Source organism: Anabrus simplex, chromosome 11 (genome assembly GCF_040414725.1).
Source record: "Anabrus simplex isolate iqAnaSimp1 chromosome 11, ASM4041472v1, whole genome shotgun sequence".
Taxonomy (NCBI): domain Eukaryota; kingdom Metazoa; phylum Arthropoda; class Insecta; order Orthoptera; family Tettigoniidae; genus Anabrus; species Anabrus simplex.
This window is the reverse complement of record NC_090275.1, coordinates 122,557,667-122,701,845: the sequence shown is the minus strand read 5'-3', so window position 1 is coordinate 122,701,845 and position 144,179 is coordinate 122,557,667. Positions and strand designations below refer to the sequence as shown.

General features: G+C 39.7%; 1 protein-coding gene across 1 annotated transcript; it reads left to right on the top strand.

Annotated features, from left to right (window-relative positions):
- Positions 1 to 38,150: 38,150 nt before the first annotated feature.
- Dad1 (dolichyl-diphosphooligosaccharide--protein glycosyltransferase subunit) lies at positions 38,151 to 111,285 on the top strand. Its single transcript, XM_067155836.2, has 3 exons — positions 38,151 to 38,440; positions 70,769 to 70,915; positions 111,191 to 111,285. The coding sequence occupies exons 1-2, from the start codon at positions 38,233 to 38,235 to the stop codon at positions 70,897 to 70,899; spliced, it is 339 nt and encodes a 112-aa protein (XP_067011937.1). The 5' UTR covers positions 38,151 to 38,232; the 3' UTR covers positions 70,900 to 70,915; positions 111,191 to 111,285.
- Positions 111,286 to 144,179: the final 32,894 nt, after the last annotated feature.

The following is a 144,179-nucleotide window of genomic DNA, read 5'->3' as shown; positions in this document are numbered from 1 at the left end:
AGTGGAGCCGCCATGAGAAAAGGTGCTTGTGGTTGTGCAGCGGTACGGCTTAGGTCGGCTGCTCGACCCGGGATAAAACCAGGCCTCTGCGGGCATTGGAGCCCTTTAACCTGGTAGTTGGCCTCGATTTATTCAATATGTGTACTACGAGCATCTAATCTGCATTTCTTCTCTTTTGGCTGGTTGTGGAAGGTAACATTATGTAGCCTGAGTGTTGCTTCGTTGCTCATGGGTCAAAATCTGTAGGTCTCATATTTTCATTACTCATGGGAATTCTACTGATGAAAAACTCCAAGGAATTATTTTGGTTACGTGCATTAAAAGTGGTCTCATCCGCAAGAGAAAGAATAGTAATGGGAACGAAGCGGCCGTGGCCTTAGGTACAGCCTCAGCATTTGCCTGGTGTGAAAATCGGAAAGCACGGAAAACCATCTTCAGGTCTGCCGGCAGTGGGGTTCGAAACCCACTACCTCCCGGATGCGAGCTCACAGCTGCGCGCTCCTAACCGCACGGCCAACTCGCCCGGTATTTTTACCCTTCGGTTTATTGGCTTGGCTTGTATAACCTAAAACTTAAGCTAAGTTGGATACTATTTTAAACACCAACATCACTATTTTCACCTGTGTGCAATTATGTTATTTATTTCATTAATATTATGATAATTATTATAATTGAGCATTGTTAACTTATAAGACCCCAACAGACAAGCATTGGTTTTGTGTAGAGTTATACATTTGTTAAATTCACGTTGTTTCCTTTCATGATGTACACGCCTATTTTTTTGTTATATTATGGAGTATTTAGATATAGCCTAAATTTCTTTACAAATTAAGCTCTTCAATAAAGACATAAATAACTGTCGCATGCCAAGGTAAATTGGTAGAATTAGAGCTGTCAAAGTGGTTCATAACCCCTTCGATTTATTATCTTGTCATGGATCACCCATAACATACTTTAATAATCAGCATTAATTAATGCACTGTTTATTACTTTCATATTCCAAGATGTAATTGAAGCATTTAAATAAAGCATCATACATTAAATTTTAAAGTTTTGCCACTAGAACAGCTGACATGGAAAAGTGATTGAAAATTCAAACAAATTCATCTTACCGGTACGTTAAAATCTTAAAAAAAATAAACTGTAGACTTTTCCAATATATCACCAGCATTTCTCCGGCTCCCCAAAATCCACTTCTCCCTAGTTTTATTGTCTTTGGAACATTTATAAACAATTTGTTTGGGATGGTATGCGATGTGCTATTGCACATCGGAACTCTACACCATTTATAAGTTTTCTGCCTCACTGTCTGCGCAGGATTCATTTTAAGTCTAAAATATACCACTCAGATTATTATCCAATGTATAGACCTCGAATTTAACTATACCAGACACTAACATAAAGTAGAAATACGCGAAGTGTATCCTGCTTCTCACAGCACACTATGTGTTATTTCGTCTGCTAATTCAGTCAACCTGTACGATTACGTCAGACCAATGAGATCGCGTACTTGCATCACGTGACAGTTTCGTACATTGATTTAGATTTTTATCATATTTGGAGTTATTATTTGTACATTCTGATCACATTTTTAAAAATCTTCATGAAATTTTGAATCAGATTAGCATATTTTAATTAAAACCCCGGATCATGCATGTTCCCTATTTGTAGAAAGATTCAAGAAATAAGTTAATTCTAGTCCTAGTTGGTGAATTGAACACCGAGGATGGTCCCCACAGTTAATTTAATAGTCACAGTTAAAACATTTCCTAGTTCATAAAGGGGTATGTGTATGATTTTCTTGTTATTTGTTCAACCTTCTGTGAACCTCATGTTCACAAATTTATGGTCGATCCCGTGGTGAAGGGATATAATGCCTGCCTCTTACCCGGAGGCCCTGGGTTCGATTCCCGGTCAATTCAGGGATTTTTACCTAGATATGAGGGCCGGTTCGAGGTCCACTCAGCTTACGTGATTACATTTCCGAGCTATCTGACGGTGAAATAGAGGGGCCCAGTCTAGAAAGCCAAGAATAACGGCCGAGGAGATTCGTCCTGCCGAACACAAGATACCTCGTAATCTGCAGGCCTTCAGGCTAAGCAGCGCTAAGGCCAAGCCATTCAGGGCTGTTGCGCCGTGCGATTTTTACAAATTTGTGTGACATAGTAGCAATTTAATGTTGCCACATTTCAATACTTTTAAAAAAGTAGGCTCCAATCTAAATGGTAGTCCAATATTAGGACAGAAAATTACATATTTTCTGGAGTACATAGAACATAAAGTTCAAGGTTTCGATCAGAATTACAAATTGATAACATCGGTGGTAGTTGAAATTCTCATTAAACCATACATGAACTTCAAGGGAGGAAACATTGTAGGCTCATGTGCAAATACTCCCAGTGATGCTACATCACCTTAGATGTTAGGCCTATGCTAATATTATACGTGCTAGTTTTCTTATAAGATCATGTAATGCCTGTTTAAATTGAAATATGTTCGTAACATCCTGTTGTGCTGCTAGCATTTCAGCCTAAGTAAGTTAACATTTCAAAATGCTGTTGTGGTTTACAACTGTTTGCTGTTTATCTTTAATGGCAGAGTCACTAAAATACGGTAATAATATCGTTTAACATTTAAACGCTATTTGTTAGTAAATAAATTATTCCATTGGCAAAAAAGTTAAATTATTTCTCTGTTTAACCATGTTCCGCGTTTCTCTGCACTGCCATCGCCTGCTTAGCGTGACGTCACCACGCTGTTTTTAGGCCTTATTATCTAGGAGGTGTTGGCCAGGAGCCCTCAGGTCCTAAATGCACTCTTGTTGCGGTACCACACAGTTGTTCGCTAAGAACACTCCCATTATCCTTGCCATTATGTTATCCTTAGCTGACTTCTTTGTTAGATTAAATTCCCTAGTAAGTTCCTTCAATTTTCCTTTCACAGTCATTCCTAACTCTATTTCTTTCCAACCTGCACCTCCTTCTTAGTCTCTCTACTTCTCTGTTATAATATAGTGGGTCTTTATAATTCCTTGTCACCTTTAAAGGTACAAACCTGTTTTCATATTCCTAAACAATTGCTTTAAACCCATCCCAGGGTCTGTTTATATCATTATTTACCGTTTTCCACCGATCATAGTTACTTTTTGAAAACTCCCTCATGACTGCTATATCAGCCATATGGCACAATTTAATTGTCCCAATTTTAATACCTTCCTTTATATCACATTTTTAACTACGACAAAAACGGCTTCGTGATCACTAATGCCATCTATTACTTCTGTTTCTCTATAGAGCTCATCTGGTTTTATCAGCACCAAATCCAGAATATTCTTCCCTCTAGTTGGTTCCATCACTCTCTGAAATAGCTGCCCTTTCCATATTATCTTACTTGCCATTTATTGGGCATGTTTCCTGTCGTTCGCATTGCCTTCCCAATTGGCATTTGGTAAATTGAGATCACCCGCTACAATAACGTCCCTTTCCATATCGTTTCCTACATAGCTGATTATCTTATCAAATAATTTTGAATCAGCGTCAGCGCTACTCTTTCCCGGTCTGTACACTCCAAAGACATCAAGTTGCCTATTATTTTTAGAGATGAGCCTTAAACCTAGAATTTCATGTTTGTCATCTTTATCTTTTTCGTAGCTTACAAATTCTTCTTTCACTAGAATGAATACTGCCTTCCAACCATTCCTATCCTATCTCTACGATACACGCTCCCGTTCCATGAGAATATTTCTGCATCCATTATATTATTTCTCGGCCATGATTCAGCTCCTATTACAATATCTTGTAAGTATATATCTATTAAATTACCTAATTCTATTCCTTTCTTTACAATACTTCTACAGTTCAGCACTAGCCTTTTTGCCATCCCTACTTGACTTTCAAATGCGATATGAATACGTGTCATGCTGCGTGTAAGTTATTTACGTTATGTGTTTTGACTGGATGAGCCAGGCCTCTTTGCGGTGACCCCGGTATCTGATCTGTGCTGTCAGATCAAGCTCATGAGCCGTTGACTGATTCATGTCATGCTGTTACGATTCTTGTCGTAACATGTCCTGATATTGTATTTATTATTCGCTCTGCTTCGCATATTTGGTCTCTGAGTGTGTGTGGGTGTGAAATAGTTATCGGACCTGTGTTAATTTTCAGTATCTTATGGATTTTTGCCTTTTGTCATTATTCTTATTTTATCTCGTTATTGTTTCAGGCTTGCTCATCCAATTAATATGTTCACTTCGGAATTTTGCTCTCAACTTACTGGCTTTTTGACTCATGTTTATTTGTTTCCGTAACTATGGCAACTCCTTTTCTTACCTCCTTGTGTTTCATATTTGTTTACTTTTCTGCCAGCCTTGGTTCATTGGCGTCTTTGATTTCTGGGGATGCAGTCTCTATGGAGATTGTTGGGAGCCATGTTTCTCTTTTTGGCAAAAAGCCTTGACTTTGTCTGAGAAGCCGTGATAATTTTATTGCGTGAAAGCTGTTTCCTTCACCTCGTGATAGCAAATGGTCCTTAAGAGAGATATACTTTGGATTATGTTTTAATTAGCACTCTCTTGTTTATATATTGAACCATTCAGTTCATGTTCAAATAGTCTGGATTTTAGCCCTAGATATTGGAATTGCATGAGACCACCATGAAAGTCATTGTATAGCAGTTTATTATATAAGAAAGTACAGATGGAGCATTTCTCGTGGGAACATAGCAGCAGTATCATTATGAAAATTCCAGAGACTCATAAAAGGAATTTATTACCCAAGCGAAGCTTCTTTATTCATAGTGTTGGACGGGCACCACTTCATGAATCTCGCGGGCTAATTGTGCTTTGGAGGGAAGAAGAAATTAATTTAATATCTCCGGCACACAGAAGAGATGCACTGGATTTGATAAGAGAATTGCAACCTGCATAATTTCCGGTAAATTTTGATATGCGACACGGCTATAATTATAAGTGCATACGTTAAGTAAGGTACTTGTCACTCTTTGTGCGGGAGAAGCTTCCAGTCGCGGGCGCGGTTTATACAGACCTCCCACACACAAGCGTGGTAACGCCATCACCACCCTGATTATAAATACACGACCGCCGACCGCGTCAGATTCATTCATTGACTGTACGGCTGCTAGAACGAGGTCGTCACGCTGCGAGTCGGCATACAGAAGAGCGTCTTTATCTTCGAGCTGCATACACCTAGCACGATTGAATCTGGGGAAAAGTAAGTAATCAACATGGAAAATTAAGCTGAATTATTGATATTACATGCGCTGATCAGCTGTCATGAGGGGATGTGCTGCTAATAATTAGACTGTTTGACTAGTAGCTTCATATTACTTGAGGTTCACATTGTAACAAACGAAATACACGTACTAGTGTAGGCTCAGGTTATCTATTGTGTCAGCGGTCAGTGTGAAAGTCTAACATGAAACTGTTATCATGTCTTGTAAAGAGAACATTTATGTATCAAGTCTATACTCTGAAAGTGACTTGGTTAAACGACCGCATGAGGTATGGTGGTAATGGAAACAGGCATCGAATACGGACTGTGTGTAATAGACATTTCTTTACAGTTTTCCCTACATCAACCCAGTACGAGATACTGCCCATTTATATTGAGGAAGCGGTAACGGGAGCTGAAGAAGACAAGGAGTCCTCACGGTATCGGGAGTCGACCCAGGAACATCAGGCGCACCTGCTCACCACGACACCGAAGGGGACATCCTCCAACCACCTGAGAAGCTGCAGGAAATGTTCTCGCCAGCCAGAATGTCTCCAGTCATCAGCCCACATATGCCACCAGCGTCGAAGCCTGTCATGATGCAGTAACTCCATCTGTCCATTGAGGGGCCGTTTCGATATGTTCACAGATCATTTCAGGTCAGAGTTTTCCAATTTGTAAGAAGCATGCAATGTTAAACTCCACAGGATAGGAACAAGGTTGGCCGTCAGCCAACATGTAAATTATGTTAGGGTAGATCGTTGTGTACAGTATAGTTATGCCCAGGACTCGAACTCAGTTAATTTAATTGTAGGTTGCATGTCATTTATTCCTTGTTTGTGTGATAACTTTCGCATTCGGTATTATTATGATTGAATACTTGTTGTCTCCACTTCTCATGTCGGACCATCATGGTCATGACGGAGGTGTCAGGCAGACAGATATGGTTGATGGAGCAGCGTCAGGTATATATCTTTGAGGCCTTATGTAATTTATTGGAGATCGTGACTTATCCCATAACTTACTCAGGTTAACGTGTCAGGGGGTGCCTGTCATCATGTTTGAGATATATGAGCATTATGTAATTAGCTGACTGTGCAAATTGAAGTAGAGAAAGCCTTAGCGCAGATTAATAATGTGTTATATGAGTTTGGAATGCCTGATAATGGCCATGTAATGATAGCGCAGTGGATTGCGCCCTTGTACGGTAATGGATAAGCCCAGTGGAGGCAGCAATGAGATTATGTTGTACTGATAATGAAATAGATACGATTGCATGTAGCCCAAGCATGATTATGAGAGCGCTATGCGGGCCAGTTTAGGAGAGGGACAGTGAAAGTAAAATTCACACTGCAGTCGGTTTCCCAGTCGTCAGCTGGAAGCTATTTATAGAAATAATGTATGGCCGGCTCCTGTCACGTGCCGAGAGTGAGTGAGGGAAGGAAGGTGTGCGACGTCTCGACACAGGAATGCGGCAGTAAAAGCAGACTGCTGTCTGTCAAGTGTTTTAGGGAGACAACGACCTTATTGTTACGGTACTAGTAGAGATTGCATTTCCATTTGTATTTGTCATTTTATACGACTAGCCCCTTTATGTGTTAGTCATAGGACGACGTAGTTGAGATCCTGTTATTTTAATATTTATGTTAGGTGCCATGCTCTTAGCTGGCCCAGGGATCGATGCTCTGTCAGAGCACTGTATAATGTATGTTTATATTAGTCAGGTGGAGGGTTCTGAGTACTGTGTCATAGAATAGAGAGGAGTAGGATGATGCTGTTAGACTAGTATTTGTACAGATATCCGTTTAATACTCCTGAGGCGTCCCGTGCCAAAACTCGCCTTCTCCAAACTAACAAATTTTTCAGGAAACACAAAAAAAGAATTGCTAACATAATGCCTAGTGTTTTTTGATGAAAATAATTCTAAAATTAAGAAAGAAAGCATCCAAGGTCATTAAATATTGTGTAAATAAATCATGTGTTGTAGAGACTGAGTTATTTACGTATAAAAATGGAGAAGACGAGTTTGTGCATGACTGATGGGATAAGGCAAGTTTTGCTCCAACACAGATGGGATAAGACCAGTTTTGCTGCAATCGAAAATTAATTTGAATATCTGTTTACATCGAACAAGGTGGACCCAATTAATTAACACCTTTGAAAATTACGTTTAAACATTTATTTGTTAATACATAAAAGGTCAATTAATTTTAAAAAATACGTGAAGTAGTGTTTCATTAGTCTTTCAATGATTTTATTTTAAGCAATTACGTCTACACCTTCTTCTTCCAGACAACAGTAAGGTTCTTCATTCTCGTCCTCATTGGCACCAACAACAGCTTCATCATACATACAGAGAACATTTGATGAATTATCAAACCACTGATCACCAAAGTGACTGATAAGTAGTTTTTTTGACGTCATTGATCTTGGCTGGTTTAACCATAACACCTGGTGGAACCTCATTAACAACTACGTCTTTTAATGTTTTACCTTTCTTCATAACTGACCTTGGTACGTTCATGTCAGAATTGTACGATACTTCACCTCTAATCAGAACATCATTGATGTTGTTCGTGAGAGTATGAACCGTTTGCACAAGGAAAACCGGAAATGCCACTGTCCTGGTTTTTTCATAACTGCTGTGGCACAGTTTTTCCAGTCTGACACTTGGCAATCTTCACCTAGTTTTGTTTGTTGAAGACCTCAGTATATGTATCAGGTTCATAGATAAATGGCAGGGGCCGATGACCTTCGATGTTAGGCACCTTAAAACAACAAGCATATCATCAGATAAATGGCATTTTTGAGTGATTTTTCAATTAAACCAAAAATCCTGTCTGATGGCAGAAAGGAATGGTCTCTAACTGGGAAAACAAGTTCTATCCTCTTCACATTCTGTGGAGCACTGTTTAGTAAATAATGAGCACACATAAGTAGCATTATAGAATTGCGATTATGGCCACCGCAACCATCAGCACAGAGCCTGATTACAGGGGTATCAGACAGGTCAGTTTTCACTAAGCAATTATGGACTGCAGAAGCTATTTCATTGGATGACTTGCTATACTCATTTTCATTCCAAGTGTAAATGTGTACACTGTCTTTAGTCAACTTTTCTTTGGATGAACCTTTGACTATGGTAAAATTATAGGTGTAGAGTTGCCTACAATAGTAGGCACATTGGCCTGGTACTTCGGGAACTACTAAGTTTTTCTGACAGTCAAAACTAAATATTTGCATTCCTTCTGCACTGTCCTGAAGCTTAGAGAAGAACGCCTTTGGACGTAATTTATGACACGTAAACCAATCATTGCCACTGATTTAGAACCAGGATCCTTTGCAGCTTTTAACTGTAATGTTTAGTTAGGAACTTAGGCCTAGTACTGAAGTAAACAACAGTGTGTTACTTTTGGCGTTTTGCAATGGTTCTCTTCCAGTTTACGAGGTCTGCGGTCCTCTTCCTACCTCTCCCCTTTTCTGCCGGAGTTATACTAGTATTCATTCTAAAACTTATCAAATAAAGCAACAGTATACCTTTACTGAAACACAACATAAACAGTAAAGAACAACAACTAACTGGCTGCCGGCCGGCCGGGTACTCACGTGACCTCCCAGCTGAGCTGTGATTGGCCAGTTGGATTAGACCAGTTTAGGAATGACAGGTGCATTGGAAGAAGCAAGTTTTGCTATGACTCTCGATTTTCTGTGCTCATTTTAATGGAAAATGACCAGTTCTAGCACGATATGTGTATCACCATCAAATAGGGATTAACCCAAGGAATCCAGTACTATAGCTATCTCATCTTCAGAAAAAGTGGATAAGGCGAGTTTTGGCATGGGACGCATCACTTACCCTTTCGTTACATGCTTGTTACAGCAATGAAGTTTCGTGATGGTGTTTTCTAGACCGCTATGTTGAACTGGTTATCGACGGCTCCATATTTTATTAATCCCATGTATATTTGGAGAGCTCTTATATTTGTATTTCATCAATATTGATTTTACGGTAATAAACCCCTTATTGTAAAACTTTGAATGCAGCAAAGTTTTCAGTTATTTTTAGTAGGATCTCCTCTTACCTTGCACTTTTGGTATCCTCTTTATTTATCTAATTAGGTCCTTGTTTATACCCTGATCCCCTGAATCTTGTTCTCCTGAGCTACTGAGAGTGGATACGCATCGCAAGGTAAGCTATGTGCCAGAAAAACCACATTGGTGGACGTATTGATCACTATAGTGCACTTAGTTCGATCTCGGCGTTTGCCTGATGGGAACCAAGGCATTATAGGGCACAATATATATATATATATAAGAGTCATTGTATGTGTGTATGTATGTGTGTATGTATGTGTGTATGTATTACATCTCCTCCTAAACCACTGCAGTGATTTCAACCAAACTTGGTATACTTACGACTTAGTATCAGGAGATAAACCGCGTGGGGTTAAGACACCCCAAGTACCCTTAGGGGTGGGGGGCGACATTTAAAAATATTCGGAAATGGTGTCGAATCCATACTTTTCGGGGTCGCTGAGATAAATAGTGATACTGCAGAATTTTTAACACCCAAATTCATCCCTCTTTTGGGTGGGGGCAAGGGGGAGTGATAAATCAAAATAATAGAAAATAATGTCGAATCCATCCTTTTCGGGGTCGCTGAGATGAATAGTGACACTTCGGATTTTTTGACAAACCGCGTGGGGGTAAGACACCCTAAGTACCCTTAGGGGCGGGGGGCGAGGTGGGTGACATTTAAATATATTCGAAAATGGTGTCGAATCCATACTTTCCGGAGTCGCTGAGTTGAATAGTGATACTCCGGAATTTTTAACGTCCAAATTCAGCCCTCTTTTGGGTGGGGGCAAGGGGGAGTGATATATCAAAATAATAGAAAATAATGTCGAATCCATCCTTTTCGGGGTCGCTGAGATGAATAGTGACACTCCGGATTTTTTTGACGAACCATGTGGAGGTAAGACACCCAAGTTTCCTTGGGGTGGCGAGGGGATGACAATTAAAAATATTCTAAAATGGTGTCGAATCCATACTTTTCGGGGTCGCTGAGATGAATAGTGATGCTCCAGAATTTTTTAACGTCCAAATTCAGCCCCCTTTTGGGTGGAGGGGCAAAGGGGAGTGATATATTTAATAGAAAATAATGTCGAATCCATCCTTTTCGGGGTCGCTGAGATGAATAGTGACACTCCGGATTTCTTTTGACAAACCGCGTGGGGGTAAGACACCCCACGTACCCATTGTGGCGGTGGGTGGCGAGGGGGTGACATATAAAATATTCGAAAAAAGTGTCGAATCCATACTTTTCGGGGTCGCCATGATTAATAGTGACACTGCGGTTTTTTAAAAGTCCAACAAGTTCAGCCCCCTCTGGGTGGGGACGAGGGGGGACTGATATATCAAAATGACCGAAAATAGTGTCGAATCCTTCCTTTTCGGGGTCGCTGAGGTGAATGGATACACTCCGGATTTGTTTTGATAGACCGCGTGGGGGTAAGACACCCCATGTACCCATTGGGGGAGGCGAGGGGGTGATATAAAAATATTCGAAAATAGTGTCGAATCCATATTTTTCGTGGTCGCTGAGATGAATAGTGACAATCTGAATATTTCAAAGTCCAAGTCAACCCCCTTTGGGATGGGGCGGGGGTGTGTTATATAAAATTAATCGAAAATAGTGTCGAATACATAGTTTTCGGGGTCGCCAAGGTGAATATTGGCATTTCGGATTTTTAGTATCAGGAGAAACATCGCGTGGGTGTAAGGAACCCCAGGAGCCGTTAGGGGCGGGGGGCGAGTGGGGTGACTTACACATATCATAAAAAATAGTGTCGAATCCATACTTTCCGGGTTCGCTGAGATGAATAGTGACACTCCGAAATGTTTAAAGTCCAAGTTCTCCCCCCTTCGGGGTGGGGGCGATGGGGGAGTGATACATAAAAGTAATCGAAAATAGTGTTGAATCCATAGTTTTCGGGGTCGCGGAGATGAATAGTGAAACTCCGGAATTTTGAAAGTCCAAGTTCTGTCTTCTTTGGGGGTGGGGGTCGAGGGGGAAGTGATATATCAAAATAACGGAAAATGGTGTCGAATCCATACTTTTCGTGGTCGCTGAGATGAATAGTGACACTCTGGAATTTTTTTAAAGTCCAAGTTCAGCCCCCTTTGGAGTGCGGGCGAGGGGGGACTGATACAAGGAAATTATCGAAAACAGTGTCGAATCCATTCTTTTCGGGGTCGCTAAGATTAATAGTGACATTCCGGACTTTTTTAAAGTCCAAGTTCAGCCCCCTTTGGATGGGGGCGAGAGGGTGTGATATATCCAAATGACCGAAAATAGTGTCGAATCCATACTTTTCGGGGTCGCATTTCTTCTGACAAACCGCGTGGGGGTAAGACACCCCATGTACCCATTGGGTGGGGGGCGAGGGGGTGACTTATAAAATATTCGAAAATAGTGTCAAATCCATACTTTTCGTGGTCGCTGAGATGAATAGTGGCAATCTGAATATTTTTAAAGTCCAAGTTCAGCCCCCCTTTTGGGTGGGACGGGGGGAGTGATACATAAAATGAATCGAAAATATTGTCAAATACATCATTTTTGGGGTCGCCAAGGTGAATATCGGCACTCCGGATTGTTAGTATCAGGAGAAAAGATGCGTGGGTTTAAGGCACCCGAGGAACGGTTAGGGGTGGGGGCGAGTGGGGTGAGATAAAAATATCATCAAAAATAGTATCGAATCCACACTTTTAGGGGCCGCTGAGATGAATAGTGACACTCCAGAATTTTTTAATTTCCAAGTTTATCCCACTTCGGGGTCGGGAGCGATGGGGGAGTGATATAAATAATCGAAAATAGTGTCAAGTCCACAGTTTTGGGGTCGTTGAGATGAATAGTGAGACTCCGGATTTTTTTTATAAGTCCAAATTCAGCTCCTTTGTGGTAGGGGCGAGGGGGGAGTGATACATAAAAAATAGTCGAAAATAATCTTGAATCCACATTTTTCGGGGTCACTGAGATGAATAGCGGCACTCAGAATTTTTAGTATCATGAGACATACCACGTGGGGGTTAGACACCCCAGCTACCCTTAGGGGTAGGGGGCGAGGGGGTGATATATAAAAATCATCGAAAGTAGTACTGAATCCATACTTTTCGCGGTCGCGGTCCGGGTTGGGGAACGATGGGGGAATGATATATACAAATAATCGAATATTGTGTCGAATCCATACATTTTGGGGGTAGCTGAGATGAATAGTGAGACTCTGGATTTTTATAAATCCAAGTTCCGCCCCCTTTGGGGTAGGGGCGAGGGATGAATGGTATATAAAAATAGTCGAAAATTGTGTCGAATCCACAGTTTTCGGCACTCCCGATTTTTTGTGTAAGGAGACAAACCACGTGGGGTTGACATCCCAGATAGACTTTAGGGGCGGTGGAGCGAGGGGGAGGTGAGATATAAAAATCTTCGAAAGTAGTGTTGAATCCATTCTTTTCGGTGTCGCTGAGATGAATAGTGACACTCGGGATTTTTAGTATCATGAAACAAATCACGTGGGGGGTAAGACACCCCAGGCATTCTTACGGATGGTGGTGGAGAGGGGTAAGATATAAAAATCATCGAAAGTATTGTCGAATCCATACTTTTGGGGATCGCAGATATGAACAGTGACATTCCAGAATTTTATAAACCAAGTTCAGCCCATTCGTGGGCTATACAAAAATAACCGAAAATTGTGTCGAATCCACAGTTTTCGTGGTTGTTCAGATGATTAGTGGCACTCCAGATTTTTAAAGTCCAAATTCAGGCCCCTTTATGCGAGGTTTGAGGGGATTTGAGATATAAATAGTAATCGAAAATAGTATCGAATCCATAGTTTTCGGGGTCGCTGAGGTGAATTGTGGCACTCCGAATTTTTTATGAGTCCATGTTCATCCCACTATATGCTGGGGATTATGGGGGAGTGAGATATAAACATGATCGAAAATAGTGTCGAATCCATAGGTTTTGGTGTCACTGAGGTGAATAGTCACACTCCGAATTTTTTAAAAGCCAAGTTCATCCCCTTCGAGGTGGGGGAAGAGGGGAGAGTGATATACAAAGTAATCTAAAATAGTGTCTAATCGGTAGTTTTCGTGGGCACTGAGATAATTCGTCTCACTCCGAATATTTTAAAAGTCCAAGTTCAGTCCCCTTTGGGGTTTGGGGCGCGGGGAAGTGTTAAGTAAAAATAAACGAAAATAGTTTCGAATCCATAATTTCGGGGTCCCTGAGATTAATAATGACACTCCGGATTTTTTATAAATCATATTTCATCACCCTTTGGTCTAGGAGGAGAAGGGGTAAAAATAAATTTTCAAAAATGACCGAAATATTGGACTACCGTAGCCTATGTATGTTACAGCGTAGCTTTCAACCAAAATTGATACAAGTATGACTTACTATCTGGAGAAAGTACTGTTTACGATAAGACACCCCTGGAACCTCTACAGGAGGGGTGATTTATATACGTAACTAAAAGCGAACAATAATACTTTTCCGGACTACTGGAGCGATTCAAAAAACCTGGTACACTTATGAATAACGATCAGGAGATAAATTGGGTGGGGTTATGCCAAATTAGCACCCCTAGTGGTAGGTGTTGGAAAGGGTGAGATATAAAAATAATCGAAAATAGTGTCACTTCAAAATTGTTTTCGAGGTCGGTGAAATGAATAGTGACACTCCGGTTGTCGTTTAAGTCCAAGTTGATCCCCAATTGGCAGGCGGGTGAGAAGGAGTGAAGAAAAGGAAATATCCAAATGACCGAATTTAAGGATGTTTGTGTGTACGTTCCAATATACTTGTCAGCTGAACTTGTTACAAATATTACCTACTATCTAGAAAAAGATACTGTGGGGGAAAACCACCCCTAGAAGCCTTACACAAGGGGACGAAATATAACAATATTAGTGTTGAATCCATACTTTTCGGGACTACGGGAGCGATTTCAAACAAACTTAGTCACTTATGACTTATTATCAGGAGACAAAGTGCGTGGAGGTATAACAACGCTAAGCACACCCACGAGGGGGTGTGATGTAGAAATAATCGAAAATAGTGTCGAATCCATTCTTTTCGGGGTCGCTGAGATGAATAGTAACGCTCCGAATTTTTCTGCCTCCTTCGCATAGCGGTGAGAAGAACTGAATTCATGCATGTCGATAATTTCACACGATGATGTTAGATAATCACGCAACCATTCTTTCTTTTCACAACCCTTTAAAAGAACAAGATCTGCTCTTGACAAATGTGCATTCATCATTAAAGGTAGAAAACGATAAGGTACTCCTTTGTCTTCCCACTTCAAACCTAAATTGTTTTCGATCCACTGAATCTGCTTTTTATCTTCATCTGTTTGCAAACAGTAAGGGAACGGTGGGCTAAATACTAAACTAACTAGTTTTGGTGCCCACAACACACTGCAATCTAACACAGCCACCTCCTCCTTAAACACAAATTTGTTGCCGTTTACTTTAAAGCCTTGCACATCACCTATTAATGTTTTAGTCATGTTTGCACTCCACTCTCTATCACTGTTTTTCGAAGACTAAAGCTTTTAGTCAACGAACAGGTTTAAACATGCACAACTATAATAACGTCATCGCTGCAGCACATGCACAGTCTTGCTTTTATGATGCATACTTATTGCATTCCTTACACCTACTTACTCTTAAGAAATCAATCAAGTCTAAACATGCACAATGACGTCATTACTGCAGCACGTGCTTACTCTAGCTATCCTGATGCATGTTTAAACTTGTTCGATAAAGCTATGCCTTAACAGAGGAAGAGGCTATAACAGCCACCGCCATCTTGTATAGTAGCCTCTAAGTGCTAATTAGCGACGTAGTAGCCGTAAAGATAGCAGCACGGTACTCTGTTGAATAAAGATGGCTGCTGTCAAATATAATTTTTTAAATTGTCCGCCACCACATTTCAAAGGTAAGTAGTAGTATAATTGGACAGTTCTGCGGCCACCACCTCCTCCGGGCTCCCAGGGCTCCCTCCACCACCCGCGGGAAACTTGAATTTTGGCGGGAAATTTGAATTTTGGCGCGAGATTTGAATTTGTAAACAAAGCTACGTGCTTTTTGACAGCTGTCATCGACAACAACGCATCGCTAACCTTACTGCTGCCATCTTGACAGGCCTAAACCTCAGTAGTGCCAACTTAACCTAACTAGCGCGAGGTAAACAAAGCCACGTGTTTTTTGACAGCCACGTGCTTTCTGACAGACAACAACGCATCGCTAACCTCAGTACTGCTATCTTGACGACCCTAGACCTCAGTAGTACCAACTTAACCTAACTAGCGCGAGGTAAACAAAGCCACGTGTTTTTTGACAGCCACGTGCTTTTTGACAGACAACAACGCATCGCTAACCTCAGTACTGCCATCTTGACGGGCCTAAACCTCAGTAGTACCAACCTAACCTCACTAGCGCGAGGTAAATACAGCCACGGGCTTTTTGACAGCTGTCATCCACCATCTTTAAACTACAGAGCACTGTGCTGCCCTCTTTATCGTAGTAGATGTAAATTCGTCACCTGTCATCCGCAGTGCTGCTATCTTGTCGGGCCTAAACCTTAGTGCTACCAACTTAACCTCACTAGCGTGAGATAAACAAATCCACGTGCTTTTCTGACAGCTGTCATCCGCCATCTTTAATCCATAGAGCACAGTGCTGCCCTCTTTGTGGTGGCGGATAATTTGAAAAATGCTTTTTGACAGCAACCATCTTTGAGCACCGTGCTGCCCTCTTTAGCTACTTACCTTTGAAATGTGGTGGCGGTAAATTCCACGTGCTTTACAAACCTATATGCTTTTCTGACAGCTGTCATCCGCCATCTTTAATTCAGAGAGAACAGTGCTGCAATCTTTAGTTGAAATTTGGTGGCGGCAAATTCCACGTGCTCTTGTTTGGAAACAAATCAACATGCTTTTTTGACAGCTGTCATCCGCCATCTTTAATCACCGTGCCGCACTCTTGCGTCAGCTGTCATCCGCCCAGCAATTCTCTTTCTATATAATAATTTCGTGTGGCTATTTCTAGCTAAGTGCAGTCTAAAAAAATAATTCCTAGTCTTGTTACATCAGGAAGGGTAACTGGCTAAATCCTGGTCTTTCAGCGTCAGGAAGGGCAACCGGCCATACCGTGAAACAATAGTGTATGATGTAAGAGGCTAGATACTGCTTTGAGCATCTAGCTGTAAAACCCCGATTCTCGTGTTAGAAAGAGCATCTAGTTGTAAAACAGATCCTTAATCCGAGTTCTTTGACGTCAGGAAGGGCAACCGGTCGAAAACAATAGTGTATGATGTAAAAGGCTAGATACTGCCAGTTTTGCGTCAGGAAGGGTAACTAGCCTTAAAACAAATTCTTGCGATTTAAAATCTTAGTTTTGCGTTAGGAAGGGCATCGGGCTGTAAAACAATAGTTCGTGATACAACGATTTAAAATCTAAGAAGTGCATCTAGCTGTAAATCCCCGATTCTCGTGTTAGAAAGTGCAAGTAGTTGTAAAACAGATTCTTAATCCTAGTTCTTTGACGTCAGGAAGGGCAACCGGTCGAAAACAATAGTGTATGATGTAAGAGGCTAGATACTGCCAGTTTTGCGTCAGGAAGGGCAACTAGTCTTAAAACAAATTCTTGCGATTTAAAATCTTAGTTTTGCGTCAAGAAGGGCATCCGGCTGTAAAACAATAGTTCGTGATACAGCGATTTAAAATCTAAGAAGTGCATCTAGCTGTAAATCCCTGATTCACGTGTTAGAAAGTGCAAGTAGTTGTAAAACAGATTCTTAATCTGAGTTCTTTGACGTCAGGAAGGGCAACCGGTCGAAAACAATAGTGTATGATGTAAGAGGCTAGATACTGCCAGTTTTGCGTCAGGAAGGGCAACTTACACAAATTCTTGCGATTTAAAATCTTAGTTTTGCGTCAGGAAGGGCATCCGGCTGTAAAACAATAGTTCGTGATACAGCGATTTAAAATCTAAGAAGTGCATCTAGCTGTAAATCCCCGATTCTCGTGTTAGAAAGTGCAAGTAGTTGTAAAACAGATTCCTAACCCTAGTTCTTTGACGTCAGGAAGGGCAATCGGTCGAAAACAATAGTGTATGATGTAAGAGGCTAGATACTGCCAGTTTTGCGTCAGGAAGGGCAACTTAAACAAATTCTTGCGATTTAAAAATCTTCGTTTTGCGTACGGAAGGGCATCCGGCTGTAAAACAATAGTTCGTGATACAGCGATTTAAAATCTAAGAAGTGCATCTAGCTGTAAAACCCCGATTCTCGTGTTAAAAAGAGCATATAGTTGTAAAACAGATTCTTAATCCGAGTTCTTTGACGTCAGGAAGGGTAACCGGTCGAAAACAATAGTGTATGATGTAAGAGGCTAGATACTGCCAGTTTTGCGTCAGGAAGGGTAACTAGTCTTAAAACAAATTCTTGCGATTTAAAATCTGTAAAACATATTTTTAATCCCAAAGAGAATCGAACCCGAGACTGCCGGGCGAGAGGCATCACACTAAACCAAACTGTAGGCTATAGGTTACATTTTTTTTGTTCCACAGTCTTTGAAGCTGTATCGGCGCAGTCATTCAGAGCAAGCGCGGAATGCATGTGTTGGCTGAAATTGAACACATATCTTCCGGATGTAGTAACCTTGAACGAAGACACTGCGTGGTGATAAGCTACTTGTAACTCGCGGAACGTCTTCTTAGCTGAGTAGCATTCAGCCCGTGTAAGCTCCTAACATAAAATATCATGATTGTACGGAGAGGTTAAAACACAGTGCCAGCATATAGCCCACTCCTATCGAAAGAGCCTGCACGGCGCCGGCATGTAGGCTACTCCCGTTGAAGGAGCCTGTACAAGGATTAACACCCCTCTATCAACAGCCCTTACTTAATGCTGGCTTTTTTTTGCACGCCCTCGAAACTACCTAAGAATGTAATATACAACAGTAGGGAGAAGGTAAAACCCGGTACCGGCACATAGCCTACTCCTACCGAAGAAGCCTGCACACAGCTTAACGCCACCATCCGACAAATGAATCACCCTCAACACTCTTGTACTCACAATCATTTTCGAAGGAGTCTGCATAAGGTTTAACGTCCCCATCAACAGCCCTTACTTAATGCTAGCTTTTTTGCACACCCCGCCTCTTAGATCATACACCATAGTTTGACGACCGGTTACCCTTCCTGACTAGGATTTTAAATCGCAGTATACGCGATAAATTTGTTATAGCGGGTTTTATAACTAGATATCTCGGTACCGGCACATAGCCCACTCCTACCGAAGAAGCCTGCGCAAGGCTTATTGCCTCCATCCGACAGATGAATCACCATCAACGTCTTGTACTCAAAATCATTTTCGAAGGAGCCTGCACAAGGTTTAACGCCCCCCTATCAACAGCCCTTACTTAATGCTGGCTTTTTGCACACCCCGCCTCTTAGATCATACACTATAGTTTTACGACCGGTTACCCTTCCTGACTAGGATTTTTAATCGCAGTATACGCGACAAATCAGTTGTAGCGGGTTTTATAACTAGATATCCCGGTACCGGCACATAGCCTACTCCTACCGAAGAAGCCTGCGCACAGCTTAACGCCGCCATCCGACAAATGAATCACCCTCAACACTCTTGTACCCGCAATCATTCCCGCTACTTCGGGAGATAGCAGGTTCGAACTCCTACTGTTAGAACACGTAAAAAAATAGCAAATGCTAGGCGAGGGGGGCCTGCGCGATCGTCATAACGTGTAACTACATGATCTAGCTAAATGTAGTTTTAGCTCAATACCTTTAAGTGCCTACAGGTAAGGAATACCGCGGATGTAGCTTAGTACCCTCCCGTTTAAGTCCAGAAGTCGAGGATCGCGCGCTAACATTCCAAGGCTCGATCCGCGGCAGAACTCTTAAATTCTGGCACCTCGGCATCAACAGCAGGTTCGATCCCGGCTTAAATATGTCAGCCTGCGGGACTCAGTGTAAGACCTTCAGGAGAGCTCTTGTTGCATAAACATTTATTTCCGACTGTACTGCAGTTGTCAGCGATTTTCACATCCGCTTGGTAACAAGCAGCATATTGACTCGCTGCAGTCTGCGTGAAGCGCTCACAGTTCTCTGTATGCGTTTATTACGTACACATCTCCCGTCTAAGTACTGTCTGCTGTGAATATTATTCTTCAGCCTTTATCTTAAGGTAAGTTAGAACTGTTAGTTACTGTTTGCAAAGCAACTTCTACGCTAGGTAAGAGACATCTACATTCATATATGTTTGTTCTTTTCTTTTCTTAGGTACCGTTCGAGTTACAGGCTTGAAAGTACGCATTTTATTCATCCGCGTAACAGTCTGCAACACGTGCATTTTTAAGGTATGTTTTTGAACTTTGAGTTGTAAAGATAGCTAGGCTAGCTGATACACCCTACACTACATTCATATATGTTTGTTCTTTTCTTTTTAGATTCGACCAGAATATTATCATTCGAGTTTCAGGCTTGAATGTACGCATTTGTTTTATCCGAGTAACAGTCTGCAGCACATACATTTTTAAGGTATGTTTTCGAACTTTGAGTTGTAAAGATAGCTAGGCTAACTGATGTACCTTACACTACATTCATATATGTTTGTTCTTTTCTTTTAAGTACGACCAGAATATTATCATTCGAGTTTCAGGCTTGAACGCACGCATTTTTTCATCCGAGTAACAGTTTGCAACGCGAAGATTTTAAGGTATGTCTGACCTCTATTCGTTGAAACTTGGTTTCTTCCGAACATCGTAACTTTAAGCTAATCATAAATAGTTGTTCTCTTCAATCCTCATGCTATAGACGAGGTTAAATTTATAATTTCAAACACGCACATAGCTACGTCTGTCCTCAACAGGCTGAAACTTGGTTTCTTCTAAAACATCGTAACTTTAGTCTATTGATAAATAGTCGTTCTCTTCAATCCTTATGCTATAGACGAGGTTACTTTGAAACACACACATAGCTATGTCTGAGCTCAACAGGCTGAACTTGGTTTCTTCTAAAACATCGTAACTTTAGTCTATTGATAAATAGTTATTTTCTTTAATCTGCATGTCATAGAAGAGGATAATCTTATAATTTCAAACTCATAGCAATGTCCGAACTCTATACGTTGAAACTTGGTTTCTTCCGAACATCTTAACTTTAAGCTAATCATAAATAGTTGTTCTCTTCAATCCTCATGCTATAGACGAGGTTAATCTTATAATTTCAAACTCACAGCAATGTCCGACCTCTATACGTTGAAACTTGGTTTCTTCCAAACATCGTAACTTTAGTCTATTGATAAATAGTCGTTCTCTTCAATCCTCATGCTATAGACGAGGTTAATTTTATAATTTCAAACACACACATAGCTATGTCTGACCCAAAACAGGCTGAAACTTGGTTTCTTCTAAAACATCGTAACTTTAGTCTATTGATAAATAGTTATTTTCTTTAATCTGCATGTCATAGAAGAGGTTAATCTTATAATTTCAAACACACACATAGCTATGTCTGCCCTCAACAGGCTGAAACTTGGTTTCTTCTAAAACATCGTAACTTTAGTCTATTGATAAATAATCGTTCTCTTCAATCCTCATGCTATAGACGAGGTTAATTTCAAACACACACATAGCTATGTCTGACCTCAACAGGCTGAAACTTGGTTTCTTCTAAAACATCGCAACTTTAGTCTATAAATAGTTATTTTCTTTAATCTGCATGTCATAGAAGAGGTTAATCTTATAATTTCAAACTCACAGCAATGTCCGACCTCTATATGTTGAAACTTGGTTTCTTCCGAACATCTTAACTTTAAGCTAATCATAAATAGTTGTTCTCTTCAATCCTCATGCTATAGACGAGGTTAATCTTATAATTTCAAACTCACAGCAATGTCCGACCTCTATACATTGAAACTTGGTTTCTTCCGAACATCGTAACTTTACTTACTTACTTACTTACTGGTCGGCGCTACAGTCCTTGTAGGTCCTTGGCCTCCTTTATCACCTGCCTCCATTCATCTCGGTCCTCAGCTTTTCTTCTCCAACGTTTAACTCCTAACTTTCTAAGGTCATCCTCAACATCATCAATCCACCTTTTCCTGGGTCTTCCTCTTCTCCTCCTTCCATCAAGTTTCCCTATAAACACCTTTTTTACGGTGCAGGTTTCTGCCATTCTCTGAACATGACCGGCCCACCTAATTCTTCCCTGCTTAATTTTAGCAACAATATCTGGCTGGCCAAACAGTCCTTGCAGCTCTACATTTGTCCTCATTCTCCACCCATCCTGCTCTCTTACTGCACCGAATATCTTTCTCAATATCTTCCTTTCCCACCGTAACAGCCACTGTTCTTCTCTGGAGGTCATCACCCAGCATTCTGAGCCATACATAACTATTGGTCTTAGTACTGTTGTGTATATTTTAATTTTTGTATTCCTGCTGACATTCCTGGATTTAAACATATTTTGCAAGGCGTAAAAGCATCGGTTTCCACTTGTTATCCTCTCCTGTATTTCCACGGAGGTTTTATTGTCCTCTGTTATTATAGAGCCTAGATATTTGAAAGATGTGACTCTTTGATATTCCTTCCCATTTAATCTTACTGGGGTCCTTCCTCTTACTCCCTCTGTATCTCCCATCTTCATATATTTTGTTTTGTTTATATTCACTTCTAGTCCTAGGTCCCGTGCTTTCCCTTCTAATACTGAGTAGCTCTCTTCAAGAGCTCTTTCATTTCTTGCAATTATTGCTACATCATCAGCATATGCTATCACTTGTACTAATCTGTTCAAAATGGTTCCCCCTGGGTTGATGGGCAATTCACGGATTACTTTTTCCAATGCTAGGTTAAAAAGAAGTGTGGAAAGTACATCTCCCTGTCTTAGTCCTCTCTCCACTAAAAACTCCTCTGACAGATCTTGCTCCACTCTCACCTTGCATACCGTTGTTTTCAAAGTCATTTCTGTTAATCTAATCAATTTCCTTGGGATTCCAAATTCTTTCATAATCTTGTAAATTTTACCCCTATCTAGACTGTCATATGCCTGTTTAAAATCAACATACAGCTGATGTAGCTGTTTGTCATATTCATAAAATTTCTCTAGCACTTGTCGTAATATAAATATCTGATCCAGAGTAGAGCGATGTTTTCTAAAACCTGCTTGGTAATCCCCTAATATTCTTTCCATCCATAATTCCAATCTTAAGGCTAGTACCTTACCAAAAACCTTGTACATCGTAACTTTAGTCTATTGATAAATAGTCGTTCTCTTCAATCCTCATGCTATAGACGAGGTTAATTTTATAATTTCAAACACACACATAGCTGTGTCTGTCCTCAACAGGCTGAAACTTGGTTTCTACTAAATCATCGTAACTTTAGTCTATTGATAAATAGTCGTTCTTTTCAATCCTCATGCTATAGACCTGGTTAAGTTTATAATTTCAAACACACATAGCTATGTCTGACCTCAACAGGCTGAAACTTGGTTTCTTCTAAAACATCGTAACTTTAGTCCATTCATAAATGGTCGTTCTCTTCAATCCTCATGCTATAGAAGAGGTTAATCTTATAATTTCAAACTCACAGCCATGTCCGACCTCTATACGTTGAAACTTGGTCTCATCCGAACATCGTAACTTTCGCCTAATCTCTATTGGTCGTTCTCTTTTCAGATGTTCCCCTGCTGTGAGGAATGTAATGTAACGTTTACAAGGCGAGATAACTTCATGCGTCATATGAAATCAAAACACCCTAGCATAACATCTGCTTTATGTAAAGTTTGTAGTGTGTATTTCGCTAACGTAGAGCGATACGAGGCTTACTTAGTAGAGGTACATCAAATATCTACTTGCCCTCAGGTAGTAGTAGGGAAAAAGCGTGCAGCTACTGATGTAGCTGTAGAAAGTACTAGTAGTAAAAAACCTAGAAAAAACCATGAACTTCAAACTATTCACTGCGAGCACTGTAACACTGATGTACCATCTTCGCATTTTCAGGGACACTTACGGAGTAATGCACATAAAAATAATGCGTGTAGAAGTGGTAGTAACGCAAACATCGAGGAAATTAATACAGCATTTAAAAGTAGGATTGCTAGTTACAGAATTGACACCAGTCAAAAGTTTCAGAGCACTTCAAACTTTTTAAATTGCGTTCAACCGGATGTACAACAGCTTCTTGCTAAATCTTTGTCCAATCATAGTTTATTTAAAGTTAATTTTGAACTTTTCGCCTTGTACATTAAAAGCACGGATGAATCCGAAATAACAGACATTAAATCATTTAATACGAAGAATTTTGTCATAAGTGAGTCGACTAATTTTGGTGATGTACTTAGGGATGTCCCTAACATAATTTCAACTAAGAGCGAGGAATTCCAGGAAAAGGAATCTGGGTGGGCTTTAGTTGAAATAATGTATCTAGAAGTTAACATCAATAAGTACAATCCCATGCGAGGTTCATCGTACATCGAGCTGCCGACATGGATTCAGCAAAGAAAAGCTGTTGTAAACATCCAAAACAATGATGAAGCATGTTTTGCATGGGCGGAGATGTCGGCTTTAAATCCTGCGAAATCAGACGTAGCTAAGAGAACATCATCGTATCCACACTATTCAACGCAACTAAATTTCGATAGTATAGAATTTGCTGTGCAGATAAAGGATATTAAGCGCTTTGAGGAACTAAATAACATTAGCATTAATGTGTATGGTGTAGAGAAAAAGTCTGTAGTAGGTCCTCTGTATCATACATGTCATAAGAAGAGTACTCATGTTAACTTACTCTATATTGAAAACAGTGAGAATAGCCACTTTTGCTGGATTAAAAATCTGAGTAGACTTGTTGGTAGTCAGTTGTCAAAACATGATGGTAAAAAGTGGCTATGTGATGGATGCTTGCAGTATTTTAGAACTGAAGATCAGTTAACGAAGCATTCCAAGAATGACTGCAATCATGTACGTACAGAGATACCTACTACAGGCAATAATGTTTTAAAATTTACAAATTTTCACAAGCAGATGTGGGTACCGTTCGTGATTTATGCAGACTTTGAAGCCATCCTCACGCCATGCAACACATGCTTACCTAATCCTGACAACTCTTTCACTAATACTTCGCACATGCATGTCCCGTATAGCTTCGCGTATTACATCAAGTGTAGTTACGATAGTACGCTTAACAAGTTAGAGCTGTATCGAGGACATGATGCTGCTAAGTATATTTAGAAAGACTTGAAAGTGATGCAGTTCGTCTTGGTCGTATTCTAAATAGTAATATTCCTATGAAGCCACTCACCGAAATTCAGTTAAATGATCATGAACGTGCTACAAAGTGTAGCATTTGTGATGGGGAATTTTCCGAAAATCACCCTAAAGATTTTGATCATGATCATTTAACTGGTTTTTACAGATGTGCCGCTCATTATAGCTGTAATCTTAAGTATAGAGTTCCTAAATTTATCCCTGTAATTTTTCATAACTTATCTGGTTACGACTCTCATTTCATCATTTCACAATTTGGAGCTTCAGATGAAAAAGTAGATATAATCCCTCAGAATAAAGAGCGGTACATTGCGTTTGCAAAGTCTGTAAAAGTAGATGCTGAGCATTCTATAAAACTGAGATTCCTTGACTCGTTTCGCTTTATGGCGAGTAGCCTCGATAAACTTTCTAGTCATTTACAGCCTGAACAATTTACGGAAATTCGACGCGTCTTTCCCGAAGAAGCGCAGTTTAATTTACTTCGGCGTAAGGGTGTTTTTTGTTATGAATATCTCGACTGCTTAGAACGCCTCGAAGAACGTGCCTTACCATCGAAACAATCCTTTTACAGCTCGCTGAATTCAGCAAATATTAGTGATGATGACTATTTACATGCACAACATATCTGGGAGCAGTTCCACATTCAAACGCTGGGTGAATACTCCGATTTATATTTAAAGACAAATGTACTTTTGTTAGCTGATATTTTTGAAAATTTTCGCTGTGTTTGCAAGAAAACCTACAGCCTTGACCCATGTCAGTATTTTACTGCGCCTGGGTTAAGTTGGGACGCGATGTTAAAATACACGCAGGTGAATTTGGAACAGCTAACTGATATTGATATGGTGCACTTTATAAAATCATCTATTCGAGGCGGTCTAAGTCAGTGCAGCGGGCGGTATTCCAAGGCAAATAATAAGTATATGCCGAGTTTCGATTCTAGTCAGGAATCTCAGTATATCGTTTATCTCGATGCTAATAATCAGTATGGGTGGGCGATGAGTCAGCATCTACCGGTGAGTGGTTTCCGCTGGCTAACGCAGTGCGAAATTGATGCTTTACAGCTGCACGCCTAGCCGATGAAGCTGATAAAGGCTATTTCCTCGAAGTTGACTTACAGTATCCTAAAGAGTTACACACTTCTCATAATGACCTACCGTTCTGCCCTGAAAATATGAAGCCCCCGTACATCGCATCAACGACGAAAATGCTAATTGTTAATTTATGCGATAAATCTAAGTGTATCATTCATTACCGAAATTTAAAACAGTGTTTGCAGCATGGTTTGAAGTTATCCAAAATTCATCGCGTACTAGAATTTAATCAGTCACCGTGGCTAAAGCCATATATCGATCTGAACAATAATTTAAGAACGAATGCGGTTAACGAGTTTGAAAAAGATTTCTACAAGCTCATGAATAACAGTGTGTTTGGTAAGACTATGGAAAATGTTGACAAACGCGTTGATGTAAAATTGATTACAAACTGGGAAAATATTAAGAAAAGGTATGGTGCTAACTATTTAATAAGTAAACCAAATTTCCACAGCTGCACCATGATACATGAGAATTTAGTTATTATACAGATGAATCGTGTTAAGGTTAAGTATGACAAACCTACCTACGTTGGCTTCGCAGTACTTGAATTGGCTAAAACACTCATGTATGAATTCCATTACGATTACATGATGAAGAAGTACGCGCATAATGCGCAATTGCTCTACACAGATACCGATTCGTTTATTTATCAAATCAAAACTGATGACTATTACAATGATATAAAGCCAGACTTGGGTAGGTTTGATACAAGTAACTATCCGGCAAATAATCAATATCATCTACCGCTAGTGAACAAAAAGGTTCTTGGTAAAATGAAAGATGAATGTGCTGGGAATATTATCGATTCATTTGTAGGTACTAAATCCAAGTCATATTGCATAAAACTCTTAAATGAATTACAAATAAAGAGATTGAAGGGGTTAAAAAGAATGTCGTTCAGAATCAGCTAAGTTTTGAAAACTATAACAATTGCATTAAAAGTAATCCACCTGTTTTGCATAAGCAAATGTCTGTCATTAGGAGCAAGAAGCACCAGTTGTACACTCATTTAATTAGTAAGGTAGCCCTTAATAGTGATGATTGCAAACGGTTTGTCATTCCAAATTCTACCAACACTCTAGCCTGGGGGCATAGTAGTATTGATAGGTACTACTTTACATAAAGCAGATGTGTGTGTAAACATTATGCTAGAGGTGTGTACTTACGTTACGCTGTCTTACATCACAATTCACTGTACATATTGTAGGGAGAGGTACGCTGAGAGCGTAGTACGGCAAGTTTAAACTTGTACATACAAGAATTGCATCGAGAAGTACGCAAACATCACTAGGGTAAAATGATTCGAGATAAAACTTGTACATACAAGATGTAAATAAATAATGTAGAATTGGCATATTCTTTTATTTTAGGTTAGGTATTACCTTCCTCCCGCTCCTTATTTGCCACCACATTTCAACTAAAGATTAGAGCACTGTTCTCCCTGGATTAAAGATGACTGATGGCAGCTGTCCGAAAAGCATATAGGTTTGTAAAGCACGTGGAATTTACCGCCACCACATTTCAAAGGTAAGTAGCTAAAGAGGGCAGCACGGTGCTCAAAGATGGTTGCTGTCAAAAAGCATTTTTCAAATTATCCGCCACCACAAAGAGGGCAGCACTGTGCTCTATGGATTAAAGATGGCGGATGACAGCTCTCAGAAAAGCACGTGGATTTGTTTATCTCACGCTAGTGAGGTTAAGTTGGTAGCACTAAGGTTTAGGCCCGCCAAGATAGCAGCACTGCGGATGACAGGTGACGAATTTACATCTACTATGATAAAGAGGGCAGCACAGTGCTCTGTAGTTTAAAGATGGCGGATGACAGCTGTCAAAAAGCACGTGGCTTTGTTTACCTCGCGCTAGTGAGGTTAAGTTGGTACTACTGAGGTTTAGGCCCGTCAAGATGGCAGTACTGAGGTTAGCGATGCGTTGTTGTCTGTCAAAAAGCACGTGGCTGTCAAAAAACACGTGGCTTGTTTACCTCGCGCTAGTTTGGTTAAGTTGGTACTACTGAGGTTTAGGCCCGTCAAGATGGCAGTACTGAGGTTAGCGATGCGTTGTTGTCTGTCAAAAAGCACGTGGCTGTCAAAAAACACGTGGCTTTGTTTACCTCGCGCTAGTTAGGTTAAGTTGGCACTACTGAGGTTTAGGCCCGTCAAGATGGCAGCAGTGAGGTTAGCGATGCGTTGTTGTCGATGACAGCTGTCAAAAGCACGTGGCTTTGTTTACAAATTCAAATCTCGCGCCAAAATTCAAATTTCCCGCCAAAATTCAAATTTCCCGCGGGTGGTGGAGGGAGCCCTGGGAGCCCGGAGGAGGTGGTGGCCGCAGAACTGTCCAATTATGCTACTGTAAGTAGCTAAAGAGTGCAACACCGAGGTAAGCGATGTAAGATAGCGGTAGCTGTGTTGATTAAAGATGGCAGCTTGTCAAATAGAATTTTTCAAATTATCCGCTACTACATTTCAACTAAAGAGAGCAGCACTGAGGTTTGCGGTGCAAGATGGAGGATGACAGCTGTTAAAAATCACGTGGATTTTAAATTACCAGCAGTGTCGTAAACAGGGCAGCACTAAGGTTAGCGTTGCAAGATGGCGGATGACAGCTGTCATGTGGAATTGCCCGCCACCACATTTCAAAGGTATGTAGCTAAAGATCGCAGCACGATGCTCTATTGATTAAAGATGGCTGCTGCCAAATAGAATTTTTCAAATAGTTCGCCTCAAAGGTAAGTAGCTAAAGAGGGCAGTACTAAGGTTAGCGATGCAAGATGGCGGATGACAGCTGTTTCGTAGAAACTACCCACTACTACGATAAAGATAGCAGCACGGTGCTCTGTTGATTAAAGATGGTGGATGACAGCTGTCAAAAAAGCACGTGAGTTTGTAAAGCACTTCGAATTTGCCACCACCACATTTCAAAGGTAAGTAGCTAAAGAGTGCACCACGGTGCTCTCTTGATTACAGATGGCGGATGGTAGGTTTCAAAAAGCACGTGGCTTTGGTTCCAAACAAGAGCTCGTGGAAATTGCCGCCACCACATTTCAAATGTAAGTAGCTAAAGAGTGCAGCACGGTGCTCTCTTGATTAAAGATGGCGGATGACAGCTGTCAAAAAAGCACGTGAGTTTGTAAAGCACTTCGAATTTTCCGCCACCACATTTCAAAGGTATGTAGCTAAAGAGTGCAGCACTGTGCTCTCTTGATTAAAGATATCGGATGACACCTGTCAAAAAAGCACGTGAGTTTGTAAAGCACTTCGAATTTTCCGCCACCACATTTCAAAGGTATGTAGCTAAAGAGTGCAGCACTGTGCTCTCTTGATTAAAGATGGCGGATGACACCTGTCAAAAAAGCACGTGAGTTTGTAAAGCACTTCGAATTTTCCGCCACTACATTTCAAAGGTATCTAGCTAAAGAGTGCAGCACGGTGCTCTCTTGATTAAGGATGGCGGATGGTAGCTGTCAAAAAGCACGTGAGTTTGTAAATCACTTCGAATTTGCCGCCACCAGATTTCAAAGGTATCTACCTAAAGAGTGCAGCACGGTGCTCTCTTGATTAAAGATGGCGGATGGTAACTGTCAAAAAGCACGTGGGTTTGTTTCCAAACAAGAGCGAGTAGAATTTTTGAAATTGCCGCCACCACATTTAAACTAAAGAGGGCAGCATGGTGCTCTCTTGATTAACGATGGCTGCTGTCACGTGGAATTGCCTGCCACCACATTTCAACTAAAGAGTGCAGCACGGTGCTCTGTCGATTAAAGATGGCTGCTGTCAAAAAAGCATTTTTCAAATTATCTGCCACCACATTTACAAGATATGTAGCTAAAGAGGGCAGCACGGTGCTCTGTTGATTAAAGATGGCGGATGACAGCTGTCAAAAATGCACGTGGATTTGTTTACCGATTCAAATCTCGCGCTAGTAAGGTTAAGTTGGCAGCACTGAGGTTTAGGCCCGTTAAGATGGCAGCACTAAGGTTAGCGATGCGTTGTTGTCGACGATAGCTGTCAAAAAGCACGTGGCTGTCAGAAAAGCTCGTAGCTTTGTTTACCGATTCAAATCACGCGCTAGTAAGGTCATGTTGGCAGCATTGAGGTTTAGGCCCGTCACGATGGCAGTACTGAGGTTAGAGATGCGTTGTTGTCGATGATAGCTGTCAAAAAGCACGTGGCTTTGTTTACCAATTCAAATTTCCCGCGGGAGGAGGAGCGGGCCCTTGGGAAGGCCTCCCGGGTGGGGGCGGAGGAGCGGGCCCCTGGAAAGGCCCCTCGGGAGGAGGAGGGAGAGCGTGCCCCCTGGGAAGGCCCTTCGGGAGGAGGAAGTGGAGGGGGCCCCTGGGAGCCGGAGGTGGAAGTGGCCGCCGAACTCTCCAATTTATCTACAAACGGTTATACCGAGACACTTGTCTACCAGCACTGCCTGCTCGATCTGCATCCGATGGCTGCTTGTACTGCCTGCTCATTCCATATCAACGAGCTAGAATAACATAGAGGGGCTGTGTGCCTGACATCAGCGCTCCCTGCGGAAGCAAGTTGATAAAGGGCAGCCATGTTAACGGTTGTCAAAAACAAAGTGAGTTGACGCGAGAACATAAGTTGAGGTGACAGGAAGATTGTGCATGGCAACTTAATTTCGTAAGTTGTCTTAAGTTTTAAAAAGTGAAAAGATAGATTCTCGCTTTCAAGAATGTCAGCCGTATGTTCAGCGTAACTAATCGGAGTAATAAAACCAAGGATATATCGTATTTTAATCATTACTGAATTATAGACGAGATCACTTTTTGTAATTTCTGTTAGTAATTAAACCCATTTTACTGATTACAGAGCGAAAGTGCTGATAGCCACGGTAATTATTTGTCGGATTATATTTCAGATTTCCTTTAAAGAACAAGGAATTAACGGAACAATTTGATGTGAGGAAGAAAAGAGATAGATGGTATCCCACGCAATACAGTTGCTAATGCTCTGTACATTTCGAAGATAAGTACATGTACGAAACAAATGAGTAGCGGCGATTACTGGCAAATACTGTACCAACTCTATTTAATTTTCCTTCACGTTTACAAAGAAAATGGAGCACCCACCGTCAAGAAAACGTAACCACGAAAAGTCACCCACCGGGCGAGTTGGCCGTGCGGTTAGCAGAGCGCAGCTGTGAGCTTTCATTCGGGAGATATTGGGTTCGAACCCCACTGTCAGCAGCCCTGAAGATGGTTTTCGTGGTTTCCCATTTCCACACCAGGCAAATGCTGGGATGTACCTTAATTAAGGCCACGGCTGCTTCCTTCCCAGTCCCAGTCCTAGCCCTTTCCTATCCAATCGTCGCCATAAGACCTATGTATGTCGGTGCGACGTAAAGCAAAAAAAAAAAAAAGTCACCTATTTCTGTCAAACGTACACCAAGCATGGTAAATATAGTATTTTACTGCTATTTGTGAAATGTATGCAGCCTCTATTGTAGATGTCAGTTGCATTGGTATGCTAGCCTAAACTTCATAATGGACAACTTTCAAGGTTACCTTTCAGCTAGTAACCCCAGAATTATATTGTAATGGGAAAAGTGATATGTCCCCTATATTATGATAAAGAATAGCATTCAGCAATTATAGTGGTACAGTACCCATGGGCCGCCTCTGTGGTGTTGTGGTTAGCATTTGCGTGAGTAGCTGCCACCCCCGGAAGCCCGGGTTCGATTCCCGGCTCTACTAAGAAATCTGAAAAGTGGTACGAGGGCTGGAACGGGGTCCACTCAGCCTTGGGAGGTCAACTGAGTAGAGATGGGTTCGATTCCCGCCTCAGCGAAACTCAAAGTGGTTTTCCATGGGTTCCCACTTGCCTTCAGGCAAATGCCGCGATGGTACTTTACTTAAAGGCCACGACGGCTTTCTTACCTCTGCCTTGTCTATCCCTTCCAATCTTCCCATCCCACCACAAGGCCCCTGTTCAGCATAGCGGGTGCGGCCGCCTGGGTGATGTGCTGGTCCCTCTCCCCAGTTCCATCCCCCGGCCCAACGTCTCATGCTCCAGGACACTGCCCGTGAGGCGGTAGAGGTGGGATACCTCGCTGATTATGATTAGAATGAGGATGAAATCTATTGTAGTTCCCTATCATTTTAAGGATTTCTGTCATAAATATTTAGTTATGTCCATGTTTTTTATTGTAATGTACGCTTAACCACAACAGCCAAGCAGGGTAATGCTCTTGTTCCGTTTTCTAGGGCTATTCGTATGTCACTGTGCGACTATTTCGAACTACCTTACAATCATCTGATCGTGATGCTGGCCTCGTGCCGCAACATGATGAAGTGGCGGTATTCGCAGTCTATGATTTTTAACATACATACATCATGACTATAGAACGTTATGCCTTTCAGTGTCCAGTCTTGCTTTAAGATTTGAGCTAACGATCTTTAATTCTGCCCCTGTGATTCTAAAATACGTATTTTCTACACTTTTCGTCTTTCAAGAGCCACGCCCCGTTGCTTGTGTGACCACAGGAAACATGGCGGACGTTCGTTCAATTAGCTTCACTCAGGCAGCGCTTCCGCCTCTCTATGTCATTCTAGCTCGTTGTTCCATATTCAAACGTGTAACACGACTTACAAACAATCTGCCGCTAGATGGCAGCACCAGACGTACCCAGTTATCGCGTGAATAAGCATACCAGCAAAATTTAAAATCTGAAAGTAAGAGAAAAATTAAAGAATTTTACGTATAAAGTGGTGCTGTAGAGAGTTATAGCTTCAGCACTTTTCGAGAAAGAAGTTTCGACGAAAGGGAAAACCTGGAAACTTTGTCTGTATGGTACTTCCCCACATTACTAAGTAGACGTTTCACGAATTTGGCCACCACAGTTTCTGACACAAGTTCCTGGTGCTTATTGTTACTAAAACACTTTAAAATCTTACATTGGCACAAAGAAGGTAGAACATGGATTTTTCATAGTCTGGAGCAGACTTGCAGAGTTCTTGCAGTACGGTGGAGCTGCCTCAACAAATTTCTGTAGACCCATAATTAGGCCAATAAATCGTTGCTAGGGATAGCGCAGGCCTCCTCTGTCCGACTGTCTTATTAAATTCATCAATAGGGATGCATTAAATGAGGTGGAAACGTTATTCAGGCACATGCTGCATTCTGTTTTTTCTTCGATTACATGCACTAAATAACCACACACAAATACCTGGTAAGCAGTTTCCAAAGTGGCACACACTGACTCAGGGAGCTCACGAAAATCTTCCAGTAAATCAAGTACATACTCAGGGAATAATAATAATAGACGGCCTATTAGGTGGCTTGCATGTCTGTGAAGATGAAGGCCCTACCTAGGACGATTTCTAATGCTGAAGATGCCACACACACCTGGCCCCCGAGCCACTGGAATTAACCAATTAACGTTAAAATTCCAGACCCGGCCGGTAATCGAACCCGGGACCCTCTGAACCGAAGGTCAGTACGCTGACCATTCAGCCAACGAGTCGGACATAGTCAGGGAGCAACACTGGTTCTGTTTCGTCAAGTCCGGGAGAGAATACTGGGGCAGAAAATTTTGAATTTTCCTTGTGGATAACGTTACAATAGCACCATCGGTGGAGAGAACCTGACATTCGTTTAGCTATATCTAAATAGGCCCTACTTGCGTAAATGATAATAGTAATAAAAAGAGCAGTATATTGACACGATTTTATACTGCTAGCAAACGACTCGTAATGGAATCTTAATATGCTTACCCCCCAGGGTTGGCTTTTCCCTCGGACTCAGTGAGGGATGGCACCTCTACCACCTCAAGGGCGGTGTCCTGGAGCTTCAGATTCTGGGTCTGAGGGATACAACTGGGTAGGATGACCAGTACCTCGCCCAGGCGGCCTCACCTGCTATGCTGAACAGGGGCCTTGCGGGGGATGGGAAGATTGGAAGGGATAGACAAGAAAGAGGGAACGAAGCGGCCGTGGCCTTAAGTTAGGTACCATCCCGGCATTTGCCCGGAGGAGAAGTGGGAAACCACGGAAAACTACTTCCAGGATGGCTGAGGTGGGAATCGAACCCACCTCTACTCAGTTGACCTCCCGAGGCTGAGTGGACCTCGTTCCCGCCCTCGTACCACTTTTCGAATTTCGTGGCAGAGCCGGGAATCGAACCCGGGCCTCCGGGGGTGGAAGCTAATCACACTAACCACTACACCACAGAGGCGGACAATGGAATCTATGACAGCATATTATTCTGATTTGTACCTTCACATTAACAGTACAATTGTCCCCAGAAGTTATATTACTTAGTATGTAATACTTCAAACCTTAATATAACGCTTACCATTTTCTGCAATGATGTTTGAAGAGCTCTTGTTAGACGTCTCTGAGCTTGAATCCCTTCTCTTAATCATCGCTGAAATTAGCGGTTGTTTATAAGCTGGATAATCAGGAAAAGGGCTGGGTACAGATCCTGTTTTCAATTTTCGCGTTTTGCTGGTCACTTTGAAATCGTCATTTACGAAATGTAGACTGCAAACCACGGAATGATCAGAAGGAATCCATTTACTTCTCTTGCTGTTTCCTTCCCTGGATATAATACTTAACCACTTTCGACGCAATTGTGTACTTGAAGGTATTCGGCATTCTGGTTTCCCTTTCTTTGATTTGCAGAAAGGCACGCAGCAGTACACCATTTTCACTGAAAACAAGTATCCTATTTCCCGCTATTTCATTCCGACAGGTCTGGAGCCGGTTGGTGCTGCCACCTGCTGTGGCTATTTGTAAACGGAGTGTTTCATTCAGTGCCATGTTGAAATGTTGTAATGAGCAGGCAGTATAAGTAAAAGCAAATACAGTAGAGACAATACACGACACTTACGGATTTCGCCTTGCTAAAATGGGAGACAATTCGACCGTGGCGCTCCTAGTGACTTGACCTGAACAAATCACGCTAAATTCAAATATCAATGGAAATGTATATACGGAAATGGATAAATAAATTACGTCTAGAAAGAAATTGGTATTGAGATATTAACTTCGATGTTGCTAAAGCAATTCTGGATAAATGAATCAAGAATTATTTAAAAGGTTATTATTCAAAGACTGAAATTAGACATATAAACAAGGTGTGAAATGGACTGCTGTGAAATGGCTTGATCTTTCATTTATGCATTACTTTTTTAGCTTTAGCATACCTGCCTGAAATCTTACGGTTGGATTTGTCTTTTTTTTCTCATTTGAAAATATTGTATCATCACATTAAGACATTTGTCAATAAAAATATCGGCACATTACACATATGATGCAATGAATTAACATTTAAAGCTGGACAATTTTCCTCTTAACATGAAGCCTACTAACAGAAAGAAAATCTATAAAATCCCGGCTTTAATCTGAGAAGAAAAATAAAAGAAAGAAAAGTTTGAAAATGTTGTGGATAGTGATGCTTTGAGGAATATTTACGTACAATTAGAGTAAAAATGTAACATACCCTTGGCTGTATAGTCGAGGATTTTTTAAATTCGCTGGCCTGGAAATGATCTGAACAGATCTTATAATTCTTATACAAGCGTAACGTCCCTTCTTTCTTGTACACTTTATCCAAATCGCTTCTGTGACATTTAAAAACCCACAGATCACACCTACAACAACACATCGGTATTGAAGGTTAACTGCTGCACTATACAATAAAATATGCGTATTATATTTTAAGCCTGTTAAAACATGGGTCGAGCAGGTCAGAAGATTATGAAGTACTATAAAAATCTCTGTCACTGGAAGAATATATATGCAAACACAATATTACTGACATGTTCTTGTCTCGAGGGAACTTGAAGAACGACCGGGTATTTTTCTCTACTTCGTAATTACTGCAGCCAAACACAGCACATACCTTTCCCCTCATGTTGAGAGGAGATATCAAGGAATGACACACGCTACTATTTAATTATGTCAACTCACTGAAAACGCGTAAATAACACCAAAAACTTCACACAAAAATACACGTGCTCTTATGACGGAATCAGTACCGTTCAGGTCTATTAGAGTGAGCTCTAATAGCTGTCCCTGGATATCTCGCTCAGTGTCGCGTATTGTCTCTACTGTATTTAGTAAAAGCAGCCATTGAATGCAGATCGAGCAGGCAGTGCTACCAGACAAGTATTAGGTACAACGTTGCCAAACTTACATTTTTCTTTAACTGTAGATGTTGAATTCGGTGTTCGGCTGTTGTGCAGTGCACACGTCTCGCTCCGGTCACTGGTGCAGCGGCTTTTTCCTGTCTGTAGATAAGTAGAGTGTTTTATGTTTGTGTTTGTATCCTAGTAATTTTCTTTTGTGTTTGTTCCGGTGCTCGTATAGTGTAATTCCTTTTTGGACTACTATGTCTGTAGATAGTGGCGGTGGCCCTTTAGGACGACCTCCTGATATTGGTAAAAATGCCGTGCGTGAGGATTTACACATGGACGTTAGTAATACTGATACCCAACGAGACAGTTCTCAAGATACAATACGTGACTCGGATCAGCGTCCGCACGTTCCTGTATCTACCTATTCTAACACTCATCTTGGCCCTTACATAGTATTTGTCGAATCGATTGACTCTACAAATAAAATAGGACATATTCACCCTATGACTCTGGGTTGGATTTTCTATGAGAGGCAAATTGGTGACGTCAAGGCCATCCATAGGAAGGGAAGAAATAGAATTCAAGTTACTTTCATGTCTAGTAAGGCTGCAAACGCCTTTCTTTCTCATCCCATTCTTACAGAAAAGAAATTGACAGCTTTTATTCCGTCTTCGAATATTCAGCGAGTAGGGGTAATACGGGGAGTAGACACTACTATTTCCGAATCCGACATTCTCACCTATTTAGACTCACCATATCCTGTAGTGAAAGTACAACGTCTAAATAGACGTTCATCTAAAGACGGAAAAACTGAAGATATCCCTACAGGTACTGTGAAGGTTGTATTCGAAAGTCAACAACTTCCGAAAAGTGTGTCCATTTTTAAAGTCATTTTAGAGGTTCAGGCCTTTATATTCTCTCCTTTATTATGCAAACGATGTCAGCGGTATGGACATACCGCTACTAATTGTCGTTCCAGGGAGCCGAGATGTGGAAAGTGTTCCCTTACTCATTCTACTGAAGATTGCACTCACCAAGTCGTTAAATGCGCTAACTGTGGCGGAAATCATCCTGCGGGAGCAGAACATTGTGAAATCCACAAACAACAAAAAGAAATTAAACGCATTATGAGTGTTGAAAACAAATCATATTTAGAAGTGAAAAACTATTTTGCCCCATTACAGTCCCTATCTAACCCCCTTCTGATGCCCCAACATTTTCCTCCTTTACCCAATAGACCATCTCAATCGGACGAAACTCTCCCTCGAAAGCGTAAATTTACTATGGTGGTTAGTAACCCTTCCCGCCCACCCGTTAAACCAGGTTATGACAGGGCATCATACCTCAATTTGCTAAGTAATCCGAAGACGGTTCCAGAACATTCTGGCACTCCAGTCGTGCGTTTGATACCTGCTACTTCTAACGAGCCTGCATCTACATCACGGAAGTCCAGTCCCCACGGGCAACCTTCGGAATCTCACGCACCACTTTCAGCATCTCCTTCTGTCCCGGCTTTACACGATACTTCCAATGTTAATTTTATCGACCAATGTCGCACCTATGCTATGAAAATTGACGATTTAATAGTAGACGTGGGACAAAATGTCCGCTTGAAGCATTTGTTAAAGTCATTACAGGAAGATATTCTTTCATATGTACCCTCCCCTCCTTCCAAGTAAAACATACGGCTATTGTAATAGAATTGTAGGAGCACTTTCCACACATCCGCCTCCGCCTCACTCGTGTATGTAAGCTTACACATCTCTCTTGCCTTACTTTTCTTGACAGTACCTTCTGTCCATGTGGCCGAGTAGTCAGTACTGTAACTTCCATCTTTTTTCACTGTCAGACATATGAACATCACCGTCGCGAATGCATAGGTAAGCTTTTTCATGAGGGTTACCAACTGTCGTTAAATGTTTCGTGTTTCGTGTCCTAATCGACTTTTCACGTTGTGGACTTAATCATCATTTTTTTTTGTTGTTGTTGTATGTAACATCCATTTGTAACCTTTTCCTTTCTTTTGGGTACGGACTTGCACATACTCCCCCTTATATGTGGTCCGGTTTTTGTTTGTTTGTAGTAAGACGTCGTGACAGACCACACAGACGTGAAGAATTAGAACCTTGTGTCCCAGTGTTTTTGTGTTCTTCTCTGATCGTTTAGCCTATATATCATTGGTATTTTCCTAAGTTTCATCATTAACCGTTGCAATTCGCTTTTGTACATAGCTCTCCCTCTTCTTTCGTACTGTACTACTTTCTTTTACTGTTGGCACCTCCCCCCGACATTCATTAACCCGCAAACCAGTGACTGGACGTAGCGTCTTACGACGATGTCCAACAACTAACCAAGAAGAAGAACTGTAGATGTCTCCCTAAGTTGGCAGCCTTGTGCACCGCGCTGTCACATCCGTAGTTTGTTGTTGGCAAGTTAGATTAGTGCCTAGTTTGTGATCATGACCAGTTTAAAGTCTGTAATTGCTAAGTTTTATTCAGACTATGTTAATAATACTCCAAAGAAGTTAAAAATAATTGATGCTTACTTGCTGTACGTGTTTCTGACGGGAGTTATCCAGTTTGTATACTGCTGTCTTGTTGGCACATTCCCGTTCAATTCGTTCTTAAGTGGATTCATCTCGTGCGTAAGCTGTTTCGTGCTTGCTGGTAAGTGAAAGAAAACGTTAGCAGCATTTACCTGTCGTTAGCGGTAATTTGCTTGGAGAGAGTGAATTAACCATTCCTCTTCATCTACAGTATATATTATCTCTAAAAACAGTATGGGCCATAACACACAATGGAAATCCTGTTGTGATCTACACGCCTCGATCGCTTTATATTATGCAAGTATTTTGTCGTGCAAGCCGTGTGTAGATAAAGTTCTTTGCGTTTATTAGATGAATGTATATCATCATCATTTTCCAGCTCTAGTTCCCCGGGTGTGCTGTACAAGTACTTCTTCCTCTCAAAGTAGGCCTGTAGTTTTTGTTCGTCTATATCCTCTCACTTGACATTCCCCTCGCTACTGGTCTCCCCTCATTTTCACTTCTCTGTTAAAGTAATTCCTTGCTGTTCTTGTTCTGTCCATCATCATACCATGTCCAAACCATTGTACCCTATATCTTCCTAAAACTCGGTAATAGGTATTTTGATGCCAGCTTGCTTCCTGTTTGCTTCATTTCTAATCTTGTCTTTCATCTCTTGGTTGTTTGTTGTGATGAATTTCATTTCTTTTGACTGGATTTTCCTATTAGTATTGTTATGTAGGGTTCATAGGTGAGAACTGGAATTAAATTTCTTGGAGCCAAGAGCCGATCTGGTCGGCCGCTCCCCATTAGCTGAAGGGGCCTATTCCACAAAAGTATGGTCTTGTACATTACAAGTTACTAGTGTGGGTTCTTGTAATGTATGGAGTTGTACATTTCTGTTCCACAAAAGATTGATAGTCTCTTGTATATTACTAGTGAATTGTTACAAGTTTTACAAGTGACAACATATCAATAAACATACTACGTCATAGCATGAATCAGCTGTTTATCTTCATATTCCTTTCGTTGAAGTAGGTTATGCTTGCCTCATTAATCTTATTACCGGTATCGTATTTTAAGTTAAGTTATGTAGCAAAGATTCAAAGAACTCTAATATTTCTGTGAATTTCTCAGTGCTACAATGTTATTTTTCAGTTTATTTCTTTGATGATAGGAAATTACTCCGTTATTATCACCCATTCTGTTCTTCCGCGATCCTCGCATATGTTCCACGATAGTCTGACATACCCACCTTGGTCTGTCATTTGGAATCGGATGCCGCTAATGACGACATTCGGCCGCCAAACTTAATTGTTACAAAATTGTACACTCTGCATGAATTGTTAAAATGGTGTCAAGGAAAGGAAGTTATTCATTTTGAAGGAAATAGAAAGAAGGAAAGATATTCATTTTGGTGCATTCTGCGAGAGTCTGAAAAAACAAGACAAAATAGAGGGTTGGATGGAAATATTTGATTTGGAAAAGCTCATGGAGCTTTTGAGGGGGAAAAGTTGGATTAATGATTGGAATTACTTGGAATTAATGATTCCAGGAATGTCCTTCTTGGAACATGTTTGTTCAGTATTTTCAGGTCAAGGAACAATTTGAGGAAATTTTATATCATTTATTGCAGCTACCACAGAATATATTGACCTACAGACCAAAGATTTTGCCATCCCATGCATATGTGCAATACCATGGTACTGACCACAATTTCCTAGCCAAAGCAGTGTTGTTAGTAGGCCTAACTGTTGTTTAGCAGAGAGAGATTTATTTCTGTTCGTAGTATGTTTCATCCTATGATAAATATCCATCGAAAGTTCTTCCACTTGTATTGTGCTTAACCTAAAACTCTCATTGTATTCAAATAGTGTTAAACTGGAAGTTTATCCTTTCCCTATACAGACGGTAGTTTTTATTTTCATTACCATCACTATCACTTCTGCTAGACCACATATTTATCAAAATGTATCTGAAATAAGTATATTTAAATAGCACTAGTACATTTATATATTATTGTCCTTTCACTGGTAGGGAATCGTTCCCAATTCACTAGTAAATTACAAGTACTAGTACTTTTGTGGAACATACCTATAAAAATTTACTGGTAATTTGTATGTATGGAGTAGTAAAGTACAACTGTAGAAAATTCTTTTGTGGAACAGAAACTCTGGTATTTGTACTAGTTACTAGAGAATTTACTTGTAATGTACAAGACCATACTTTTGTGGAATAGGCCCCGGAAGAGGCCAGAGCTCCGCCTCCACTCTACTACTGTAAAGTGCCAGGCCGTTTTCAATGGAAATACATGCATTTTAAAATTCGCATATATCGACTGGTGTATAGCAAATACCGGCATGAAATTTTCTACATATCGACTACTGGTTTGGAGTGATATAAGAGTCAAAAACGTTTTATTGTTGATTAATAGTTGTCGATAACGTTTATTTTTAGGAAGAGAAAAATATTTTCGCACTTTCTCTCTCAATATCTACTTTGAAAAAATACTTTACGATAAAAAAGAAAATACGTAATTATATATAATGTATTTCTAAATACAATTCTATGGAATAACTAATTTGAACGACAGAAATAAAAACGTAAAAAATAAAAATTCAAACATGTGTCACTAGTAAAAACAAGACAATTTTACTCACCGATAAAATTCGCGTGTATGTATCGATGTTTGGCAAATACTGACAACAGATTTTCTATGTGCGGACAACACAGTATTAAAATAATTCTGATTTATTAAATAAGTAAAAAGTAGTAGTTGATATAGTTTTTTCAGAAAAAAATAGTTTCTCATTTTTAGAAATTAGAAAAATAATTTTGCAATACAAAAGAATTTACGAAATTAAGAAATATATGGCACTAAAGCCGTGATTTGCTTTGACCTACTAAGCGACCGCTGCTCAGTTCAGTACCTGCAGTTTACGAGGGGAATCATGGTCAGCGAGACGGATCCTCTCAGTAATTATTCTTGGTTTTCCAGACCGGGGTCGCCCCCTCAATTGCAATCACTTAGGGTCACTTAGATTGAGTGAACCTTGAACCAATCCTCAGGACCAGGCGAAAATTCTTGACCTGGGCAGGAATCGAACCCATGACCTCCGGGTGAGAGGTAGGCACGCTACAGTTGGCCCGCGGAGACCGGCATTTAGGTAATGATAGAGGACTATATGTGACTATAAGGTTTAGCAGAGAGTAAGTGAAAAGTAAACTGAAGTATGATATGGGCGGAGAATCAAACGGTAGGGCATGTTTAGGTCCAAGAACGTCCTTGAAGGAGACAGGAGGTTGAGGAATGTTGTCGGGTTCATTGGGACAAATTTCCACAAAATGTTCTCTAGAGACATCATCATCATATTCGTTATCACTAGTTTCATCTACCACCATTTTCAGAGTAGCTTTACTGCCGTTAGACACAATTAAACATCATCTTTAGCTGCGGTGATTCCGCGGACGTGTCCGGTATAATTTCGTCGCTACTCTCTGAACTAAATTCCCTATCGCTATCCGATAAATCATCCGCATTAACTTTGCACTGTTCCAAATACTGCATTCATTTATTATCATCAATACCTGCTAAAAAGATATCACGTGAACAACATGCCATTTTCCTGTCACAAATCCACTCACTGCAAGGAGCAATCTCTTGCTGACCGGTTAGCGGTATTTGTAAACACAGGAAACGACTCTTGTGAAAGGTATAACACCCTCTTAGAACTGCCAAAGAAAGGCCAGGCACACAATAACGTGTAGCCCCTTTACTACAGGTTGTAACAAAAGTATGCACGTCACTATAGGTTGCCTCAAAATTATGTATATTACAGAATTTTAAGCCGGCGATGTAATCGGCTCTGGCAACTTCCGACTGGATTGTTAATGATGTAGATGTTGATTCCCATAGGGAACCTAAAATATTTGTCCTGAATGAGTCAATTTATAATACCAATATAATGGTCCGTTATTGGACATTATAAATTTTCCAGCTAACTCATTCTTGGTTGCCTGCGTTTCGCCCTCGTGTGCTAAGTTAGGCTCGTCAGTTGGGACTTAGCACACCACCCAAGACGCAAGGCTAGTGCATACCGTGGAGGCCACTGCATAGGCTATTTGAAGCCACCAGCAGTGCCAATGCACTGTGAGAACTATGTCTCATTTCCAAAAATAGATGCCTGCTTGGCCATCAAATGATGTAGATGTTGATTCCCATAGGGAACCTAAAATATTTGTCCTGAATGAGTCAATTTATAATACCAATATAATGGTCCGTTATTGGACATTATAAATTTTCCAGCTAACTCATTCTTGGTTGCCTGCGTTTCGCCCTCGTGTGCTAAGTTAGGCTCGTCAGTTGGGACTTGGCACACCACCCAAGACGCAAGGCTAGTGCATACCGTGGAGGCCACTGCATAGGCTATTTGAAGCCACCAGCAGTGCCAATGCACTGTGAGAACTATGTCTCATTTCCAAAAATAGATGCCTGCTTGGCCATCAAATGATGTAGATGTTGATTCCCATAGGGAACCTAAAATATTTGTCCTGAATGAGTCAATTTATAATACCAATATAATGGTCCGTTTCGCCCTCGTGTGCTAAGTTAGGCTCGTCAGTTGGGACTTAGCACACCACCCAAGACGCAAGGCTAGTGCATACCGTGGAGGCCACTGCATAGGCTAATTGACTCATTCAGGACAAATATTTTAGGTTCCCTATGGGAATCAACATCTACATCATTTGATGGCCAAGCAGGCATCTATTTTTGGAAATGAGACATAGTTCTCACAGTGCATTGGCACTGCTGGTGGCTTCAAATAGCCTATGCAGTGGCCTCCACGGTATGCACTAGCCTTGCGTCTTGGGTGGTGTGCTAAGTCCCAACTGACGAGCCTAACTTAGCACACGAGGGCGAAACGCAGGCAACCAAGAATGAGTTAGCTGGAAAATTTATAATGTCCAATAACGGACCATTATATTGGTATTATAAATTGACTCATTCAGGACAAATATTTTAGGTTCCCTATGGGAATCAACATCTACATCATTTGATGGCCAAGCAGGCATCTATTTTTGGAAATGAGACATAGTTCTCACAGTGCATTGGCACTGCTGGTGGCTTCAAATAGCCTATGCAGTGGCCTCCACGGTATGCACTAGCCTTGCGTCTTGGGTGGTGTGCCAAGTCCCAACTGACGAGCCTAACTTAGCACACGAGGGCGAAACGCAGGCAACCAAGAATGAGTTAGCTGGAAAATTTATAATGTCCAATAACGGACCATTATATTGGTATTATAAATTGACTCATTCAGGACAAATATTTTAGGTTCCCTATGGGAATCAACATCTACATCATTTGATGGCCAAGCAGGCATCTATTTTTGGAAATGAGACATAGTTCTCACAGTGCATTGGCACTGCTGGTGGCTTCAAATAGCCTATGCAGTGGCCTCCACGGTATGCACTAGCCTTGCGTCTTGGGTGGTGTGCTAAGTCCCAACTGACGAGCCTAACTTAGCACACGAGGGCGAAACGCAGGCAACCAAGAATGAGTTAGCTGGAAAATTTATAATGTCCAATAACGGACCATTATATTGGTATTATGGATTGTTAATGGCCGACCAGATCGGCTCTGGCAATTTGAAGGGCTGGTGCTCACACTACCGCCTGGCACCAAGAGAGTTAAGTAGGTTTGAAACATGGTCAGTTTTGCTTTCTGGGCTAGTCTATCATCCCAGAATAGATTTCTCATCTAAAAATAAAAATGGGGAGCTTTCTTGGTCCTAGTAAGTATTTTGTGGTTTATTGTGTTATCTTTTGAAATGATAGCCTACTTCCAAGGTATTTTGAAGTTAGAAACAGATTGTAACAGAGTTCCCTCCAGAAAAATGTTTAACTCTGTGCATTTCCTGTTGATAGTCATTTCAACAGTTTTTCTTTTGTTTTACTGATGTTGAATTTAATCAATATTCCTTAAATTTTCCATTCAAAATAGTTAGTTTCTCCTTTACTTCTGCTTCATTTATCCCTAGATCAGAACATCATCTACAAATATTAGAATGTTAGGCTGTTTGCAATGTTTTTTGATGGATTTTATGATGCGATCCCCGACTATGATGAACAGGAGTGGTGACAAGTCACTTCCCGGCTAGACTCTTTGTTTGGTTTCAAACCAATCTGATCTTCCATCATGTACTTGGATACAGCTAAAGCATTTTTGATAGAACATCTTTAGTTTATCAGTCAGGAAGTTTGGCACACGTATACCTTCTAGGGATTCCCAGATGGTTTGTTACAGTGCTCCACAATCACAGGTTGGGCTTGACTGCTTCCCCCCCACTCGTGTAAGTTGTATGCACATTCTCCCTCCTGTTTGGACGTGATTGAGATTTTTCCACATATGTTTTGGAAGTTCAAAACCCTTGGGTTTCTGTATGGGGTCGAATGGAGTGCTCTCAGTCCAGAAGTCATGGCACTTATACTGGTAATAATGAAAGTTGGTGTTTGGCATTTCTTAGAGGGAGGTCCGTTTACTGCCTGCCGTGGCGGGATAAAGGGAGTAGCGGTATGGTTGCCATGGAAACGAGGGTGGGGCGACTGCGGTTGCCATGGAGATAAAACTTCTGGGCAGCTCGTCTTGCTTGGAGTTGCCAAACCTCTCACTTCAGTTGTGAGTTAGATATTGTCGCAAGCATTTCAATGTGAGTGACATTCTATTTCTGTTTTGTGGCCGATAGTAAGTTTCTAATTCTATTTTAAATACTCTTTACATACATACGTACAATCATTGTACTTTAATATATATTTCGAGTACGATGAAACGCGCCAGGTACTCTACCGCTGGGTGGTGTGGAAAAGAGTACACATGATTTATGACTCCCCGTCCTCCCCGCACACCCTTTCCCCCTTGAACTCACTTTTTCTAATTTGTTTTACGTCCTGTAATTATGCCAATAAGGTGTACATAGACTAAGTATAGGACAAAGGACATGTTGAAGGATTTGTCAGGCTATAGGTACCACCCCTGTTAAAGAATAATGATGTTATTGATTTTACGTTCTGTAGCACTTTCAAATACCACCGGATTGAGCCAAGATCGAACCTGCTAAGTTGGGATCAGAAGGCCAGCTCTCTACTGTCTGAGCTTATCAGGCCGATCCCCGTTAAAAATAACGCAACATGAGACCAAGTCAGTCACAGTCACAGCAAAATTTGTCCCATTTGCGATCACTCCCATTACAGTGGAAAACAAGAATGTGAAGAAAGACCAGTTTATGTCACAGCAGTCAGAATTAAGGAGGAAACAAGTGAGCTGGAAGCAAGGGGTAAGAGAATGTTGAAAGGAATGCTGGAATGTGGCAACATCATGAAATGGCACGTGCAATGCTCCTCCCTCCAACCTTACCTGTCACGTGCCAACTTCAGTTAGGTCTAGTATAGTATCATTGTTGAAGTTATTAACAGCAAGCAGCTGGGCTAGTCATAGGGGTGCATTTCTGGAATGAAGCTGGTTTATTGTCAAATGTGGAATGTCATCGTGAATCGGAAGTATGGGATTGTTTATTTTCAAATCATCCTTTAGCAGTGCGTCTTGTCTTCTAAAATGCAGATGTGACGATGTGGCTGAGTGTTGGGAACTGAGCTGAGTGTTGAACTTCTTTACGTGAGAGGAGCTCTTCATTCACACTGGAGCACCATATTCGCCTGCAGAAAACACTAAGATGATCACAGAAGTTCGAAGTGTATCTGCTGCTGCTCTCTGATTAGTGCTACAGAGCTTATAAATGAGGTTATTTTGAGTGCTTAATTTTCAAGATGTAATTTCAAGATGTTTCTTGCAAGATAATGTCCTTTCCAGTGTCAGTCTACCGCACCATATCATTTTATGGTACGTTTACTTTTTCTGATATCTTCACGTTCCTAGGGAACTCTAGTATCTATCAACTATTACTCTTTCCCATCATGTGTCGTTACCACTATGTAATCCTTCTCTATTCCGACAGATGGCGTCTTATACGATAGGATAGGTCAAAGCATTTCTTTTTGCCCCGTCTTGTGGGATTATCTTTCTGATGGACTTTTTTGAGATCTTTCGACTTGAGAAGATGGGAGGATTCAATTTTCAAGTCGCCTTTATGGCTTATAGAAGATATTTTAAGAAATTCAAGATGTCTTTGTACACATCTCGACCTTTTGAGTATGCTGTTTGCTTATATAATCGAGGTATTTATTTTTCTTTAATCTTCTTTTAGTTGGGTTAGAAAGGCTTCCCTCATTACGTGTTTTCCTGATTTATTCGTGTGTTAACCTTGATTTTCTTTTATTGATCCGCTATGTTTATTTTGAGAATAGAAGGTAACACAGATTCATGTGTGTATGAGATTGTTTGCTGTGTGCTTCCGAGACCTTTTACCCATTTAAAGATAAAAATGTCATTGTTCCGTATTGAAAGTATTAACGTTAAAAATTAAATCATTGAAAAAGAGGTTCAACCTATTCAATACATAAGAGAAAGAAATGTAGTGATTACATTCTTATTTAATAGTAATTAGGAATGGGACCGGTTTCAACCCTAGTCCAGGTCATCGTCAGCCGTTCAAAACATAAAAAACATGAAAAACAATGCATATGAAAAAGAAAAAGATTAAGTGAACTCTGGATCGGTATAAGATGAAATATAAATTGATGGTGGGGGTAGAAATTGTGAGTCACTTAAAAGAAAAACAGTACGTAAAATTATGAATGGTAGTACGGCACACGCAATGATAGGTAAAGTCTCACAATATTTATGAATAGTGGAGAACGGTCAAATGGTTCAGTTTTTACACATCTCAACCTTTTGAGTATGCTGTTTGTATATATAATCGAGGTATTTATTTTTCTTTAATCTTCTTTTAGTTGGGTTAGAAAGGCTTCCCTCATTACGTGTTTTTCTGATTCTGATTTTCTTTTATTGATCCGCTATGTTTATTTATTTTTTTATTTATATTTCATCTTATACCGATCCAGAGTTCACTTAATCTTTTTCTTTTTCATATGCATTGTTTTTCATGTTTTTTATGTTTTGAACGGCTGACGATGACCTGGACTAAGGTCGAAACCGGTCCCATTTCTAATTACTATTAAATAAGAATGTAATAACTACATTTCTTTCTCTTATGTATTGAATAGGTTGAACCTCTTTTTCAATTATTTAATTTTTAACCTTTTACCCATGTCGCTTCATTAACATTCCACTTGAACTCATGCTGTATTATTTTATCGCATGTTCTGTATAATTGCACGTTATAAATTTCATATTAGAGCCCGTATTGTCAAAGTATCAACTTGTGAAAATTTAGATTTTATAATTCCACCTTTACAATACTGTAATTGTCTTTATTACGAAGACTACGTTAAATTACACTCGTGAAACATGTTTCGTCCTCTTATAGGACATCTTCAGTCACAAATACATAACATTAAAAATAAGGCGAGGACACATTAAAATAAGTAAATGCAAAGTCTTTGTATACTGTGACGCGGCTTGATAGTGTCTTGTCAATCTTCAATGTTAAAATGGTGCGGTGTGAACATGATATGAAGCATGAAGTCCAATTAAAATCATATGTTAAAACTGTTGTTCAAAACAACGAATTGTCAATCATAAAACTCCGTAAGTGGCTATGCAAATAAAATTATGTGCATATTGTACATAAAACAGTGTTCTGGTGATGCCACATTGTAATAGATTTCTTGATTAGGAGGTGGAGTTATACTGATGCAAGTTGAACCTGATTGTGTGTTGACAATAGGGGCCTAAAAAGAAAAAGAAAATATGAATGAACTGAAGAATAAAATGCCGTTAAAATGATCTAAGTGCCCATCCCACACTCACTTCCTTGCCCGTCCTACATCGACCACTCCACCTCAAGTGCTAAGGCTAACTGAGTGATGTCCTCAAAGGTCGTTGATGACTGACTGTGAGGGGAGGTTGAGAGGAGTTTGACGTAAGGGGAGAGGTGTGAGGTGACGTATTACTCACGCGCCTTCGTGAAAAGAATTTATTGATTAATTCCTCGAAAAGTATATTGATATCCTCCGATATCTCATTAAGATTATAAATCGGGTTGCATTTTTTATCAGTATTTATAAAGATGTTTTCTAAAATATTCAATAGGTTTCCTTTCTTACATAAATGGAGAATTTGAAGGTCTTGTTGTATGCCCGTGAATGTATGATTGGTATCGTCCATATGAGAACCGAATGCTGAGAATCTACCGTACTTTGACGCATCAACATGTTCATTATACCTTATGTTAAAATTGCGGCTTGTCTGTCCAATATAACTGGTGGGACACTGCTGGCACTTTAATTTGTAAACACTTGATTTCTGAAATTTGCTATTGCTGTTATTGATAGTGTGCTGATTGAAGAAAAGATGAATGTTGTTATTGGTTGTTTTAAAAGAAACTTTCATATTAAGTTTCTTGAAAACATTCGTGATTTCGTATATTTTAGTGTGACTATAAGTAAAAAGGGCGTAACTATCTTCTTTCTTTTTGGTATCCTTGGTTAATGTGAAAAATGATTTTTTCTCAATTTTGCTAATAATTTTATCTATAAATTGCCTGTTGAACCCGTTTCTTTTTGCTATAAAGTAAATAGTATCCAATTCATTTTTACGATCTGCTTCTGACATGGGTATATTATAAGCTCTATAAATCATACTGTAAAAGGAGGCCCTCTTATGTGCTGCCGGATGTACGGAATTTTGTTTAATTACGTTTGCTGTTAGAGTAGGTTTCCTAAATATTTTAAACCTAAGTTTATTAGAGTCATTAATAATTGTAATGTCAAGAAAGTTTAATGCTTTTATTATTTTCACTTTCGAAAGAAAATTTAATCTGTGAATCCATATTGTTTAATTGTTCTAATACCTCCTGTCCATTAGTAATGCTATGGTCAGTTATTATAAACGTATCATCTACGTATCTCAACCAGCTTATTATTCCTTTAATATTGTTAATTTTGCTATTTTCAAGAAAATCCATATAAATTTCTGCCATAATTCCTGAAGCTGGGGCCCCCATAGGAAGACCTTCCTGTTCATATATTTGACCGTTGAAAGTAAAGTAATTATTAGCGACGACTAACTCCAAAATGTTAATAAAATCGGCTATCTCTTGCCTACTCAAATTACTGTATTTAAGTAGATTATTCTTTACAAGATTTATCGTTTTTGATACTGGAATATTCGAGAACATATTTTTGACGTCAAGTGAATACATCTTATGGTTCGATTGTATGTTTGTATCTTTAATACGATCGCAAAATTCTTTGGAATTCTTAATAGACCTATTACCCTCAAATCTATAATGTTTTTTTAAGAAATTGTGTATAAATTTAGACATCTTATATATAGGGCTATTTCTGAAATTAATGGTGGGTCTTATAGGGATATTCTCTTTATGCACCTTTGGTAGTGCTTTGGCGTCGGGATACCAGCGTTCATATTAATAAGTTTTTGAGACTCCCTTTCATTAAGGATGAAAGAAGATTGTTTAAGAAGTTTCTTTAAGTTTCTCTGAATGATATTCGTCGGGTCTTTTTTTATAATTTTGAATGAATTCTCTGCAAAAAGTTTCGGTTTTCTGTGTGTATGATTCTTTATTCATAATGACCATCGCATTCCCCTTGTCCGCCTTAGTCACAGTCAAACCATTCTCCTTAATTTTCTGTTTCAATGAAGCTATTGTTTGGTTATGATGTGTAGAAAGTCTATCTGGTTGTTATTTATTAAATTAGAAAGTTTTTTCTTTATATTAAATCTCGTCTCTGTTTGGTACTCTATCGGTAACTTTTGTATAGCACTTTCGGCTTCCGCCGTGATCGTGATCGCGTCTTTAAGTTTAAATTGAACGGGCCAATTGAATTTGGGACCTTTCTCCATAACACTTATTTCGGACTTATCAAAATAAGTCTCTGAAAGATTAATAACTGGCTCTTGAAATACAGGAATGTTTGAATGAGTCTGATTATTATACGAGGCCCATCTCATCGCGTCTGCCTCCATTGCCCTATTAGAATGGAGTTCGTTTCAAAATTACGTAAATGATAAAATCGCATACCTACTTGTAGATAAACAGAACAAGTTAGTCAACAAAACTAATACACTTAGGCGCAATACTAAGAGAACTGAGACTGATTCTCCCTCATCTAAGGATCATAATAACCTACTCTACCTACCTACTCTAACGGCAAACGTAATTAAACAAAATTCCGTACACCCGGCAGCACATAAGAGGGCCTCCTTTTACAGTATGATTTATAGAGCTTATAATATACCCATGTCAGAAGCAGATTGTAAAAATGAATTGGATACTATTTATTTTATAGCAAAAAGAAACGGGTTCAACAGGCAATTTGTAAAAAAATCAGATCAAAAATTAGATGTATGGCTTTTCAGGCGTTTGCTCTATTAACCAGCATTTCGTCTTAGGTCTGACACTAGACTCGTCAGAGTGGGATGTAATAATAATAATAACTTAAATGTTTCCACCTTTTCAATACAATATATTCACAAGATTACAAAATTATACGGTACTAGTTTCGACCCATCTAGGGGTCATCATCAGCCGTATTGGAGCAAAGATCATTTGTGGCGAAATCCTACCCACTGATGCTGGGGTGTATGCAGGTGAACTTATCAGAAGCCTCTTATGTGGCACAGTCTGATAACTGCATACGGGAGATAAAACTCCACAATGGAATTAATGCCCGCCTAGCAATTCCAAATGGTAATTCTAAATTCCCATAGAGGGAATCAGATATTTTTCCACCAATAGAGCATATCAAAAATCAGATCAAAAATTAGGTGTATGGCTTTTCAGGCGTTTGCTCTATTAACCAGCATTTCGTCTTAGGTCTGACACTACTGTAGACTCGTCAGAGTGGGATGTGTCAGACCCTACCCACTGATGCTGGGGTGTATGCAGGTGAACTTATCAGAAGCCTCTTATGTGGCACAGTCGGATAACTGCATGAGCCAAGTGGAAAGGGCATTATAGCATTTCCTGCTGGCTTAAATGGAGTAATAAGCCATGGAGATATTCCATAGCCCAAATTGCTGACCAAAGAAGCAAGCATTACCATGGAACTGAGAATCAATGTTTCTAATTGGGCTACTTCTCCATATCCTAGCATCGTGCACACTACCAGGCACTTTGTGCTTAAACTTGTAAATTTGTCATCGCATTGTCCGTAGCTTGCACACAGATAGTGGCATACCCTTCCCGATTTATATACTCATCGCCGTCCACAAATGGCTTCTTTATTTGTGTCTGCATGCAGTCCAATGCGCCTATAACGGTTGGCAGATAAAAACGAGTGTGCCAGTGTAAGCATTATTAATTTCCTGTATTGTGGAAGGAAATTTTATCCAACTGTTAGCTTTGTCAAGAGCACAATCCATAACAAAATTAACATTTTTACATACTGTTGTTCGATCAACTCCGAACTCCTCTGCTACTCCATCCTGGAAGCCTGGATCACCTATACAACCAAGAAGTACCTCCATCCATTTTCTGGGAAGTAGGACTCCCACTCATGTTTCTTCAGTTACTGCCAACAATGCCAATGTCGAAAAGTCTACATTTTCACTACTGAAACATAGGAGTCCATACATTTGCTCACATCACTTCAAACACGATATGTTTTCTCCTATCTAATTGACAGGAACATCACCATGATGAGAACTGCCAAGCAGCGACGAAAAAGTTAGCATGCTCCACCAGTCTTAAAAAAATTAAGATGCATCCAGACCAAATAAGTAGAATGTACTCTTTATTCACACCAAAATGAAGATGTAACTAGCCTCCCCAGAAAAAGTAAGATACATGTAGGTGCAGTTTTATTCACATCTCACTTAGCTTTAACTAGTTTTTATTCACTTCACTCATTTGTGGCAAAGCTAGTAGGTTAGGTAGACAGTCTTTTAGGAGCAGATTCGACGAAGTCTATTACATGTATTCAAATTCAATGAGAAATAAAACTTCTATTCTGTACAGTAGAATGGTTCTCAGTCTGGTGAATGTATCCTTCTCATTCATACCATGAAGTAAAAGATGACAGATAAATTATTGAAATCAATAGAAAGACAAAATATGAATTTAGATGAGTTGAGCCAGTAATGTAAAGAACTAAGAAACTGGTGAATATCAAACCAAAAATGTCTATATTTCACCACAGACGATCTCTAAATGTAGCCAATCAGGTGACAAGAATTAGCAAACATGTCGGTATCACTCTCCCTGGTTAGCTAAGAGAATACCAGCTCCTTGGTTTAATAGTCACCATGGTGTCCATCAGACTACCAACCACCTTCGTGGGTTGGACTGTTTTAATACAGTTATCCAATTCACCCCACGTTACTCTAGCGGATCCCATTCTTCTGAATACTAACTTTCCGTCTACAGACAATAGATTTAACCTGTCAGGTCATCACGAACATCACCTCACCATGACTTACGTTTCTCGCCAGTCTCTGTGGAGATACCTTGAACGGTAAGGTGTTGCGTGGTTTGATGATCTCATCTTAACCCCTATGTTGCCAAATGAAATTTGGAACTTTACTGTGGAAGTCTTTAATTAAGCAGTGAAAAATGGATTTTTTTCCCCTCAAGTATAAGAAACTACTGAAAATTAATATTTTGGGAACAATGTTGACACTGTAAAAAAATGGGAAAAATTATTTTGTGGTAAACTGATGGTAACTTATGTTCCTATTCACAGAACTTAGAAGTAATATTGGAATGTATGTGACATTACCCACTGTATATACATGGTAAAAAACAATACAATTTATACAAAAATGGTACAATTGAGAAAATACTTACTGTAGAAACCTGTGAGTTCTGCTTCCTTCCACCTCCTAAATTAGTCAGTCTGGCCTCAAAATGAATTTTCTATTAATCGATACACTACAGAAATACACTGCAAAAACCAAACCTGAAACATTGTAAGTTATTTTTGTGATAAATTGATGGTAGTGATTTATTTCATCATCCTTCATCACGGAAAATCAGTACTTTAGTGACACATGCAGTATTCTTTGTAACGCTTCAAAGAGGGCGGATTGTTTGGGGAGTTTGAACAAAAGTAGCTTGTTTGCTTACGTCTGCAGGCTCCTTTCCCTTTTTTTTGCACATAGAAGCCAGCCCTGCGGTGTAGGGTTGGCATACCTGCCTCTCACCCGGAGTTCCTGGGTTTGATTCCCGGCCAGATCAGCAATTTTACCTGGATCTGAGGGCTGGTTCATGATCCACTCAGCTACATGGTTACAATTGAGGAGCTATATGATGGTGAGATAGCGTCCCCCATCTAGAAAGCCAAGAATAATGGTCGAGAGGATTCGTTGTGCTGACCTATGATCCTGCATAATCTCCAGGCCTTCGCACTGAGCAGCGATTGCTTGGTAGGCCATGGCCCTTCGGGGCTGTTGCACCATGGGTTTTGGTTTAGTTTTCTGGTGTTATAGAACACACTGTAGAATTAGATTTGTATTACTTATCCTCAAATTGTTTTCTGAAGTGCCTCTCTATCAGGTAGGTGTTGAGTGTTTTCTTCCTGATTTGTTTGATATTCGGCGTTCTAAATTTTCCAGGAGGCTGTGAATAATATTCTCCCGAAACTTTCTGCAGGATAACCTTTTTCCTGGGTTCATAATAATAATATTTGCTTTATGTCCCACTAACTACTTTTACGGTTTTCGGAGACACAGAGGTGCCGGAATTTAGTCCCGCATGAGTTCTTTTACGTGCCAGTAAATCTACCGACACGAGGCTGTCGTATTTGAGCACCTTCAAATACCACCGGACTGAGCCGGGATCGAACCTGCCAAGTTGGGGTCAGAAGGCCAGTGCCTCAACCGTCTGAGCCACTCAGCCCGGCTTTCCTGGGTTCTGAGTGTTGTAAGCAATACAGCTATTTATGAGAGCAACGTCAGTTATTAAGTGTCACCGTACCATGAGTATTTGAAATGGATACGTAGAACAGTAACGATCAACCTGAATGTTTGATTTTTAACACTTTGTGTTGTACCCCAGCACTACCTAAAGTGTTCACTCTCCCAGTATTTTGCCGTGTGCAGGCCAACATCTTTTCATCTTCTGTTAAGAAAATCGAGCCTGTTTCCAGTCATTCAACTGGGTCAGGAATGGAATGAATGAAGCCCCTATCGAACGGCGAGGATAGAAATTGTGCCGGCTGCCGAAGCCTGTCTCACTTCTCTGGGGCAATGATTAATGAATGACAGATGAAATGGAATGATATTGGGGAGTGTTGCTGGAATGAAATATGACAGGGAAAACCAGACAGATTACCCAGAGAAAAACCTGTCCCGCCTCTGCTTTGTCCTGCGCAAATCTCACGTGGAGTGACCGGGATTTGAATCACAGAACCCAGCGGTGAGAGGCCAGTGCGCTGCCGCCTGAGCCACGGAGGCTCCTTATCTTCTGTTATCCATACTCTTTACTGCCTTCGTACTCTCTGGAAGGCCTTCCTGTTGATCATAAGCACCTGTGCCTGCATGCAGTAAGTCTACGAAAACTGTCCATGTCAACAACATATCCCAGAGACATCAGTTCCGTTATCACTTGCGAAGACATCAACCTGCAAATTACATTTACCAGTGTATTTCACATGACGACTTAGATGAAGGTGTACAGGGTAGATATTGCTCGAATGATTACTGGCCTTAATTTTAGCATGCTCTCATTGATAGAGAGATCTTGCCCACACTCAAAAATATCATCCTAAGTGTCCTCGGTCAAGTCTATATTGGTCTGATCTCCATCAAGTCCTTAAGTTATCTGATTTGCATTATTTTTAAAATGCAGGAATGACTGACCTCAGCAGCTGGTACTGATTACTTGAGAAAACTTCAGAAAATCCTGAAGTATTGGTTACTGAAACTGTCTTGAACAGAAGACTTGAGGGAAGGTTTGCTACACATTCCCATATCTATTGCTACAGGAATGAGCGCCTTGATATCCTTTGGTCATACATCATGCCATTTCCAGTAGCAGCTCTGCAGAGAATATATTGTGTCCATTTTCAGTAAGAAATAATCATTGCTCTCGCAAGCGACATGCTCTTAAATTGCTTCAGAGGACAATTTTGTGAAAGCCCTTCGATATTTTTCACACTGGTAACCCAACGAAAACTAGATGTATTATTCAAAGAAATATCCAGCCCCTTCATCACATCTCTGACTTCTTTCCGTGAACGTGATACTACAATCCTTGCCAGACTCGCTGTCAGTTTCATTACTGCCATCATCACTATTACCGATTTCCAGCTCTGAACCACTATTCACATCACAGGGAAAATAGTCATCTTTCTCCGTGTCAGTGCCTGACATACTTTCAGAAATCCAGTCAGTAATGTCATCTTAGGGTTTCCTTTTCCTTGGGTGTGCTGTCATGATGTCCGGAAGTCATATTGTGCACTACGGGTTACGATTTTAAACCTTGTACGAGTTTGAAAAGTACCTACAATATACGTACAATACACTAGCAGATGTGTGGTAAGAAGAATGGCACGACCTGGCATGATTTGCACTGTTTAAAACTGAACTTCTTTGGTCTCCCTGTAGGCAACAGCAAGCTGCAGAGCAGTTTCGAACATGGCATCGCTTGGTAAGAACATAGCCTTGTAATGGCGGATAGTGTAGTCACGAAATACGAGGCTCATGGTTTGTGCGGCATTAGGAGGTGAATTTTAGCAGTTTGACAGTCGTAAGTGTGATGCATTATTCTAACTTGTACAGTTATGCACGTCAGAGTGTTCGTGAAGTGTTCAGTGAAACCTGAAGCGAAATATCTACAAAAGGAACCCTGCCCCCCACAGTTAAAGAGGTGCCAAGCAAGCAGTGCAGGAAGCACTGAGCAGTAAGGAAACTCTCAGTACGCTTGCCAACCTCATCCAAGATCAGGTGATGAAGACAGTTGTAGACAGCTGAAAGAAATCATAAATTTCAATACGAGTGTGACTGAGGAACTAAAGCATACGCTGGAAGAAAGAGACACAACCATAAGGAAATTAAAAAGGGAGCTGCAAATTAAAACAGACAGTTTAGAGCAGTATCAAAGAAGACAGTCCTTGCGTTTCTTTGGTGTGGAAGAAACTGCAGGAGAAAACATGGACAATATTGTCATTGATATTGCTTGTGAAATTGGGCTGGAACTCTCAGTGGACGAAATAGACAGATCGCATAGGGTTGGAAGAAGTCAAAATGGCCATCCAAGACCCATAATTGTGAAGTTTGTTTCGTACTGGAAAAGAAACTCAAGGGTACAAACAAAACAACTAGAGAGGACCTAACCCCAGAGAGACTACGGCTTCTGCAGGACGCTGTAAGTAAGTTCAGTGTGTGGAACGTGTGGTCGAAGGATGGCATGATTTATGTTAAGCAGGGAACTCTTAAAATACCTGTGTCAAACCGCGAAGATCTCAATCATGTTCGCTAACCATGAGTCTACATTCTGTAAACTAAATACTGCTGTATAGAATTTAATCAGAATTTCAACTGTAGCTATAGCCTGCATTTTTATCATTAATTTCAATTTTTAGTTTCTTAATTTTATCTAGTGTAATTTTTCCTTTTATATCTACAGTTAAATTTCAAGTGGGCAGCAGCAAGGAGCCAGGAAACAAATGCCTCTAGTTTCAGCCTCTCCAACCCACAGTCCCAAACAGGTCACTACCTGTATTACTCAGCCCCTACCCTAAGTACCGCTAATCGCCTTCAAGACGTTCTTTCGCTTTACCCTACCTCTTACAAATGGCTCATATAAACACTCAGGGCATTCTCCCACATTTCCCAGAATTCTCTGAAATATTCTCCTGCATGCCATACTATTCTCAGAGTCGTGGTTGCGTCAATCTATTCCTTCATGTCTTATTAGTATGAATGGTTATTCATTAGTTAGGAATGACAGGAGCGGTAAGCTCGGTGGAGGAGTCGGTATGTATATACGGGATGATGTGAAGTATAAGGTGATATTAAAATCCCCCAGTGAATTCACCAATAGCCCTGAATTCTTGTTCGTTGAACTCATAGTTCGCGGAACGATGTGCTTGCTTGGTGTGGTGTATCGTCCACCGAAGACTGGTAACATCAGAAATCTGGAAGAAGCCCTACATGACCTAACACCCAGGTATGAGCATCTGATTTTAATGGGAGACTTGAATACAAACTTGACAAACAAATCTACCGAAACAAAACGATTGACAGATATTTTCATCCATTAATTTGACAATACTACCCCTAAACCTTACACATCATGTTGCCAACTCACGTACGCTCCTCGATCTAATAATTACTAATAATACAAACTGAATCCAAACTCGTGGACAAATGCCCGTTCCCAGTCTCTCCCGACATGACATGGTTTACGCTGCGTATTCCTTGAAGTGCCTTAAATTCAAGCCAAAATTAATTACATATAGAGATTTTAAACACTTTAATGAAGACGCATTTTTTGAAGATGCTCTTAACACACCATGGCACAACATTCAGTTCATAAATGACATTGACGGAAAAGTAAATCATGATATAGATGTTGATGGATGGATCTGTACAATCTTCAGCTTGTGTACAATGCTAAAGATCCAGGAACGTTCTGATTTGGTAGGTGGTTAAAGGATTATTCTCCTGATCTGTGCATTATATCTAAATCTGGAAATAATGATATGACACAACGAAAAGTCATCAAGTCTTTCCCACACAGCCAACATAGGCCAGTCATTATTTATTATGGTACAGAAATTTCACTAGTCGCATCCATCCCACAACCTCGATGGAATTTTCAACTTGGGAACTGTTTCAGAAAGTCCTTGATAACACCGTTCAGTGAATTCCCCCAATTCCATCCAATTATGAACAATTTGTGCATGCTATTAAAGTTAATGCCAAAAACTATATTCCACGTGGGTTTCAGAAGGAATACATCCCCGGATGGTCTCAAGAATGTAATGATTTGTATGTTAAATGTCAAGAATCTCACGATGATACAACAGCTGATGACCTTTTGAGAGCTCTCAATAAGAACAGAAGAGAAAAATGGCATAAAACAGTGGCAGAACTTAACTTTACACATTCTAGTCGCAAAGCCTGGAACCTTATAAGGAAAACTTGGTACAGATCCAAGGCTGTCAAGCACAGTCTCACGTGTGAATGCCAATGCTGTTGCATCCAGACTAATGAAGAATTCAAAAGCTAAAATTGACAAGGCACATACACGAATTGTGAGAAATAAATTGTACATAAAGAGATCCAATGTAACACCACATCCTGACTACTCAGGTGACTCAGCATTGAGGAACTTGATATAGCCTTGAATATGCTAAAGGTAAATAAAGCTGTTGGCTTTGATGGTGTATATCCAGAGTTTCTTAAAGCCATAGGAGCTAAAACAAAATTGTGGCTCATTGAATTCTTCATTGAAATTCTACGAACTGGAAGATTACCAAAGCTTTTCAAGCAGGCTAAGATAATTGCCATCCTGAAACCAGGCAAAGACGGAACCGATGCTTCTCACTGCCGGCCAGTATCGCTACTCAGCATGACCTATAAGCTACTAGAAAGGCTTATTCTAAATCGTATTCAAGAGGCCATTGGTCAAACCATCCCTGTTGTACAAGGTGGCTTTAGGAAACATCGTAGCTGCTGCGACCAGGTTTTAACATTGACGACTCTAGTTGAAGCTGGATTTCAACGAGGTCTTCGATCAGCTGCAGTTTTTGTGGACCTTGGAGCAGCTTATGACACTGTGTGGAGGGTTGGCTTGATGTTGAAGTTTATTGAAATCATCCCATGTCAAAAGCTGGCGTTTCTAGTGAACAACATGCTATCTGACAGACGCTTTAAGGTGTTTCTGAACGGACAATCTAGCAGATGGAGGACTCTAAACAGTGGCCTACCTCAGGGATCAGTTCTGGCCCCCATTCTGTTTAACTTGTATATTCATGATATGCCAGACACTGACTCATTGAAAACCCAGTATGCAGATGACCTAGCGTTAGTCTTCCAGAGTAAAGGTCTTATGCATTGTGAGAATGTACTGACAAGTGATCTGACGAAATTGAATGACTACTTCCATAAATGGAGACTTCAACCTAACCCAAATAAAACAGGTTACTGCATTCCATCTAAATAATAAGGAAGCCCATAGGAAGCTACATGTGACTTTTGACGGAACCGAAGTACCACTTAACTACAATCGCAAATATCTAGGAATCACTCTGGATCGGTCCTTGATGTTCAAACAACAGTGCAGCACGTTATCTAAGAAACTTGGCTCCAGAATGAATCTACTCCGCAAGATTGCTGGAAGTAGCTGGGGTGCGGACGCCAATACCCTACGCACTGCTGCACTCGCTCTTGTGTATTCTGCTGGTGAATACTGTGCTCCTGTATGGCAAAACAGCATTCACACAACAAAGATTGATGTCCAGCTTAATGAAGCCATGAGAGTTATCACTGGTACTGTCAGATCTACTCCCATTCAGTGGTTACCTGTGTTAGCTAATATTGCCCCGCCAGATCTAAGGAGGAAAGCAGCTAAGGTAAACTTGCTCAAGAAGATCTCTTCTCATAAGAACTCTCCCTTGTACGATGCCCTACAACACCCACCAACAACTCGTCTGAAATCACGCAAACCACCCTGGACTGATTTTAAAAGTATCAGTTCTCTCGACATGACCTCTGAGTGGTGACAGCATTGGCATGAACATCCACCCAACAACGCTCACTTGGTTCAAAAGCCAACAAAGAAGGTTGAAGGATTCCAACTGCCGCGTCAAACCTGGTTGAAGCTGAACCGAATTAGGACGGGTCAAGGGAGGTGTGGCTACGTGTTGAAGAAATGGGGTTTCCGTTCATCTGCTGACTGCGACTGTGGAGCGGAGGAGCAGACAATGGAACACATCGTTAAGGAGTGCCCACGTCGAGCATTTAATGGTGATATGAGGCTTCTACACCAAGTTACTCAGAGTGCTCTGGACTGGTTGTCAAATTTGGACATTTCCATTTGATATTAGTTTTTTTTTGTGTACTTGTAAAGCCATACGATATATATATAGTATAGTATAGTATGAGCAAAACACATTCATATCAGCTACAGCAAGCCTACAATGCTTGTGCTCTATTCGTATTAAATATCCCAATCCAAACTCATATTAGCTCTTTCCTCTCTCAGCTGTCATAGCTAAGATTGATTGAACGACGTAAATACCACGCTGTTTCCCTTCTCCACAGTATTCTGCAAACAAACAAACCAGACTATCTTAGAACAGACTTTAAATACCTCTCCCCTTCCGATAGAGCTCCCTCACCGGGCGAGTTGGCCGTGCGTGTAGAGGCGCGCGGCTGTGAGCTTGCATCCGGGAGATAGTAGGTTCGAATCCCACTATCGGCAGCCCTGAAGATGGTTTTCCGTGGTTTCCCATTTTCACACCAGGCAAATGCTGGGGCTGTACCTTAATTAAGGCCACGGCCGCTTCCTTCCAACTCCTGGGCCTTTCCCATCCCATCATCGCCATAAGACCTATCTGTGTCGGTGCGACGTAAAGCCCCTAGCAAAAAAAAAAGAAAAAAGAGCTCCCTCAAGGTCAACACGTTCCCTCTTGTCCATTCCCATTCACCACAGTAATTCGTACAACTCATTCATACCTGCTACCATACGTTCCTGGAACTCAATCCCAGCTGAAATTAGAGGCATAGGCAATCCGAGGCTATTTAAAAGGAAATGTTTAATGTGGTGCTCAACTATGTAAAAAGTAGATCTCACTACCGGTAACGTAAAAAAAGTAATAATTAGTTCTTATCAATAAGGATACAAAATTATAGAGGTTAAGTAAATTAATTTTAGTGATTTTTAGAAATGTGTGTAAAAATGGTTTTATGTACATTATTTTGTAAATTGTATAAAGCTGTTGTATAATAGCATAATAGCAGGCTTCATAGCCTGAGCCCCGTCATATAGGAAAGGCAATGAACTAAACTAACATTCTGAAGCAGTGGACAGAGTGCGACAATCGTTCAACTGAAGTGGAACATGGCAACATGTGCATTAAACATTCTTGTAGGACACCGTTTCTGCTTCCTGCACTATCACAGCGAGATGCAACAGTGAACACGTCCTTCCACTTAGCCAAGTCCACACCGTCCTGTCACTGACAGTAACAAGTTGAGACAGAATATGAAATGTTAAATTGCAAACATGTAATGTGTATAGTCTACTGTGACATCTTCCCTCCCTGGTTGGCTACTATATTACATGTTATAAATCTAATTTTCTTCGTCTGTATTGAGCTGTCATATAATATGTATTCAAAACAATTTTTGAAGGTGTCCACCTTTTCTATACAATTTATTCTCCTTTACAAGTAGAATTTTTACATTAACATCGATTCAGTTGTTGGGACATGTTTCGCCCTCATTTAGGGCATCATCAGCCAGTTTCTCGACTCAAAATCTTTAACTAGGAATTCTGATTATAATTAAATTTTTTTAAACTATTTAGTTTGTTATTTTAAATTTTCTTATTCAACAATACATAACAATACACTACCCAATTGACTGGATGTGTAGTGCCAGCCGCGAGAGAGACAAGGAGACACTCATTTCAACTCCGTTCTTCATATTGAAGTTCCTGAATTCATCATTTATATGAACATATTGAGAAGTCATGTGCAAGAGATTGCAAGCATTTGAAATGTGGACGTACCGAAGGATGCTGAAGATACCTTGGACAGCTAAAATGACCAGTATAGACATTTTGCACCGTATGAACAAAGAACCAGAAATTCTCACTACCATCAAGAGAAGGAAACTAGAATACTTTGGTCATATGATGCGGAACTCTAAATACCACCTTCTGCAAGTAATACTCCAAGGGAAAATTAATGGAAAACGTGGTCCGGGGAGAAGTAGGACATCATGGCTCGGCAACTTGAGCCAGTGGTTTGGGGTGACAAAGCTTACTCTGTTCAGAACAGCTATGAACAAACAACAGATCATGCTACTGATCGCCAACGTTCTGCGAGGACATGGCACAAGAGGAAGAAGAAGAAGAAGATTGAGAAGTCCCCTGTTCGACTCTCTCCAACAAGTGGCTCACTACTTTAACAGCAAAACATTTATATATAACATGACAAAAATTTTATGTACTCATTTCAATCGCATAAATCTGAATTTATAGAGGTGACACAGGATCGACATAATGTCTCAGTTAAAATCAAATAATGATTTTAAAAGTTTTTTAAAAAACTTACAAAATTGCCCTTTTAAATAGAGAATGCAGTGTCAAATAGGTCAACTTAGTCAACTATTTAAATTCAAATTGACAATCCATATAGGAATATCCATTTTACGTATGTTCTCTCAATAGGAGTTAACAGAAATGGAGCAGTTAGTGCACCTTAATAAAAGAGTTTTCGAACGTAAACATTAAAGTGTATCATCAATAATACGTGTCCAAGGATGAACCTTCATATTAATAGACTATAAGACTGATTTTAAATAACTAGCTAGAGTGATTCAACAATGTTAAATTCATAGTCAGGTTGTGTATCCCAGAACTTTTATTTAAGGATTAACATTGTCTCAATGCATTCTGCTTCACACTGGTAGTTATTCTAGTCAAATGGGTACTTTTATGTATTGTTAAACAAGAAATTTTAAAATAACATAAACTAAAGTTTTTAAAAAATTTAATATTATAATCAGAATTCCTCGTTAAAGATTTTGAGTCAAGAAACTGACTGATGAAAAGAAAAATAAATTGTATTGAAAAGGTTTGACACCTTCAAACATTGTTTTGAATAAATCTTCCCTCCTGTTAAGATTTGCAATGACTTGGGCTTTCCAGTATGTATCAAGACCATTTTCCAGTAAACGTGTGATGAATGAAAACCACATTTTGGGAACAGCAGTCTGGTAACACTAAATTTCTGTCTACAAATAACTAGAGCTTCAGATATGTGGTCAGAAAGTGACATGACATTTGTAGTTTTGTGATCAGGTGAAGCCTACCGTAAATGACCAGTAATCTATTTTGTTGTTTCATTGTAAGGAAAATTCTTGGTTAGCATTAAAATACTCACATTCTAATTTCTTTTTCATATTTTAGTAAAAATTTCCTTTACGTTGTGCATGTCACTGATTAGAACTGCTGGTATTAAGGTCATTGTGTGATCCATCTATGGTAATCATTGAGGAGTCTCCAGTCCCCCTTGAGGCAGCAGACTGGGTGTAACATCAGTGTCTTGAATTGTAGCAAATTGGATAGATAGCAGCCTAATGACAGGTTATAAGTAAATGATAGGCCAGTCTGCGAAGAGGGGGAAACACGACAATGGCAATCTCCACATCTCATCAGCCCCTAATTCTCCTACATCCATTTCTCTGCTGATGAGCTCATTTCTGTCTCCCAGCTTCGTCATGAGGGTGTCATTGTGACAGATCTTGTGTATTGATGTGGGAAGAAAGTTGCATCAACACAGGATAGGTCAGTATGTGAGGTTATCAGGAGAAATGTGTCCGTACCTGTCATACGGTTATGAATTTGTCATGGATTTCATATTTTAGAGATTCAGCCGAGATGTGTGAAAGCAATATGGTCACTTTTTCTGCGTAATAACCTCATTTATTTAGGAACACATCTTTCCCCATTCAATTGGAAGTTTTCAAATTCTATCCTCAAAGAAAGCAGGGGAATGTGTTTGCGGCCAGTTACACACAAACTCCTTTACTGTTGACATGATATAGGCTTTTGTTGGGCTTATGCCGTGTCAAGAAAATAAGGTGAAATTCTTTACGTTTCGCAGAAAACTTTGCTCTGCGTCTTCTTACTGTTGTTGAATTGCTATCCCCCAATGCCATTTTGTGTGGTCCGAACAAACGATAAATCACAGGTGATAAATCTGGGCTATAAGCAGGTGTTCTAGCGGTGTCCAGTGACTTTCTTCCAGCTTATCGTGTGGGGCCTTACATTATCATTGAAAATAATGACGTCTCTGATTGTCGACGCCCTTTATTGCAATGGGCACCATGATATGAAGATTTATTCTGCAGACTTCCTGCTATCCTCGAAAAGATCTCGGCTACTAACTCACTTTGTTAAGTTTCCTTCACCTTTGTTATAATGCTCTCCTGGGAGAATACACACATCATGTATCCTGCCTGTCATTCAATTGTCTTGGGAGTTTTTTTTTAACCTTTGAACACCTGAAGTTTTTATTCTGCGGAATCCGTTTTTGTGTTTGTTTGAACCTAAGATTTACTGTTGTGTGAATTTTCAATTTTGCGTCCCTCATGAGGTAGGTGCTGGCGCTCCTGTAGTCAGTGGATGCAATGCTCTCTAAGCTATTGTGGCATTCAGAAAACTTGACTGGCATTAGTATTTTGATAAGCTGATACGCACATTTCTATCTTCGTGAATTAGACAGTTACCAAGTTCTGATACGACGAAAACTGCCAATTGGTGTAGAGTGTTTCGCAGAAGCTCTCCGTGTTCGCAGGATTCTAGGACATGAGCAAGAGTTTCTTTCTCTCCGTAGCAGTGCAATCGGAGGTTGTTTTCCATGGATCTGCCGGGTACAGAGCGCACTGCAGAAATGTTTTGTCATTTTTTTGTCACCTCTTGCCTGACCCAAGAATTTGCTGGTGTATAGATGTATCCAGGCCCTCATTGAGTTAGTGAACACCAAGAGGATAATTCACAATCTCTTAATTCTTGCTGATTTTTTCTAGTATCATACAGACTGTTCCGGGCCTTCACGTTTCTTTGAGCATCAATTTCCGGAATGTTGAGAAGTTTCAAATATTCCTTACTTTCCGTTTGGGGATCTCTCAAGGTATATGATTTCTCTAAACCTCCTGCAGGGTAGCTTCGTGAGATTGATTGCTTTTTCACTGTTATGCACGATGATGATATGTGAAGCCCTTGGCGGTTAATGGTGGTAGCTCTGGAGTTAGAGGTTTCCCACGTTGACATGTGAGACTGTCTTCATTTAATTCATCCAAGATGTGGTCAGTGGCTAAATTATAAAGGGTTCCTGATGTTGGAGAGCCTTGCAGGTTTTGTTTTACCATTCTGAGTAGTGTTTCCTCTTTGCAGATTGAAAATTATGTTCACCAGTTTTTTAGTTATTCCTTCAGATTGAAGGTTTTTAAAAATATGACTATGGCCAATATTGTCAAAAGCTTGGCATGTGTCCAAAAATATTACTATGGCATTTTGCATGGGCTACCTGCATGGCTGGGTGTGTGCCAATAATGAGGAAACAGACACACATGTTGAATAACACTGAGGCTTAATATCCTCATCACTCCATATGAACGCTGCAGAGAGGTCACTTTTGTCACGCACCTCTCCTATCTGCTGGCCAACATTGTAATAGTGTTAGACCAGGCAGGTGCGTGATGGCTGTTCTTCCCTCATTTTCATCAGAATATCCACCTGTATTAGAAATTGTGGGACTCAAGGGGACAGATTTCTGGCTGTCTGTCATATTGTCCAATTCACTAGTAGGCCATTCATCATTTTTAGAATCCTACCTGCTACTGTTATCAGTTTTTAACCACATCATGATTCCTTGAACATTTCTGTGCAGGTTTCTACATCTTATTTTTCCTACTGGCTGAAAATCAGTTTAATTGTTTTAAAAACAAGTTTTGAAATGACCTTTGATGTTTTTGACCATTTACTGCAGACCAAGCAGGTTATCATTACATTTCTGACAACAAAGCACTGCCCGAACTTATAGTTCCCCCAAGATTGGTGGTCTGTAAGCTATATTGCAATCACCTACCCTTTTCTCTAGACCCAGAGTGAATTGGCTCATGTAGCAGTTTGGGAGATGGTGAATTCCAACCCCACCTTCAGAAGCCCTGGAGATGGGTTTTCTGTGTTTTTCCATGTTGACAAAGGGCAAATGCTGGGTTTGTGCCTTAATTAAACCTGTGTTAGTCTGACGTTAAATCACTAGGGATATATATGATTGTTCTTTCGGAATTCCGCTGCCCTTGGGAAGTTACTAGCCTTGTAACTCTTGGGAATTATATTTCAATTATTTACTTTCTCTGGCAGTTGTGTTCCATTCCTCGTCTTTTATTCCTTCTGATCTTCCTCTTAGCCGGCCCCGTGGTGTAGGGGTAGTGTGCCTGCCTCTCACCCGGAGGCCCCGGGTTCGATTTCCGGCCAGGTCAGGGATTTTTACCTGGACCTGAGGGCTGGTTCGAGGTCCACTCAGCCTACGTGATTAGAATTGAGGAGCTATCTGACGGTGAGATGGCGGCCCCGGTCTCAGATGCCAAGAATAACAGCCGAGAGGATTTGTCGTACTGACCACGTGACACCTCGCAATCTGCAGGCCTTCGGGCTGAGCAGTGGTCGCTTGGTAGGCAAAGGCCCTTCAAGGGCTGTAGTGCCATCGGGTTCGGTTCGTTCGATCTTCCTCTTAGGGCTCTTCCTCGTTTGTTTTCATTGTTCTTTATTAGCGAAGCATTTCTGTCAAAGGGTAGATAAAGGTCCACATATTCAATCGTCGCCGTCGGCTGTAGCTTGATCCGAGTATATATAACATCTTCCTGCATACATTGACCAGTTCAACTCAGTTTGTGGATGTGTTTACAATGACTAAACAGACCAATCCTGGCATAAAACATACGCCCACACAAATCACACTGAATGGATGCAGGAGGGTGGGGTTGTAATTGACAGAGTTTTCTTGCTTGTCGCTTAGCCTCTTGATGTCTGCGGCGTTTTCTTTCAAACAAGTTGACAGCGGTGGGTGTAGTGTTCTGCCACAGTGAACGGTCCACAGCACATTTTTCCCATGTATTCATGATGTGTTTCACCTGGTCCTTAAAACGTTTAAGAGGGGCTCCATGTAGTCTGTCTATTGCTGGAGCAAAGTTCACCTGGTATCACACATGCGATGAACATGGCCTAACCATCTCAGTTGATGAGCGATGATTGTTGCCTCAGTGCTATTTAGCTGCGCTTTGTCAAGAACTGCCATGTTGGTCACATAGTCCTCCCACTTAATATTCAAGGTGTATCTCATTTTCTGTTGGTGGAAGCGCTCAAGTTTTTGATATCACGGCGATAGTGTGTCCAAATTTCACACCCATACAGCAGCATAGAAATGATAACAGCTTTGTACACCATGAGTTTGGTATGCAGTACTATCGCTGCTGACTGGATGACTAGCCAGTTTATTTAAGATTGCTTTTCTGTAATCTGTAGCAGTGGATTCAATTTGAAGTTTAGAAGTATCTAATTTCTTTTTGGGCAGGTTGTGGATGGATCTTTTTGGTTTGCAACAGATTGAGATTTTCAACCGGCAGAAAAGGAACTTATGATCTGTCCAGCAGTAATCTACGTTTCTTGCTGTCCTTGTAACAAGGACATCTTTTTTATCACATTGCCTAGTGATGATAATCAAGGATGTGCTAGTGCTTTGAGCGAGGATGCGTCAGTGGTCTTGTAGCGGTTAGGCAAGCGGAACTGAGTATTAGTAATAAAGTGTTCGTGTTCAGCACATAAACCAAGGAGTAGTAGACCATTGGCATTACAGTTGCCAAGTCCATGTTTTCCCATCACATTGCCCCATAATTGGTGATCTTTACCAACTCTGGCGTTGAAATTGCCAAGTAGTAAGAGCTTGTCTCTTGGTGGTACTTTGGTGATGGTAGTGCTACACAGGTTGTAGAATTGGTGTTTAGCTTCTACATCAACATCCAAGGTGGGAGCATATGGCGGAGATGAGTTTCATAGATTTGGCTCCAGAGAGTGGGATTTGGAGAGTCATAATTCTTTTGCTGACAGCAGTTGAAGTTAGCTGATAATCATTCACCAATGTGGTCTTCACAGCGAATCCAACACCATGAATGCGGTGTTCTCCCTCATCTTTTCCCTTTCAGAAGATTGTGTAGCCTGAGCTGAACTCTATAAGTTGATCTTCGCTGGACAGTCTGGTTTCACTTAAGGCAGCAATATCAATGTTCATTCATCCAAGCTCATGGGTGACAAGCTCTGTTCTTCTCTCTGGTCTGTTATTGTCTTTCAAATCAAGTAGGGTTTGAATATTCCAGGTTCCTATAATCAAAGTTTTGGTAATCTTCGTTTTTCGACCGCATAAGGGATGGCCCGTTGGGTGCCGCCTCCCAGCCAGTTGAGAGTGCGACTATCAATGTTTAGCCCACATTTTCTAGGGCCTTCCGCATTCAGGGTGGACACCGGTGATCGTAAATAGGCCTTCACAAACACTTGATGCAGGACCGAATTCCTCAGTAGTCACGGGGTCTCAGAAAATGACCATCACACATCTGCTGCCAATGTGCAGGTCCGAACTAGAGGCTTCCAGTTTCACCCGAAAACCTGCCTCCACCATCCTTATCCCATTGCTGTTGGACTTGAGTTGAACGGCGTGACAGCAGGAAAAAGTGCCACAAGTGGGATTTTGTTAAGGTGGATCACAGCTTGCAAGGAAGTGACCCATACACTATGATCTCGGAACTATACCCTGCGGCACATATGAAATGTGACATCCAGGTTCTAGTCATAATCTATAAGTTTCGTTTCCATATTGATTGTAGCTACAACATAAGATTGATACTGAAGCCTCCACCTTATCAATACATTTATTTACATGCTATCATTCACAGTACTGGTTTCGACCCTTCAAGGGTCATCCTCAGCTAACAATTACAAATATGGTTCTAAAAACATCACAATGGAAAATATTGTACAGTAGTGACAATTGTCCAATTCAACAGACCGTCTAAAACAAATGATACAATTAAAATGGTAAAATAAGTCCTCTCTTCTTGGATTGTAAAAGGGTTACGTTGTATAAAAGGACATGTCATTTGCAAATGTTTTTGTTGTTTTGATCAGCGTAAAAATTGAAACTTGCAATGCTGTGTATGCACTGATAGTTGTATTCTTGAAGTGTCCACTATTTTGCATTAACACCAGGTTCTAGTACCACGACCACAACGGACTGCCGCAGACTCAAAATACCATTGAGTTGTGCCTTCACAGCCAGTCTGTCTGGCATGACCTCATCCGTCTCCACGACCGATGAGAACCATAAAAAGGAGGTTCCTCTGTCCGTTTTGCTGTTGGGCCAAAGACACAGATTATGGGTTCCAGTGTCATTTCCTACACTGAGGGGAGCATCACCCCACCCAAAGGGGCTTATCCGCCCGAAGCCGTTGGCCCCTATGGGGGGTCGAGTTATTTACCGCCGCTCGACACTCTGCGTTAGCAGTTTTTACAGCTGGTTGCCAAGCTAGCTAACCCTCCTCCTTTCCCATTCTGGACTTGGGACCAGACATTAGCTTAATACAGTGTCCTCTATAATTTGAAGCATTTGTCATTGAGAACATGAAAGTGGTTGCCGGTCTATGCCCACATGAGAGCATGATGGGAGGATGTTACAGAGATTTATCAGGTGACCAGTGTGAATTTGTCTTGTATGTAACTGATAGCGTATATTTTCACTCGTTGTAATACTAGCGTCTATGCATGTGGATATCTAGCCAGTTTCATATGGCACCTTGCACCTGCTTTCCTGTGGAACAGTGGCAGTATGTGAAGCTTGTCAGTTGCTTCGCCTTCTGAGCCGCACGCAGGCAAGGTGAATTTGACGTTAAAAAGAAGTGGGTGTGATTTTGTAAGCACTTCCTAAAGCGATGCTGCATATTATTGATTATTAATTTCTATTCCGTACTGTGTAGTTCATTTTCAGAGAATCTTGTAGCTTTTTACAACATTGATCCATGTGTTGTGTGCCCTCAGCCGCTCACTCAAAACGCTCCCGTAACGTATAAGCAAATGCAATTTTGTGGCACTTATTACAAGGAAACCTATAGGATATTCACCTCTAAATCTAAGACTAATCTCCAAAACATAGCTAAGAATCCTAACTGTTGAGGCGTACATTTATCAACACTAAATTCACACATACAGTATTACCGGTATGTTAGCAGTGGTTGATTGTGTGTGGCATGAGTGAGAGAGCACATAGCCTAATCCTGTCAAATAACACCAAGGGATGAAACGGTAACAACAGCGTCGTTTGAACACTGCGGGTAGGTTCACAATTAATGGCAAGTTATATATTTTTCTGATTTCCACAACTTTGCCATTGGTTATATGGAGGGAAGTGTGTTACTGTGGTGTATGTACATGAACAAGTGTGTTGAAATGAACACAGAGAAATTAACCTCAGTCCTCTGATCCAAAGATCATTTAGCCAGGAAGACATTTGACCGTCTTAGAATAAACAAGAATGAGTTGAACACTTCTCTGTGGGGCTGCGAGAATTTCAACCTATTTTTGTATACAAACATTTTCAACCACATGGTTCATGGTATTATTAAAAGTGTTGTTACAATATGTTTCAGTGTGCCTGAGGCTGCAAGTGAACCCACAAAATAAGACCCAGTTCTACGGAATCAGTCCTGAGAGGGGATTTGCAGACTTCATTTTTGCTCACGTCATCCTGCACTTAGTTGTTATGAACTTCATTGGTTGAAGACTTATGGTTTTTTGTAAGTACTGGCTTGTTTCTTCGTAAATCAGAGGTCTGTTCAAAAGATAACCAAACTTTGTAAATGACTGTTCAGTTGCAGCATGGTTAGTACTCCCCTCCTCTAAAGCTATTTCCAGTTCTGGTAATCAGTGGTGGATTCACGCATTTCTGCCTTCAATTTCCATGTGATATCTTCAGTGGGTATCTTCAGGGTGAATTTCAATTTAGGGAATCGAAGAAATTCTTGCTGAAGCTTGGCAGGTGAGTACAGTGAATGGGGAAGCGCAGCAGTCTTCATGTTCATCAAACCACAGTGATGCACGATGGAGGCTTCATTAGTTGTTTCTTCACAACTCTGGTGATTTTCTCCTGACATTTTCTTTCAAACATCTGAAGACTTTGAAATAATACCAGTGGTTCACTGTTGGACTCTCAGGTAGAAGTTCATGGTTCACAAGGCCATTAATATCAAAAAGGACTTCTTTCACATTCAACCTGATCTCCTGCAGTTTCTTCGGTCTCTGCAAATGTTTCGCACACTGCTTTGATGATCACGTTTTCATGTCCATCATTTAACACGTCTCCATAAATTGGCAGCAGAAGTAAACGTTGATGGGCTGCTCCTAATATCCCCACAATCCCAACATGTACATAACTAATTGTTTGATAAATGCGCAGTGTGTTGAAAGTTTGGTTAATTTTTGAACATATCTCGTATTATAAAAGAATAACTCTACTACTTCATGTCCATTACTTCCAACTTACGTGCAGTCTCGTACTTGGTCTAAGAACAGACTCTGTGAGCTTGCATCCGGGAGTTAGAGGGTTCGAACCCTACTGTCGGCAGCCCTGAAGATGGTTTCCTGTGGTTTCCCATTTTCACACCAGTCAAATGCTGGGGCTGTACCTTCATGGCCGCTTCCTTCCAACTCCTAGGCCTTTCCTATCCCATCATTGCCACAAGACCTATCTGTGTCAGTGTGGCGTAAAGCAGCTTGTAAAAAAAATAAGAACAGACTGATGTAAAAGAGTTGACTGCATGTTCACTGTATTAGCTTGGTACAATACACATCTCAAGTATTTGCATTGATACAACTGTTCCAGTTTTGTACTTCGTACGTAATATTCGGTCCTCTTAGGTTTTTTCCTTTCTGCACCTGTTTTAAAGCTCCAAGATATTAGAGTGCAGCCTGTCATTAATACCATTCATTCTCTTGCTATATCCTGAAACTTTTCATTACTCACATCCACATATTTCTGTCCAATTTTCTCTTCTGGAAATTCTCGATCCCTGTCCATCTGCAGACAGGCTTCACTTTCCCTATCTTAGACCTAGTGATAATTATTTCATTGCAGGTCAAATAGAGGTATGTACCATCGAAAAATTTCTGCTTTACCTGAACATTCCTAATGTATATCCTGAAGTAAAAGTCAATAATATTGTCATTCCAGTGGTAAAGTTGCATTATAACTTAGTTTACTGGGGTAAACTCTGCCAATAACTGTGAGGACAAGTAACTTCAACCATTAATAGCCAGTTTCATTTCTTTGCCACAGACGTTTTAAGCAAAATTGTGAAAAGTGACCACAGTAAAGTTGCATGTGTTATTTTCAAAGACATTTTAAATTAAGCATTTGGTAGTAATGTGCAACACGTGCGCACACTACTCAATGTAAACAAAACACAGCTGACAGGCCGCGGGTAACCATGGAGAGAACTGCTTCCTTTGTGCACAAAAATTTGCTCGAGAAACTTTGGGGATATCGATCGACCTCAATCAGGTAAAAGAACTTCAATAAATAACTTCTTAAATAGAACAAAACATAATGTCGAGGTCACCTCGACATTGGACCGGAAAAGGCTAAGACACTCAGGACTTGTCCAGTTAGTTTTTGATGGAAGTGTAGGCGGTAAGAACGGTAGGGGTATGAATATGACAAACAGAGTAGAGTAGACGTAGTTAGCACAGTATAGGGTCTATAGACTGATGACGCAAACAACAACATGATTTACCAAACAATTTGGCCGTGCAGTTAGGGTCACGCTGCTGTGAGCTTACATTCGGGAAACCATCGGCAACTCAAAGGATGGTTTTCCAGGGTTTCCCATTTTCATACCAGGCAAATACTATACCTTAGTTAAGGCCACGTTCGCTACCTTCTCAGTTCTAGCCCTTTCCCATCCCTCGATTCCTGAAAACCTTCAATGAGTTAGTCAGATGTTAAACAAGTAGCAAAACGATTTCTTTATGTACAGTCATAATTGTCTTTAGTCTGTATGGTAAAATTACATTTTTGCACTTTTGTTGGAGTGACAATATAGTCTATAATGGATCTAGTGCAGCTACACTCCCATGTGAAGCTGTGCATAGGCTTATGCTTCAAGGGATAATTTACAACTGTTAATCACATACTCGAACAGAAGTCAATACTATTGGCATCCGTATCTCTTCCCCACATTGACCCATTAACTTCTCATGTCCTTGTGATTCTCGCACTGAAATGATCCATTAGCGTTATCCTATCCTCAATATTGAGCTGCAGTGTCCCTCAGTGCTTCATAAAACATGGTATGAATAAACAGAGATGATTCTTGTCCTAATTCCTGCAACCACAAAGTCCATACACACCATTTGTTCATTTACAAGCCTAACAGAAACTATACTGCCGATGAACAGTTCTACCCCACACTCTGCTGTTTCTCTTTGAGTACCTGTTGAAAACACATTTCAGTCTCCTCTCTCTTCCTCATTATCTCTTCATACTTAAACAACTTTTATCTCTGGTGATCCTGCATCACCCGATTGAGCTCCATGTTTTCACCAAATTATTTCCAAAGAGTCTCTGGCCTGTGAAATGCGACTAGGACTCCATCATTGTCTTGCTTAAAATATTCTGAGCTTGATGAATTTCTGTGAAGTAGGATGTAGTCCCAGTGAAGTTTAAGGCCGGCAGTGAGTTGCCTAACATTAGGATAGGAGCCCATGAACTTAATAGATACATAAAAAATGTGCACACGTATAATTTTCAACACAAACTTATGTATTTTAAAATGTAAACCCCCTATTATCATAAGTAAAATTGAAAGCAGGAAAAAAGAGGGGTTTTTTTTACAATGTAATACGTTTATTTAATCCCAAGTAATTGTAATGTGAATTTGATGCTTGAGATACACTTCAGCAGTCCAGTCTTGTGTTTATCACAAAAAAAGAAGCAAATGAAGGAAGAACAGTTTAATGGATTGTAACTGCATTACGTGCATATGCCAACATTTTGTTTACTTTGTTCTTGTAAGATTTTTCTACTGTATGAATGCCTTTGTCAGAGAATTGTACACACTCGGTTACATAATGAAGTGTTCAATGTGTTGTTCATTATTTTCTGCACACACCTGTAATTGGCTGCGTAATGAATAAATAACGTGGTCCAGCATGTCTGATGTAATTCTACCGCAGGCTGCCTCTGTGTAATGTTTCATGTTCTCTAGAGTTGTAGCACATTATGAAAAACCCCTTCCTCTATCCTACCCCTCAAAAAGAAGTCTAAAGGGACTGGCCACATCCTATGAAACATCCGTCAAACATTCTATCAAGCCTAGAGTGCGCTCGAGACATCAGGCGGATACCATATCATTGTCCAAGTTTCCAGTGGAATATTTTCTAGCAAAGTTGGCAGACTTTTATGTAGGAATTTGATGTATTTTTCAGCTGTTAGGATGCCTTCAATGAAGTGGGGTCCAATGAGATGGTCAGCAATTATTCCGCACCATACATTGACACTCTATGGTTGTGGCGCTCTACCTTTCAAAGCCATTTACATGTCCAGTTAAATTGAGATAAGCTAACTAGTCGCCGGCAATACGAGACAAGGACGAGACATGTTCTAAAGGGACCAGTGGGGAAACTTCTGAAATAAATAAGCTCCAAGCCACATCGGCGAATTCAAGACACTACATTCGTATTGTATCATAACTAAAAATTGAGAGATGTTTCCCTAACTGGATTCTCAAACCCTTTATCATAAAATAAAATCTATTTTGACAGTATATTATCATAAGGACACAGCATTCAAACAACTGGAAAGAAGGCACAATATTTTCAGAACTTTCAAAAGGTTTACTAATTTTATATTGAATATCTTCTTTTCAGTCGCGTTACTACCAGGCGAGTTGGCTGTGCGGTTAGGGCGCACGGCTGTGAGCTTGCATCCGGGAGATAGTGGGTTCAAACCCCACTGTCAGCAGCCCTAAAGATGGTTTTCCGTGGTTTCCCATTTTCACATCAGGCAAATGCTTAATGAAGGCCACGGCCACTTCCTTCTCACTCCTAGGTCTTTCCTATCCCATCGTTGCCATAAGACCTATCTGTGTCGGTGCAACGTAAAGCTTATAGCAAAAAAAAAAAAAAGTCACATTTCTCATGTTTACTTTACTACCAATGGTGTCGACCACAGTCACCAATGTCTACAGTTTTCTGCTTTCTGAAAGAAGTGCATGAGTTGCATCGTTGATCCTCAGGGAGCTCTTCCACATGGCCTGATAACATTTACTTTTCCTTGAACTAGTTTTTTTCGTTAATACATGTCCAAGGAAATACAGGGTATTCTTAGCTTCCTCTGCCAGCACCACATTTCAAATGTGTCGGGTTCCTTGGTTTTCACTGTCCATGATTCACAGCCATAGAAGAAGACTAAAACACTAACCAGACGTTTCTTTGTGTTTTTATTGATTGCTCGGTCGTGTCTGATCGTTCAGGGCTTAACCACAGCAACTTTTCAGGAGCAGTTGAATGGGTGCTCACAAAAATGGGCTAACCAACAAATTTTAGAAAATGAGTTATGTGCTGCCATCTATTGCAGAAGGTTCAGACTATCTTTTTTGAGTTAGACTAACATGAGGGAATCCTGTGTGATGAGATACAAAGCTTTGTTTTATTTAGATTAATTTAGTTATTGCAAAATTAGGCTAACAGATGTTTATGTAGGAGGCCGTAAAGGATGGCATTGCTGTATGTGTAGGTTGGCAAACCTTATTTCTATGTATGCTAGTGGCTGTGGGTGTTGTTTTATATACTAAAACTACCCATTCAGTCCAGTATTTTAATAAAAACTATCATTTCATTTCATGTGACACTGAAATGTGTAACTAAACATGGTAGTATTGTCGATGGAGGTGGAAACAATGCTGGTTTTTACGTGAGTAATTACATAAAACGTAAAAGAAATGCTGAGTAGTAAAAATGACAAGTGATAAGTTTGAGCACAGACTTTCCTAGAAAAAGTAACCAAGAGAATGGTATCTGCAAATAAGCAGAGAGTACTAATTAGTAAAGTTTCAAGCATACTATTTAAAAAAGATGAACCATTTAATTACTTTTTAAAATAATCATATGGGGTATTATTGAGGAATATGATGTGTTGACATTAACAAAAGATTGGCAGTCACTTGCCCGTATTGAGGTGCCACAAAAGTACAATGGTACAAGGCCAATAAAGCCAGCAAAGCTTAAGGGCTTGCCTGAATAACTTGAACCCTCCAAGATGTCACCAGTATTGCAGAGAACAGACAGCTGGCAGTGGCCAAGAAGTGGCTGAGGAATCATTCTCCAGTGCATTAGAATATGACCTATATGACTAATGATTGTCCCATGAGGGAAAGTTAAGTCAGGTCCCAAAATAAGTTCGCTGCATCTTTATATCTATATAACACACATTTTTTGTATTGTATGGTCATGAAATTAAGGTTCCTTACGAATCTTATCTATAGCTAGGACAGTGCAAAATTCAATTTTCTTCAGTTTTTAAAAAAATATTTCTATTTTTCCAGGCATCTTTTATTTTTAATACAGTTGTATTGTATTGATAATTTAAAGGTACTACATTGAGATAAAATAATGAAAATAAATTATTTTTATGGTATAGGCTTTTTCCTTGACATTTGCAAAAGTTGATATGTCTGTTAGCCCGTTTTTGTGAGCACCCATTCAGTTCTTCTGATCTGTTTCTTGCAGCTGTCAGTTTGCTCAGAAAGGAGCTAAGATGAACAAATCGGTTAACATCTAGGACTGCCAGCTTCTTTCCGTCACCTTGTTTTGCTGCAATTAACTTCCAGTCCAAGCTGAAGACTACACACTACAACCATTCAGCAAGTTCATCTTCACTGCTTGCCAGCAGCAAAACACAGATTCTGTAACATCCTTCCTCCAGCTGAAACTCCACCATGCCAGCTGTCCAGCGCCGTTTGTGTGATGTATTCCCCGTGTATATTGAACGACACATCTCACTTCTTTTGTCACTCTTAGGCCTCTGATAAGCCACAGTCCAGCTTGACTTGAGGTGTGTTGTTTTCGTATAAGTTTGTTATCAAAGCAGTGAGAGGAGGAGGAGGAATGCCTATTTCATATAATACTTCCCAAAGCTGCACAAACGAACTCAGTCAAATGCTCTGTTGTAATCTAAAAAGCAATTCAACATTCTTATGTGGAAATCGTGCATCTTTTTAATGAGTTGTCGGATGTTAAGTATCTGCTCCCTTCTGCCTCAACCTAGAATAAAACCTGCCTGTTCTGGAGGAATGTCTCTGGAGAAATGGCCTTAGGCACTGGTGTATAATACTGTATGTGATACAGTAGAACTTTGCTGACATGCGAGACCAAAGCGATAGTTTGCAGTCCAGTATTCCTTTTTGTGTAAGGGTATGAATCTGGAACGAGGCCATAGTCCTGTATTCCACATTTTACTGAAGATTGAATGGAAAAGGCAATATCCTCTTTGCCCATACTTTTAATCATATTGCCAAAACTGCTAACAGCTTTGTGGTTCTTTAGAAGTTGAACTGCCTGTCTTCTTATTTTCCAGGATTGGAGGCTCTTGATCTATATTGGAGCTCATCTGTCGCCAGAATACAGCTGCATGCAATATTCCTTCCATCTTTCAGTAACTTGTTTTCTCACTCAGAAGAATTCGAATTCTAGTCCATGGTTTAAATTTGCATGTTATTCTCATAACATGCCTTCGCTGGCGAGATGTAGTGTTTACAGTGCACTATGTCTTCTGGTATGGGCTTTATCAAATTTGTTACTTTCTTGACCTGTCTCACTCTCATCCTTGGCTTTGACAATATGAAAGTGACTGAGGTATGAGTGATGCTAGTAATACCATTCCTTATGCAGCCAGTCCCTGTTATGAATGGTGCGAAAATATCGCTCATAGGATCGGTTGGTGCATGCATTTCAGTGGGCTTGGCAGACTGATATGTAATAGCAATGGCTGTGAGGAAAGCAACGGGAAACTATCTCACTCCTCATTTCCCTAGTACGCCTCTTCAGTGACGCCTAGGCTATTTATGACAGCTGTTGGCAGAGCTGCAGAGGATTAAACCAGCCTTCGGGCTGAATACCCAACATACATACATACATTCTCATAACTTTGACGAAGAGATCATGAGTTTGACTCTCAAACTGGTGACTTTCGATCTGATTGCATATTTGATGGGTTTGCTGTGGTCTGTCTTGTTTACATTTCTTTTGTATTTTACAGCTTAGGGAACTGTATTTCAGCCTGTTCTCTTCAGTCTGAATAGCTGTAGGTTTTAGTTTCCTTCTTCAGTCAACTTCAGAGTTTCCTTTGCCAACCAAGGTTTCCTGTTTGTAGCAGGTGTAGTGAAAACTTCGTCAATAGTTTTAGTAATATTAACTTTCAAGATATCGCAGGTTTCTTCTGCAGATCCAACATCAAAGCTATTACTGGAAGCGGTGTTAATGTATCGTTTTGCCTGTTTCTTCATTACTCTTAGTTTAACAGCTTAAGTGCCACGTGAGACCAACGTTGACTCAGAGTGAGTCCACAGCGGACGCACTCTGAAAGTCTCAGGCCCCGTGGTGCCATACTGTCATCACACTTGACATGTAAACGTATGTTAAATGAAAGAAGGTGGCCAGTACATCATGAATCTATTCTTGACCTGTCCATTTGCGAGTCCGATGTGGCACCACGTAGCTTATACGTCGCTGATATCAACCGCAATAAATAAATTATGATGACGTTATTTATTGTTTTCTGATCGTGTCATGTGTACAAATAACAAAAGATTGTACTGTATAGTTCATTGTTCATTGTCTCATATCAGAGTCTATAAACGAATTGAAAACATAGGACAAAAAAATTACGTGAACTTTATAGAAAAAATATTTGTAACTTTGTCTCATTCGCAGTCACACCACAAATTGGTGCACTCTTTGCATATGAATTTAAAGTATAGGCCTAACAAATGAGACTTTATGAAGAAATATGATTCAAACTGTGTTTCACAATCACACTACAAAGCTGTACACTTTGAAGAAACAGTCTAAACAGAAGAAATTTCCATAGGCTGGTCATTTGAACTTAGACTGTAGAGTTTCCTCATGGCATATTGCCTTCCTGACTCCTGATGGATTTCTTCATAACAATTACTGCATCTCCGTTTTCCCTGCCGGCCTACATCCTCCAGTCGGTGGGGTAAAACCTGTTTCTTTGGTACTTGTGGGGGATTATGAAAATTTTTGATTCCGGTACCTGTTAACTTTTCAGCAATGTCCTCTTTGAACTGGGTAACAGATATACTCTCATTCCCAAGTTGATTGGAAATATATATGGCATTTACTATACTTGTGCCAATCAATATCTCTATAGCTATTTTTTTGTACCATTTTACTCTGTCTCAGGGAAGTACTATAGCTCTTTTTATGATCTGATAAATCAATGTACGGTTTGTATTTGTTATACTCTATAACACTCCGTGGTTTTTGCACTTCACCATCCCTCGTCTGAATAGTGACCATCTCACCAGTGTGTTTAGTTGTCATAATTAACACATCTCTTATCATGCCATTTCTGAATAATCACACCAGTGTTACTTTCATGGGCTCTTGCTAACTTCCTTTTAGTAACATCGGTTGGATTATACTTCCGATAAGATTTCAATGTTCCAAAGATAGAGTTTTATTCTTTAGTAGTTCATGAGCTAATGAGACAGATGTATACCAGTGTGTCAGGAAGGTGAGAACTGTGCTAGGATACGTGGTGACACATTGGTCTCACACGGCCTATACAGCTGGAAGGTAGTGTTAGTGGCCGCGTGAGACCAATGTGTCACCACAATTTCAACACAATGTTATGACTACAATTTTGGCCCAAGAAGACTAAAAGGTACATTTCTGTAATAAGATGCACCATTTTATACTCTATAGTAAAAAAGAAAGAATGGCCTGGATGGAAATTTTTTTTACTGCATATGTGGCACTTAAGGTGTTAAGGCATAACTGAATAAAGAGGAGTATATGATCATATCCACAATCGGCTCCAGAATAGGTTTGCAGTTCAGTATTGAGGATTTCCATTGTCTTTTCATAATAGTCGTATCTGGTTCTGAACGCTATCACCAGGTGATATCCACGTGTATAGACGTCTAGGATGATGTTGGAGCAGACTGTTAGCTACAACCAAGTCATTGCCAACACAGAATTGTAATATATGGTCACCTCTGTCTTTTCTTGTACCAACATTTATGTTTATTTCTGTTTAAATACTTAGGAACTTCATATCTGGAACTTTCTCTCCACTCTGGCATAGGATGTGAGGTGTTGAAAAAAAGATTTTGCTCTGTCCTTTGCGTGAGTTCATACAAAAAAAGGAGATCTGCAATTACTGTTCCAAAAGAGTTGAAGTAAACGAAAATGACATTGCGGAAAGTTACCGGCATAATAGGCAGGCCATTAGATGCTCATTAAGAACCGTTTCATAGTTCACAAAAGAATTATACTATGAGGGCTGATGACAATGCAACACCTGCCCATACACCTGAAGAGCTTCAAACAGCCATCAGCCGTTTTAAGGAAGCTTATGAATGATTTCGTCTGACCATCAACACCGATTTGCACAGCCGACAGTAAGTGGTACTGTCCCAGAACTAAATGTCACCATAGCAGGAACACCTCTTGAACAGGTAGACCAATTCACCTATGTTTGTCGTATTCTATGAACAGGACAGGCTGAGGACATGGGTTCGAATATTATTATTATTATTATTATTATTATTATTATTATTGTACCGGGCGGTACACCTCCACGCCGCTAATTCAAACATTGTGCCAGTTGAAACTCCTCTACTGGAGGAAGCCTGAACTTTAACAACCACATTAATTCTAAGATTTCTCAGAAGATGTCCCTACTGTAAATTTTGAAGTGTTCTGAAGTATGTCAGTTTCGATTCGTTTTTGTTTTCTCTGTAGCAAGAAGTGTGAACATTCTCTTCTAGATGGCACCACTTAAGAACTACAATTGTGCACCCTAGTGCGAAGTGAAGGAACTTTTTTTTGAAGAAATTTTGTAGTCATATGTTTGTTCTTTGTTAAATTTATTTCTGTCATTGTTGGAGTTAGCAATGTTAATCCGTTCGTTCCGCCAGTTTAGAAATTAGCCAATCCCGAATTTCTTAAATTCATTTTCGACCAATCGGGGCTTTCTTCCCCAACCTGCTCTGTAACTGTGTTCGGTAACCAATAAAATTTTGTGGGCGGGTTGTAATCATTCATGAAACGTCTCGAATCTTCCACGAGGATATATAAACTGCTGATTTTCTGGTCTCGGGGCCACTTCAGTAACATCTTTCCTAGTGTGATTATATAGCAGGGGGCGGGAAGCGCCCCTTTCTTCAGGCGGCAGTTCATCCATCAGGTAATGGCCTTTTAATAACTTCTTTGTTTGCTAGCTCAGCAGTTTAACCCTCAGGGCAGGTTCGAAACTTTTATCATGTAACCTTCCTTTAAAATGTAAAAGACACTTGGTATAAAGTTCTGTCTCTTTAACTACAAATTGGGATAGAGAGTGCCTATCCCTCTCGAGCTCCCACTCATATTGTTTTGAGGTGACTACATTTTTATAACAGTTTCCCATCTCTTCGTAATGTAATAAAGTTTTATTTCGTGTCACCTCCGTAGTATGGGATTAGCCCTTGCATAAGCGGCCTAGGGCCAAATTAGATTTTAATAAAGTGTATTAGGAGTGCTGAGTACGCCTCCATTCAAGTTGGTATTTTGGGTCCATGTCATTGTCCTGTTTCTTTACGGAATAGGCCTCAGTAGGTTGGGTATTTTTACCCCTGTTTTATGTGTCCGGAGGACAGCTTGAAGGTGGAGTTTGGTGTGGCCGTTGATGGGCTTGAACTTTGAGAGCGGGTTGCTCTTTCTTAAATTTGGGTTCTGTGTGCCTCGAGGAGGCTTTACTGGGTAATTGGGAGCTAGTGCTCCTTGGTATGATTGGGGTTTTCTGCCTCTTTGTTGAACCTTATACATAAGTAAAGTTGGGCTAATTGCTCAAGAATTGTGAGTCTGGGGCTCGAAGCCCAAATCCTGTAGCAAACTGTAATTGTACGTTCTTAATTGGGTGATATGCTACTGAACACCTGTTATACTTGTTATTTCTTGATCTTGAAAAGAAAATATAACCTTGTTAAATTTTAAATTAACTTTAATTTCGTAAGTTGAGACCTATTCATCCCAGCACCTTTCACCTCTAACTACCACGGAAATCTCCGTAACAATTATTATTATTATTATTAAAGCGTCTTTATTGTGGCGAAGTTAGGGCTCCCGGCCCTTTCTTACACTTAACCACTTCATGTATATACAATGTATATTTTACATAAAATTTAAACATATGAAATCTTTACAACCTAAAGTATAACTAAAGCAACTAAAGTATCACTAACTAAACTAAGGTGAGTAAAGTATAACTAAATTATATACAGGAACACATTGCAATAAACAACCATATTCACTCTCATTCATGCATCCCATTCACACTCAAGAAAGACTGGAAGTGCTTAAAAGATGACGCTGGCAAAGGATTTTAAATTTAATCTTAGATTTAGCTTCCCTGATGTCATTGGGGAGTTCATTCCACCAGCTCGTGGCGGTGATCGTGAACGATCTGTTGTAGGTTGCGGTTCGATGCACAGGAATTTCTAGCGGACAGCCTGACTGGGTATTGAACAGGTGCAGGGAACTAAAGTAGCGAAATCTGGTGGATAGGTCAGGAGGAGTGTTTTCAGAAAGCACTTGATACACCAAAGTAGTTGCGTGGAGTCTACGTCTGCCATTCAGTCGTAACCAAGATAATTGTGTATAGAATGGGGATACATGGGCGTATGGTTGTATGTCGAATGCATACCTGATGCATTTTGGGCACGTTGCAGTCTCATGCTTTGCTCGTTATTGATATCAATAAAAACTGTATCACAGTATTCGAGAATTGGTAACAAGAGTGATTGAATGAGCTTTATTTTCAATATCAGATTGACCTTGATATAAAACTCTTTCTGACAACATTAAATTCTTAGTCTAATTTATTTAAACAAACTATCAAATATACCCTTCCAATAATATTACTTCACACTTGCATACCTGCCAACTTTCCCGATTTAGGCGGGAGACTCCCGATTTTCGACAGTTTTCCCCGCCTCCCGATTATTCTATCTTTTCTCCCGATTTTAGCTTATTTTTTGGTGAACTTCAAACATTTGTTTTCAAATCCTGCCATTTCAGCTTTTTTACGCCAGTGGCCGGAGGTCCTTCGCTCATTGGCCGCTTTCAAACGAAATATCGAAGTTTATTAATGCGAGAAATGTGCGCGAATGTGCGATGTTTATTGAAACCTGTATATCGCGACGCGTATATCGATTGTCAATCTCTGGTTCTTGCGTGCTATCAGATACTGTATTTGGTGCTATGTTCGTGTTCGTTCATGTCAGTCTAGTCGATTCCAGAGACTAGTCGCTTTCTTAGTAATTTAGTGACATAATTTCAATGATAACGACTAGTGACTTTTCTAGAGATTTTAGGAGCCATTTGGAGACAATTGACTAATTTTAATTTGTCTCAGTATAAATAAAATGTTTTGTCTGTACATTGCTCAGAATTTAAAAAGAATGATATTTCCGTACCGGTCGTGGCCATAGCAACAAGGGGAAATACAAGTTTAAATTTTCCGTAATTTCTGTCTGTATGTCTGTATGTATGTATGTACGTACGTACGTACGCACGCAGGCTCATCACGAGGAAACGGCTCAAGAGAATTTAATGAAAATTGGTATATAACGTCGGGGAATAAGTCGCTACAATCTAGGCCATAAATAATTTTATTCACGCTGAGTGAAATGGTAGTTTAAAGGAAGACTTGAAATTTAATTCTCAAATATTTATGTTATTATTGGCCCTAGCGATAAATACTACATAACTAAAGTTATATATTATTAAATTTCCTATCATTTATAACTTATACATTTTTACCGTACCGGCTGTGATAACAGAGATATTCATGAATTTGGATTTTTTTCTTTTGCTAAGTCCATATCAGCGCCGAGGTACGAGAAAATGGGTGAACAGAATTTTATGTAAAGTCAGGGAATAAGGAACTACAGTCTATGCTATAAATAATTTTATTCACTCTGTTCGAAATGGTAGTTTAGAGGAAGGTGCCAAAAATTTAATTTTTAATTACCTATCTTTGTGGTCATATTGAAAAATGCTACATAACAAAAGTTACAGAGAATGCAATTTCCTATTATTTGTCTTACTCAGTTTTACAAGAGACAATTCTCATGATTGATTCGTATTGAAACTGACTTAAGCAAATTATCACAAAAATAATTTATTCTGTTATCACCACCTATTCAATACAAGCCATGTGCTACGTGGATGAAATCTACATAATGCTATATACACTTCTCAGGGACATTTTTCGCCCCTTGTTAAGGGCATCACCAACCTTTAGGTAACCTTAAGTTCAAATGTCTGAAATACTATCTATTCATACATGTGTAACATACTTTTCATTGTAATCCATGTATGAATAGATAATGTTTCAGACATTTGACCTTAACCCTCTTGGAGCCAAGAGCCGATCTAGTCGGCCGCTCCCCATCAGCTGGAAGAGGCCAGAGCTTCGCCTCCACTTTACTACTGTAAAGTGCCAGGCCGTTTTCAATGGAAATACATGTATTTTAAAATTCGCGTATATCTACCGGTGTATAGCAAATACCGGCATGAAATTTTCTACATATCAACTACGTAGAATTGGAAACTGATTTGGAGTGATATAAAGAGTCAAAAACGTTTTATTGTTGATTTATAGTTGCCGAAAACATTTATTTTTAGGAAGAGAAAAATATTTTCGCACTTTCTCTCTCAATATCTACTTTGAAAAAATAATTTACGATACAAAAGAATATACGTAATTATGTATAATGTATTTCTAAATACAATTCTATAGAATAACTAATTTGAACAAGAAAAATAAAAACGTAAAAAATAAAAATTCAAACATGTCACTAATAAAAACAAGACAATTTTACTGACCGATAAAATTCGCGTGTATGTATCGATGTTTGGCAAATACTGACAACAAATTTTCTACGTGCGGACAACACAGTATTAAAATAATTCTGAATTATTAAATAAGTAAAAAATAGTAGTTGATATTATAGTTTTTGTTTTCAGAAAAAATAGTTTCTCGTTTTCGGTTGTAGTATATATTAGGAAAATAATTTTACAATACAACAGAATTTACGAAATTAAGAATTGTATGGCACTAAAGCCGTGATTTGCTTTGACCTACTAAGCGACCGCTGCTCATTTCGGTACCTGCACTTTACGAGGTGAATCATGGTCAGTGAGAAAGATCCTCTCAGTAATTATTCTTGGTTTTCCAGACCGGGGTCCTCTCACCCTCAGATATCTCCTCAATTGCAATCACTTAGGGTCACTGAGATTGAGTGAACCTCGAACCAACCCTCAGGACCAGGCGAAAATTCTTGACGTGGGCGGGAATCGAACCCATGACCTCCGCGTGAGAGGCAGGCACGCTACACTTGGCCCGCGGAGACCGGCATTTAGGTAATGATAGAGGACTATGTGACTGTAAGGTTTTTTTTTTTTTTGCTAGGGGCTTTACGTCGCACCGACACAGATAGGTCTTATGGCGACGATGGGATGGGAAAGGCCTAGGAGTTGGAAGGAAGCGGCCGTGGCCTTAATTAAGGTACAGCCCCAGCATTTGCCTGGTGTGAAAATGGGAAACCACGGAAAACCATCTTCAGGGCTGCCGATAGTGGGATTCGAACCTACTATCTCCCGGATGCAAGCTCACAGCCGCGCGCCTCTACGCGCATGGCCAACTCGCCCGGTACTATAAGGTTTAGCAGAGAGTAAGTGAAAAGTAAATTGAAGTGTGATATGGGCAGAGAATCAGACGGTAGGGCATGTTTAGGTCCAAGAACTTCCTTGAAGGAGACAGGAGGTTGAGGAATGTTGTCGGGTTCATTGGCACAAATTTCCACAAAATGTTCTCTAGAGACATCATCATCATCATCATATTCGTTATCACTAGTTTCATCTACCACCATATTCAGAGTAGCTTAAGTGCTGTTAGACACTTAAACGTCTCTTCTTTAGCTGCTGTGATTCCGCGGACGTGTCCGGTATAATTTCGTCGGTACTCCCTGAACTAAATTCCCTATCGCTATCCGATAAATCATCAGCGTTAACTTCGCACTGTTCCAAATACTGCATTAATTTATTGTCATCAATACCTGCTGAAAAATCATGTGAATAACATACCATCCTGTCACAAATCCACTCACTGCAAGGAGCAATCTCTTACTGACCGGTTAGCGGTATCTGTAAACACAGGAAACAACTCTTGTGAAAGGTATAACACCCTCCTAGAACTGCCAAAGCAAGGCCAGGCACACAATAACGTGTAGCCCCTTTACTACAGATTGTAATAAAAGTATGCACTTCACTATAGGTTGCCTCAAAATTACGTATATCACAGAATTTTAAGCCGGCCGATGTAATCGGCTTTGGCAACTTCCGACTGGATTGTTAATGGCCGACCAGATCGGCTCTGGCAATTTAAAGGGCGGATGCTCGCATTACCGCCTGGCACCAAGAGAGTTAAGGTTACCTACAGGCTGATGATGCCGTTAACAAGGGGCGAAACATGTCCCTGAGAAGTGTATATAGTATTATGTAGATTTCATCCACGTAGCACGTGGCTTGTATTGAAAAGGTGGTAATAATAGAATAAATTATTTTTGTGATAATTTGCTTATTCAGTTTTACCGTTCCGATTACAATGATATTGGTGGTGGTGATGATTCAGTTTTGAAGATTATAAGAATGAGGAAAGTCATGAAGGAACGATCGCTTGAATAATAACACAAGAGGGAGTCATGAAAGAAAGAACGACTCACTTTACATTAGATGTTCTAACATCACAGATTTGGAAGAAAACTAAATGTGAAGGCCTCCAATATAGAAAGCTCATAAAATTTATAAAAAATAACATTACATTGACCATTGTTTGTTGTGATGTGCTTTGTGTATTCTGCTGCCATTTATCTACGATAGACGGGATTACTGCTGCATTTCAAGTATAACAGCCTGCCTGAATATTGGCGGGAAGAAGCTGAGGAGTGGGGAGTTAGATCTCTCTTCTTTAGCATGCCATTCTTCTGGTTCATAAATTTTCTGATACTACTGGTACTTAACACAATGGATCATCATAGTATTCCAGCTATTCGATCCCTACTCTGAGGTAGTGATTTGGATGAGCAGTGTGCACACTTAAAGAGAATAATTACACAGGAGTGTTCGTGGCTGTCTGCAGCCTGGTCATTCTAGCTCTGAAACTTTGAACTGTTAGATTGACACCGTAGTACTTTTCGCTAAAAGTGAGAAAATGTGCTGTTTTCATTTTATCGAATATGTCGTATGAAAGGATTGCTTTTAATCGCGACATTCATACTGGCGTCGTTGTAATGACATGTTGACTCCAGTTGGGAAAACTATAATGAGAATTCCGTAGTGAATCATGGGTACATCATCTAGTTATTTGATCCAAATAGCATTGCGCTTCGCATAATTGCGCGGGCGCTTGATGCAATATACTAATCTATGCATTTGTTAAGTAATGGCATCTAAGTGCATGACTGATTCACACATATGGAGCATGAGTTCATACTATTTTCGGTAGGCTTATCAGAGACCGATCATCCCACTCACGTACTTCCTGTGAGGGAATAGAGATGTGTAATTTTTAGCCTTGTAGCCTCGTATAGCAACAGTCGGGCTTTGAGACAATAAGTGTTATAAATATATCGTAGTATTGTGTTGCGCAAGACGTGTGGAATAAGCAGTTTTGACCAATTGTATCTCCAGATTTCTCCTGATTTTTCCTGATTTTCAAATCAAAATCTCCTGATTTTTGGTTTTGTAAAGTTGGCAGGTACGCACTTGTATTTATTCTCTTCTCAATATTACTTTTAAATAACCAGTTTATCAGTCTCTGACTTCCTTGGAAAATACACACACTTCTATGATTCACTTTACAACATTTATAAATTCCCTTCAGTCTTTAAAGTTTCTTAACTAGTTGATACTTCTCTCGGGTTTTGAAGCTTCTTTCTTCTTGCTTCTCTCTTGAATCCTCGTTGTGGTGTTCCTCTGAATCTTCCCTGACGGTTTTGTTACCTCTACTACAGTGGTAACGGCAAACAAGGCACAAACAGAGTTAAAAGGGGAAGGTAAGAGCAAACTACACAATATAAGAAATCACTACACACTTGGAACAGTAGCTGGCATTACGCGGATCTCCAACAAAACATGTATGTAAACATCAGTAGGGCCAACTAGTGAACAACAAACCGGGAAGATGAAAAGGGCTGGGAGCCTACCAAAGGCATGGACATGGCATAGATAGCGGATTCCGAAATAAATGGCCGTGATCCTTAGATTCGAAGAATATTATTTACCAAATAATTTTAAAAATACATTTCACATACAATTCCGAGTTGCGAGCTATAAAACAGTGATGTACATAGCTTATTTCGTAGCAGTGTAAATTCAAATCTCAAATCAACTAGGGCCTATACATCGATTTACCAATGTAGTTGTACAATGCAATATACAGTGATGTGAAAAAGGTTATCCAAAACTTAGCGTACCTAAGGTGATACAGAACTACCAGAGGCAAACCCCAAGGGAAATAATATTAAACTACACTCTCCATATTTTAGTGAAACAAGAAATGAGAATGCTTCGGAAACGAACAGGTAAGCCTAGCTGAAAAACTAAAGCATCATAAGTAACTAATTTGGTGAATCTAGGCGAGGTTAGGGCAGACTCCTGTATAAAGAGCAAATCGGAACATTACCAAAATTTTAGCAGGAACGGAATTCAAGAGTGCTTACCCGAGGAGAGTGCCATCCCAGAACCTGGGGGACGTCAACCAGATAGGCTGCTCGCAGACAGATAAACCGAGACCGACAGGTTTCAGGACTCGAACACAGAACTCTAAGGTGAATACTAACTGAAGCTACAGTCTCCTTCGAACACTCAGTGAGTTCTCTACGTACTGACTCGGTACTTTACCCTGTGGGACAATGCTAACCAGTACTACTGCTTGACAGTCTTAATTGCTGCCTAATTTGAATAACTTCTTATAGGGTTGTCTTCACTAACTGATGGCAGGCTCAACTACTGCCTAATCTGACTAACCCCATATACTGCTATCTTCACTGACTTTATTCTACAGAGTGTCTTCTCTGCCAAGTGATCTAGTGTCCGTCCCTTCCCAAGAGAACGTCCCTTTCCAATGTTATAGAATAACTGCCTGAATGACACCAGGATTACTACCAACAGAATGACAGAATGACCAAGAGGCTCCCTTGTCACTCCCCTTTATCATTTCTCTGAGCTTCTGGAACAAGTCATCCCCTACTACTATGTTCCCTCACATCCCTGATCTGTTAGTTTCCTATTGGTTACTTCAAGTGTGGTCCCACCCGTCTCATGGATGTACATGTGACTGATGACCTTCCAGAGATTCTTTCTAGAAAGAATTATTGCACCACAGCGTGCGTTCTTATTTTTACAGGGCACCTTGCTCCGTGACCAACAACAGGTTTGCTTTTCCTGGTCCACCCTCTAAAAGCTTCTAACTATGACCTTGTAGTCTGTTTACTTGTTTCTCTGACCAGTATTCTGATTGCACAAGTTTGCCTCATTCTCAGCTCACTGAAATGTTCCAAGTTGAGACTAGCTTTAAGAAATGCTTTTAATCATAATTGCAATTCTGCACTTATTCACTTGCACTGATATTCTATTACACTTAATCATTCACTTCCACTGTTTCTTGCTGTATCTTCCTTTTATATATTACACTTTAATTACTCATGAGTATTAGGGATTTCTGACTGGGAGGTCACGGATCGAATCTCGTTCAATGCGCTCGCCCTATAATTTCCCACGGAAGGACGTGTTGCAAATCGGTGCTCGCGACACCTCCCCGCCCAGGTAAAGAAGTGTATCGCGACCCACGTTGCGATCACTTCTGTCAGTCCCTTCTCTTTGACCTTTTTATACTCTGACCTTTATATTCTGGCTTTGTCTTTGATCCTCTGGCTACGGGGTGTTTGTGCTTTTTCTTTATCCTCCTCTATCTCTGAAATATCTGATTCTAGGTTATGAATACTAGGCCTAGTGCCAGTTACTCTAGGTCTCTCAAAATGCACTACTATGTCATTATCTGATGACTTCACCTTTACTCGACTTGCATTAATTATCTTTTGCTTGATGAAAATTTTCATACAACACCCAGTAGCTGAATCCCAATATTTCTTTTTACGTATGCTAACAAGACATGGATTACAACATTTACAACACCTCAATATGGCAAGTATGGCTACAATAGTCCATTTTATAGATGTTAAAATTGGAATACATGTGATTTGTATACATTTCCTTTTCTTTATCAATAATTAAGTTCTCGACTTCCTCTACCTTCTTGCCTGCACGTTTAAAGTCCTCAACATGTGTTAACAAACTGTGCAAGGGGGCTTCATTTAAATTTATTACATCTCCTAATTTTAAATCACTGTTCAAATGTATATAACAATCATATTCTAACAAGACATCTGGTATTAAATCTTTCCTGTCAGTGGTATTTAGCTTTTCTGTGGACCGTATTTTACTGTTTGGTCCATACACTGTACAATATTCATAAAATGTAATTATCCCTGAGTTATTTAAAGTCACCTCAGTGGTGTCCTTACACACTACAGTTATTTTTGTTGGTTCTGGTGCTAGATACATATATTTATTTTCTTTAATGAACAACCATGTTAATTGTTCAATGTGAGTGACATCTTTTGCACAGTTTTTAGGTACAGTATTTATCATTTTTAATAGAGTAACTATACAGTCTTTGGCCACCTGTATTATCTTTAGTGGAAAGTCTGATTTGCATACCCTACATTCCTCGTTAATTTCTTTACATTTTCTTATTTGCTTATCAGTTAAGTATGTAACAACTGCTTTTCAGCGTCAATTACAATAAAATCTTTCTCTGCTCTAATGTGTACAAATTCTCTTATGTTATTTTGCACTGGTGTTGGGAAAGGAAGTATTTCATACAGTTTATAAGTCTTTTTGTCACTAAGAGGCATCATTACTACATATGCTAGCACATTCTTATTAATAAATGCATTTACATTTACAATCTTATAAATTAAATGTTCTTGAGTCGTTCCCAGCTCAAATGGTAAGGTCATACTGTGTGGAAATTGATCCCTAGATTTTCTATAGGCTCTTATAATTTCTGTGGGGCTTAAAATTTGCACATGTATAATTCCTAATTGTGCATACATTATCCCTGATGCTATTACCTTATATTGATCATACAACTGTGATATCAGATCCTCAATTTCGAACAGCTGCCTATTGACTGCAATTTCTATATCCATTTGTGTAAATACTTGTTTTAACTGACCCGTTTCATTTATAAGAAATTCTTTTATTTGTTCTAAGTTTTTATTCAAGCGTAACTCATTGGCTGTTACATCATATAAAGTACTATTGACCGATTGTAGAGTTGACTTGACAACGGTTAACTGTTCTTTCGTAATTTTGATCATTGACATCTGCTCTTTTTCTAACTCTGAAATTTTATTTTGATAGTATTCGGAGTCGTTTTCATCTAATGTGCCAAATAATGTTTTAGATATCGTTCCTATAAAATTGAAAATTCCCCTCTTTTCGCATTTACCCTTTTCTTTAGTAAATTGCTTTATAGTTTCTTTTAATTCTTGTATCTTTTGCAATCGGTTTGCTTCTAGTTGTATTTCGTGTCGACAAAGTGTGATTTAATTCTTGCTGTAATTGATAGCACAATGTTTGGGTCTTTTGCATATTTTTCTGTATAACAACGTACGCATCATTTAATTTACTCAAATTTACATAAGTGATTAATTTCCACTCTATGGAATATAATTGCATTTCCCCTTGATTCTTAAAATAAGCACCTGGTGTTTTCTCGTAAGGCATAATCTGAAAATCTAACGCCTCTCCCATAAAATTTAATATGCATATTAAAGCTAGAGTATAGACTATTTTCGTTCTGGGATTCTCCATATCGTTTGTCGTATGACCTGTAAAGAAAACAAAAAGTCGCTATACTTTTGTAAGTGTAATATTCTTGTGTTAGTTTATCTTATTCTACTGATTCAGGTTTTTCATTAAATCTACATTCTACATTACAATCACTATGTATGTAGGGGTTTGTTATTAATTCGTGTCGCCTTCAAATACAGGGGCACTTATTTATTAAGTGCAGGACTCAGCTTTTCCAGCGCTGTTGCCCTTTTGCGAGGTTGACATCTAGACTGTGGCCTCGCTATCTCACAGTCTTTTCGTGATGGGTACTAAGGATATATACGTACTGATATTCCCGTACCAAAATTCCTTGGCTTCAATATCCCCAGGTTAAATTTCTAATTTCTCTTCAAAAATTTTGCACGCAGTTTGGCACAGTATTTCTACTAACCACACCAGCAACTATCGATAGTTCTAAAAAGCCGTTGGGATGGTGAAGAGCGCAAGACCATCGCGGCTGAAATGAAGCCAATCCTTTCTCACATTCAAATATACAATTTTAACCTGTTCCTATGCACCTTTATTAATTTTCCCTTTCTGTTAGTTTTTAGAAGACAGTTTATGTCATCAATTTGCTCTATCTCATAGGGGCCTCTAAACGGAGGTTCTAGCTTTCGGGACCTACCCCGTCCCAGGGTTTCATCCCTTAACAATTCTTTATCTCCTACATGTAAGGTTAGGTTGTGCTGTCGTTTGTCATATCTCTCTTTTTCTTTCTCTTTATTCTGTATTAGTGTTTTTCGAGCAATCTCGTGGTTTTCTTGTAGTCGGCGAGTTAAGTCTTCGACTACATTTTGATACTCATTATAGGATGTCTCGGGTTTCCTTTGGAGGACTTCCGGAATATTTGCCTTTCTTCCGAATATTAATTCATAGGGCGTAAATCCCATATTACTGTGTTTTGAAGTATTGTACACGAACGTGACTGTGGGTAAATATTCATCCCAGTCGTTCTGATCCTTGCAAATATAGTGACGCAAATACTCGGTGAGCACTCTGTGTGCTCGCTCTATACTACCATTACTTTGTGGCCGAAATGCACTTGTGTGTACCTTTTGAATTCGTAAAATTTTGCACAGCCTTTTAAAAGTTTGACTCATGAAATTGCTCCCCATGTCAGTCAAAATTGAGCTCGGTATCCCAAATACACTAATAATGTTCATTATCAATGCCTTCGCCACAGTATCAGCTTCCTGATTAACCATTGGTACTGCAACTAAATACTTGGACAATTGGTCCTGGCAAGTAAGTATGAACTTATGCTGTCTTTCGGTGACTGGTAGGGGGCCTACGACATCCAATGATATCTTTTCGAAAACAGTATTTGGAGTATCTGTTAATACTAACGGTGCTCTAATTTCCGGACCTGTAATTTTATTTCTCTGACATGAAGGACAGGAGCGTATAAAGGCTTCCACATCCTTCTTCATGTTTGGCCACTGAACGTCTTTTATTCGCTCTAATGTTCTTATGATCCCCTGATGTCCACCTACAAGGGACGTGTGGGCATCACGTAGTACTGCTAACTTTTCTTCCTCAGTCAAATCTTTACGCTCGTTAGGAGGTGATTCTTCTTCTTCTTCCTTGGACTCATTCTCCTCTGCTTTTGCATCCTCGGAATTAGAGTCTTTGGTTCGTACCTTCCCTCCTGACCTCTCTGCTTCCGCGTCCACGAGATCATTCCGCTCATTTTTTACTCTTTCGGTTTCACCTGTCTCAGCAGTCCCTTGGGATATGATTCCCTCTGAATTCACGACTTGTACCGCTTTTTCAGGCACAACGGGAATTCTGCTTAATGCATCGGCATTTTGATTTGTTTTACCCATCTTGTATACTATCGTAAAATCATATTCAGCTAACTTTAGCCTGAATTTTATTAACCTGGATGACGGATCTTGGACATTGAATACCCACTTCAGTGGCTTATGATCTGTTACTACTGTGAAATGTCGCCCGAATAGGTACGGTCTAAAGTACTTCACTCCCCATACAATTGCAAGTAATTCTTTTTCTGTCACTGAGTAGTTTTTCTCTGCCTTATTTAGAGTTCTACTCGCATACGCCACTGGTAAATCTTTCCCTAATTCTCCCTGTGATAAAACGGCTCCAAGAGCTTCACCACTTGCATCCGTAGTTAGGATGAATGGCTTTTCGAAGTCTGGAAATTGTAATATGGGCTTTTCGGTCAACTTTTGTTTCAAGATGTTGAAAGCCATCTCCTGTTTGTCTGTCCATACATAAGGGACATTGTTCTTCAGGAGTTCATATAGAGGTTTTGCGATCTTGCTATACTCAGGTATGAATCTCCTATAATACCCGCTCAAGCCTAAAAATCCCTTCAATTGTTTGGTGGTTGTAGGCCTTGGAAAATTTCTCACTGCCTCAACTTTTCGTTCATCCGGTTGCACCCCGTTCTTGGTAATCATGTGGCCTAGAAATGCCACTTCTGTTCGCAGGAATTTGCACTTATCTGGCTGTAATTTTAGCCGGTGTTCCCTGAGCCTCTGGAACACTTCCCGCAATTTCTGATTATGGTCCTCGATTGAATTCCCATAAATTAAAATATCATCCATATAAATCAAACATTTTACACCATTTAGGCCTGACATCGCTGTTGTCATGAGCCTCATAAAGGTACTAGGAGCGTCTTTAAGCCCCATCGGCATACACAAATACTCGTAGTGCCGTCCTAAGGCTGAGAATGCCGTCTTCTCACGGTCCTCTGGCCTTATTAACACCTAATGGTACCCCGACGCTAGGTCTATAGTAGAGAAGTAACATGCTTTCCCTAAAGCATCTAAGAGCCCTGATATGAGAGGTATTGGAAATACCGTCCCTATCGTCACCTCATTGAGCTTTCGAAAATCGATGCAAATGCGGTATTTTTGGTTTCCTGAAGCGTCCATTTTCTTTGGGACGATGAGTAACGGTGCAGACCACGGGCTGGTACTAGGCGCGATTATTTTGTCCGCTAGCATTTTGTCGATCTGGCTTTGGATCTCCTCCTTTTGTGCCTCAGGTAATCTGTAAGGTCTCACATTAATTGGAGGTTGATTTTCTCTGATCCGAATTTCGTGTTGTAAAACATCGGTGTAAGTTAATTTATCCCCTTCCAAGTGAAAAATGTCATATGCCGCACAGATAGCATACAACTCTTCTCGGTCTTTGGGTGCCAAATGGTCGACCCTTAATTGGTCTATCACCCTTTGTTCTCGGGACTTCGTGTTCTCATGTTTTACTTGGGTTACATGGTTGACTGTCCTTCGCTGATATTGCTTCGGAGGTGTCACGGGTTCGACTTCATGGATGCAGAGTACTGGCACTTCAAATTCAACTTCTGCATCTCTTGTATTTAAAGATAAAAATTTTATTGTTCCGTATTGAAATTATTGATGTTAAAAATTAAATATTTGAAAAGGAGGTTCAACCTATTCAATACTTAAAAGAAAGAAATGCAGTAATCACATTCCTATTTAAATGGGACCGGTTTCGGCCTTAGTCCAGGTCATCATCAGCCGTAAAAACATGTACAATGTTTATGAATATTTTAGGTCAGTTTCACACTCTGATAGGCACAAAGACACGACACCACATTCTGTCATGCACAAAGTCACAACACTATCAACTAATATACGAAGATCAAAAATAACTTGAAGTCGCAGACGAATAGATTTGTAGTAGAAAGTCGCCAGCTCCTGGTGATCAGCGCGGCACATTCAAGGTCATGCGCTGCAGTCGAACGCCAAAGTAGAGTGGAGAATGTTTTGAAGGTCCAGAATTTGTCACGGTTGCGGGAAGTTAAATACGTATATAAAAATATACGACGCAAATTTTTATATACGCATTTAACTTCCCGCAACCGTGACAAATTCTGAACCTTCAAAACATTCTCCACTCTACTTTGGCGTTCGACTGCAGCGCATGACCTTGAATGTGCCGCGCTGATCACCAGGAGCTGGCGACTTTCTACTACAAATCTATTCGTCTGCGACTTCAAGTTATTTTTGATCTTCGTATATTAGTTGATAGTGTTGTGACTTTGTGCATGACAGAATGTGGTGTCGTGTCTTTGTGCCTATCAGAGTGTGAAACTGACCTCCAATATTCATAAACATTGTACATGTTTTTACGGCTGATGATGACCTGGACTAAGGTCGAAACCGGTCCCATTTAAATAGGAATGTGATTACTGCATTTCTTTCTTTTAAGTATTGAATAGGTTGAACCTCCTTTTCAAATATTTAATTTTTAACATCTCTTGTATTTAGCACGCTCACTACTGCCTTGTGATTACGTGCTTTTGTTAGGCAACTTGCTACATATACTCCTGGCAGAACCTCCCTTTTTTCAATCACACCATCTGCCATTCGCTTATCTGTCCTTACTTCTATTGTAGTCTCTGTTCGGGGTTCGAGACGTATTACCTGGACTTGAGCAGTCCGTTCACCTAAGGGGTATTCCTTTATAGCATAACCTTCCTTGAAATTAATTATGCTATCTCTCAAGGCATTCCTTCCAATAATGCCATCATAATGTGAATTAAAGTTTTCATCCACTACGTAAAAGTTAGGGTTCGATTTCCCTACTAAGAGTCTTACTCTGCCCCTAGTTTTGATCTTTTCTGTGCCTAGCCCCCTTAATTTTAAGGTAGGCTCGTTCTACCGCACCATATCATTTTATGGTACGTTTACTTTTCTGACGTCTTCACGTTCCTAGCGAACTCTAGTATCTATCAACTATTACTCTTTCCCATCATGTGTCGTTACCACTATGTAATCCTGCTCTATTCCGACAGATGGCGTCTTATACGATAGGATAGGTCAATGCATTTCTTCCTGCCCCGTCTTGTGGGATTATCTTTCTGATGGATTTTTTTGAGATCTTTTCAACTTGAGAAGATGGAGGGATTCGATTTTCAAGTCGCCTTTATGGCTTATAAACGATATTTTAAGAAATTCAAGATGTCTTTGGACACATCTCAACCTTTTGAGTATGCTGTTTGCTTATATTATCGAGGTATTTATTTTTCTTTAATCTTCTTTTAGTTGGGTTATAAAGGCTTCCCTCATTATGCATTTTTCTGATTTATTCGTGTGTTAACCTTGATTTCTTTTACTGATTCACTATGTTTATTTTGAGAATAGAAGGTAACACGGATTCATGTGTATGTATGAGATTGTCTGCTGTGTGTGACCAAGACCTTTTACCCATGTCGCTTTATTAACATTCCGCTTGAGCTCATGTCGTATTATTTTATCGTGTGTTCTGTATAATTCATATCCATTTCATTGATCTGGTATGAATTCAAGCTAACTACACGATTTGCCTGCTTCTGTGTGTTTTGGTGTTGAAGACACTCCGTCTCTTTTGATGGACCACTTTCTGTTTCATATTGTCTGAGCTCGAGAGCGGTTGTTTATTTATTATGTGCTGTATGTCGACACTCTTATATGTTCCTTTATTTGCGACAACCTAACCTCTTGGTCTCTGTGTAAGCGTGGGTGGTTCCGCCTTTGATTCGTGATACCTTTTGTGCTTAATTTACCTGTTTATTGATCGTTTCATATCGCCGTCATTGGCTTTCCTTACGTATTTTCTAGTTTAATATGTTTTATTCCTTGAGGGTTGACTTTCCATATTTTCTTGTTGTGTTGCGTGAAACTATGGTAACCGCCCCTTTTGCTTTTTCTCTCTGGTTGAATTTTAAGAGCTCGGTGCACCCTTCCCTCTTCTCTATTTATGCTCTTTTTACTTAATGTTATTGTATTCTCGGGGGATGTGATTATTATTATTGAGTCTTGATGCCTTGACGGTAGAATCGAATGAGAGTACGTTATGATGTGAGGCTATTACTCTCTAATCTTATGATTGTCTTGACCTGACGTGCTATAAAGAAATGTTTTGTACCGTCTAAACTCATATGCTTCAGCTAATCAGTATAGATGCCATATCTTTATGCTAAACTTTTCTTCACGTCCTTTACGAAGGTAAGCGTTTGCGAAGGTATTATTATCATTGTGTCTGGTGTATTTTAATCACGGGCCACATATTATTAATATTACCGATTTGATTTTCGGCCCCCGTTTTACTTATGCTATTTTCTTTTGATTTTATTTTCATAATAAATTTAAGTTCTTACCCTTGTCACTGTTATGTTTTATTTTCTTTGCGTCTCGTATATGTTTCTTTTACCTATAAGAGGCCCGAGTCCAGTTCCTGGCAGTTTTCTTTTCGCTAGTTTTGACCAAATCCACTGCACTGGGTCTTCATCGTATCCTTAGTGTCAGTTCATCGTTCACAATTAGTGCCTCTCGTGGCACAAGCTTTCTTTTCACAAAGGACACTTCGCTTCCTGTATCTATCAGGAATCGAAGGGGGTCCTTCCGACCCGGCACCTCAAGATAAATTACACTTTTATTCTCCCGTGGATGGTTCGTGCCCTTAATTGCTATGCAACTAATCTCTCTTATACTTAATCCCATAGGGAACTTTTGTCCAAAGATTTCCACGTACCCTTCGCGATAATTAATTATACTGTCTTGTAGAAGGTCTCTTCCCACGAGTCCATCTACTGACAAACGAAATTCATCTCTTACCACATGAAACTCAGGGGTGGATTTCCCTATATGTAACTTCACAGATCCCCTTGTACGGGATGTCCTTCCTGTCACACCGGATAACTCTATTATTGGGTTTCGATAATGGACTTCCTTTTTGGGCACACTCCTTTCCTTAATTAGACTGACATCAGCTCCCGTATCAATAAGAAGCTTGAGGGGTTCCTTACGCTCTCTGTCTCGAACTAGAATAGAGCCGGTTCGATCATGTTCTTCCCGTATATCTGTCCTCCTGTCCACTTTTTCTTTAGCAGAAAGATTTTTCGGGGCTCCCCTACTCCATGGTTCGTAATTTTGTGGGTCGTTTAATTCTTGGGACCCGCCTTTTGACCCGTTTTGGCGGCCCTTTTCTCGTTTCAATTTTGGGTTTTCGGTTTAGCCCAATCTCTGTCTCTGCTGGAGACCTCTTCTCTACCCTGTTCTTTATCACGAGTTCTGATTTTCTCCTTTCCGTGATTTCTTGGACCCCTTGTATTCTGAGGATTGAACCAACAGTTCCTTTGCAAGTGACCCTTGCGTCCACACGTAAAGCAGGCCCTGTCTCCGCACTGTCTTTGGATTTCCCTACAATACCGTTGGATATGTCCCATCCTGTTGCAATTATAACATCTTATAATCTCACAAATCTTTATTTCGTGCTTTTCACTTTGCCTCCCTTCTCTTTTATTCCTACAGTCTTTCTCGAGATGCCCTATCTTTTTACAGTAGGTACAGGTATCTCGTCTCGGTTCCCGTTTCACTGTTGTTTGAGCTTTACAATCACGGGCGAGATGTCCCTTTCTGTTACAGTTGTAACATATGACTCTAATGGTTGCCTGTCTCTTAGGTTTATGGGCGGGCATGGACGTCCTCTGATAGTGAGGTTCCGACTTTGTTCTCACCTCTACAGGTCTTCGCACCTGTGTCATTAATTGCTGTTTTGCCTGAGTGGAGATGATAAGTCTCCTCCTCTGTAGCAATATCCATGGCTTGTTCTAGAGTTTGAGCGTTTCTACTTTTAATTAAATTTTGGATTCTTTCATCCTTAAGGCCCTGGACAAAACTAGCCTTTATTAGTTTTCTAATAAATCTCGCCTGGTGTTCCCCAGCTACAGGCGTTCCCCTTGTGTGGCCGTGTTTCTAAGTTCCGTGCCCATACAGTCAATTCTGTGGGCCCATTGGGCAATACTTTCATTTTTGCCTTGTCGGGCTGCGAACAACTGACATGCATAGAAATCTATTGTTCGCCTTTCACTATAATATTCTTCCAGCGCACCCTTAATATCATCCCATGTTTGGATATCTGATCTTACTATCAACTTACTTCGCGCTTCTTTAGTAATCTTTGTTAGGATTAACTTGTAAAATAAATCTAGGTCGCCTGGTCTCACTAGCCCCAATGCAGTCTCCACATTTTCACAAAATTCTCTTAACCTATCAGGGTGAGAGCCATCAAACTCTGCTCCAATAAGTTTTAAAGCCTCTGTTACTGTAGTATAATGGTGAGCATGCACTAAATCCTCATGAGCTACATCAATGTTGCTGGGAGCAGGACTACCACTTCTATCTGACCCATCCATTATGAACTAGGAATTTGACTCACCCTACTGTTGAATAAAACAGGACTCTGAGCTGGGCTGTTTCGATGATGCCTCCAAGTGTTTGCTGCTGGATACTTCCTTTCAATACTGGTCTCACAATACTTTCTGGAACATGTGCTAGCTTGTATTAGATAGGTTATTACTTCAACCTAACTAATTAATTACCCCAAAATCTGACACCAAATATTTTTCTCGTCCACCTGTCGTATTCTTTGAACAGAACAGGCTGAGGACTTGGGTTCGAATATCAGATTGACCTCGATATAAACACTTTCTGACAACATTAAATTCTTAGTCTAATTTATTTAAACAAACTATCAAATATACCCTTCCAATATTACTTCACACTTGTAATTATTCTCTTCTCAATATTACTTTTAAATAACCAGTTTATCAGTCTCTGACTTCTTTGGAAAATACACACACTTCTATGATTCACTTTAGAACATTTATAAATTCCCTTCAGTCTTTAAAGTTTCTTAACTAGTTGATACTTCTCTCGGGTTTTGAAGCTTCTTTCTTCTTGCTTCTCTCTTCAATCCTCGTTGTGGTGTTCCTCTGAATCTTCCCTGATGGTTTCAGGACTCGAACACAGAACTCTAAGGTGAATACTAACTGAAGCTACAGTCTCCTTCGAACACTCAGTGAGTTCTCTACGTACTGACTCTGTACTTTACCCCGTGGGACAATGCTAACCAGTACTACTGCTTGACAGTCTTAATTGCTGCCTAATTTGAATAACTTCTTATGGTGCTGTCTTCACTAACTGATGGCAGGCTGAACTACTGCCTAATCTGACTAACCCCATATACTGCTATCTTCACTGACTTTATTCTACAGAGTCTCTTCTCTGCCAAGTGATCTAGTGTCCGTCCCTTCCCAAGAGAACGTTCCTTTCCAATGTTATAGAATAACTGCCTGAATGACACCAGGATTACTACCAACAGAATGACACAGAATGACCGAATGACCAAGAGGCTCCCTTGTCACTCCCCTTTATCATTTCTCTGAGCTTCTGGAACAAGTCATCCCCTACTACTATGTTCCCTCACATCCCTGATCTGTTAGTTTCCTATTGGTTACTTCAAGTGTGGTCCCACCCTTCTCATGGATGTACATGTGACTGGTGACCTTCCAGAGATTCTTTCTAGAAAGAATTATTGCACCACAGCGTGCGTTCTCATTTTTACAGGGCACCTTGCTCCGTGACTAACAACAGGTTTGCTTTTCCTGGTCCACCCTCTAAAAGCTTCTAACTATGACCGTGTAGTCTGTTTACTTGTTTCTCTGACCAATATTCTGATTGCACAAGTTTGCCTCATTCTCAGCTCACTGAAATGTTCCAAGTTGAGACTAGCTTTAAGAAATGCTTTTAATCATAATTGCAATTCTGCACTTATTCACTGCACTGATATTCTATTACACTTACTCATTCACTTCCACTGTTTCTTGCTGTATCTTCCTTTTATATCACTATCACTATCAGCCATATTCAATCGTTTTTACAATGTGGCCTCTTTAAGTCCGAAGCAAGGTAGGTTTTCATGAGGTCTCTCCATGTGGGACGGTCTTGAGCGATGTTCTGCCAATTGATCCCGGATGTCTTTATCCCATCTGTCCGGTGGTCTTCCCCTTGGTCTGAGATGATCTTTCGGACACCACTCAAGCACTAGCTTTGTCCACCTACCATCAGTTCTCCGAGCAACATGGCCTGCCCACTGCCATTTTAGGGTAAATACCCTTTCTAAAATGTCACTGACCTTTGTGACTGACCTGATGTAATCTGCTCTCTTCCTGTCTTTCTTCGTCAAGCCTAGCATGAACCGTTCCATAGCTCTTTGGGTTGTTCTGAGTTTTTGCATAACAAACTCACTCAATGTCCAGGTTTCACAACCGTAAGTCAGTACAGGGAGGACACTCTGGTCAAAGACTATCTTCTTTAGGAGACTTAGTACACAACCTTAAACAAATTGCAGAAGACCTAGCTCCAATTAAACCACGTAAAAAACACCAATGGTGGAACAGTGAATGTGATGAAACAGTGGAGAAAAGACATCAGGCATGGCTATTACATCAGTCCCAAAAGACAGAAATATCCTATCAAAAGCTAGTAAAACAGAGAAAAGAAACTACCCAAGTCTTAAGAAGAATAAAAAGACAACATCATAAGGACACCCTGCAGTTAATTGAGGAACAGTTCAGTAAAACTAAATCAAGGGACTACTACAAAACCTTCAGAAAGCAGCTCCAAAAATATGAACCCCCGACCCTACTGATGAAGGATGAAGATGGTAAGCTGGCCCATAACAATAAAGACAATGCAGAAATTCTGGCTAAACATTTCAACAAGCTTTTAAATTGTGAGGAACCTACAGAATTCCTTCATTTGGACACCAACACCCCGATAAAAACATCACCAGAAAACATCAATCCCCCCACAATAAAGGAAGTCTACCAAGCTCTGAATAAATTAAAAAACTACAAAGCGCCAGGAGAAGATCAGACCTTTGCGGAAATCTGGAAATATGCAGGAACCTCGGCAAAAGTTGCCCTCCATCAACAACTTGTCTCTATCTGGATTAAAGAAGAACTACCAGAACACTGGACAACGGCCCTCATTCATCCTCTGCACAAAAAAGGGGACAAAACCGACCCTAATAACTACAGGGGAATCTCGCTCCTAGACATAACATACAAAATATTTTCAATAATCATCCTTAATAGGATAAGTTTACAACTTGAGAAAGAACTAGGAGAATATCAAGGAGGTTTCAGACCCTGGAGGAGCTGTCCTGATCAGATCATGAGTCTTAAGTTGATAATGGACTATAACAGGAGAAGAAACAGAGATATGGTGATAACATTTGTAGATTTCAAGAAAGCTTACGATTGCATCCATAGAGAATCTCTGTTTAAAATGTTAAGACACCTTAATAAACATGATAAAATTGATAAAATTGACTCTCACCAATACCAAGTCAAAAGTGAAGTTTAGGGGTGAAACATCAGAGACATTTGAAATTAAAACTGGACTACGGCAGGGAGATGGGCTCTCACCACTATTATTTACCTGTGCTCTAGAAATGGTAATGAGGGAATGGTTTAGAAAATGTCCCCCCAAAATAAAGATTGGCCGAAAAATCAAAACAAATTGCCTGGGTTTTGCTGATGATTTAGCATTACTAGCAGTGGACATAAAAGAAGCAAAAACCCAGATATCAGAACTTCAAAACATTGCAAATAAAATTGGCCTCAAAATATCATTTGAAAAAACAGAAATTATGCCCCAAAAACCAACACAGCTAAAAGAAGTCACCATAAATGGTAATAAAATCAAAATAGTAACTCATTTTAAATATCTTGGAGAAGTAATAACATATAACTTAAATGAAAAAATCTCAATCCAAGTAAGAACAAATAGATTAGCTAAAGCACAAAAATTAACATGGGATAAATACAAAAATAAAACACTACAACACAGTTATAAAACCGGAAGCTACATATGCAGCAGAAACACTCTTTTACCTGAATAAACAATCAAAGACTGACAGACTTCAGAAAATTGAAAGGAGGATTGGAAGAACCTGTATCAACAAAAAATATCAGAAAGATGGACAGTGGCGGTTAATACCTAACAAAGTCATGTACAAAGAGCTAGAACCCATTACAGATACTATGCGTAAGAGGAGACTGGGATTCTTTGGACATATCATGAGGATGCAGGACTCGAGACTTCTGAAACAACTAGTACAACACAATCTCGTCACAAAAAATACCACAACAGGATGTAAATGGATCAGAGAAGTAAGAGAGGATCTGAAGGAAATAGGCCTTACAACAGAAGACACCAAAAATAAGATAAAATTGAATACAAAACTCAAGAATACAAACCTCCGCTTTACCCTTACACAAAACAAACCAACAACACGCACATTTTCAACTGAGGAAAGGGCACGAAGATCGGAGCGTCTGAAGAAGTACTGGGAGGACCGCAAAGCCCGAACAATCCCTTCAAAGAGACCTGAACGACGGACTGACTAAAGTGATCCTATGTGGTCATAAAAGAAGAAGAAGAAGAAGAAGAATATCAGTGCAGTGAATAAGTGCAGAATTACAATTATAATTAAAAGCATTTTTAAAGCGAGTCTCAACTTGGAACATTACAGTGAGCTGAGAGTGAGGCAAACTTGTGCAATCAATATTTGTCAGAGAAACAAGTAAACAGACCAGAAGGTCATAGTTAGCTTTTAGTGGGTAGACCAGGAGAAACAAACCTGTTGTTAGTCACGTAGCAAGGTGCCCTGTAAAAATAAGAACGCATGCTGTGGTGCAATAATTCTTTCCAGAAGGAATCTCGGGAAGGTCACCAGTCACATGTACATCCATGAGACAGGTGGGACCACACTTGAAGTAACCAATAGGAAGCTAATAGATCAGGGATGTAAGGGAACATAGTAGTAGGGGACGACTTGTTCCAGAAACTCTGAGAAGGGATAAAGGGGAGTGACAAGGGAGCCTCTTGGTCATTCTGTGTCATTCTGTGATTCTGTTGGTCATAATTCTGGTGTTATTCAGGCAGTTATTCTGTTAATATTGGAAAGAAACATTCTCTTGGGAAGGGACGGACACTAGATCACTTGGCAGAGAACAGACTCTGTAGAATAAAGTCAGTGAAGATAGCAGTACAGTATATGGAGTTAGTCAGATCAGGCAGTAGTTGAGCCTACCATCAGTTAGTGAAGACAGCAGTATAAGAAGTTATTCAAATTAGGCAGCAATTAAAACTGTCAAGCAATAGAACTGGTTAGCAATGTCCCACAGGGTAAAGTACAGAGACAGTACGTAGAGAACTCGCTGAGTGTTCAAAGGAGACTGTAGCTTCAGTTAGCATTCACCTTAGAGTTCTGTGTTTGAGTCCTGAAACCGTCAGGGAAGATTCAGAGGAACACCACAACGAGGATTCAAGAGAAAAGCAAGAAGAAAGAAGCTTCAAAACCCGAGATAAGTATCAACTAGTTAAGAGACTTTAAAGACTGAAGGAAATTTATAAATGTTGTATAGTGAATCATAGAAGTGTGTGTATTTTCCAAGGAAGTCAGAGACTGATAAACTGGTTATTTAAAAGTAATATTGAGGAGAGAATAATTACAGGTGTGATGTAATATTATTGGAAGGGTACTTATATTGATAGTCTGTTTAAATAAAATTAGACTAAGAATTTAATGGTGTCCGAAAGTGTTTCATATCAAGGTCAATCTGATATTCGAACCCAAGTCCTCAGCCTGTCCTGTTTATAGAATACAACACTTATTTCGTCATTTTCACTACGATCTCACCGTTATATTGTGTGCATCCTGACCTCCTGTCTGCACGTCCCTGTCGTTTTTCTGACATCAGTTTCATGTTTTTCTCTAATACACTATGTAAGCAGTGCGCCCGGCATGCTTGGAGATCCTGCTGGTTTGGAGATTCTCCTATGTACCAAGTGAGCTCGTTCTCCTCCGTGCACTGCCGTCCTACAACATGAGGTGAGACAGAGAGGAGAATTCTTATCCTAACCTAAACAGAACTAAGTTGAGGCCATGATGTCGTGTGCTTGTTCCTCAGAATAACTGTCCACGGCAAATTAAACATTATGTGCATATTTCAAGACCACCGTTGATTGTTTTGAGGATTATTTTGCTCAAATTTTCTAGTGTGAATTAACCTTTCCTCCCTGTTCTTCTCTCTCATTTCCTTTCCCTCCATTCTCTAATTCCCCTGCTTTGCCCGCTTTAGTTTCAGCTTTAGTGTGAAGTTAATGGAAAAATTTCTTAATCCTGTATGAGGTTCAAATGCATTAGCTGGTGTATGAACTTTTGAGCCCTGTATCTTAACCTCACTTTTTGTGTTTGTATACAAGAATTGTGAATTAATTATGGTCGATGTGCTCGGGCATTCTCAGTGTACTTCCTCACGAGTTAACCTTTTCATGCACTGGACCCTGTGTAAGCTTGATGTTTTATTTAGATCTCAAATTATATCTTGGTTGTAAACATTTTGTGAAAGATTTGGTGCCAAAGTTATTATTCATGTCACTGAGTGGCAGTTTTCCAAATGTATATTGTGTAAGATCAGGTCAGTGCTGCCTATCGTACAATTAAATTATGTTTGGTAACGGTTTCTAGCCATTTGAATTTAAACATACTTGTTATTTCTACGTCTAGTTCTTTTCTCTTTTTTTTTTTACATGTAACTTCCTCTACTTTGTACTCGATGGGATTCACCTCTTGGGAGGTTTTTGTGTGGCTGCACTTTCACTGCGCTTATGTGGTTCACTCCACTGGCGAAGGTTAGGCTCACCATCCGTGTACCCTTATCCAGGGAACTCTTTGTTTCCAGCTCTGGATCCGCTGTAGGCTATTATTACGATGAGCTCCCCACACCTAACTGCCAGGTTTCAACAAGACCGCCCCTAACCTGGAGAACAGACACTGCCTGCTGGTTTCTATAGCATTTCCTCCACCTCGCAAAACCACTGCTAAAGCCAATGGCCGCTTCAGAGGGCTGGGTTATTTCCTGCCACCCAACACTCGAAGATGAAATTCTAAAAATTTAATAGTATAAAGTCCACCTGTTCAATATACGTTTGCCATTCAATAAATTGTGTGCTTAAGAAGCTACATAGGACATGTTTCAAACTAGCTTAGAGGTCATCATTAGCTAAAATAACATAAAGAAGAAAGACATACAACAAAAACTGATACGTAAAAAAAATTAACATAAAATACACTCAACAAATACAATGGAAATAGATTTTCAGGGATCCGTATAGATACAGTTATTCAAAAATGTAAAAAAAGTATAATATTCAATACAAACATAGGTTATTTTTAAATGGAAACTTTAGCACAACACAAAACAGAAAAAAAGAGATTAATAATGGCATCTGTTTCAAAATAATATACCGTATTTACACGAATAATCCCCGCATATTAAAAAAAAATATATTTGGGGCACGAAATTGGGGTGCGGGTTTTATTTGCGTCAAGGTTGGTAAGTTTTCGATGTTGGATGTACAATTATGCTTCGTATAACCGCAGATGGAAGAAAACTGCCCCATGTGTCATATTTAAATGGAAAACAATTCAGACTTTTAATTTAAAACTACATTTACATTTTTTTAAATAGTATTTTACAGAGTAATTTAAATTTAAAATGTCTCCGTGTCACGACAGAATGCGTCTTCCAGAACGTGTAGGGGTAGCTTTCTGCATTTTCTTTCACTTCGGTGTGTCGACAGTGTGTTTCATAGTTGCTAAGTTCTAATGAAATCGTAATTCTTTTGTATTCAGTTGGTAAAAAGGGTGGCCCATAATTACAATCAATTCGTACACCCGAACAATACTGTCAGTGCCAATGAAACCGCATTTTTAAAGCCTAGCCAAAACAGGAGACGGAAGTGAAAGACTTCCTCCCTTCGTCATAGGAAAGCTCGATAAGCCACAACGTTTTAAGAGCATCAGGCACTTTCCGTGCAAGTACACAGCATCTAAAAATGCAAAGAGTACAGTAATCCAAAAAATAAAGCACTTGCACAGGGGAGCCAGCATAATTTGTCCACGTCTTTGAATCGTATTTCTTTTTTTTCTTTCGTTGCGTGAGGTTATGTTTGCCACAGAGTTACCAGGTGTATTATTTGAATACTGTACATGCACCTTGTTGGATACATTTTAGATTTTTTTTCCATGGCATTTGAAAGGTTTAAACTGTAAATCAGTGTTAGTTGCATGCAGTAACGGGTCTTGAATATTTTGTGACGTTGTAAGGAATGGCATTCCTGAAACACAAGTTGGCGGTTGATTCGTAGTTATGTAATTCGAAGCACGACCTTTGCATCCCGAAGAGTTTGAATTAACGAGGTTTTACTATATCGCAAACCTAACATCAGTGTTCGCCGGTGTGTCTTTTTCAAGCGTTTACATTTTACAAAAAGAATTTTCCAACACCGTGTTAGTGTTAGTATCCGAATAAAAAGAGACCGTGTGTGAAAAGTGTTTTAGACGTGGAGTGTGATGAATTTGTAAGTAATTTAGGAGAGGAACCTAGTGATGCTAGTGACAATGAATCTTCTTTGATATTTAGAAATTTCATGATCCGTATTGAAGTGGGATTACAATAATTGAAATTAATTAATAGGGGTCCTCCTATTCAATACACAAACATTTATTAATGTGAATCAATCACATGTCGTTCACGTGAGGTACTAGTTTTGGCACTAAACTTGTGCCATCATCAGCCACGGAGTCAAATCAAGCAAGCATAATAACTAGAAACAACTTAAAATACACTGTAACACCTACATAAATTAATATTAAATAAAGTATGGTACATGATAATATTGCACTTCAGTATAAAATCCTTTTAAAATGACGATGACACAGTTGTTTTGTACATATTGTGGATTGTCCAGCTTGTGTATGTCTTTAGTAGTTTGATCTTGTTGAAATTACGCTTGAATTTCAGGAGGAGCCATCGAGATCTTTGCTCCAATACGGCTGATGATGACCCCTAGATGGGTCGAAACTAGTACCGTGTAATTTATAATTTTGTGAATATATTTTAGTATTGAAAAGGTGGACTTATATATTATTCTTTTTGAGCTGTTTTGTAGGTTCATATCTAAAAACCTATTTGTTCCTTGTTCACATTTTAACTTCGGCTACCTCATCAACGGGGATGCAAATAGCGACAAATCGCACTTAGATAGGACATAATTCTTGTTCATTTTTCACGGAAGAGTCCCTAAACGAAAAACGTACTTTATAATTAAAATGGGCTGTCTTATCCGTCAAGGAATTGCGTTGTTACTTCAAGTTATCCTTGCAGTTGGATTGTTGTGGAAAGTGAACCTAAAGATAGCCACTTTCAGACTTTCTCCATTCAGAGCTAGCGGAAATCGTGAATGCGAAACCACCCAGGGGTGTTCCGTCCGGAAATGACAAACCATTCAAATAAATCGAAGAAAGACATATGAGTTGATGTACAAGGATTGATGAATATAAGTTTATACAAGTTTATTCACAAATCTTTTGGCCATCCAAACTGTATACAATAGTGGAAATTAATCTCTAACAAAAAATTAATTTCACTCCACATAATCTCGACAAATGTCCTGGTATAACGCAGGCCTGCTGGAAAGAAATTGCTGATTTACACAGTTTTTTGGGGTTGGCACCATGGTGTAGGGACGCCCCGAGTTCTTTTCCCGGCCAGGTCATGAATTTTTTCTGAGGGCTCTTTAAAGGTCTAATCTGCCTGCATGATTACAGTTGAGGAGCTTTCTAGTGGTGAGTTAGTGGCCCCTTTCAAGAGAGCCAAGAATAACAGCCATGAGGATTCGTTGTGCTGACCACACGACACCTCGTAATCTGCAGGCCTTCGGGCTGAGCAGCAGTCACTTGGTAGGCCATGGTCTTTCGGGACTGTTGCAACATCGGGGGCTTTGGGCACTGAATTCAGAAAAAATAATTTAAAAATTCCATCACGCACCATTTTCGAACAATTCTGTTTTAATTTTAAGGCCTGCAGAAAATATATGTTTCTGTCCTGCCATTTATACACCCCTGCTGTTAGTTGATTCACAAAAATGAATGCAGGATGCATTGTTGTTGTACAAGTGCAGTTCCGTTCTTGTTGTCGCTAGAACGCTGAGTGAGATAGTTGTTATTCCAGTGTAGATTTCTTTGCAACAAGTACAATTTTACTGCAGTCATAGTGAGTTAATTTCTTAAGGTGTGATAAACATTGAGTACATAACATGACTTCAAGGGGCTGTCAAAATTCGCCTGATGACTTTTGTTACATTTCTGGTGAATATACTGTGAACAAACACAAAGAAACATCACTAGCTTTGTAAAAAATGTTTATAAAGATAAACCATGGGCTCCACATAAGGTATGCTGCATCTGTGTGGAAGAACTCCGGCAATGGTCTCAAGGTAAGAAGAAATGTATCTGTTTGGGGAACCAATTTTTTGAATGGAACCCAGAAATCACAGTTAGTGGCTATTACTTCCGTTCATGTAATGCAAGTGGGTACAATCTAAATAAAATAAGGAAGAGAGATTGTTTATCCTAATGTTCATTCAGCAAGACGTCCTGTACTTCATGGACAAGGTATACGTGTACCTTCACCCCCAGATAAAGTAGAAAACGTAGGTGATATGAAATGTAAAGAAATGTTATAGTGTTCACTTGATAATTAATCTTATTTATTATTTAATTACAATCACACGCACACATACGTGTAGATGACACTGTCCTAAGCGAGTAAAAACACGTTCTTGACAGAGGCCAAAACATATGCCTGCCTTCTTACGGGCAGTGTTCGAATCGTCTTCAAAAACAGCTGGCCAAATGTTCATTTGTTTCTGTACAGACCAAGTCTTTCAGATGTCGCATTTCAATTGTGTGTGTGTGTGTGTGTGTGTGTGTGTGTGTGTGTGTGTGTGTGTGTGTTTAGCAGTAGATATTGTCTGCTTATTTCCACAGCTTAGGCCTATATTTCTGTTTTATTTTTGTTTCAGGTATCTCAGTCACGTCTCAGTCACATCTGTATGAGTATGCCTGTTATAAATTTTGTACATTTTAATTTGAGAAAAGAATAAATGTGATCACTTTTTATACTTCTTTCATTCGGTCACTAATGCAGTATGTAAGTGGCAGTTCCCAAGAGAGGCCCCGATAACCTACTGAGAAGAAAAAGAAACAAATATGACACTTGATAAATATAGTAATGAATATACTTTACAGACACATTAGAATTTGTGTCTTCGTGCTGTTTTTATTGGATATTCAACACTGTACAAGTTGGTTTGCCTATCCTGTCCTGTCTTGTGTGTTGAGTTCTTAAAGGCTTTTTTAAATCTTCAAGTGGAAATGTAAACTTCTCTTCAGGACAAGACAGCACTTTGTCGACATACCATTATTTTACAAATTTCAATTTACATTCTTGATTCAGTCGCAACTCCTAGTTTAGTAAAAAATAAATACACTCACCGGCAAAAGAAAAAAAAAAGTGAAACACTAAGTTACGTATAGACAAAATTTAATGTTAGTCCATTTGAAACCATGTATCAATTAAATGTTATGACATTACAACAATATAGCAATGTTTAAAGATAAAAGTTTCATGATGTTCCGTATTGAACTGTATCACAATTAAATTGAAATAACAAATAACATAGTTCAACCTGTTCAGTACAAGTAAATAAGAAATGTTTTTTTTTAATTTTTTTTAATATTTATCGTATGATGAATCTATGTACACACATGTACATAGTTCAGGGTAAATGTGCGTAGTCACAAGTCCGTACAATACTATAACCCTAGGTCTAGCATTTTGACCCAATCAACTGCTTCATCCGATATGTTACATTCTTATTTAATTATAAGCGGAAGCGGTACCGGTTTCGACCCCAGTCTGGGTCATTATCAACCGAATAAAATGCAAAAACAATGCATAGGTAAATAAGAAATTAAAGGATGTCTCTTTCACAAAAACAGTTGAAGAAGCAATACAAGATAATGGGGATTAGCACTGCGCAATTCTAAATCATAAAATCTAGAAGAAGTAGAAGGTCAGTCACTTTTATGAAGTAAAGCGCAATCTTCTGAATAGTAGCACAACACACGCAAAGTTCGGCACTGCGTCTAAAAATGTCTACGACAAGAGGTGAACAGTTGATTGAGCTAGCCTGCATATACTGTCAGGCGCAAAGTCACAACACAATTTAATAAATATGAAGTCCCAAAATTGTGTAGAAGTCGAAGGCGAGTCGCTTGATTGAAGCAAAATGTTAGCTCCTGAAGATCAGTGCAACATACTCAATGTCTGGCACTGTGCTTTCAAATGCCGACGGAACTCGGTGAATAGCTTAATGATCCAGTCTGTAATTGTTTTGGTTGCGAGAGAGAGAGAGAGAGAGAGAGAGAGAGAGAGAGAGAGAGAGAGAGAGAGAGTGTGTGTGTGTGTGTGTGTGTGTGTGTGTGTGTGTGTGTGTGTGTGTGTGTGTAATATAATTGAAGTATGTAACTAGGATCTTGTAGATTCTTTAGAACAGTTGACGTAAAAAACAATTCTCAACTGTTCTAAAGAATCTGCAAGATCCTAATTACATACTTCAATTATATTAAATTGTATTTTATATATATATATATATATATATACATTTTCACAACTGAAACAATACAGGCTGGATCATTAAGCTATTCACCGAGTTCCATCGGCATTTGAAAGCACAGTGCCGGACATCGAGTATGTTGCGCTGATCTTCAGGAGCTAACATTTTGCTTCAATCAAGCGACTCGCCTTTGACTTCTACACAATTTTGGGACTTAATATTTATTAAATTGTGTTGTGACTTTGCGCCTGATAGTACATGCAGGCTGGCTCACTCAACCGTTCAACTCTTCTCGTAAACATTTTGAGACGCAGTGCCGAACTTTGCGTGTGTTGTGCTACTATTCAGAAGATTGTGCCTTACATCATAAAAGTGACTGACCTTCTACTTCTTCTAGATTTTATGATTTAAAATCGCTCAGTACTAATCCCCATTATCTTGTATTGCTTCTTCAACCGTTTTTGTGAAAGACTCATCCTTTAATTTCTTATTTACCTATGCATTGTTTTTGCATTTTATTCGGCTGATGGTGACCCAGATTGGGGTCGAAACCAGTACCGCTTCCGCCTATAATTAAATAAGAATGTAACACTACATTTCTTTTTTACTTGTATTGAATAGGTTGAATACATTATTTGTTACTTCAATTTAATTGTAATATAGCAATGTATCATAAATTGATTTGAGAAGTTTCACTGCAATAATTGATAAGTGTGACAATCACAACACCAGTACTCCAGTTTCCCGCCTTTTGACAAGAATAACCACAAGCAGCTGTTAAGGTTTGTTGTTTTGAATTCCCGTGCCGCTTATTTGTGTGAACATTACGGCTTGTCTATAATAGTTAGTCGCACTTCTAAGTCAGGTCATAATGCCTCTTTCACCTGAAAATACAGCAAGTGGAGGATGGGAGCAGTAAAATGCGTTCACGGCCCGTACTTGTAGACATGATATTGTATAGGCTTGTGCCGTGTCAAGAAAATAAGGTGAAATTCTTAACGTTTCGCAGAAAACTGTGCTCTGCGTCCGCAGAAGAATTCTGGACTGTCCACGAGAACGGCTTCTTAAACAATGTACAGAACTGTTAAAAGGTACAGAAAGGATAATATCTACACCAGGAGGCCTGGTCCTGGTCGTAGGAGAAGCACTACTGAGCGCGGTGATCGCTTTCTCGTAACGCAATTTCTTCGTGATCAACACACAACAGCTGTGGAGGCCATTTAAGGAAGAAGAAGAAAAACTTGAAGATCTTAAAAAAATTTATTTAGGTATTCTCATTCAATTCAGCAGAACATTAAATTGTACGTAATGATCATTTTCATAATATTTCCTTAGGTTTCTTTATTCATTAATGTGGTGAAATTAGGATACAGTTCTTCTTTAAACTGTAAGAAAAAACAAAAGATATTGTTATGTTTTATTCCTTGAACTGACATCACTGATGATGGATGATTTTCCTGAAACATGTATGTTAAATTAATAATTATAAGGTGTATTTGTTAATTGATCATATTATGTATTTTGTTCGTGCAAACAATTATTTGAGTGATTGGATTTTCTCCACAAAGATCTACAGAAGACTCAGCAACATATGTTGTCGATTGAGCTAAGGAAATCTTCTTACATCAGCAAGTTGGCATACTGGTATCTGTGGACGTTTCTGGTGCATTTGATAATACATGGTGGTCCAAAATTCTTCATAAACTGAAAGTTAAAGCCTGTCCAAAGAATTTATGTCAATTAACACAGAGTTATTTTAGTAATTGCAGTGTAGCCTACACTTAACAATAGGTACCAGAACAGTAACTAGGACTCTTGTTCAGGGATGTTCTCAAAGTTTAGTTCGCAGTCCAGGTTTCTACTATACTATATGATGAGTTACTGCAACAAACTCTTCCACGAAATTGTAATGTTATAGCTTATGCTGATGATGCTCTCTCTTCTCTTGGTTAAGGCTAATACTGTGAAGGAATAGAATATTTCAACAAATTCTGCTTTAGAAATCATATACAGTAAAACCTTGTTTATCCGGACTAACTGGGACCAAAGGCAATCCGGATAATCCGGGTTATACAGGTAGGTAATAAACTAAACAAAATTCTTAAATCCTTAAATAAGCAAACTTGCTGTTTACGGCAATAAAAACTAGCCTGTCTTGTAATAAAATTATGTACTGTACATTGTATTGTTTACAAGACATTAAAAAATGTAAAATCTTAATTACCCTACTGTACATAAAATCACATCATTTCTTAACAAAGAATTGACCTAAGCATATGTGGTGTTTGAACGAACCACGGTCACGCAAACGCTTTATCACTAATAGTTCAGCTGGAGTGGTGTCGGGCTGATGCTCCAAGTACGTCATCATGTTTGTCAGCTGGTGCGCAGCATCGGCATGTGTCGTCCGCTGTTGCGGTGTGATCGGTCCCTCCTCGTCCACGTCATCTTCTCTCTCACTGTCGGCTGTAGATGTGCATGCCGCTACAATTTCTTCTTCCGACATAGTGCCGTAGCCGCCATCGTTGTCTTTCAGCCACTCACTGACGTCTTCCTTATGTCCGACTCGTTGGCTGAATGGTCAGCGTACTGGCCTTCGGTTCAGAGGGTCCCGGGTTCGATTCCCGGCCGGGTCGGGGATTTTAATCGCTTCTGATTAATTCTTCTGGCTCGGGGACTGGGTGTATATGTCCGTCCCAACACACTCCTCATCATATTCAGACAACATACTACACTCCCAACCACCACAGAAACACGCAATAGTGCTTACATCCCTCCATAGAGGGTTGGCGTCAGGAAGGGCATCCGGCCGTAAAACAGGGCCAAATCCACATGTGCGACACAGTTCGCACCCGCGACCCCACAGGTGTGGGAAAAGCGGCAGGAAAAGAAAGAACTGACGTCTTCCTTATCAACGTCTGAGCACCCACTTATTGTTCCTAACATTTGCAGAAGGTCTGCAACCACTTGCACCAAATCATCGCTTGTCATTTCATTTGTAGCACAAATAGCAGGCCACAGTTTTTTCTATGACTTTTTCAAAGAGTCTTTTGTAATGCAATCCCAAATGTCAGCAACCATGTAAATAACATCTTTGATGTTGGTTGATTTCAACAAATCAACCACACTCCTTTCCCCTTCCTCTTCAATTATTTTACCAATCAGTTCTTTTCAAGGACTCCCTGGTCCATAGGCTGCAGCAGTGGGGGTTACATTTGGTGGAAAAAATGTCACTTTAATTCCTCCACTCACGAGTTCTTCTTCTCCCAGATGAGATGGAGCATTGTCGATCAGTAAAATTGCTTTTTCTGGTAAACTATTTTCTTTCAGGAATTTTCGAACTTCAGGAACAAAGTTATAAAAAAACAGGGTTCTTAAACAAAAATCTGTCCATCCACGCACTTTTTTGTGATTGGTAAACCACTGTCATTGAATTGTGGTTCACATTTTTTAGCGTTCGGGGATTCTTTGATTTCCCTACAACAACCAGGGCAAGCTTATGATTCCCTGATGCATTGCTGCACGCCATAGCAGGTATCCTATCTTTGCTTTTCTTATAACCCTTAGCCGAATCTTCAAGCTTTGATGTTAACGTTTTGCTCAGAAGCAACTGGTGAAAAAGCCCAGTTTCGTCAGCATTATAAATTTGATCGGGTGTCAATTCCTCAGATGAAACAAATTGTTCGAAGTGTGTTTTAAATTTTTCAGCACCAGCAATGTCACTAGACAAGCTCTCTCCAGTCACAGTAAGTTGACGAATACCGTGTCAGTTTTTCCAACGCTCTATCCACCCCTGGCTAGCAGTGGAATTTAGGTCAGGATTTGGTAACATTTTGTTTAAGCTCAAAGCTTTCTGGACCAAGACCAGCCCAGATATAGGCAAACCACATTCTCGCTGAGCACTGTACCACGTAAATAGTCCGTCATCTAATGTTTCATTCTTTGCTTTTTTGGCATTCCTCTGCCTTCTAAGCTGTCTTTACATATCATTTTACAACAAAATCTTCAATATCTTTTCTTTGCTTCTTCCAGTCGGACACTGTTGAAGTCTCAACTCCCAATTCACTGGCCATTTTCTTCTTCCTTTATCAATTCGATTAACAGCATCCAACTTTTTATCCATTGAAACCACAACCTTTTTTTCACTTTGATGTCATTTTAAACTTGTACAGTACACTGAATTACACTCCCAAACACTTTGATCAGAAACAAAAACAATCCGGTTGAAACACACACGATGAACTTAATGACCCGTGCCGTTTGAAAATTGTAGGAAAACTGAGGAGATAGAGGGAGGTGTAGTGACGCGTAGGGATCAAGGTCAACGCTCTCCCCCTGCGTTATTTATAACTGGTGAGGCATACGGCGTCAGCACCATGTGACACACTACTAAATCTTTCTTAAACTCAACAGGTAGCATTTTACAGTAGGCCTACGTATTACAGTACAGTACCATAATTAATTGTACAATTTACGCAGGAACCGTACATTGAATCCAACTAAAAAGCCAATATTTGGCGTACTTACAGTTCTTGATATCATAGTTAAATTTATTCTCTAATGTGAACATTAATTTTTTTTTTTAATATCTACAAATCTGATCCGGATAGTCCGGAGATCCAGATAAATAAGGTTTTACTGTGGGGATGTGATAACAAATTACAACTTAATCCTAAGAAAACTACTGCAATGTTAATAACAAGAAAAAGAAAAGTGAAGAAACCAAAGATCAGATTGAACTCAAAACAATTAACATTTGCAGACAAAATATCTTACTTGGGAGTCATAATAGATAGTCAATTAACATTTCGAGCTCATTTTCACTGCTTAGCTGAAAAGGCTGGTAAATTCTTGCAAGGATTGTCTATTGCTTGTAAACCATCTTGGGGTCTAAACTCAGACATCTTATGCATAATATATTATGGATCGTTTGATCCAGTGATGTTATATTGTGCTTCACATATCAAAATGTCTTGGAGAAGAAATAGGCTCAATGTAAATTTGCACAAATTCAGAGAGGATTTATACTCAGAATAATACGAGGTTATAGAACAATATCCACAGATGCTGCTCTTATTATCGCTGGTATAGAACCTTTGCATCTGAAAGTCATAGCCAAAGCTGAATTGACTAACATTAAGAAAGGAAGAAAATGCAATAAGGTAATACAAGAATATGATATTGAGCAAAAAGTAAATAACCTTAAATGTGGTCATCCAGCATATCATTATGGTTGTTATCACTGAATGTTTTCTCTCACATGAGGTACAAGTTTACACAGGTGGCTCAAGAACACCCAAAGACGATTGTACTAATCCAGTAAGAAATTATTTTGTGTGTGTGTGTGTGTGTGTGTGTTGGTTTTTTTTTTTTTTTTTTTTTTCCCACTGTTCCATTTTTCAAGCAGAACTTCTTGCTATAAAATATGCAGTTCAGTGGATAAAAGAAAGTTTAGTGCATGTATACATAGCGACTCACTAGCAGGTCTGAAATCTATAAGTAACGAATATAACTTAAAGTCTTTGGCATGTAGCATTAGAACAGATCTCTCACAGTATGGAAGACATATCTCGTTTTAAGTGGGTTAAAGGGCATGAAGGTTGTATTTAATGAAAGAGCAGATGAGCTTGCTAAACTTGCAGCATTTAGTCACAGTGAAACTGTATACAAAAGTGAAACGTGAATTATATAAATTCACAATCAGTGAATGGTCAGAGCTGTGGAACTGAAGTTTATTGAAACCAAACTTCATCAGCACTTCATAAAAGGAAAGAAAAATTCCACCTAATCAATACATTTATTTTCTTGTAAAGTATTACAATCTAGGACCGGTTTCGACCCTTCATAGGTCATCTTCAGCTATATCAGAATCACATTTGCATTTCTATCTTATACCTCTGAAAGACCTTCATGATATATTGTTTCATAATTTTCAGTGAAAACTTATCTTAAAAACTTACAAATTTCTAAGCGTTGTGTTAAAATTAAAAATTAAAATTACAAAACTTTGTCTATTATATACATGCCCTTGGGCTGACAGAATGCATCCTTGGGTTGATTAAGCATTTATCTTAGGTATTGTTGCTTATTCTGTTGAATCGAATCCCTTTTATACTTATGTACAATCGTGAATAGACTATCAGTAAAATTTGATAAATAAAACTTGCGTGATAATTATAATAAAAATATCATGTTACATCTTTATACCTTATCGCTGGAGTGATATTATTTTAGGCAAAATATAAATGCGGGTTGATCTCTATAAAATATTTTACATAAACACACTAATATATTTTAAAGTCTAATCATTGTACTTTAAAGTCTAAAATACTTATGCTTTGGATCTTGCGTTGTTATGTGGTAAAATATTATAACAATTTGTCTTATATAACATCAGATATTGATAACATATAAATATGCCGTGTATAGTTGGCTTTTAAATCTAATGATTAAATGTCATTTCCTTCTTGCATAAAATTACAAGTTTCATATTATGTTGATTATGTATTGTATAAAACATAAATATCTAATAAATTGAATGCTTATCATTTACTAAAAGCACATGAATGTCTAGTAATATAGTCAGTGTGTTTAGTGACACAGAAACATGTTGGCCTTGATTCTTGCGTTATATTTCCATAATTTGCCTATTTTTTATATATGTCGAATGTTGGTCTTTATAGGTTCCATTTGTAAAATAACAGCACTTTCCTATGATTGTGAAATGAATCAATAAGCTTGAAACGTGTTAAATTATGGAATATATGTGTGATTCAGTTCTGGCCTAACTTCTGGAGTTTTCTCCCATCAAATGCCGTAAGACTGTGGTGGTTCCTTTCCCTTTTTAAGGCTGGTAAAGTCTGTAAGCCAAAATGAATGAAGTGAGTTAGATTTCAATAGAAGTGTAATGTTGTGTGAATTTGTAAGCCTGAATTAATTTACTTACTGCTGGATGTTTGAAATGCAAGTTTCTTGGCCATTTGACGAGTAATGTACCTCGTACTGATGGTTCTTGTGTTGTCTGTTGTGAGAGGGGCGGAGGGATAAGTAGGGGAGGTTGTTACGTGTGTATGGGCGGAGTCACTGAGGTTCGCTGTCTGCGCCGTAGCCTGTGTATGACGTCGTCTGTTGACTATTCTGACGTCGTTTTTTAAGATAGGAACGATTTTATTGAACAAAATGTTAGTTTTTTCAGATAACTCATTTATGTTATAATTAGGATTTGCATACTGATCTAGTGTTATATATAATTCTTCACTTATATTAAGCAAAGGACCTTTAGGTTCTACATTTAATATTTTTAAATCGTTATTTATGTCCGTAAAATTGTGCTTATATTCATGTATATGTTGCCCTATTGCCGAGAAATGATTATGCCTAATTGCGTTTACATGTTCATTATATCTAGTCGTGAAATTCCTGCCCGTACGCCCGACATAACTAAAGGGAAAGGAACCACCACAGTCTTACGGCATTTGATGGGAGAAAACTCCAGAAGTTAGGCCAGAACTGAATCACACATATATTCCATAATTTAACACGTTTCAAGCTTATTGATTCATTTCACAATCATAGGAAAGTGCTGTTATTTTACAAATGGAACCTATAAAGACCAACATTCGACATATATAAAAAATAGGCAAATTATGGAAATATAACGCAAGAATCAAGGCCAACATGTTTCTGTGTCACTAAACACACTGACTATATTACTAGACATTCATGTGCTTTTAGTAAATGATAAGCATTCAATTTATTAGATATTTATGTTTTATACAATACATAATCAACATAATATGAAACTTGTAATTTTATGCAAGAAGGAAATGACATTTAATCATTAGATTTAAAAGCCAACTATACACGGCATATTTATATGTTATCAATATCTGATGTTATATAAGACAAATTGTTATAATATTTTACCACATAACAACGCAAGATCCAAAGCATAAGTATTTTAGACTTTAAAGTACAATGATTAGACTTTAAAATATATTAGTGTGTTTATGTAAAATATTTTATAGAGATCAACCCGCATTTATATTTTGCCTAAAATAATATCACTCCAGCGATAAGGTATAAAGATGTAACATGATATTTTTATTATAATTATCACGCAAGTTTTATTTATCAAATTTTACTGATAGTCTATTCACGATTGTACATAAGTATAAAAGGGATTCGATTCAACAGAATAAGCAACAATACCTAAGATAAATGCTTAATCAACCCAAGGATGCATTCTGTCAGCCCAAGGGCATGTATATAATAGACAAAGTTTTGTAATTTTAATTTTTAATTTTAACACAACGCTTAGAAATTTGTAAGTTTTTAAGATAAGTTTTCACTGAAAATTATGAAACAATATATCATGAAGGTCTTTCAGAGGTATAAGATAGAAATGCAAATGTGATTCTGATATAGCTGAAGATGACCTATGAAGGGTCGAAACCGGTCCTAGATTGTAATACTTTACAAGAAAATAAATGTATTGATTAGGTGGAATTTTTCTTTCCTTTTATGAAGATTGGTAAATGTCAATACAGAAAATGAAATTCATAAATCAAGATTCATCAGCACTGTTTCTTTCGGGTCACGGAAAATTTTAATTCAAAATTAGTAGTAAAAACAGTTGTGTTTGTGGAGATGAAGAAACTGCAACTCACCTTATTTTTGATTGTCCATTCTTCAGCAAAGCTAGATATATTTTGGAACAACATTTCAATTAAGGTAACTAGTTATAACCTACAGCCCTAATATGCTAGACAAGGTAGGGCTTTGTCATGGATAATAAATAAATAGTCTAATTATAAGATGTATTGACAAGGTAGACTCAAAATAAAACTATAATAGTTTCTTTAATAGATTTTGACTGTTGTGATTGTCGCGATCAACAATCATCAATTATTGTGCTGAAACTTTTCAAACGGGCTAATTTACTTACGATACATTGTCATATTGTTGTAATGTCATAATATTTTATTTTTATGATATTTCAAATGAACTAACATTAAATTTTGTCTGAAATACGTAGTGTTTTGCTTTTTTGCCAGCGAGTGTATTTAAGTTACTCTCTTATATTGATTTTCCAAAATCGTCTCAAATGTAAATGTTCCTGAAAATGGTACACAGGGGAAGGGTAAGAGACCAAGAACTTGTTGCTAGCAGAATTTGAAGGGGAGGTGTGACACCAATAATGCCACTAGTGGAATCCTTGTTATTCTGCAAGACGTCTGCAGCTTAGATTGTACTCCCCTCCTCCCAAAGTGATGCACTTTTAGTTTGATTGCTTCATTTGGCTCGAAATGTCATCCTCTCAGGTAAAATTTTATTTTAAGGAATAAAGAAATCCTTCTGTGGCTACATTAGGTAAGTACAGTGAATGGAGAGGCACAGTTGTGTTCTAAGCAAGTCTCGTGTTTTCTCCTGGCTAGTAGTTTATCGTTCAACTCTTAAGTAGGAATTCATCGAACACAATGTCAAAAAAGGACTATCCACAACTCATTCAGGTTCAGACTTTCTTCATTGTCAGTGAATTTCCTCCCACAGTACGAGTGAATGCTGGTAATATTGAGACGTCTCAACAGTTGCAACACACACAGTTGCAGAGCGATAACTAATTGTCAAATGGCTAATTACTACACAGTGCTTCTCACTAGAAACCACTTAAGACTTCATATTTATGGGTTATTTTCTAAGTTCAGTTATTTTTGAACTAGCCCCATATTTAAGGATTTTGAAGTGCTAAGATGGTGTCCTGTTGTGAAGATTCTTTTTTGGTGATATTTGTAGCCATTTCTTTTCAGTTTCAAGTCAAGTTGATTTATAACTCCTTCAGTCTGTCAAAACTATACCCGAAAAAGAAACAATTCAAAATAGTCGAAACAGACTTTCATCGTATTAGGTCGTGTTACGTACATGTAGTACGTGTTGAAGAGATGTTAAGTACAGAACAAAAATCGCCAGCCGGACACCAGTGGGATCCGAACCCACAACCTCCCGATTTTGCGTCTGTTGCTCTACCAATTGAGCTATGGTGGCCTAGGCCATCTTTGTTCTGATTGAAAGGATCTGAGCTACAGGTCTGGCACTGCTGCTAGCACACTGTAGAGTGCGTTTAAGTCGCCCGTTGTTCTGTACTTATCATCTCTTCAACACGTACTACATGTACGTAACACGACTTAATACGTTGAAAGTTTGTTTCGATTACAATGCGGTTGTGAAAATTCAATATTCATTAATTCAAAATAGTGTTACGAATAAAACTCCATCTGTTTCATTACTCTAATTTATTTCAGGGTGACCTAATAAATGCAGACACACAGAGTTCTAACCAGTTCTGAGTGGTCACTCTTACCAATTACAGGTCTATTCACAAGTCCCTCTTCCTTACTGCACAGTAAGAGGTCCAGCCCGTTCCTTTACCTGGGACGCTAATCCTTAGTTTCACTTCCCCAAGTCCAGTCAACTCCTACAGCAGCTGCGTGTAGACCGCAGATTTGAACACATTGCCACTGGCTACACAACACACGTTATCCATTCGTTGGTGTAATTCCATAGACAGCCCATTAATTTATAGAGTCGTATGCAGTGAACAGCTAAACAGCTCAACAGTATACAACAGCGAACATTAACACAGGTCCATTTACCTTCACACACTGCTTCTCTCGCTGAGCCTCAGTCCACCGAAATACACGAACACCCAGTACAGTCTTGTGTTCTGTGGTCTCCAGCCCATCTACTCGCTGGTCTCTCCGACACCACAACAACAACTCCTGGTTCAGTCCTCGGTGGGACACTAGCGACAGTCAACACCTCTTTCGCCCTCAACCCAGCCACCGAACCCCAACACACAGAGTCCAACACTGACTGACTCTCCGCGGCTAGCCTCCCTTTTTATAGCTCGCGTGATTTGAGCCAGAAATTTCACGCTACTAGAGGCAGAACATTCCCATTGAATCTTCAAGAAACTCACGGGTAAGCCGGCCATCAGGAGCAATATACAGAAAGGCCTTGAAGATATTCATGAACCATGTCTCCCGTATTACAACATCCGACTTGACAGGTCAGTTAAAGGATTGCTTTTTGGTAGCAGGGGAGGTACTACAAAATACACCTGGAATTACAAAATACACCTGGAATATCTTGAAAGGGTTAGGCATCCCCAGAAATACAATCAACAGCATCATAATGGGCATTCTGTACCACCACATTTATGTTTCATAATGTAGGCCACTTTGTGTAATTATCCCCTATGAATGTGTTGCATTCTGTGAAGTACAAGCAGTTTTTTATTTATCCCTGTGGTCACACTTGTACGTATTGTTATTAAAGAGACTTCAATTCTTTGTAGATTTATTTCATTATTTGAAGCTGGCGGTCACCGAGCCAATTTCTCATTGGTTGGATGATTCTGTATTCTTGAAAATTGTTGCACATGTGACGTTTCAAGCTCATCATAAATATTTTTACAAGTTATTGTATAAGCAAACAGTTATAACTACTTTGATGCATTAAAGTTTTGAAGGAGCATAAAGGCAGCAATTGCCTTTCATTTAAAACCGATTACAAAACACTTAATGAAGTCCTCCGACATTGCTTCCTCACTCCTAAATAGTTGGCGAGAGTCCAGATGGCTAGATTGTCACTTAAGTTTCTGCTACATCATGACAATGACATGCTTTTAGATTTTTTTACTGCTCCAATTCTTCTTCTTATTGTTGTTATTATTATTATTATTATTATTATTATTATTATTATTATTATTATTATTAATTCAATATCTTATTAATGCCCATGTATTTGCTTTTATTTTCAGTGTGAACATTTTTAGATCTGTGTTGATCTCTTTGAACTTATGTGAGTTGCCGTATATGTGCTTTCCATGTGCTCAATGTTGTTTGTATCTATTTGCATTTTTATTTCAGTAGAATCAATCAGCACTGATCTGCATTTAGGGCAGTCGCCCAGGTGGCAGATTCCCTATCTGTTGTTTTCCTGGTCTTTTCTTAAGCAATTGCAAAGAAGTTGGAAATGTATTGAACACTTCCCTTGGTAAATGATTTCAATCCCAAACTCCCCTTCCTATAAACAAATATTTGCCCCAATTTGTCCTCTTGAATTTCAGCTTTATCTTCATATTGTAATCTTCCTACTTTAAAAAATGCTACTTGTACTTATTTGTCTGCTAATATCATTTCACACCATCTCTCCATTGACAGCGCGAAACATACCACTTACAAGTAAATATTCTCATATTTGAACCCATATTGAAATTCATATAAAAGTTAAAATACAAGTGTTTATTTGTAAGTTTCACCTATTCAATACATAAAATACATTTATAATTAGGACGTCATCCTCGTTATAAATTCTATATTTGGTACATGTTACGCCCATCTACCGGGCTTCATCAGCCATAATAATATCTCAAGGTTAATTCAGGATCCTGACTTTAATCTTTATAAGTTATTTGTACTTAATTGCAGTCTTAAAAATAATTTACAAAAAATTATATTGTAATTGAAGATTAGTTATTATGCAGTATATAAAATAACAGCTTGGCTGTGAACAAGAAAATTGACAGTTCTGTACACTTTCAATGAGATTAATTACAATAAAATTCTTGAATTCTTTTAAACACTGAATGTCTAAATCTCAATAGTGTCGTTCAGACTTGAAATGGTGAATGAAGGTAATTAGGTTGTGAAACACTTTGGAGTTTAGGGTGAGAAATCTGGATAAAAGCTTCATGCATTTCTTGAACTTCTAAAATTCTTAAAAGTCTTATGGGCCTTCATCTTCACATTACGTACTACTTATGTAATTATTTGTAGCCATGATCATCACAAGAATTTGTAGCTTGTTTCCAATAAATTAATTATTGACGAAATCAACTCTGTCGTATATAAGTATAACTAACGCCATCTCATGCCAAACTTTTCAGCATTTGACACTGTGAATTTAAATTTGCCTTCAATTAACCAACATTGCCTATCACAATTCTTTACAATAATAGAGAGCACTTCTGTATGGATCGTGAAAACAAAATTATTTTTTAAAAATACTGCAGATGTTAATCTCATCGAACTCAACCTTAGCAGATTACTTGCCATCAATGAAGAATTTCAAAGAAATCCAGTGTAAATTACAGTTACACTTCCTGCCATGTAAGCGTCTAGACTTATTCTTTCTCCCCTGTTAATACTGAAGGTAGTGATTTATAGTTATTTTCTAACCATTCACAGTGGGTCATTTCTAGCATCCAGCCAGCCAAAAATAATATTTTCCACCCGTCTGTGGTGCGCATAAGCATCCAGTGTGATTATATTAAATGAAGGTATTTATTTTATATAGTATGTAGCATTTGCTGAGAATAACTGTATTATTGTCTGAAATGTGTGCTTAAAAGTCAGCACTATCTAATTCTCTCTTTCTTAGCATTAATCCCGACTTGCAGGGTCTGCTGCTTTGCTACATCTCCTCCATTTCTGTCTGTCGTTGACATCTTCTGGTGTTAAGCCAACACTGTGCATGTCTGCCCTGATGTCAATGTTGACACGTCTGTTTTTAAGCATTTCTGCTAGTTCACGATGTCGGCCTGTCAACGTACCAATATTGAGAGTAGCAAATCTCAGTAGTTGTTTGGGTTGAACTAGCTTCTTTAGCCTACCCCGTCCATGAGTAGGTAACCCTTGCTCATTTATCACGTCACTCGGGCGTAAGTGGCGCACGTCGCTTTGAGGGGACGCCCCAGTATGTTCCGAATTTAGAAGAGACGTAGCCATAGATGCGACAAATGATTCCTCAACCGACGGGTCGCTTTGTCTGTCGTTGAGGGCATTTTATAGCTACTGCCAGCATATAATTAGGCCGCCCCTAACCTGGAGAACAGACGCCTTTTGCAGCCGCCCCTCTGGGGTACAGACGCTGCAGCTCAATGGTATTTCAGCAGCATTTCCTCTGCTGAGGGCCCATTACCCTCCCACAAGAGCTCATCCGCCCGAAGCCGTTGGCTCTTGTGGGGAGTCAGGTTATTTTCACCGCCCAACACTCGGCGTCGAGTCCCTGGCTGTACGGTCTACTCGGTTACCGTAGCATGGCAAGCATGGCCAGACAGTAGTCAGCACTATCTAATTATACAAATTTAAACAGACTTTCAAAACCGACTTTGATTTCTGTAATGAAAGTTTTGGTGGAGTTATCTATACTTCATTGAATAGAAAACTGTGACCTTTTGATGTGACCAGGCATGACAATGAGGGTAATAAATTTTTTTCAGAAGCTATGAACTCTGTAACCTGGAGGTTGATTTTCGAGCTGTGGAGGACCAGCTGGGAGTATAAACGGAACAGTGATATTGCGGATGTTGTAATTTACCATTTAGGCCTTGAGGATTGTTCCGAGGATATGTCCAAGTCAGTGAGGAAATCAGTCAGTATTTTGTGTGCTAAAATTTATCACACTGGACAAAATATAGTAGAAAACAGGGTAAATTCCTGAAGTACAACAAAAGATGGTTGGACCAGAAAGTAAGCCTTGCAGAAGGACGTGCATCACAACAAGGTCCAGGGTGAGCCTGCCAATACTGGCACTCAGACGTCTGCATAAAATGTTTCCAGAATTGAGTGAACAGTCTAAGAGAACGAAAACTCAATCCCTTCTTAAAGAAAAATCACAAGAGGGGACAGTTTCTGCCACTCAGACGAGTCTTAGAGGTTCTGGGAAAAAGGATGCCACTGATATTGTTGAACTCTCCTTAATGTGTGACAAAAATGAAAAGGTTACGCAGTTTATTTTTGCAGGATCAGATTCTCGCTATGATAATTGATTTGCAATTGTCATGTAATCAGTACAAGGAATTCAGGGAAAATGCTAAAACATGTAGCTGTAAATTGTACCCTCCATATTATCTAATGAGAGAAAGTAAAGACGAATGTTATCCCAGTGATATTTTAATCACTGATTCATCTGCAGAGGTCAGTTTACAACTGATTCTTGACCATACAGTACGCCAAATTTGCCAAATACGAGGAAATGTGTTGGATTTGGCAGATCAGGAATGTAAATGTCGGTATAAACTTGTAACTAAGTGGGGCTGTGATGGTATTTCAGACCAAAGTCGCTATAAACAAGAAATTTTCACTGGTTCAATCATTACGTGATGAGTCTCTGTTTTGCATTTCACTTGTGCCCCTTCAGCTTTTATTTAGCCTAAAAACCGGAAACCAGGATACAATTTGGCATAATCCTAGATCTTCATCATCTCTTTACTGCAGGTCTATTAAATTAGAGTTCCAGAAAGAAACAATCGACTTCATCCAGGATGAGGTGCATTGGATTAGTGCCCAGGAAGAGAAGCTGTTGCCTACTACGGTTGTCCTGAATGATGAAAAAACAATAGTGGTTGAACATGAGCTATATTTCCCTATGGGGGATGGAAAAGTCTGCAGTGCATTATCTTCTGCCAGTCTTCCCAAAGGTGTTATATATGTGGCGTGTCCCCTAAAGAGATGAATAAAATTCCTGAAGTGACAGAGAGTAATTAACCCAACACCACTTCAGTTTGAGTCACTGCCTGCTCGATCTGCATCCGATGGCTGCTTATACTGCCTGCTCATTACAACATTTTAACATGGCACTAAATGAAACACTCCGTTTGCAAATACCCACAGCAGGTGGCAGCACTAACCGGCTCCATACCTGTCGGAATGAAATAGCGGGAAATAGGATAGACTGTACTTGTTTTCAGTGAAAATGGTGTACTGCTGAGTGCCTTTCTGCAAATCAAAGAAAGGGAAACCAGAATGCCGTGATATTTCATTCCATGATATACCTTCAAGTACACAATTGCGTCGAAAGTGGTTAAGTATTATATCCAGGGAAGGGAACAGCAAGGGAAGTAAATGAATTCCTTCTGATTATTCCGTGGTTTGCAGTCTACATTTCGTAAATGACGATTTCAAAGTGACCAGCAAAACGCGAAAATTAAAAACAGGATCTGTACCCAGCCCTTTCCCTGATTATCCAGCTTATAAACAACCGCTAATTTCAGCGATGATTAAGAGAAGGGATTTAAGCTCAGAGACGTCTAACAAGAGCTCTTCAAACACCATTGCAGAAAATGGTAAGCGTAAGGTTTGAAGTATTATATACTAAGTAATATAATATCTGGGGACACTGTACTGTTAATGTGAAGGTACAAAACAGAATAATATGCTGTCTTAGATTCCATTGTCCGCCTCTGTGGTGTAGTGGTTAGTGTGATTAGCTGCTAACGCCGGAGGCCCGGGTTCGATTCCCAACTCTGCTACGAAATTTGAAAAGTGGTACGAGGGCTGGAACGGGGTCCACTCAGCCTCGGGAGGTCAACTGAGTAGAGGTGGGTTCGATTCCCACCTCAGCCATCCTGGAAGTGGTTTTCCGTGGTTTCCCACTTCTCCTCCAGGCAAATGCCGGGAGCTTCCTTCACCCTTCCTTGTCTATCCCTTCCAAGGCCCCTGTTCAGCATAGCAGGTGAGGCCGCCTGGGCGAGGTACTGGTCATCCTCCCCAGTTACATCCGCCCGACCCAGAGTCTGAAGCTCCAGGACACTGCCCTTGAGGCGGTAGAGGTGGGATCCTTCGCTGAGTCCGAGGGAAAAGCCAACCCTGGAGGGTAAGCAGATTAAGATTCCATTACGAGTCTTTTGCTAGCAGTATAATATCGTGTCAATATACTGCTCTTTTTATTACTATTATTATTTACGCAAGTAGGGCCTATTTAGTTAATTTGTTAATTCCAGTGGCTCGGGGGCTGGGGTGTGTATGGCATCTTCAGCATTAGAAATCATCCTAGGTAGGGCTTTCATCTTCACAGATATGCAAGTCGCCTAATAGGCCGTCTATTATTATTATTCCCTGAGTATGTACTTGATTTACTGGAAGATTTTCGTGAGCCCCCTGAGTCAGTGTGTGTCACTTCGGAAACTGCTTACCAGGGATTAGTGTGTGGGTATTTAGTGCGTGTAATCGAAGAAAAAACAGAATGCAGCACGTGCTTGAATAACGTTTCTACCTCATTTAATTCATCCCCATTGATAGCTGCGCTAGCCCTAGCAACGATTTATTGGCCTAATTATGAGGCTTCAGAAATTTGTTGAGGCGGCTCTACCGTACTGCAAGAAATCTGCAAGTCTGCTCTAGATTATAAAAAAACTATGTTTTACCTTCTTTGTGCCAATGTAAGTTTTTAAAGTGTTTTAGTAACAATAAGCACCAGGACTTGTCAGAAACTGGGCTGGCCAAAGTCGTGAAACCTCTACTTAGTAATGTAGGGAAGTACCATACAGACAAAGTTTCCAGGTTTTCTTGTTCGTCGAAACCTCTTTCTCGAAAAGTGCTGAAGCTATAACTCTCTAGTGTACCACTTTATACGTAAAATTCTTTAATATTTCTCTTACTTTCAGATTTTAAATTTTGCTGGTATGCCTATCTAGTTGTATTCACGCGGTAAATGGGTACGTTTGGTGCTGCCATCTAGCGGCAGATTGTTTGTAAGGCGTGTTACACGTTTGAGTATGGAATGAGCAGGCAGTTTAAGCAGCCATCGGATGCAGATCGAGCAGGCAGTGGTTTGAGTTATCACCAGCTCATGCATGGATTCCATGTTTTGAATGCATTTTACATATCGCGTACTCATTTGACGTAAGAAAGTGGCAAAATAAGAGATACTGAAGAGAAGAAACTGGTTGTAGAAAGAGAGCGCAACACAAAATGTACTTGTAAAGTGGTAAAGTACGTATACATAATATTCCCCAAAAATCAAATATTTCTTAATTTGCCAGGGATTTTTCACTTGATATGTGTAAAAGCAATTATTATGTTCCATTTGTGACAAATTTTATAGTGTTATTTGGGTGATACCAATGCGCACTGTCCCCTTGGAATAGATCTAAATTTAATAAACCATCTATGCGTCATCTTAGGAACTCTTTCATGTGGGTATGCTAGTGATAAAGTGGCATTTGGCACGTACGTAAAGGAAACCATATTATTGTACTTACTAGAATACAAATGTTACTACATGCTTGTAACTTTGCACAAACTCTTGGTTCATGGAGACGAGGTCATTGGGCGCTCAATTTGGACAACTCTCCGAGAAAGCCCGGGAGACCAGGAATAAAGATGATAGGCGTTTCAGAGAAGTATTTACCAGGAAAACTTCCAGAGAGGACACAAATACTGACGTTTTCCATAGGCTGCTTATATCCTCGGACCCTTACATTACCAGCTTAAGGAAATCAAGGAAAAGCAAGTTGATTCCGCTTTCACGAGAAGTGCTCTTCTTCTTCTTCTTCTTCTTCTTCTTCTTGATACTTATGGACTGTTTTACTCGTTGCCTACGTTATAATACAAGGCCTGGAAATAGAGCCCGTAAAACGCTATCGAAGTGGTCACACTGAAGTTCAGTGCTGGGCCGCTAGGGTCGCTTTCTTGCCCCCTGTCTACCAGGTTCGCGTCTTTTAACGTGTTTATTAACTGAGTTGGTTGTGAATGTATTATGAATTCGTCTGATGTTAAGCATTCGCAGTTCCAGTCATGGTTTATTTACGAGAAATTTCGTTTCACAAGTTTCCAGTGAATGTTCAATGTTCGAAACATTATACAGAGGAAGTATTACGCATGAGCTACGACTTCCACCTGATGAAATTAGGTTCCTAAGTTTTGATCCGAGTTAAGTCATAAGAATCGGGTGATCCCAAAATTTGTCACTGGACTTTTTTTCGTAAACATTGCTACCGCGACCGGCGATCATTTGAGAGGCCTCTTCAAACTCAGAAATCTTAAATTAGGAAACCAACCAGAAAAATAATTTGCCCAACAAATTTGGAGAAAATGATTGTAGCAAGAGCTAAAAATACCGTATTGTATTTCCCCCAGGAACAATCTCTGGTTTGAAAAGTATGGAGGTGGTTTGTTCCGAGAGCATTAAATACAGTTAAAATAAATCATTTGTTTTATGGAGCATTTTATGAAATTGTTCGATGCGCATGACGTCTGCAGCACCTCACATGGGACATATTCCAGGAATGAGAACGAACGAGCATCTTTTAGTACTGAAGATGAACGCCTCAGTTGGTTAATTAATGATTTCCTGTCATATATTAAGGAGCCGGTCCCGTGGTGTAGGGATAGCGTGCCTGCCTCTTACCCGGAGGACCCGCGTTCGATTCCTGGCCAGGTCAGGGATTTTTACTTGGATCTGAGGGCTAGTTCGAGGTCCACTCATCCTACGTGATTAGAATTGAGGAGCTAGCCGACGGTGAGATGGCGGCCCCCTTCTAGAAAGCCAAGAATAACGGCAGAGAGGATTCGTCGTGTTGACCACGCGACACCTCGTAATCTGCAGGCCTTCGGGCTGAGCAGCGGTCGCTTGGTAGGCCAAGGCCCTTTAAGGGCTGTAGTGCCATGGGGTTTGGTTTTTGGTTTGTCATTATATTAAGAAAATTCAAACGCATTCAGAGAAAGTAAAAAAGAGTCATGAGGGAAATAAATGAAGCATAGATCTTGACTACCCAATCCACTGTGGCCTGCGTAAAATACCTCATAAGTATACATTTGCATTATGCATTGACGAGGAACCTAACAAGCGATGACATCGAGCTCTTCTTCAGCCCTAAGACGCCAAGCGGAATACAATGACATTATGGTTCGTGTGGCGAAAGAACAAACAGACTGCAAAGGCTATTTGGAACATATCTCTTCTCCAGCTATTCAAAGTCCATCATTGGGTCTTATTCGTTTTCAAGATCGAGGAGCCCGCAGATACCGAAAATCATCGTCTGTGGCACTTCTGCAGTGAACGACGAATTTGTCATCTCCGCTACGCAGTACTTGCCCCGAAGAAAGTTACTAAAAAGTGTACGGGGTTTTTTTTTCGAAAGACATTTTCAACAGTGAAATTAAGTGTAGAAAGTGCAAACACGACAAACCAACTGTTTTTCTACAATGAACATTTCTGAGACCTCTATTAGACAACATTGCGTCGAGCCACCCAAGTAGAAGAGAGAAAGTTTTGAAACTGGATAAGAAGCCCCTCAAAAGGAAAGTTTTGAAACTTCAATGACATATCCAAGCCAATGCAGCACCGCTCTATAAATAAAGTACTGTCAATACTCGCAAAACCATTCAGCTCTTTTTATTTAGGATATAATTTACTTATTGACATATACGGCCATGCGAATAACAGGGGGCAAGAACGCGATCCTAGCGGCTGAATGGTGAACTAGGATGCTACCCGTTTCCATGAGTGCATTTCAAGGCCTTGTGTTATAGCGTAGGCAACGGTTTTACTGTCGTCCAGCCCATAGAGTTAGTATATTATACACTAGAGGTAGCATTGGCGCTGCAGTCGCGTGCGAAGTTGAACGAGCGCGCTGTTTGGCAAAAGCTGTATTGTTTGGCACTGTCACTACTGGAGCTTCCCGATAAATTGAAGTATATACTTCTGTGAAGGAAAATGCCAGTCTCCTGTGCAACTTATGGCTGCATAGAGAGGTTCATAAAGGGCAGTGGCATATCATTTCACAGGTATGTTTCCTTGAAATTCATTTCCGTGCGTATACAATAATACTTTGGCCTACTTGGGCTGACTTCGCGACCGATTCCCCTGTCGGCGTGAATGAGTTTCTTTGGATCTTTCCTTGAAGACTGAAAATAAAGTTTTAGGAAATATAAGGGATGACATTTTCCTTTCGCTGAATGGCCATGCTTTTGAAAGCAAATATGCAGAAAAATCATGTGCATGATACCGAGCGAGTGGCTGCAGGCTTTAGGTCACGTAGCTGTCAGCTTGAACCCCACTGTCGGCAGCACTGAAGATGGTTTGCAATTTTTACTCCTTAATTAAGACCACAGTCGTTTCCTTCCCACTCTTAGCCCTTTCCTGTCCCATAATCGCCGTAAGACCTATGTGTGTCGGTGTAACGCAAAGCAAATTGGTACAAAAAAGAAAATAAGAAAAGTTGTGCATGATAGCCTGGAACTGTGCTCCGTTTTTCAGTTTCTGTGTGTATTTATAGTATTAAAAGCTAATGGATATATTTTCTGTGTATACAGTTTGTTGCTTTCCCTTCGTATAGTACGTGTACTGTAGCAGTCCCCGTTCATACCTTACCAAACTTTAAAACTTAGAGCCTAAATGTGCAACACCGTGTGAACATCTGAGTCCTTTACTTTCGTGAATATTATTCCCTTAAATGGCGATAGCACTACAGGCCTATACAAGCAAAATACGTAAATTAATGACCGAGCCAGTTGGCAATGCGGTTAGAGCCACGCAGCTGTAAGTTTGCTTTCGAGAAATAGTGGGTTAAAACCCCACTGTCGGCAGCACTGAAGATGGTTTTCCGTGGCTTCCCATTTTCTCACCAGGCAAATGCTGGGGATGAACCTCTTTTAAGCCCATGTGCGCTTCTTTCCCACTCCTAGTCCTTTCCTATCTCATCGTCGCCGTAAGACCCATCTGTGTCGGTGCGATGTAAAGCAAATTGTAAAAATTATTGTAATTTTTCAGTTCTCTTCAGTCATATAATTTACCACTTTCCCTTTCCATTTTACAAGTTAAAATCTTAAAGCAAATCATACATTTCACGACAAGCTAAATAAAAACTCCATAATAGGCTAAAACCATAAGCGAGTGTCATATTTCCACTTGTAATTGCATTTAGAAAACATCGATAATAATAATAATAATAATAATAATAATAATAATAATAATAATAATAATAATGGATTTACGTCCCACTAACTACTTATGCGGTTTTCAGAGACGCTGAGGTGTCGGAATTTTTTCCTACGGGAGATTTTTCATGTGCCGGTAAATTTATCTACAAGAGGTTGACATATTTGAGCACCGGCATCTTCAAGTATAACCGTACTGAGTTAGGCTCGAACCTGCCAACTTGGGCTCAGAAAGCCAGCGTCTAAACCGGCGATGAAAATATTTGGTCAAGTTTACCCCAAAATCTCGCCAACGTTTTTAGGCCTAAAAACTCTCTCATTCGCTTCGTACGAGAGAGGACATTTTCGGTCATTGGGCAGAATTATAGCAAATTCCTGGCCATTTACACAAAAGATAGCAAAATATACGTGCCCTCCTTCTAAACGTATTTTGTTAGAAGACTTAATATGAACAGCAAATTGATTTTGTGTTACTTAACTGCACCTGAACACCGTCCTCTTTTATCACTCATTTCTCCTGTATTTTTGCTTTTAGGGCTCTCGTTTTTACTAGAGAGAAGCATCGCAAGTATACTGTAGTATCTGAGAATGTTTACATGTTAGAAATGTAAATCGTATCTACATCCACAGAGTTTTAAAAGGTCCCAATTTACATTGATGAGTACGGCGGAGTGAGCCTTTTGCCAAACAGCTGCGATTTCAACATGCTCCGCTCGCTACAGTGATTCTCTCGTAGACGGTGGCGCCAATGCTACCTCTAGTGTGTTATTTACTAACTCTATGGTCCAGCCACTAAAGAAGTGCTCAACTTACTGTCTGAGACTCCTGTATCTGGTTCTGCTGAAGGAGATAGTAACAATGAAGTTCGCGATTCTGATGGAACGGCATCTAATGACTAAATTGTTTGATAAATACATCTATTCTTGCATCTGTTTTCAAAGATTCTAAACAGCCTGTACTATTATTAACATCTATTTAATTTCTTAAAGCTGTAATGAAAATGATTAAAATTACTAATTCTATTCTTGGCATAGTAGTTTGTTCTTTGTAGGTACTTGATTGACCACACCCTTAATTATTTCTATGAATAGCGATTACATACTAAGTTTTATGTAAATCGGTCAATTAGCTTTCGAGATACGATTTTTGGCCGGCTAGATTGCTGAAGCCCTGTGAATTTGGGTTTGATTCGGTGACGCTAACCATACAGTTAGGGACCTTGCCGATACGTCATACAATTACTGTTAAGCTGGCATGATGGCGCCATGTAGTCATGATTTTTTGTTACTTGCGAGATTTGTATGTATTGCCACTGCCGTGTTGTGAAAATCACTAATACCAGTTAAGTAGAATTGTGGCCTGTTCGAATAACGTTATAGGTGGCAAGTGACGAACGCGGCATTTTATTAATACGGTCTTACTTCGTCCAATTCGTATATACAGACGTCAATTAGGATGCATAAGAAGCAAGAAAAATCTGCAAGAACTGATACTGTATAGGCTTTTGGGCTTATGCCGTATCGAGAAAATAACGTGAAATTCTTTACATTTCGCAGAGAACTGTGCTCTGCGTCATCAGAAGAAATCTCGACTGTCCACGAGAAAGGCTTCTTACTCTTTAAATTTAGACGTTATAATAGAAGTGGAAATGGTTCGTTCATTCGGCACCAGATGACTCCCAGTTCGTGGCACAGCACTAGCGTTCGGAGCGAAAGTGCCACCTAGATTATATGGACTGCCTAAGATCCATAAAAAAAGATGTTCCCCTCAGATCTAGTGTTAGTGCGATAGGTTCTCCTACGTATGCTCTGGCTAAATACCTAAGCAAATTGCTTCAGCCACACATAGGATGTACTGAATCATACATCAGGTACTCTCGGTATTTTTCAACAAGCTGTCAAACATAACGCACTGTTGGTGAGTTTCGATGTGGAGTCCTTGTTCACAAAAGTGCCGATTGACTCGATTATATCTCTCATTGAACACCTGTTCCCTGAGAACATTACTACGCTATTTTGCCACCGCATGACTTCCAGCTATTTCTTGTGGGGTGGCAATGTTTGCGAACAGACGGACGGAGTCCACTTTAGCCCGTAGTGGCTAATTTCTTTATGGAGCATTTTGAGAAGGAGGCTATTGCTTCGGCGCTCGTCAAACCTATGATATGGTGGAGGTATACTGATGATGCATTTGTGGTCTGGACAGAAGGTCCTGAGAAAATTCATCTATTTCTAAACAACCTAAATCAGCAACATCCTTCAATAAAATTCACTATGGAGATGAAGTCAGACGAATGCCTTCCTATGTTCTAGTAAGAAAGAAACCGGACGGCTCCTTAGGACATACCGTCTATCGTAAGCCTACCCACACAAATCGCTATCTTCATGCAGATTCTCACCACCATCCAGCACAAAAACAAGGCATTCTCACGACACTCGCCAACAGGGCTCGAATTTGTGAGTCATCAAATATCCAGGTGGAAATGGACACGCTCAAAGTCGCGTTGAAGGGTTACAGCGATTTGTAGATTCATATAGAGTCCTGCATCCCAGACAAACGACCAAGGAAAGTTCACAGAAGGAAGAAGTGAAGGGAACTGCCTACTTGCCTTACATTCACAACACCACAGATCGAATTGCCAAGGTCCTTCCCAAAACCCAATATAAAAACAGTGTTTGGCACTGCCACTAAAATTGCTGACAGTCTGAGTAAAACCAAGGACAAATTGTCCCCACTTTTACATCCTGGGTATACGAAATTGCCTGTACTTGCGGTAAGGTATACATCGGCCAAACATGCCGGTCCATTGGTACCCGTATCAAAGAACATGAATGTAATATTCGTCTCAACCAACCAGATAAATCGGCTATAACTGAAAACGCTCTATCGCCGGGTCATGATGTCATGTTCCAAGATGCTCGAGCTCTTGCCCACACTAAACACTACAGGTCCAGGATTGTATGGGAAGCTGTGCAAATCCTAACAATTTCAACAGGGACACCGGCTATCAATAAAAGTAATACCTGGTTGCCAGCTATTGAGAATTTAAGTAGGTACTTCCCTTCCCTGTACCTTCACTATTGTTATTTCGTCTCGGTGTTTTCAAAATTCGTACGTTCCTCATCGCCAGATGCTTCATTCCAGGCTCTTGTCTGTCATACACATGTCAATGTCATATGTTACGTACACACATTATGTGAACCTCTTAGACTGATTCTGATGGTTTGGTCAACTTCCGCTTCGAACGCTAGCGCTGAAGCACGTCTTGGACCCATCTGGTGGCAAATGAACGTACTATTTCCACTTCTATTATAACGTCTAAATTCGAAGAGTCGTTGTTTAAGAAGCCTTTCTCGTGGACAGTCGGGATTTCTTCTGATGACGCAGAGCACAGTTCTCTGCGGAACGTAAATAATTTTGCCTTATCTTGTTGACACGGCATAAGCCCAAACGCCTACACAGTATCCTATCTATAAGTACGGGCCGTGAAAGCATCAATGGCAACATCTGCAAAAACTCCTTTGAAAAGGGAAGCAACTTTACCTCCTGTACAAAGATCAATTCAGTTCAACTGGAAGGAAATTTCTTTATCAACCTAATCTAACCTTATCTTATCACGACTTTTGTACGGTTTGCAGGCGTAGCAGTTTTGTATTCTTATTGACGTACGGCATATGCACATGTGCTTGTCGGTAATTATTACAGCGTTGTTTCAATTCAGTCCGACAAGTGACAGCAAATTCCAAGAAGAGAGCTGAATTATTTACACCAAACAAACGCGGAAGAATGCGGTTATAGTAATGCGTATATGAAAATAAATAAATCAGTCACTACTGATCCGCATTTCGGACAGTTGCCCAGGTGGCAGATTCCATGTCTGGTATTTGCATAGCCTTTTCTTAAAGGATTGCAATGAAATTGGAAATTTATTTAACAATTCCCTTGGTAAGTTATTCCAATCCCTAAGTCCACTTCGTATAAATGAATATTTGCCCCAATTTGTCCTCTTGAACTCTTCATATTGTGATCTTTCCTACTTTTAAAGACACCACTCAAACCTATTCGTCTACTAATGTCATTCCACATCATCTCTCCACTGACAGCTTGGAACATAGCACTTAGTCGAGCAGCTCGTCTCCTTTCTTCTAAGTCTTCCCTGCCCAAACTTTGCAACATTTTTGTGACGCCACTCTTTTGTCGGAAATCGCCTAGAACAAATCGAGCTGATTTTCTTTGTATTATTTCCAGTTCTTGAATCAAATAATATTGGTGAAGGTCCCATGCACTGGAACCATAGGGCCTACTCTAGTTGGGGTCTTACCAGAGACTTTCCTTTAACTACAAACCCTAAATGCCCTCACAACCATGTGCAGAGATCTGTAGGTACCTTTATTTGCAATCCCGTTTATGTGATTACCCCAATGAAGATCTTACCTTATACAGCGGAACCTCTATTCTACGTTTTTGGAGGGACCACGAAAAAAAAATGTACAACACGGGAAAACGTAAAATCCGGGAATGAATGAAAACCATCAACAATTTGGGTAAACGCCACAAAAAAAGGAACATGTATATTTATAATCTTACAAACACTTCTAAACCAAACTACATCCCCAATGGGCCTTTGCGTGCCTAGCGACCGCTGTTCAACCCGAAACCCTGCATGTTACGAGGAGACGCATGGTCAGTGTGACGAATCCTCTCGGCCGATATTCCTGGCTCTCTAGACCGGGGTCGCCATCTCACCGTTAGACGGCTCCTCAATTAAAGGTAATTACGTAGGTTGAGCGAATCTGGAACCAGCCCTCATATCCTGGTAAAAATTCCTTGCCTGGCCCGGAATCGAACCCATGCCCTCCGGGTGAGAGGCAGCCAAGTTAGACCGCGGGGCTGGCTTCAAACATTAATTACCGGAACGCGAGTTAAAAATCCCAATACTTTAGGCCTACATTCAGTTTCCCGTGATAACGTCTTTCACTTCAGCAAGTTTGACCAGCCAATCTTCGAAAAATCCAATAACGCCAAGCCAAACAACAATCAACCGCAAATAAATTTTTAATTCTCTAATCTAATAAAATAAAGCACAACATGATGGCAAAATCCCTTCTTTTCTTAATCTTCTGTTGTTATTTGGTCTCCAGTATACGGTTCTTAGTCAGTTTCTGGAAATCTAGAACCGCGTAAATTAGGACCTACGTCAACTTTTAGAAGTTATGTTGAACTCGGGACTATGGTTTCGAATGTATTATCAATTCTCAAAAGTTCTCGAATGCACTATATTCAATCTTAGCCTACAACAAGGAGGAAAAGTGTACAGTTTAATAAGGACAACTTTGTAATTGACACCAAAAATAGATTTTCATCCCTGAGGGAAGTAAGCGATACGCAAGGTATCCGTATAGGAAGCAGTCAAACGTATAGCGCAAAATCCGTTACGAGAAGTGGCAAAGTTAGGCCTAAAATCCCACACAGTGCACCGGCGAAAGTATCGAACGTTCTTATATTTGGTGATAGCCAGGCGAGGGGAATTGCGGAGAAAATGGTCAGTGAAGATATTGCAGCACCGGCAGTCATCTATCCTGGGGCCCCAGTGAAAAAGGTATTGGAAAATCGGAAGTCGTGATGCAGTAGTGATCATCGGCGGGACGAACGACGTAGCTCACAACGACTCTAAGAATGTTATTTCTGAACTTAAATGTACACTAGGTAAGCTGACTCACACTAACATCTTTGTAGTGAACGTGCCCCACAGGCATGATTTGATTAGAGACTCGTGTGTGAACATTGAAGTGGACAAAGTTAATACAGATATAGTTAAAATTTGTAAACATTTTCGTAATACACAGGTAATTAATTGATAGCAGCAGTTTCGAGAGACACTGTTACACAAAGCATGGCCTTCATCTAAACAATTCAGGTAAACGAAAGATAGCAAATATTGTTCTAGATTTTATTAATCATAAGATATGTACTGTAAAAAAGGCAACTCCCTTGAGTTATAATACTGACCAAGAAAACTAGTAGAAAGAGCCAGCTGTACTTCAAGCTGGCTCAGCCAACTGGTAAATGAAACTCAGGAAAGTAAGGAATTTCAAGTTACCCAATTGCAACAGTCAATTTTTAGGGAGGAAGGGGTTCTGAGATTGCTCTTGGTAAACTGTCAGAGTGTAGTAAATAAACAATTAAAATTCGGTACATTGATGGAATCTTATGAGACTGATGTGGTGATAGGAGTGGAATCGTGGTTGAGAGAAGGGGTGGGTAATAGAGAAGTATTTCCAAAAGGGTACACAGTCTATCGTAGAGACCGAGGAGATAAAAAGGGAGGGGGTGTGATTATTCTGGTGAAGGAAACATATTGTTCACATGAATGGTTTACCGATGAAAGGGATGAAATATTAGGGATAAAATTAATTTGTGATAATATGAAGGAGGTGGGAATTATAGTAACATACAGGCCAGGAAGAGAGGAAAGAGACATGGAAATATTTGAGAAAATAATAGATTATACTCATAAAAACAATAATAATGATGTGGTAACAATTGGGGGAGATCTAAACTTGCCTGAGGTTGAATGGAATGGAGCTGCAAGTGAAGCCCATGAACAGAAACTGGCAAATAAGTTAATTTGGGAGGGAGGATTTACACAAGTAGTACAAGAACCGACTCGTCTCAATAACTTACTAGATGTAGTCTTGGTTAAACCATGGGAAATTGTTGATAAAACTGAGGTAATTGAAGGAATAGTTGACCATAAGGCTGTAATAATGGATGTAGGACTGGTACCAAAAAGGCTTAATAAGAGGGTCACACAAGACAAGAAATTGTACAGAAAAACTAAAGTTGATGAATTTGGGACTTACCTTAAATCACAATTCAGTTGTTGGATAAGTGAAGGGAGTAATATGGTTACACTTTGGGCTAAATTCAAAGGAATCGTTTGGGAAGGAGAGAAGAGATTTGTACCTGTTACGAAGGGTAAAATGACCTCAGACCCTGTTTATTATACAAGGGAAATAAGAAAATTAAAAAGAAAATGTAGAATAGTAAACAGGAAAATCAAAGAAGGTAGGGAGAGTAGAGAAAGTAGAAAACAGCTAATGAGGGAACTGAATAGAGTAAAAAAGGAAGCAAAAGAGAATTATATGAATGGTATTCTTCAAGAGCGTAATGACCACAAAGGGAAATGGAAAAAGCTGTATTCTTATATCAGGATTCAAAAAGGAAATGGAATCCAAATTCCTACAATGGTGGGAGAAGCGGGTGAACACTATTTAACAGATACTGAGAAAGCAAACCTCTTTAGTAGAGAATTTAGAGATTCAGTAGATGATTGTCAGGAGTTGGACACTGAAACAGAAGTTACAGAGGGACAGACACAGAGGGAAACAAGAAGCTTCTCGTTCACAAATGAAGATATTTTCAGAGAAATCCAACTGCTTCAGCAAGGAAAAGCAGCAGGAAGTGATCAAGTTACTGGGGAGGTGATAAAGACAATGGGGTGGTACATAGTGCCTTATTTAAGATTTCTCTTTGACTATGTCATAAATAATAGTGTAATACCAAAGGAATGGAAGGAATCTACCGATTTGTAAAGGAAAGGGTGATAAAAGGAAACCAGAGAACTACAGACCAATCAGCCTGACCAGTATAGTTTGTAAAATACTGGAGAGTTTAATATCAAAGTACATCAGAGGGATATGTGATGATAAAAATTGGTTCATGAGGAGCCAGTATGGAATTAGAAAGAAATTTTCTTGTGAGGCACAACTGGTGGGATTTCAGCAGGACATCAGATCAATTGGATTCAGGAGGCCAGTTAGATTGAATAGCCATAGATCTTTCCAAAGCCTTTGATAGAGTGGAGCATGCTGATTCCTCCCCGTGGTGCCCCTGGATAGGTACAGGTAACTGTGTTGCCAGTACTGAACTGAACGTCAGCTTTTGGTTGCCAGACTATCACTTGTGATCTCCTGGCTAATGGTACACAAAACGAATGATACTAGCTCTTTTCAGAGGCAATCTGCAAAGCCCTTGGGAACTCTTTTGAGAGTCCTTCAAATCAACATCGAAGGAATCAGTAGATCTAAAAGTGACTACCTTTCCAAACTGGCATTGGAAAATAATGTTGATGTAATATGCATTCAGGAAACTCATGCCTCTGATCCATCTCAACTACAATGTCTCAGACCTTAACCGACCTATCGAAACTGTCCATAATGGCGGCAGCTGGAGTTCTAGCATGCGTTTGTTTTGATTTGTGAAAGTTATGTTGTTACCAAATATTTACGGGAATTTGAATAGTATTAATCGTACAGTATATTTATTTACAGTCTTAAGAAGGTTATAGATCCTCTTTCAGTGCCGTAAGAAGCTGTTTGTTCCCAGAGAGGTTATTTATTCCAACAATATCGGCGGTGATTGGGTTAATGTTCATTCTTGTGTTGTTCTCTGAAAGTATTTTCTTCATTTTTAGTTACCTATGCAATATGTTTATAGTTTAATATGCTGTGTGCCTGGATGTAAGTAAGAGTTTCAGTGTTCCCGTTTCCAAAAGACCTAGTATTAAGGCAAAATTGGGTTAAGAGCATTCGTAAGGAAAACTTCATACCGAATCATAGGCCTAATAATGTTGTGTGCATTAATCATTTTATCATTTTTGAAATCAAATGTATTGTTAGGGAAGACATTATATACCCATAGAAGATGGTGATCTAATTCGAGTTCCGCGCAAACTTCCGAAGTTAAAACTAATGATGCATACCCTAGCATTTGCCCTATCAGCAACGTACCTTACTACAAAGAAAATTAAATCAGTACCAGAAAGATCCGGAAAATCATGGCCAAGATTTATGATGTAGAGACGAAATTAAACGGTGGTGCAAGAATGATGTAATTAATTTTCAACGTTTTACAATGAACGTGCGTAAACTAAACCTAACCCCATTTCCCGTGAGTGAACATGAGGATTATGTTCTTTTTTATATAATATATAATTATGCCATCAATTCTGGTGATTTTTAAGGTAACGAGTTCTTTAGATGGTCAAGTGTATCATACAAATATTGCTTGTACCTACTCAACAATACAGGTGGATTTTGGAGGATAGAAATATTGTTTGAGAAATTTGTTTGCGTGTTTTTCATAATGGGCCGTCCGGCTCCATGGCTAAATGGTTAGCGTGCTGGCCTTTGGTAACAGGGGTCCCGGGTTCGATTCCCAGCAGGGTCGGGAATTTCAACCATCATTGGTTAATTTCTCTGGCATGGGGGCTGGGTGTGTGTCGTCTTCATCATCATTTCATCTTCATCATGACGCGCAGGTCGCCTAAGGGAGTCAAATCGAAAGACCTGCACCTGGCGAGCCGAACATGTCCTCGGACACTCCCGGCACTAAAAGCCATACGCCATTTCATTTTCACATAATGGGCTGGGGTTAATGGAGGTGTCATAGTATTTCATGTAAGGTTAATAATGCTCTTTGTTGACATCTATATATCGTATTTGCTGACCGGAGATTCATATGTGAAATATTTTTATGCAGTACTCTGTGTCTGTTTCAACCTGACGTTGATACAATACTTCTCCCTTCGTTATTTTCCCATCTAAAATTACATTTAGACTTATAATACGTGATAACGCTACTTTTGGTGTTTAATTATTCACATT

What these genes read in the sequence shown, in the direction of transcription:
- Dad1 (XM_067155836.2), top strand. Translation starts at nt 38,233, where the DNA reads ATGACCAGTTTAAAGTCTGTAATTGCTAAGTTTTATTCAGACTATGTT. An exon ending in AAGCTGTTTCGTGCTTGCTG is followed by an intron (nt 38,441 to 70,768) that starts GTAAGTGAAAGA and finishes AATATGTTTCAG; the next exon opens with TGTGCCTGAGGCTGCAAGTG.